This window comes from Panthera onca, chromosome X (assembly GCF_046562875.1).
Source record: "Panthera onca isolate mPanOnc1 chromosome X, mPanOnc1 haplotype 2, whole genome shotgun sequence".
Taxonomy (NCBI): Eukaryota; Metazoa; Chordata; class Mammalia; order Carnivora; family Felidae; genus Panthera; species Panthera onca.
Window position 1 is genome coordinate 20,301,778 of NC_138357.1, and position 144,179 is coordinate 20,445,956.

The 144,179-nt window shown below is 41.4% G+C and overlaps 2 protein-coding genes across 2 annotated transcripts; one reads left to right on the top strand and one right to left on the bottom strand.

Annotated features, from left to right (window-relative positions):
• Positions 1-15,647: 15,647 nt before the first annotated feature.
• Positions 15,648-41,300, top strand: FRMD7 (FERM domain containing 7). The gene is made up of 12 exons (XM_081792750.1): positions 15,648-15,817; positions 16,212-16,316; positions 17,118-17,160; positions 19,971-20,049; positions 23,002-23,099; positions 31,113-31,227; positions 31,647-31,794; positions 34,717-34,812; positions 36,219-36,382; positions 38,324-38,392; positions 38,503-38,578; positions 39,663-41,300. The coding sequence occupies exons 4-12, from the start codon at positions 19,997-19,999 to the stop codon at positions 40,725-40,727; spliced, it is 1,884 nt and encodes a 627-aa protein (XP_081648876.1). The 5' UTR covers positions 15,648-15,817; positions 16,212-16,316; positions 17,118-17,160; positions 19,971-19,996; the 3' UTR covers positions 40,728-41,300.
• Positions 41,301-43,001: 1,701 nt separating this feature from the next.
• STK26 (serine/threonine kinase 26) lies at positions 43,002-97,660 on the bottom strand. Its single transcript, XM_081792751.1, has 12 exons — positions 97,501-97,660; positions 97,242-97,393; positions 65,846-66,076; positions 57,244-57,300; positions 51,891-51,999; positions 51,649-51,806; positions 49,839-50,024; positions 48,539-48,687; positions 47,195-47,288; positions 46,687-46,749; positions 46,471-46,607; positions 43,002-44,772 (listed from the first exon to the last, which is right to left on the bottom strand). Exons 2-12 carry the CDS (start codon positions 97,281-97,283, stop codon positions 44,748-44,750), a joined length of 1,251 nt encoding a protein of 416 aa, XP_081648877.1. The 5' UTR covers positions 97,284-97,393; positions 97,501-97,660; the 3' UTR covers positions 43,002-44,747.
• Positions 97,661-144,179: the final 46,519 nt, after the last annotated feature.

The window sequence follows — 144,179 nt, forward strand, 5'->3', positions numbered from 1 at the left end:
ACTGCCGCCCCCCACTTCTTCCCACAGCCTGCGGCCTCCAGACTCCCGGTACCCAGCAGGAAGTAAAGTGCTCTCCCTGCTTTACCGAGCAATGGCAATGATGGTCATGAAGCTTTCCCACAACTTATATTTATATTTCAGTGTCTAATTAAGATTTTATAAAAAAAAATTAAACTTTTCAGTATTTCATTAAAATTCTCAGACAAAAAGCAGGCAAACAACCAACAATGCAACCTAAATAAGCTAAGGATTTCACCTTCTGGAGAAAAGTGTCCTAAGGTAACGATTAAGGTTGTGTGCCAAGATGGATATACATCTAAGAAGATGTCTATCTTAGTGTTGTTTGCAATAACTAAAAGGAGAAAACAATTTACAGCAACTAATGATGATATTTATTTTTTTAAGATTTTATTTTTAAATAATCTCTACACCCAATGAGGGGCCCTGAACTTACTGCAGGGAGTGAGCCAACCAGGTGCCCCTACGAATGATGATATATACGTTTTTTAAATTTTTTAAATGTTTATTTTATTTTTTAGAGAGAGAAAGAGAGAGAGCACCTCAGTGGGGGAGGAGCAGAGAGAGGGGGACAGAGAATCTGAAGGAGGCTCCATGCTGATAGCAGAGGGCCTGAACTCATGAACTGAGCCAAAATCAAGAGTTGACGTTTAACCAACTGAGCCACCCAGGCGCCCCTAATGATGATATTTAGAATATAATGCTAAGTTTCTTAAAAGATGGTCACCAAAAAGTCTTACCGTATCACATGCCTTGAGAATGATCTGGAAAGTTTTACGCTAAGGTCCTAATACTGTCTGTCTTTTGAGGGATATGCTCATAAGCACTTTATATCTTCCTCTTGTTTTTCTGTTTATTTTTTACCCTGATATTTTAGTGAGCATATTTTGCTTTCTGAATGAGAGGGGGAAAAAACTCAAAAACAACGAAAGAAACTTCATTTGGAAAAATGGTTGCTATATAAGTTCCATGTCCTACATACTTAATCAAATTAGGGGACTCCTCTCAAAATGGCGGGGCCTCATGTTCCCAGCTGCGTGCAGCCACATCATCTGATATGTGGAGGTTCCAGGTACCTGCCTCAAAATATCAACTCCATTGCCACTAGCCCACAATTACTACTCAGTTTCTTTCCAACCTAAAGAGTAATGATAATAGCTAAGATATATCACAAGAATGTTTATTTATTATGTACTAGGCACTAGTATAGGTATTTTACATGTACTAGCTCATCAAAATCCTCGGTGAAATAGGTGCTATTAATATCTCCACTTGACAGATGAGTAATCTGGGCAGAGAAGTATAGTAAGTGGTAGAAAGAGGATTTAAATGGGGCCCTCTGGGTTAAGAACTCATGCAGTTGACCACTGTATCCAGTCTTTACGGCTTGTCTTTCAAGAGTCACTGTGTTGGAGTTACCTTGGTATTTACATCTTAAGCAGTTAGTTCTTGTGTGTGTTTGAAGTAATGATGCAGAAAACCAGGTCAACAGTTTCAGGGGAAAACTGACTTGGGGTAAGCAGGACCTGAAATAGCCATCAGTGGGCTTTCGTGGGGGCAGATGGACAATGGAAATGGTTCAGATAAATGGACAGAGTTAGAAAGATAAGGTATAGGGTGGCTGAGAATTACATGAAGCCAAAAAGGATAGGTCATTCTTTGGGACTCAGTGGTGTGTGTGTGGGAGGGGACAGTTATACATCCAAAAGGACACAGGGAGCTCTCCTAATTTGGTGAAGTCACAGATTGCCTGTAGTATAGTCAGCACTTACCTGGAACATAGTAGGTGCTCAATAGCCATCTGTTGAAGCAATGAAAGAATGAATTATCTTCTTGTCCTCAGCTGCCAGGCAGCTAATCCCTGCTCCAACGAGCTCGCTGATAAAATGTCACTTAGCTAATAAAACATTCTAGGAAGTCAAGTCTTAGGGGGGATGTGGCACAAATATTTCATGTATTACAGTAACAAAATATCTCTGGGCCAAACCTGCACCCATGTCAAACTGTGTGACCACAAGTAAACCCTCACTGACTGTTTGTCAGAGATGAGAGATGTTGTGACTCAGGCTCCCCCAAAGTTCAACGAAGGAGAGGTCATCTCTTCTCCCAGTAGCCTACATAGGCTCCCCAAGTCAAGTCGGTTTGGAGATGCCACCATGAACATGTTTGTTCGTTTCTGCATTTGTAGGAGTGTGGACTAGAACCTCGTAAGCTGGGACAAGCAAATATCAAATTCAACATTCGTAAGGGAGGAATATGTTTGGTTTTGATTTATAAATGACAATGAGTCCGTTTAACCAGATCCTTCTGCACAAATAATTCCACGTAAGAAATTAAGGGAGTAAGATATTGGAAAAGCTTGCTTTGGGAGTATGCGACTAATTTTAAAACCCAAAGGTTAGTATATCTTGGGACCCCAATTTCCCACCAAAGACTGAGGATAAGTAATCGTTCCTGCCACCGCTCCCTTCTCGGATTCCCCCAACTGAACATTGTGCAGGTTAAAGCATACTTTGTCTCTCTTTCTTGTATGCTAGAGTTTTAGAGGTACAGTACTTTAAAAAATATATGACTACAAAGTTTTCTGAGCTTGGCTGTACTTGTCTCTGAGTACACTAAGAGAATCCCAGACAACTGTTTTGAGTTATGTTACACATCCTAACAATAGATCTGCCATATCGAAATAACCTGGAGGAGGGAGGATGGCAGAGGTCTGCGAACCTGGCATCAGCCCCAGACTAAGCCAGACTAAGAAAAATGGGCAACCGCTAGGGTTTGGGTGATACAGCCCAGGTCACCCCACGGCCCACACGCGTGAGTCAGCACTCAGGGCTTGGATGGCTATATGCATGGCAGACTAGGAGGAAAGGGGTAGATTGCCACAATCAGGCCTAAGAGTTCAGTTTTGGTGCTAAGCCATGGGTTCAGCAAATCACTGTGTGCAGAACACGGGTGAAAATCAGTCCAGAGGAGAGCAGAGCTTATGGAATCTAGCCGGCTGCCATTGTGGGAAGCAGCACCAAACAGCAGAAGCCGAAATAAAAGACGAGGTGAGTAAGTGTCAGGAACACAGACAGATGTCTACGTGGGGGAAGAGGAATGAAATACCAGGTCCTAAGTGACTTCTTCAAGGGTGGAGCTTGGCAAGAGGCCAAGTTGGGACTGAGTCAAGCACCCCTTATAGGCTTCTAGCTTCAGGGCAGATCTGGTCCCTCAGTGTAGTCCACAGGTGTCGACAAGCAAGCACACCTGGCTAATGTGGGGGTGTTGACAGGGTGCGCGAATGAGACGTCTTGTGACGGGGCAATTAGCCTGAGTGATAGCTCACATGACCTTGCGTCTTGCTAACCAGTTAGAAGCCTTTAGAAGTTCGTGATTCTTTTTCATTTTTGAATCCGGCTTTAACTAACACATGATGGGACAAATTCATTACAGAAAGATTAGAAAATTCTGGCAACAACAAAAAAATGCAAATAAAATCCCATCACTTAGGTTTCAACATTTGGGTGAATATTTTATACATTGATATACTACTTTCTTATGGATCCCCAAACTTGACACATGCCTCCCCCAATCCATTTAATTTGGAATAGTTTCCTGAATATAATTTTAAAAGATTTTCTGTTCAGTCAACACAGTTTCTCCACAGTAACCCTAATACGTTGCCTTTCATGGCCTCTTATTAAGTAGATGTTTTAAAAGGCATTATTCTTAAAGGCTTCTTTATAGAGTTTCTGTGAAATTCACAACCTGTCAGAACAGGGTGGCTTCCAACCGGCTCAGAGCCCTGCTGGGCGACATACTGAGCTCTCCTTCTAAATGCAGTCAAACTGATTCTAGGAAGGAAGAGACAGGAATGGAGAGACCTTGGAGTTGTAAGCAGGAGGGAAGTGTGAGTCAACAGTATAGTCAAAAGGTGAGAAAAAGTAAAGTTAGGAAAAAACAGCGTGACCATGAAAGGAAAGAGTGAATCAAAGGAATGAGTTTTGGGTGTTTATCTTTCTTGTCCTTCATACACCTAGACATCAGTTTTTTCTTTACATTTAAGGACAGCCTGGTGTAATGAAATGAGCTCAGTTCCAGCTCTGCTTTTCAGAAAGCCCTTGGGCAAGTCTCTTCCTTGCTCTGGATCCAAATCTCCTCACTTATAAAATGAAGGGGCCAGACTATATGACATCTAATGGTCTCTCTTGTGTCCTGAGTGTCTCCTATTGCTAGATATATAATTGCTAGATATATACAGAAGGTCTGTTTCATTGACTTCAAGTTTAAAAGAAAACTCCAGTTACCACTTGGAATCTGGTTGTGCATCATGTACACCACAGGGATTTAGTGCTAAAGCATTACATGGAAACAAACAATTATAATTGTTTTAATTACCCAGAGTACCTAGCAATTTCGACAAGACTTGGGAGCACTGTCTTGAGAATGCTATTATTACATTGTCACTTTTCAACAGCCTTTCCAATATAGGCATGGTAATTTCAGTGTCCTAGGAGTGGGGGCAAGATTGCTATTAGGGAGGTACCCTAGGATTTTTTTTTTCTTTTTTTTCCTTTAGTGTGAAGGGTAATTCTGAGCAATGAGACACCATCCAGCAAAGAGTATGAATCAGATGCAACCTGTCTAGATCATCGCCAGGCCTGCATAAGGCCTCAGGCAATGACATCATCATTCCCTTGTAGCTTCAAAAAGGTGTCTGCCAGAAAGTATCAGGTACCAAACTAGCTCTCTGATTCCAGAGTTCTCTTCCAGACATTAGTTTGGTCAGTATCAATATGGCTGTGGGTAAGGAGGGTGGAAGTTGGGCAGCTGCTCCGTTTGATTCTCCCAGACCCCTCCCCACCCCAGGACAGCCACGTGGGCTGGAAATCTTTCTGAGCAGTTTAATCCTAAGCAACTTCAAGCCTTCCATCTATCACACACGCAGTACTTTGAACTGCTTTGTGTTTTCAGAAATAAAATAAAAACCACTTGTAACTTGGTGTGAATTTCACACATGCACAGGCAAATACAAGGATTAGGTTCTCTCTGCTTACCCCCACCAGGAAATCTTAAATACCCAGTTAAAACTGGGCTTCCCTCCAGGGTTTATTGCTGAGCCTATGGGCTCCTTGGAAAGGGCCTTGGTTGACTTCCTACTTATTCTTTGTTCTCTGATGTGTCTAACTACACCTTGCTCTACACCAGATGCTAAAAGACCAGACTGCCTGCAGAGAGGGCTCCATTTTAGAATGAACTGCTCCTACCTGGTAATTAGCCTCTTACCACTTTTAGTGGTTCTTTTTACTGGGAGTTCAACACCCAAGAAGGGTCACAGCTTGGCCAATAATTTCTTCTGCTCTGTCCTGAAGGATATCCATTTCCTAGTTTCCTGGGTGGTCCCCAGTGCAAACTTTGAAATCGTGCTCAACTTCTTTCTTAGAAAACTGGTTGCATCTGACTCTGTTGGTAAACGTGTGAGACATGGGCCTTATTTATTTATTTTATTGCAATGTCATGATATTTGCATTTTTTAATGTTTATTTATTTTTGAGGTAGAAAGAGAGAGAGAGAGCGCGCGCGCGCACACACACACACACACACACACACACACACACACACACGAGTGGGGGAGGGGCAGAGAGACAGAGACACAGAATCTGAAGCAGGCTCCAGGCTCTGAGCTATCAGCACAGAGCCCGACACAGGGCTCAAACTCACAAACCACGAGACCATGACCTGAGCTGAAGTCAGATGCTCAACCAACTGAGCCACCCAGGCGCCCCAAGATATTTGCATTTTTAAGGAAAAGTAAAACAGCATTTTGGAAGGAGCAGTCTCAAGGTTTAGTCCCTAAGGTGTTCTGAGATTTTTGGATGTAGTCTGTGGAAGACAGGGAAGGAAAAAGACTTACTTTTGGAGGGGTCCAAACTCTCTGTAAATGAGGTGTATGCCTGTTGCTGTTTATAAACAGCTAGACTGAGGTGAAGGAGTGTAGACCAAGATGCAGAACAAGATTTTCCCACATGGCTGAAATTAAATCAGCATCACTGAAAACATTCTAATCCTGGAACTGTATCAAATGGTACCAAAATACAGAAATATCTCTGGACTCTATTCTACTCAGTACAAATCAGATACTCTCACTAGAAGCATTCTGCATGGTTCTGTGTTCCAAAATGGCATTCAGAGTTCAGTATGTAACGAGGAAAAGGAGAGATGGAAATCAGCCATATGGTTGGCCAGAAGGGTCTAGTTCACAATTGTCTACATAAAGATGCTGAGTGGCGATGTGCTTATGCTATCCTTGACACAACTGATCCCCAGCCAGTTCGAGAGTGGGTGATTGGGGGAAGTTGCGAATGGGATAATACACAGGAAAGCTCTCAAGATGCACCATAAAAACCCAAAAGAACATTCCAACTGGGTGACTTTAGAAGGAATCAGAGAACACATCAGAGACGAGTGTCAAAAACGTATTTTGTTACTGTACGTCAGCAGAAAGCTTTTGATAATGACAAGCTGTGATTTTCCTTCCAGACTGGTGCAAAGGGTAGGGAGTGTCAAAGGAGGGGCTCAAGTATGTGCAGACATGGGTGAGGAATGTTCCAAGCATCCCCACTCTCAGATAGGTGGGTATGGGAAGAATTCAGTAGCAAGGAGTGGTGGGAGGTGAGGGCAGCAAGCTGGCAGGAGAGCCCCTTCTTGTACACGTGGTCGGTGGGCCAACTGACAAAGGAACAAATGTCGGGGATGAGAAGGGTGATGCAGAAGGTGTATAAAAGGCAGCAAAATGTAGCCTAAGCTCAGCCATGGTGTAAGCAAACCTGACCCTGGCAGAAGGCAAATGGGGGGCCAGGCAAAGAGAACATTGGGACCTCCAGGCCCATCATGCTCCCTCACCTCCCCAAGCCCTATGGCACCGGCCATGGAGATACGTCTCACACCCCACCTCCTTGTCCGCCGAAGTCCACGCTGCCATCTATCGTTTCTCACTCAAACTGCTGCAGCAGCCCCACCTGCTCCACCTGTTCCTTCCTCCCTTGTCCCTCAAAGTGTATCAACAGATCGACAGCCAGACCGGTCTCCCCTGGGAGCTTGTGAGAAATAAATAGATTCTTAGGCCCCACCTCACACCTGTTGAATCTGAATCTGTATTTTTTTTTTAAGTTTATTTATTTATCTTGGGAGAGAGAGAGAGAAAGTATAAGTGGGGAATGGGCAGACAGAAGGAGAGACAGAATGTGAAGCAGGCTCCATGCTGTTAGCCGGACGTGGGGCTCGAGCCTACGAACTGCAAGATCATGACCTGAGCTGAGATCAAGAGCAGATGCTCAAAAAAGGGGGGTGGGGCTCCTGGGTGGCTCAGTCTGTTAAGCACCTGACTCGGTTTCAGCTGAGATCATGATCTCATGGTTCGTGGGTTCGAATCCCGCATTGAGCTCCACACTGTCAGTGGGATCCTCTCTCCCTGTCTCTCAATGCCCCTCCCCTGCTCACTCTCCCCGTCAAAATAAATAAATAAACTTTAAAAAAATTAAAGAAAAAAAAGTCGGCTGCTCCACCAACTGAGCCACCCACGTGCCCCCCCCTTTTCTTTAAAGTTTATTTATTTTGAGGGAGAGAGGGAAAGTGTACCTGGGGAAGGGGCAGAGAGAAGGACAGACAGCCGAATCTGTATTTTAGCAAGATCCCAGTTGATTCATATGCACTTGACAGTTTGGGAGCCTCTGCCCTAACCTCTGCCAGGATGGCATTCCTGAAACCCAGGTCTGACCATGTCAACTTCCACTTAACACCAGCGGTCCCCACCTCAAACCCTGCCTGCAGGAGTATTGCCTCTCCTGGCAGCCCATCTTGGTAAGGCTCCCGCCCACTTTTCCAGTCACTGCATCTCACTTGCTCCGTTAGGAACACCTCACTGCTGGCAGTTTCGTTCACACCAGGCTTTCTAATCTCCTCTGCCTCTGACGTCCTTCATCTATCCTTGTCTTCACCTGGCTAACCCCAACTCTTGTTTCCTCCCTTGGAATAGGCGTCTCCTCCAGTAGGAATCCATTGCGCTATGCCCTTTCCATCTTTCTGAGTCAGGTGCCCAGTGGATGTGATTTCTTATTACCCCCTGCTTACATACTTCCACAAGGGCACTTAGCCCTAACTACTGCAGTTACCTGTTGATGTGCCTGCCTTGACTGCCAGCCTGTTATGTATTCCTTCGTGGTAACGCCTGCACCCGTTTCGCCGCAGTATCCCTGGAGCCGAGGAAAGTCACTGGCACAGAATAGGTGCTCAATAATGTGTGTTGCATCAAAGAGAGAAGGGAAAGGTCACAAAAGAGTAAAGGCAACATAGAAGGACAAAGGCAAGGGCATCAAAAGTAAGCCTGGAGTGTGGGTGGGGGTGGGGGTGGGGGGATTACAATAGAAAAACAAAAAGAGTTGGGTACAGAGAACACAAAATGGAGAAAAAACATGCTAAAGGGGAGGTGAGGGAAAGCTTTTAATAGCTTATTAAGGAGAAAGCTAAAATTGATGAAATTCTCTTCCTGTTTTTTTTCATGTGGCTGTTACGGTTGGGTCTTACCTATGGAAATGTGGAATCAGACTGTTAACATGCCTGAAAGGCAATTCCATTCACTTGCCAATGAAGGAATGATCAACAGGCACTGGTTTCTCTGAGGGGATACTTATAGTTACGTGTGCAATCGTTAATACTCCCTGATCTTGAATATTCAAATAAATGTTGCCCTTATCAAAACAGACCCCTTGGGTGATCCATATGCCGATAGCTAGATGTCCATACATTAGGGTTCGTCCAAGACAGTCCTGGTTTTATAGTCACCTGTTGTGACAATATAATAATTACTAGTACCAGTGGGGTGCCTGGGTGGCTCAGTCAGTTGAGCAATTGAGTGTCAGACTCTTGATTTTGGCCTAGGTCGTGATCTCACGGTTTGTGAGATCGAGCACTGACAGCATGGAGCCTGCTTGAGTTTCTCTCTCTCTCCTCTCTGCCACCCCCCCCCCCCACACTCATGCGCATGCTCTCTCTCTCTCTCTCTCAAAATAAATAAATAAATATTAAAAAAAATAATTACTACTACCCCTGTCAACCTTCAAAAGTGTGCCAGTTTGGATGATAAAATAATCCTCATCCTACAGGCAACACTTCTTGAGCTCTTCCTACAGACCAGATATTATGTAAAGTACTCAACCTCAATATCCTCATTTGATGCTCTCTATGAATTTTTAAAAATTGAGATGCAATTTACATACCACAAGATTCATCCTTTTAAACTGTACAGTCCAATGGTTTTTAGTATACTCACTGTGTTGTGCAAACATCACAATTATCGAATTCCAGAATATTTCCATCCTTCCAAAAAGAAGCCCCATACTAATTAGCAGTCATTCCCCATTCCACCCAGTCCCCAATCCCTATGGATTTGTCTGTTCTGGACATTCATATAAATGGAATCATAGAATATATGGCCTTTGGTGTTTGGCTTCTGACAGTCCTGTTTTAGAATTAAGGAAACTGAAACTCAGAGAGATTAAATAGCCTGCCCAAGATCACCCCTCTAGCAGACAGAGGGCAGAACTAGACCCAGGTGTGTCTGGTTCCAGGACCCACATTCTTAGCCACCATGATGTGGTGCCTCCTAATATTTATTGTAGGTACTCAGCACATTCTTGGAACTCTTTTTTGGCCTTCTGTAACTGGGCACATTCTTTCCAAAATGCCTCACAAATCTTCATTATTTCAGAGTGGATTTAATGTTTGGAAAGAGCCAAAGTCATAAAGACCAGATATGGTAACTAAAGTGGGACATCAAGCTGGGTCACTGCTATGGACTGAATCGTGTCCCACCCAAGTTTATATGTTGAGCCTCTAACCCCCAGTGTGACTAACGTGATTGTATTTGGAGATAGGGCTTTTAGGAAGTAATTAAGGTTAAATCAGATCATAAGAGTGGAGTCCTGATCCAATAGGTTTGGTGCCCTTATAAGAAGAAGAGAGGGGGCGCCTGGCTGGCTCAGTTAGTTGTGCTTTCTTGAGCTCAGGGTCATGAGTTCAAGCTCCAGGTTGGGTGTGGAGGTTACTTAAAAGTAAAATCGAAGAAGAAGAAGAAGAAGAAGAAGAAGAAGGAGGAGGAGGAGGAGGAGGAGGAGGAGGAGGAGGAGGAGGAAGAGGAGAAGGAGAAGGAGAAGGAGAAGGAGAAGGAGAAGGAGAAGGAGAAGGAGAAGAAGAAGGGAGTTATCTTTCTGATATGTGAGGACACAGTGAGAAGGCAGCCATCTGCAAGCCAAGAAGATAGGTCTCACAGAACCTGACCTTGCTGGTGGTACCCGGATTTCAAACTCCCAGCCTTTAAAACTAAATGAGAAATAAATTTTTGTTGTTTAAGTCACCCAGTCTATGGCATTTTGTCATGGCAGCCAAAGCTAATACAGTCATATTTGGGGATAAAAAGAGAGACAGAACCATAACGTCAAAAGAATGAGTGATTATCATCTGTGACTTCAAGAACAATTTCCTGAGGGGAACATGAGAAATAGTTTGAATGTGGAGTCAGCACTGGAAACAGGAAAAATATAACAACTATAAGAAAAAATTAAAAATACTGATTATGCTACTGTTAATAATATGCTGTATTTTGTTTCAGTTTATCCTTTTCTGAAACCTTAGTTGTACAGTCTATATTTTTTAAAGTCCACACAAAATATATAAATACATTAGAATCTCCTTATCTATGTGGTCAAAGGTGGTTGTTAGTTAATTGATAACGTTTGTCAAAGCAGAAAATCAAAGTACACACACAGACACCTTAAGCTTCTAATTTTTTAAAAATATTTAATGTTTATTTATTTTTGAGAGAGAGAGAGAGCACTCGAGCAAGAGACAGCCAGATAGGGGGAAACAGAGAATCCCAAGCAGGGTTCTTGCTGTCAGCACAGAGCCTGACACAGGGCTCAAACCCAAGAACTGTGAGACCATGACCTGAGCTGAATTCAAGAGTCAGACGCTTAACCGACTGAGCCACCCATTTGCCCCAAGCTTCTAATTTTGTTTAAGATTTTGTTTTTTTAAGTAAACTCTATACGCAACGTGGGGCTCAAACTCACAACCCTGAGATCAGAGTTGCATGCTCCACCCACTGAGCTAGCCAGATTCCCCTGAAACTTCTAATTTTGACATAAAACATATACATTGTTATTCATATGCCAGTCTTTTGCTGTAGGGTCAGAGCTTTTTTGAGTATGGACTTCTGGTTCTCTTTGTCTTTCTTCCATAAACCACACCAATAACTCATCATCTATGATTTTCAGCATTCACTTATTTAATGTGGAAAAACAACATAGATGCTTGCAAAGCAATTTGAGTACAGAATCCTTCCGGATTTTTCTCCTGCAATATTTTACTGCTGTCATGTGCAAAACTAATATGACAGCACATTTTTGGGGGTTCCCCCTTTACTGAGTTTTTGCAAAGTGATGAACTTAGTTTTCACAGAAACAATTCTTGCTTTCAGTGTTCATAATTCCTTGGTGTACATGCCATTTAATTTGTGTAATTATAATGAGTAGAATGATCAAAAATATGCTCAAGAAAATAATTATTACGCATGGAACTCAATTGATGGGTGTAGAAGTACACAACCATTAGAGCAGTCTACTAGTCATGAACGTTCATCGTGACACAGGCATCTGCCAATGTGTTAAAGAGGGAATGTAAAGCATTCTCTGTGCATCATCAAGTGGAATTTCATTAAGAGAGTTTCTACTGTCCTTGCTCATTTAAAAAAAAAAATCCAGGGGTGCCTGGTTAAACATCTGACTTTGGCTCAGGTTAGGATCTCATGGTTCGTGAGTCCAAGCCTCGAATGGGGCTCTCTTCAGTTGGCGGCAGAGACAGAATTAATTAATTAATTAATTAAATCCACTGCTTAATCATTAATCGCTTAAATCATATGACATACCAGGCACCGTACTAAGCCTTTGGCGTGAATTATCTTGTTTAATTCTCACAACTCCATGAGATAAATCTATTTTTTAAGCTTATTTATTTATTTTGAGAAAGAGAGAGAGAGAGAGCGAGCATGCACACGCATGTGCGCACATGAGCAGAAAAGGGCCAGAGAGAAAGGGAGAGAGAGAATCCCAAGCAGGCTCGTGCTGTCAGCGCAGAGCCCGAAGCGGGGCTTACTCCCACGAACCATGAGATCATGACCTGAGCCGAAATCAAGTCTGACGTTCAACAGGCTGAACCACCCACGCCCCCCGAGATAAGAGTACCATTATCTCCATTTCACAGCTGAGTCAACTGAGGCTCCGGAAGATTCAGTAACTTGCCCTAGTCCACACAGTGACTAATTGTTCTTCCTCCTGAAAGAACTGTCTTACTAATGTATAGGAATCAAGTTAATTGTTCGGATCCATTCATCTACTTATTCAGCAAACATATATATATACTTCCAGGTAGTCAAACACGTGGTTTCTGTTTTCAGGTACCTGGAAAAGGCAGGTAAATCTGCGAGGTAAAAGATTTTCCCCAATTCATTCAGCTAATAAGTGAGTAGAGCACGATTACAATTCAGGTTTGATGTAGCAAATTGTCACCTGACAGCTCTGGGGGCCTAGAAGCTTTGGCAGGTTGTTGGGTACAGATAACTACCTTGAACATTTGTTGTTCCCATGAGAAGAGGAGTTTGGAGCTCCCCAGAAATCAATGCCCAATGATTAAAACACAGTTTGTAAATTGGAGACTGTAAATAGAAGTTCTAAAACAAGTTTTCAATTGTGTATGTATCTATCTAATCCTTGAACAACACAAGAGTTAGGGATACTGACCCCTTTACACAGTCAAAAATCCATCTCTATCTTTTCACTCCTCCAAAACTTAACTACTAACAGTCTGCTTACTGTTGACTGGAAGCCTTACCAATAACACAATCAATTAATACATGTTTTGTATGTTCTCTGTATTCTATACTGTATTCTTACAATAAAGTAAGCTAGAAAAAAGAAAATGTTATTAAGAAAATCGTAAGAAAGATAAAATACATCTGTAGTGCTACACTGCGGTATCGTACTGTATTTAACAAAACAAATCCATATACAAGTGTACCCATGCACTTCAAACCTGTGTTGCCCGGGGGTCAACTGTATACACATATATATGCTTTCAAGTATTTATTTTTGAGAGAGAGAGAGAGAGAGAGAGAGAGAGAGAGTTTGCACACATGCGTGCATGTCAGGGAGGGGCACAGATAGAGGGGGGAGAGAGAGAATCCCAAGCAGGCTCCACGCTCGACATGCAGCCCAATGCGGGATTTGATCTCACAACCGTGAGATCGTAACCTGGGCCAAAATCAAGAGTCAGACGCTTAACCTACTAAGCCACCCACGAGCCCCTATAGAAAAAGTTTTCTTTTTAAGATAAACGCTGTTCTACTGTAATCCAAGGGGGAGGGTAAAACAGGATTCAGGATTGTAGTTCCAATTCCTTGAGGGGGGACCGGTAGTAAAGAATTTAGATCCACTCAAGAGCTTGATCAGAACGTTGAAGTGTCAGTTTAAACACAAACATGGAATGCAAAAGAGAATCAAAAGTCCAGAAAAGAAACAGAGAAGTCCAGAAAAGAGAAAATAGAAAAGTTGCATAGAAAGAGATATTATGAGAAAAATAATCGTAACCTAAAAATTGAGGAATTGGATTATCATGGTTGAAAAACATTAAAGCCTGCATGTTGAGACAGAACCAAGCCCTTACCTCTTATGCAACACGTTCCACAAGGCTGGCCAATTTCGAGGTACATTATGGAGGGCTGAAGGGGAAATGCCTCTCCGGAAATGGGGGTGGAGAGCCCGAGCCACGTGAGCGCCTGACCTCCAAAGGCATAAATGCCAAAGGCTTTTAGAGCCAATTGGCAACATGTGTGGGGATGGAAGACTCAGTCGATTACTCTTATAAACATGGTATGGGATCTTACGGAAGAAAGCAAAAAGGAAGCCCTGATCGGAATCCTTACAAGAATGGCTATATATTTATTCCTTGTGACTGCAGAAACATTTAAATACACAAACACGTGGGATGTGGCAGCCTTGATGGGGAGGGTTAAATACTCTGGTGGAAAAAAAGAATCAAAAATGAGGAGGAGAAAGGAAAATCTTGAGTTTCCTAAGTTGTTTGCGAAGAAACCAGAGCCTATGACAGAATTTGGTCCTCATGACTGAAATGTTTCTTTGGTGTCGGAAAAAGTATTGCTGTCATATCTCTCTTTAGAAATTCTTCTTTTTTCTTTCTCATAATAAAAATCCCGTGGCAGCTCCTTGTCTGGAGGGCTTTAAAAATAGGAGCGATCTCATCTGTCTGGAATGGTCTGTGTCAGCACTTGCCCTAGGCAAGGTTGCCACATAGGCAAAAACTCCCCCTTCCCTCCTCCCTTCCAGACGTCCCCCTCCTCCACTGCGCCCCAATGCCCTTCATGCCCTTGCACCCCCCACTCTGTGTGGGCTGACCCCCTCTTCCCAGACCGCAGCTCCAATGTGACCTCCCACATAAAATCAAACCCCCTCTCCCTCAAGCTTTCTCCAGGTGCTGGGGATGCAGTAGGTTTTACCCCTGGCGGCCTATTTGCATTTTAAAATAGGACCCTGGCTGACCCACATGAATCTCGAGCTGGTGGTGGAGCTTTGGACAGTGTAACTAAGTAGAGAGAAGTCCAGGGGAGAGGGGAGCATTTGGGGTCGCCGGGGGGGAGGGGGTGGGGTAGGTCGCCTTCCTGGAAGCTATTAAATCCCAGATGTGGGCCCCTGCTCCGCGTGGCACTGCCTTGAGGGAGAGGGTAGGGGGTGGGAGGAGGGTGGCTGGGCTCTCTGACCTCTCAAGGTTGCCGTAAATTCTACGGGTCGGTGATTTCCAACTACATTTCCCCTCACCCGGCTTCCTTTGCAGCGGCATAGGCACCACGTGACTTGGCTTTAACTAGAGGTTTTCAGCAGCATTTCTTTGCGCCTATCATCCAGGGCCCAATTTTCCCATCACGGCCCTCCCTGCAACGGCTCCGGGACATTTTCAGAGAGATCTTCAAAGCTCCTGTTCTCAGAGAAGCCCAGGAAAGGGGCTGTTTTGTGTTCACCGTGGACGTGGGCTTTATGAAGAAAAACAAAAACAAAAACGTGTGGCCCTATGTGAACGAGTTATGCTGGACCCAGATCTGGTGGGAAAAGCAGCAAAGTGAAGTCTACTCAAGGAGCTCCTATGAGTAATTTGGCCAATTTCATGTCAGAGCGGCAAACATTCAAGAGCCCCTACTAGGTGCCAGGCTTTGAGTTAGACGTGGTGGGTAACAAGAAAAATGAAGCAAGGTCCCTGCTATGAAGGTATTCGGTCTAATGGGAAAGACAGACATCCGGGTTCAAAGTGCACGCTGGAGGTGAGAGAGGGTGTTTGGGAGCACCGAGGTTGCCCTTGGCTCACCCTGTGGCTGATAGGTATCCGGGAAAGCTCTCCAGGGAAGATGGCATCTGAGCTGAGTAGGAGTGAGCCAAACCAAAGAAGGGTGGGAAGGGCGGTCTGTGGAGAAGGAATGACAGGGGAGCAGAAGCCGGAGCCATGAAACTACTTGATGTGAGCGGGGAACTGCGAGCAGGCTGCGATTATTAGAAAGGAAAATGCCAGCGAGGGGGAGGGGCAAGAGAAGAGGCCGGAGGGGCAGGCGGGGCCACGTGAGCTTGAGCCAAAGTGGGCCCGGCCTCCTGAGCGAAGACTAGAGACTTTATCCTGAGGGGAGCCACAGAAGGATTTTAAGCAGGTCAGATTTGCATCTTGATTAAACTATCTGTCAATTTGGGGGGGAAATCATTCAAATTGCCTGTGGGATGAATTGATTAAAGAATTCCATTGAAGGGGTAGATTTGCAGATCTCGCCATAGTTAAGTGCAAGGCTCTCTTTTTCTAAGAGGATTTGTCATTAGTCTGAGGCTTTTTAAGCAGGGGGGGGGAGGAGGCCCTAAAACAATCTACAGGTAGAGGCATGTATTTATCTGTGCAACATCGTCTTTTGAGAGGATGCAAGCAAGACCTGTAAACCGTGCTTACCCGAAAGTGCTTTAAGAGTTGGGCTGCCCCCACCCTTTCTCCCACACTGCAGTAACACTATCAGGTCAGGAATGCAAACTGTGCTATGATCTCTCTGTTTTGTTTAGCAAAAGTCATCCGGGAAGGCGCTGTTTAACCTGAGTTGCAGCCACCTAAATCTTGCTGAAAAGGAATATTTTGGATTAGAATTCTGTAGCCATTCTGGAAATAATGTAAGTTGCTTTCATTATAGGGTTCTTTGTGTCTAGGATTGCTTCTAAAATGCAGTTTGCAGCCAGGTATGGAGCGCTCAAACCTGACTGAAAAATGAAAAAGCATTTTAAACCCTTGCAAAATGACCAGATTTAACAACTACTGTCCCTCTTCCCTCTTTGTCTATTTAAAGTCGCCTCAGTTTACCAAACAGACTTTTCTACCCTACGCTCCTCTTTTGTCATCCTGGGAACAGCAATCTGTGCTTTATCTGTTCTGATTTTCCCTGAGGCTGGACATCGGCCTCCAGAATGAAGGCTCCTAACCTTACCAATGACTAGGGGACTCTTCTTTCCCTTCTCTCAGGCCCCAACATTCTGGATGTTCTTCCTGACGTGTCCTGCCTTGGCTATTCCGTTATCCAGCACCAGCACCTTCCCAGAAAGTAAGCTGGCATTTGGAGGCTTTAGGATTCAAATGCAGAGCCAAATGCCTTCATTAGTCTTTGTAGCCACTAACGAGCCTTGTATGTGACACCTTTGTCATCCTACTTAGGCAGGGGAGCAGTGATTCAAATGTCAACAACGAAGAGTTTATAGATCAACAGTGTTCACTGTCATTGGGTAAATACGAGGGGGCTGATTGAATATGGTCGAGGTATGTCATCTCTGACACCACTGTTTCTAACTGTCGTTAGAAGGGATCTCAGTAGTCTTGGTATTTGTTTATTTCGTGTTGACTTTTGTCCATTACCAAAAAAAAAAAAAAAAAGCTGCACTCAATGCCATGTTCTACCAACTTTTTCATTAATGTTATCACAGGTCTGGTTGGAGATACTGAAGCCCATTACAAAGCAAGTAAAAAGTAAGTATGGAAAATCACTTAAGGGATGTAATTCCCAGTGACAGCTTGAAAATATTTCAGCAACACCACACTATTCCTCACCAAATATAAGGGAGAAAAGGGCTTCGATGTATTATTTTAATCCTTTGTATATCCAGTGAATTTAGCAATTAAAAAAATCGTTTTAATTTTGCCCAAGAGGAAAAAACTCATGCTCCTGGATCTATGCTGGTAATTACAGCACTCTGTGGACTGGCTCGGACTCCAGCACTGCAAATCTTTGAGCATCCTTCATGTTCTCGGGGAAGGAAAAATTTCCTCTGCCCTTCAAGGTCCTTCTAGCCAGAATAAGAATCAAATGGACAGGAGACAGATGAACAAGAGAAATTCAAATTTAATCTCATAGGTATGGGGAATCCACACAGGCATGGAAATTCCAAAGACAGGTGAAATGAGGTAAATGTGTCATCCAGAACTAAGGAGAAGGGGGCAGGGTGTGGGACCTCAGAGGGAAGGAATGCACTTCACAGGAGGAAGAAAAAGTAAATGTTTGGTAAACAAATGTTTGCTGGGCCACTCAGACACAATGGGACATAGAGGACTTTGATCAAAAGCCCTAGCGAAGTTCCTCCCTGTCTGCCACACCTAGTTCATGTTGTAACGGAGTTATCTCAGGTAATAGCTCTCTTCCTGGTACAGGCTCTTCCTTTCCAGTGTAAATTTAGCCAGTTGAGGGGGAGGTAAAAAGCATTTCCTGAATTGACTGGGTTTTGATTGCTTTTAAGTCAAAATAATCCTAATGCCTAAGTGCCCATTTTAGGGCAGGCTGACCTTGGTCGTTATGTCAGTCTGCACTGCCATTTACCTTCTACCCGAAGATGTTTTAGTTTTATCCAATGTCACAGACACTGTCCATTTGTTTCATTTCGTATTTGAGTGCCTAGTATGTATGGAATTTTCCCTCCACCCGGATGTCACCACCTAGTGTGGTGCTTAAATTTCAGTGTGTGTCAGGATCACTTGTTCAAATGCAGATTCCTGGGCCTCATTCCCGGGTTGCGGGGCGGGGGGGGGCAGCAGCTTGCATTTTAAACAAATTCCACAGGTGGTTCTGATGCAGGCAGATTTCAGTCGACACTCTGAGAAATGCTTTTATTTTTAAGTGTGTTAAATAAAACAGAGAGAGAGAGCTCGTGCGCAAGAGCCGGGGGAGGGGCAGAGACAGAGGGAGAGAGAGAGAATCCCAAACAGGCTCCACACTGTCAGTCAGCACAGAGCCCGATGCAGGGCTCACTCCCACCAACCATGAGATCATGACCTGAGCCGAAATCAAGAATTGGATACTTAACCGACTGAGCCACCCAGGCGCCCAAGACACGCTGTTTTACAGCGTCTCTTCCCTCGCGTGCTCTCTGGGTTGGGGTTTCCGCAGTGCCATCTGTTCCCACCACATTATAATCCCGTGTCACCTTATTCCAACAGCTTCCTAACTGATTCCCCTGATCCATCATGTACACTACTCCAAAGGTAACTATTGAAAATACAAAGCTGACCACATCACGCCCCGGCTGAAAATGCTTCCACGGCTCCTCATTGCCCTTAGAATAAAGCCCAAACTCGTTAGCAGGATCCGCAAAGCACAGACTCTGCCTGCCTTTCTAGCTTTACCTCTGCCATCGACCCCCTTCATACTCCTACCTTTCCTGCCTGTGACAAAATTCACTTCAGGCGTAGGGTTCTCAGATAAAAGATGTCCACCTAAATTGGAACTTCAGGTAAACAAAGAATAATTTCTTTGTATAAGTATTTCCCGTGTGATCATGGTTTATCTAAAATTCAAATCGAACTGGGAGCCCTCTTTTCTCCCTCTTCTGCTTCCCCAGTACTCAACACTGACATTAGTCTGTGCTGCTGCCCATCCTCCCAGACTATGAGTACTTCTTTGTCTTTTCATTCCCGGCACCTGCCTGGTGCAACGCTTGGCCTATAATAGGCACTCCATAAATATTTGCTTTTGATGCAAAGAGTTTCTTTTTTTTTTTCAAATGCAAGTAGGGGTGAAGACAAGTAATGTGTTTTCTCTTTTTTAAGTTTATTTATTTTGAGAGAGAGAAAGAGAGAGGGCACATGCACATGAGTTGGGGAGGGGCAGAGAGAAAGGGAGAGAGCGAATCCTCAGCACAGAGCCCGATGCCGGGCTCGAACCCATGAATCATGAGACCATGACCTGAGCCGAAGTTGGACGCTTAACTGACTGAGTCACTCAGGCACCCCTAGATGTGTTCTCTTAATGTCGATTTTAAGCAACAAAGAGGCACCACTCCGTACATACACTCACCTCTAGTTCCTTTTATGAGAACCTTGAGTCAGATGATAAATACCTGCTTCTAAAGCTGGGCCTTTCTCTCAGCCAGGAGCGCAGAATCCCCAAGAGGCAAGTGGTATATATATTTTCTAACTGCGACGCATCATAGAGGGCACAGTAGGGCCCAGAAAGAGACACATGTTTACAAAAAGAAACTCAAAGGGAGAGAGGGTAGAAAGAGGGACAGGGAAACTTTCCCGATTGCTATCCACATAAAGACACGATCCAGAAATAGCACCATCCTAGAAATGTGGAAAATTGAAATTTAAAAGAAAAGTCTGAGGGAAGCAGTGATGGGGAGAAGAGGGGAGAGGAGAGAGGGAAGTGTGTGTGTGTGTGTGTGTGTGTGTGTGTGTGTGTGCGTGTGCGTATACTGTGTGTGTGTGTGTGTGTGTGTGTGTGTAAATACCTGTAACTGTTGTGATGGACATTTAAATAAAACTTATGGAGATAATTGTGTTTTAAGATCCTAAGGAGGTTGTTTTCAAATTTATGGTGAAATTTTTCCCAGTGGACCCCGGACATCTTCGAGAAGAGCTTACAAGGTAGAGTACTTACCTGTGGGTCGGCTGCATGATGTTACCTAAGACTCATTATTCTCCATTTATCAGGGGATGGGCTTCTAGCCTTCTTTGGCAAGCTTGGCTCTCAGTCACTCTCTGGGAGACGGTGAGGAGCTGAGGAGAAGGAGGGCCTGGCTGGTCCCCAAAGTGTTAGTCTTCCAAAGGGTGGGGATTTCAGGGAGGAGGGGTGGCCTTCTAGCACGGCAGCCAGCCTGGGTGCCCATGTGGGGGTTCTGCCTTTAGCTGCTACAACAACAGGACTGCTTGCCTTCATCGCATCTGTGTTCCAGCTGGAAGGCAGCTTGACGGCACGAATATACCAGCTATGAAAACCTGCGGGTGTGTGTATGCATCCTATGGGTAGAAAGTGATGACGACACATACTTATAAAACATTGAAAGAGTAAAAAAATAAAAAGTCTAAAAAATGACTTTAATAAATTATAATATATAATGGAAATCATTGATAATTATTACAATTCTTTAATAATTATAAATTATTCATAATTTTATGTAATTTTAACAGTCATTTATAATTACACATTATTCATAATTTGAGACAAAATCTTTTTGTATAAAAATAAAATTTACAAGTATAAAACGTTTAAAAAATCTATTTAAAAAATTTTTTTATTTAAGTTATTTTTTAAGTTTATATCCAAGTTAGTTAGCATCTAGTGCAACAATGATTTCAGGAGTAGATTCCTTAGTGCCCCTTATCCATTTAGCCCAACCCCCTCCCACAACCCCTCCAGTAACCCTCTGTTTGTTCTCCATATTTAAGTCTCTTATGTTTTTGTCCCCCTCCCTGTTTTTATATTATTTTTGCTTCCTTTCCCTTAAGTTCATCTGTTTCATATCTTAAAGTCCTCATCTGAGTGAAGTCATATGATATTTGTCTTTCTCTGACTGACTGATTTCGCTTAAAAAGTCTATTTATACTTAGATACAATACCCTTCAAAATGACAATGTAAACCTACTTCAAAAATGCATTGTCAACATAAGGCTCCCCCAAACCCTACTGTGCTTGCCAGGCTCTAGAATCTTACCCTAGCATGGATATTTGAGATAATCTGCCCCAGCTCTCCTAGTTTACAGAGGAGAAAACAGGTCCTGGGAGCTTTGAGTGATTTGGCCGAGTTTTCCCCCACCTCCCACACCTCCCAACACAGCTCAAGGCCAGTTCTTCTTCACCCCTTTTGTACAGGAGGACTTGTATGCTGCGGGGTCTCTGCAGACGTCACTTTTCACAAGTCTGTCACTCCCTCACACCTTCTCTCTTCCATATTTGTGAGTTGTAGCCCACTTTCCCAGATAACCTGATATCTTGGTATCTATATCAGTTTGCATTTGCTAACCCATTTCACTTGAGTCTCACACTGTGACCAATTTTAATGGAGATAAACTCCTCCACCCTCCAAAAGGGAAAGAATGAGAAAATCAATGTGATGATAAATGATTCATCAGCTGTTCAGAGCGAGGATTTGGTATTTGTAGCAGGCAGCTGCCCTCTTAGTAGCAAGGAACGTGTCAAATGACAAGAAGTTTCCTTTTCCTTCTTGCTAGGAGCAAAAAGAAATTCACTTTCCCTTCAGCGATTGAGGCTTATTAATTCTCATTTACATCTATATTTGAGAGCAGGCAATGGCAAATGTTAGACTTCCTTTATTTTTTCTGGTGGGCCATTTAAGATACTTAACTATAGTTAAATTCACAAGGATGCCTCGTTTGGGGCCAATCCATGAGTTTCTGAGAGTGGTATGCAAATATAAATTTTCTAATTGAATCATTTCTAGCCCATTAGGGGAGCTCATAATTTGAAGTATTACAATGATGAATGCGTTTATAAATTGAATAATCACCTACTAATTTTACCTGCTTGTTCTAATCTAGATTTTTATCTATCCCCTGCAATTAATTTTGATTTACCACATTGCCTTCAAGGCTTAATTGATTTAAATAAAGAAGTCCAGATAAAACTTTATTTAGAAAGTTACATCTTACATTGGGAAATGCCCACAGTACATACTCAATATGTTTTTCAGTGTATAAAATCAAATACTGGAACCAAATTTGGACCATGGAAGAAAGCAGTCAATGATAGAATCTTCTTTTTACACATCTTTTCAAAACTTGATTCTCCTTTGGTAACAGCTTAAAAGCGTGGGACCAAATGCTATCTCTTTGGCAGAACTCTGGACACCAGTCTGTACTTTATGGGTCCCTGATGAGCATGTCGGTGGGAAAAAAAGAGCACACTGGGTTCATTCCTTTCAGAACATAGGAATTTCCTGCGTGCTCTGTGCAAAGTGCTGGGCTGGTCTCTGATGATACAGAGAAGGTAGTCCGAGTAAAGCATGACCTCAAGTCCTTGATTTCTGAAACACAATATTTTGGATAGGAGGAGGCATAAATTCTGTGGGTGACCTGACTTCTGGCCAGTTTCACTATCTTTGGGCAAAATGACCTTGCCCAAATCACCTAACCTCTGCCTTTCTGTAATTGTAAAATGGGGTGATCATTCCCGCTCTCCCAATCTAAGTTGTTTTGATAGTGAGTGCTCTGATAGCATTTAGTAAACAGAGCCTCCCCAGTGGGCTTGTTCTTGCTGAATCTCCCTTTGTCTCTGGCTGGCTATGTGGCTTTGCTACGTGGCAGAAACCACTGGAGGATGATTGGCCAATTCCCTCAAGTTGGCGGGAGGATTTAGCTGGGGTGATTCCTAATGGCTGTGAGGCCTGCCAAAATGCTGGATCAGCCGAGTTGTGGTCTGGTACTGGTTTGGGGCTGAAGCAAAGCCTATGCATTACTCACCATCCCCAAAAGGCATCTTGCTGACTGGGGGCGCCGTCTCTTTCTTGAAACATCTGAGATCTGGGAGAAGGGAAATGCTTGTTTCTTAAGAGATTTTCTACCCCCCCCAACTTCTTCCAGGTATCTTTTTACTCTTCAAATAAAGAAGGATTTGGCTCTAGGAAGGCTTCCATGCAGTGACAACTCTACAGCGTTGATGGTATCTCACATCCTACAATGTAAGTAGCAAATGTCGGTTTCGGTGCCTATCGACTGGATAGGGAACCGAGCAAAGGAGCCGAGCACGCCCAGCGTGTCCATCCTGTGTTAGGACTTACAGAGGAGAGGAAGGCTGGATAAGATATATGTAGAATCAGCATGGTCCAGGAGAAAGAGGCTAGTCATTGTAGTCATTCAGCTTTGGATTCCAATCCAGTCTCTACTACGACCTAGCTGTTGTCGTCCCCTCACTTGTCTGTGCCTGAGTTTCCGAGTCTTTATAATAGTGACAAGAATACATTCTCACAAGATGGCTATAGAGATTAAGGGTAAATGCTGATTTTTTTTCTATCATGGCGTAACCTCCAGCCCCCCTACCCTCCCCACCCCCCTACCCCCGCCTGGGGCTTGCTGTCCAGGAGCGGGTTTGGACTAATCTGTCCAGACATGGGTTTTGCCAGGCAGGCTCCACTCTCTGTGCTTGCCCCAGGATACATTTCTGGTACGTGCTTTCTGCAGCACATTGTCATGTTTGATGGGATTTTTGTGTTGCTCTTTATCATGAATCTGGAGAACAAAGCACAGAGTACAGCAGGTGGAAAGAGGCTAAAAGGGAAAAAGGCCCCAGGCATCTATTAGAGCTCCCATTTGCTAGCAGCCAAGTAGTTGGACTAGGCTGAATAATGAAGGCAGGGAAAAGGAGACCAGGGGAACAGCGGGAGCCAGCTTGGGAGGGGGGAAAGCTGGGCAGGCCAGGCTTCTCCTGCAGCCCTGAGGGTGGGTGGGGTCGAGGCAACTGGAGACTGTATTTCTTCTTATATGGCCAGTGGACTTTCTTTCCCTTCTAGAGAGGCCTTCCAAGAATAGGCTGTTCTTTACCACTTTTGCAGAATCATAACATTGTATTCTGTCTTGTTTCTCGACTTCATTTTTGACCTGTATCCCTTGACCTTCCTGACAGTCCCGAGCTGGTAGATTTCTGATTTCACTGGGAACTCCAGAATGAAGTGCTTCGATAGGGGCAGTGTCTAAATCAGTGTTTACCAAGGGACTGCTGACTGGGGCAGGTGACCACAGCCCCAGGATATCAGGAAAGCACTGGGCAGTGAGAGCAGTAGTAATCAGGAAGGGCTTCTGGAGGAGGTGGCTTTTGTGCTGGTCTTTAAAGGGACACATAGGAATCGGATAGGCAGTGATAGGCAGAGAAGACAGCATAAAAAAGAAAATTGTGCTGGGCCAAGAAGTCATATATACAGAGATGTAGCTCAAGTACAGCTCACACGTAGGGTGTGTCGAGGAGGGGTGGCTGAAAACTACATGTCATATTGATGGGCTTTGAATGTTTGGCTTGGTGGGCACCAGGTAAGGCGGATAGATGAACCAATGTTGGAAGACTTCTCCTTTTTCGTTATCAGCCTGTGAATGACCGGGGCCCCCCACATGACTGTTGGGGAGCCCAATTGCATCCTGGATACTTTAGCATTATGGATTTGGGCATTCCCTAGTGGCCATTTCAGGCATAGCACAGAGGACTTCAGCTTTTCCAGAGGATTATTTTGTCAATACAAGTTCTTTCCATAGAGAAAAAGCTAAAGTTTCGATGAGTCAGCTCCGCACAATCCATAGGTTGGACCATTTCACTGGATGCTAAGGCAGCGTGTAGAACATCACAAGACTGCTCGTTCATTTGCTCATTTATCCATTTATTCATTCGTTCCATATTTATGTTCTAGGCATTCAACAATCTCCACATTCTGACGTCTCATCTGCTTAAGTCTCTCCTACACATCCCTTTTGTGAACGCTTTTAGTAACTCTTCTTTGTCATTCATTCCAGAAACACTTACTGAGTACCTGCCACATGCCAGGTACTATTATAGGCATGGGGAACATGGCAGTGAACTAAACAGACACAAACCCTTGCTCTTGTGGAGCTCACATTTTGTCAGTGGAGGGCAATCGGACAATAACCAAAATAAGGAAATATATAATGTATTCGAAGGAGATAAGTGCATTGGAGAAAATAAAGTATGGAAGGCAGCTGGGGAATTCCGGGGGTGGGTACTGAATTTTTCAGTAAGGTAGTCAAGTTAGGCTTCACTGTGAACATGACAGTTGAACAAAGACATGGAGGAGGTAAGAGAGCAAGCCTTGCAGAAATCTGGTGGAAGGGTGTTCCAGGCAGAGAGAACATCCTGTGCAAAGGGCCTGAGGGGGGAGTGTGCCAGGGGTGTTAAAGAAATGTTAAGCAGGCTTTGTGGCTGGATGGAACTGAGGGAGAAGGGGAGAGAGTAATCGTGGAGGGCCTTAAAAGCATATTAAAGACATAGAAGATTACTCTAAATGAGACGGCAAGCCATTGAAGCGTTTTAAGCAGAGGAGTGAAATGATCTGAATTAGGATTTAACAGGACCATGTTGGCTTCCGGGGTGAAAAGAGACCCTGTGAGGGAATGGCAGAAATAGGGAGACCAGAGAAGAGGCTATTGCAGTAGAGAGAGATGGTGGTACTTTGGGCCAGCCTGGTAACAGGGGGGTTCTCATAACATTTGCTACCTTCTTTTACTGATGATATTTACTCATTTGTATGTTGTAGGTCTCTTCCTAGATTTTCATAGTCTTGCGTGGAATGAAAAACCAGCACAGTCTTTGTGTTCTTGTGTTTGCCTAGGGTCAACATAGGCTCTTGTGCTTAATAGACGGAAAGATTGGTGTGTGTGTGTGTGTTTAAAAACAGCTCTATTGAGGTATAATTTCCTTATCATAAAATGCACCCTTTTTCAGACTACAACTCAACAATATTTAGTAAATTTTACAAAGTTATGCAACCATTACCTCAATCCAGTTTTAGAACATTCCCATCATGCAAGAGACCTCTCGTGCCCATTTGCAGTCACTCCCTGTCCCCATGCTCAGCCCCAGCAACTACTAACTTACTTTCTGTTTCTATAGATTTGCCCTTTCTAGACATTTCAGTCAGAATGATAAAATATGTGGTCATTTACATCTGGCTTTGTTTCACTCGACATAATATTTTTGAAATTTGTGCAAGTTCTAGCATGAATCGCAGCAGTTTGTTCTTTTCTTTTGCTGAGTAGTATTCCATTTTGTGGACATACCACATTTTGTTTAATTTCTGAGAGAGCAGGGAGGAAGAGAATCCCAAGCAGGCTCCACACTCAGCACAGAGCCCAACGCAGGGTTCCGTCTCACAACCCTGGGATCATGACCTGAGCCAAAATCAAGAGTCAGGGGCGCCTGGGTGGCTCAGTCGGTTAAGTGGCCGACTTCGGCTCAGGTCATGATCTCGCGGTCCGTGAGTTCGAGCCCCGCGTCAGGCTCTGTGCTGACAGCTCAGAGCCTGGAGCCTGTATCAGATTCTGTGTCTCCCTCTCTCTGACCCTCCCCTGTTTATGCTCTGTCTCTCCCTGTCTCAAAAATAAATAAAACGTTAAAAAAAAAAATTAAAAAAACAAAACAAAACAAAAAGCAAAATCAAGAGTCAGATGCTTAACTGACTGAGCCACCCAGGCACCCCAACATTTTGTTTATCTATGTACTTGATTGTGGACATTTGGATTGTTTCCAGTTTAGCTCATATAAATAATGTTATGAACATTCATGTACAATTTTTGTTTGGACATATTCTCATATCTCTTGAATAGATTTCTAGAAGGGGAATTACCTCATCTTAAGGTAAATATATGTTTAAAATTTTATGAAGCTGCTGAACTGTTTTCCATTTTATTTATTCTTATTTATTCTTATTATTCTTGTGGCCATTCTAGTGGGTATGAAGAGCTATCTTGTTGCAATTATAATTAGCATGTTCCTAGTGACTAATGATGTGGAACACCTTCTCCTTTGCTTATTAACAATTCCTATGTTTTTGTTGGTAAAATGCCTTTCAAATCTTTGGCCCATTTTAAAATGGATTGTTGTCTTCCTACTGAATGAATATATATATATATATATATATATTGGTTTTTTTTTAGTAATGTCTAAATGGGGCTCAAACTCAGACCCCAAGATCAAGAGTCACACACTGATCTGACTCAGCCAGCCAGGTGCCCCAGATTTCTATATATTCTGATTAAAAATCATTTATGAGATATGTAACTGAAAAATTTCCCCCCAACTTGGTGCATTGACTCTTTTTTTCTTCTGGTTTTTGGAGTGGAACAGTTTTTAATTTTGGCAGAATTCCCTTTCTCAGTATGTTTTGGCGAATCATGCTTTTGATGTTGTATCTAAAAACTCTTTGTGTAACCTAAGGTCACAGACATTTTCTCCTACGTTTTCTTCTAGAACTTTTAGAGGTTTGCCTCTTAGATTTAGTTATATGACCCATTTTGAGTTGTTGTTTTGTATGCTTGTATGGTGTATGTTGTGAAGTAGGGATCTGACTTCATTTTTTTTTTTTCGTGTAGATGTCCATTTTCCCTATTTGTTGAAAAAAACTATCATTTCCCTATTGAATTGTCTTATCTTTTTAAAAACCTATTGACCATTAATGTAAGGGTTTACTTCTAGATTCTTAACTATGTTCCATTGATCTATATGTCCTTATGCCATTATTACACTATCTTATTTATTGTAGCTTTGTATTAAGTTTTGAAATAGAGAAATGTATGTCCTCCAACTTTGTTCTTTTTCAAAATAGTTTTGCTTATTTTACATCCTGTGCATTTCCATGTAAATTTTAAGATCATCTATCAATTTCTACAAAAAATTGTGGTGGGAATTTAATTGAATTTATAAATCAATTTTGGCAGAATTACCATCTTAACAAATTGAGTTTTATAATGCATGAACACGAAATGTCTCTCCATTTATATAGATCTGTTAAAAATTTCTCTTAGCAATGTTTTATAATCTTCAGTATACAAGCCTTCTACATCTTTGGGTAAAATTTATTCCTAAGCATTTTGGGTTTTTAGATGCTATAAATGGAATTTTCTTGGTTTCATTTTTGGATTGTTCATCACTAGTATATGCGAATACAAGTGTATTTTGTATATTGATCCATTTTTCTACGTTGATGAACTCCTATATTACTTCTAGAGTTTTTCGTGGATTCCCTAGGATTTTCTACACACCTGACCACATTGACTACAAGTAAAGACAAATTTTTTAATGTTTATTTATTTAAGAGAGAGAGCGTGCACATGAGCGGAGGAGGGGCAGAGAGAGAGGGAGAGAGAGAATCCCAAGCAGGCTCTGCACTGTCAGCACAGAGTCCAATGCAGGGCTTGAACTCATGACCCAGAGGTCATGACCTGAGCCGAAATCAAGAGTCAGACACCTAACTGACTGAGCCACCAGGCGCCCCAGTAAAGACAATTTTATCTCTTATTTTTCAGTGCAAATTGTTTATATTTTTTCTTGTTGCTTCATTGCACTGACTAGAACCACCAGTACAATGTTGGATATATAACTGGCAAGAACAGATGTCCTTGTCTTGTTTCTGGTCATAGGGAAAAACATTCAGTTTCTCATCATTTAGTATGATTATGATGCTAGCTATTGGGTTTTCATAGATAACTTTTATCAGGTCGAAGAAGCTGCCTTCTATTCCTTGTTTGTTGAACTTTTTAAAATCATGAAATGGTGTTGGGTTTTGCCCAGAGCTTTTCTGGATCTTCTGAAATGATAAATGTTTTTTTGTCCTTTATTCTATTGACATAGTATATTATATTAATTAATCTTCATATGTTGAACTGATCTTGCAATCCTGGGATACATCCCACTGGGTCATGATGAGTAATCATTTTTATATGTTGCCAGATTCAGTTTACTAGTATTTGGTTGAGGATTTTTGCCTCTGTATTCATGAGGTATATTGGTCTGTAGTTTTCTTATGATGGCTTTGTCCATCACAGTTTTGGTATCAGAGTAATACTGGCCTCATAGAATGGGTTGGTAAGTATTATATCTTGTATTTTCTGGAAAAGTTTGTGAAGAATTGGTCTTTATATCTTCTTTGAATATTTGATAGAATTAATCAGTGAAATCATATGGGCCTGATTCTGTTTTAAAGAGATTTGTACAGTTATCAATTTTGGCAAAAAATAAATAAAAGAGCCATTTATTTGGTCTTTTTTTTTCTTAAGAAAGCTTGTTATATGAGGATTTTCACTATAATGTGACTTTTAAAAAACATACACCTATATCTCAATGAGCATGTCACCTGTCTAAAATGTAATAGAAAGTCAAGAGACACCTGGGTGGCTCAATTGGTTAAACATAAAACTCTTAATTTCGGCTCACGTCATGATCTCATGGTTGGTGGGTTCGAGCCCCGTGTCTGGCTCCTTGACAATGCGGAGCCTGCTTGGGATTCTCCCTCTCCCTCTGTCTCTGACCCTCCCCCTCAAAATAAATAAATAAACTTTAAAAATTAAGAAACAAAAGAAAATCAAGAGAAAAGGCAAAATAAGTTTCCAGCACTCAAAATCAGTGTCCCGTGTCCATGTATTTTAGTCAATAGGCAAGCACCACAGGATTCCATGGAGAATCCATTTACTCTTCCAATTCATAAAACGCTAACAGGTTTGGATATCTAGGTTCCCACTTAGAAGTCATAATTACAACCAAGTGGAGACCTCTTCAAGGGAAGTCAGTGACCAGGAAGTGATTCATATCAATCTGACAGAGAGGGAAAGGTGTAAAAATGATAAAGAAGACACGGTAATTCAAAAATCAAAACATTTCCAATCCATTAACTGTAGGGGCAGATAGATAATCCTGTACACCTCAACGACCTTTGTAGGCATTGTGCTGACAGATGGTTAAAACAATAAACTGGAGACATCTAGAAAAGAGTAGATTATGATCAGGGGTGAACTGCCAGTAATTTGGAAAAGCCAGAATAATTTCCAGAATGATTCATTTCCTAGGGATTCCAGATAGCTAGGGTTTTACTCACTTCCCAGTGTACAGAGTGATGAATAGCTGTGACTGGCTGGCATTGTACTTGGCATTTATATGCTCCTTTTTGGATAATGTACGATCAAGGTAGAGCGAGGTTAGGGGCCTGTATTACTTTGCTAGGGTTGCCAAAGCAAAATACCAGAGTCTAGGTGGTTTAAATGACAGAAATGTATTTTCTCACACTTCTGGAGACTAGGAATCCAAGGCTGAAGTGTGGACAGCTTTGGTTTCTTCTGAGCCTTCTCTGCTTGGATTGCAGATTGTTGTCCTCTGGATGTATCCTCACCTGGTCTTTCTCCCGTGCACTTGCATTCCTGGTATCTGTGTGTTCGAATTTCCTCTTCTTATAAGGACACTAGTCAGATTGGATGAGTGCCCACCCTGCTGACTCATTTTATTTTTTTATTTTATTTTATTTTTAAATGTTTTTATTTATTTTTGAGACAGAGAGGGACAGAGCATGAGCAGGGGAGGGGCAGAGAGAGAGGGAGACACAGAATCCGAAGCAGGCTCCAGGCTCTGAGCCGTCGGCACAGAGCCTGACGTGGGGCTTGAACTCACGGACTGTGAGATCATGACCTGAGCTGAAGTCAGACGCTCAACCAACTGAGCCACCCAGGTGCCCCCTTGCTGACTCATTTTAATTTAATCCCCTCTTTTTAGGTCCTATCTCTAAATACAGTCACAGTGTGAGGTACTGGTGTTTAGAACTTCCACATATGAATTTGAGAGTGTTTTTGGGGCACACACAACTCAAACCGTAACAGGAACTGATGAGAAGAAGAAGAGATCACAAACAGAATGTGGAAGAAGAAACTAATGAAATACTCACCTGTGATCCTGGAGCCTTTAAGACCTACACCGTGTCTGTGATTTACTATACTGAGACTTCATAGCAAGCCACTGCTTCTGATTTGAGAAAGACCCCGTTCATTCCACCGTGAACTAAAATATAAAGATACATAAATCATGGGGTGGGGGGCCTAGGGCTATACTGGCTGCAAAGAAGGGGCTGTTTGGGGCAGGTCAGAGAATCTGCCAGGTGCTCCACTGCTTAACTCCTCAATGCTAATGTGAAAAATGTCGCTTTTCTGTCGTGCAGCAGAACTGGGAGACTTTCATGAAGAAACAGATAAGAAACATCTGGCACAAACCCGATACTTACCGAACCAAGACTGTTTAGAGAGCAAGATCATGCACTTTCATCAGAAGCACGTGTAAGTACTTCATCTGGCACCTGCTTCTGCTAGTGGGCATGCTAATGCTGGGGACAGGCTCTTAAAAGCAAGTCCTAGGGCGCCTGTGGGGCTCAGTCGGTTAAGCATCCGACTTTGGCTCAGGTCCTGATCTCATGGTTTGTGGGTTCGAGCCCCGCGTCAAGCTCTGTGCTGACAGCTCGGAGCCTGAAGCCTGTTTCGGGTTCTGTGTCTCCCCGTCTCCCTGCCCCTCCCCTGCTTGTGCTCTCTCTCTCTCTCTCTCTCAAAAGTAAATAAACATGAAAAAAAAAAAAAAAAGCAAGTCCTTAAGTCAGAGAAGCTTCGAGCTCGAGAAAACACTGAGCTCCTCTTGGAGCCCTTAGGGTGGAGGTGTCATTCTTGCCGCATTTATTAGGCTCGTAAATTCTTTCCCTTTGCAGCGGCAGGAGCCCGGCTGAATCGGACATTCTGCTACTGGATATAGCAAGGAAGCTGGATATGTACGGCATCAGGCCTCACCCCGCCAGTGATGGCGAAGGGATGCAGATCCACCTGGCTGTTGCTCACATGGGAGTAGTGGTGTTACGGGTACCAACTCTTTCCTTTAAAGTCCTGAGGCTTCGGGGGTTACGTTGGCACAAGCGTGGGTGTCCATTCCTGAGGTGACCTCACCTCTCAGTATTACCACCCGTCAGAAAGGGAGGGGACACTTGCCAGTGTCTTGGGTAAGTCTTCTCCCCTTGATGTGCTTTGCCTCCATTTATGGTCTGTAACTGACCGTTTTGACTCACAGGAACTCGCACGTTATGGATTTGGGCATCTTAAAAGCTTAGGCTGTGATGCGGAGTGCACTCACCTTATCCGGATGCACCAGAAACAACCCAAAGGGTCCAAAATGTGGTGTTCTCATTCAGTTATTGGTTTCACTGGAGATGCCCACCGTCGGCTGCTAGGGAATTAGAGCCCAGTGTGCCAGCAGTTGCTTCTGTTTACTGGTTCATTATTTTCCCAGGACGTTGTTTTTCAGGTTAGAAACCAACTCAGGCCTCTCTGGTCCTCTATCATCATGAATCCTCACTCCAAGGAACCTGACCAGTCCATTAAGTCTCCTCACATGGGTGAACATTCAATGAATTTAGATACAGGTTAAGGTTCAAGAGCACTTGCCTCACCTTCCAAAATGATAGGCCGAAGGGTGGCTGGGTAGCTCAGTCAATTAAGCATCTGACTATTGATTTCATCTCGTGGTTTATGAGTTTGAGCCCCGCATCCGGCTCTGCGCTGACAACACAGAGCCTGCTTGGGATTTTCTCTCTCCTTCTCTCTCTGCTCCTCCCTTGCTCATGCTCTCTCTCTCTGTGTCTTCTTTCAAAAATAAATAGACATTAAAAAGATGATAGGCAGATAGCTGGGCAGGTTTGGGAATAAATCACTTGTGAGAGAGGAAGGGATGAGCTCAGGCCCAGTGACCTCCAGGACCAAATTAGAGTACTGAAGTAAGTCACAAAGAGTCAGGTACAGACTCAGCTAAAAGAATCTTGGCCTTCTCATGTTTCTGGTTGTAAACTTTGTGGCACGAGAATCACACTCGTGGGCAAAAGACCCAATGGGTCACAGGCATGCCTGTTTACCCACTCCACTCTAAGCCCCGATCCTCGCCATTTCCTCCTGCATGGGAAAAAATGGGGGAGGGCAGAGGAGCAAAGCCATCGTGTTAGTTGTGACCTCCTCCAGTGTGAATACTTCTGTGGACAGTGTGAAACGATGTGGCTGGTCTATTTTGTCCTACCCCAAATCCAGTCAAAGAATACTTATGTACTGAGTACTTCCTATGTGTTCTTCATTCATTATATTATTATTTTCTTTTTTAAACAAAACCAGCTTTACTGAGATATAATTTGCATGCCATAAAATTCATCTGTTTTAATTGTTCAATTCAATGGGTTTGAGTATTTTTACCGAGTTGGGCAGCAATCTATTCATTCAGTCTTCTGTCAGTATAGTTATCATACATCCACCCTATGCCAGACACTAGAGGTACAGAGGTGAGCAGGAATTATCCTGACTTCATGGACCTTGCATTCTAATAGGGGGAAGACTGACAATGAAACAAGTAATTTTATTTGTTATTATTTTTTAAGTTTATTTGTTTTTGACATGAGCATGAGCATGAGCAGGGGAGGAGCAGAGAGAGAGGGAGAGAGAGAGAATCCCAAGTGAGGGGATTGATTCATGAATCGTCAGATCATGACCCAAGCCAAAACCAAGAGTCAGCTGCTTAACTGGCTGAGCCACCCAAACACCCCTACACAAATAATTTTAAACAGATACAATGTACTTGTGCTTGAAGAAGTGTGGGATGCTATGGTAACACACGTGAAAGGACTTGAACATTTAAGCTAAGACCTGAGGAAGTTGTCCAGATCCAAGTGAGGGCTGGCAGGTGAGGGATGGGGGCTCCAGACAAAGGGCACACAGACAAAGGCCCCGAGAAGGGTAAAGGATGACATAATCAAGAAACTAACATTAAGCGTGACCTGTGGCTCCTATAATTAAGATACTCACAATTTATTTTGAGAGACCAGAGCAATAGTGATCAATAGCAGCCAGTAAGTAATCAAAACCTAATTTATCATATTTATTTGAAGTTGTACAAGTATACACAACAAACTAATAAATGTGGTTATCTATAGAGAATGGATAGATAGGTACAGAGGGACAGAGATAGGAGTGATGGTGATAGGAGCAAGGTTTCTCAATGTCTATATTTCTGTATACCTTTGATTTTTGGAGCATGTGGACAAACAAACATCAGCTAACCGACAGATCAGCCAACCAACCAACCAACCAACTAACCAACTAAAAGACCTAAATGGTTTGGGAAGTCCACTATAGCCAAGGGAGTTAAGAGGAGTTAGAAATGGATGTAGGCTGTCATAGTTATACAGAACGCTTTAGCGGGGCAAGAAAGCTTGGCTATGGGGAAAGCAATTCTAGGTAAGGAGAATGAGGAGCCCTCTCTCTGGGAGGGAAGGTACAGAGTTGGATGGAAGACTGTTTTCTAGGATCAGTGGGATAGAAGGCTGAATATTCAATATAGTGGAGGCAGGAAAACCCAGCCAAAAGTGTTTAGACTTGATGATGCATGTAGTGAGGAGCTATCGAAGGTGTTTGAGTAAATGGAGTGGCAGTTGAATGTGAAAACGTAGGAAGGGGTGAGATTAGAGAAGCTATTGCAGTAATCCTTTTCTACTGTGATCTCCCCATCCTGGCTGGAAACCTTTCCCAGGTGTACCCCTCCTTGCTGGCATTTCGGAACGGCCCTGTGTCCCACCTGGAACGCCTTCTGCGGCCCACAGCCTCCGCCTAGTACAGGAGGATCAGTACGTGCAAGAGATAGATCAAGGATGGTCCCATGCACAGAAGCGCATTTTCTAGCAGGTTCTCATTGTCTTCCCAACCAGCTTTTGCTGACATTCACCTTGAAGTCTGCCATGTGTTTCATTATAGGGAAATACAAAGATCAATACTTTCAACTGGGCTAAAATCCGCAAGCTGAGTTTTAAGAGAAAGCATTTTCTCATCAAGCTTCATTCCAACATTTTGGTAAGTAGCTTTATAATAAATTCTTCTACTTTTGGTTCACGTGGGATTTCTTGGTTGTTTCAGCAAATTGTTTGAATGTGGGTGGTGAAAGCTGGCTGGCCCTGAGGGGTGATGTACTCCCTCTTTTGCCTCTACATAAATAAACCAGAGCGTTAGTCATATTTCTACTCAAGGCAGAACACCAAGAAATCCTATTGACAGTTCACAACGAATAAAGTAGTAGGAAAATGGGGTGGCTGGAATGAAAGACAAGTCTCCTTAAAAAAACATTTTTTTTCCAGGGATTTGAGAAGTCAAATGGAAGTGAACAGATCTAGGACTATGGACATATTTATTTGATGTTATCTGCCCCATTTTATAAAGTATTTTCATGCCTTTTCATTAAACAAAAAATAACTGAACACCTACTACATGCCAAATAATTGAACACCTATTTGCCAAAGCAAGACGTAGGGAGCTTTGGGTGTAGATTAAGCAAAAGAAGGAATTGCCGGTCAAGGCCGCATTGTTCGGGGTGAGACAACGATGCTACAAAGGATGTCCTTTTGTGACCATAAAGGAAATGAAAAATGTGTATCAACTCGTGTTTTGACCTACAGAAGATTCAGTAGCTTGGGCTGCATCCTCTGGACCTTAGCCTTACGTGAAAGCGTTTGTTTGAGCACTTCAGGAGACTGTATCCAGTGTGAGGCTTGTCGAGTGTCCCAGGGCTGCATGCAGGAACCTGAGAATGAACAAAAGGAGGTGGTGGGGGGGGGGGGGTCAGCAGAAAATAGGGCTGCATGCATGCGTGGGCAAAGGCGGGTATATAGTGGGTCGGGGGATGGAGGAAACTTGAACTTTAGGTCTGGAAGGCTAAGCTCCCCTAAAGCAGATTAGAATATGCTAAGTGAGCAATACAGAGAATTGTCGAACAAGGCAGCATAGAGAGGACAAAGTGTTTCTAGCTGATATGTTAAAAAAGACTCCCACACGTGTAATCATCCTATAAAGCCTACCATCTGTAAGGAAATCCCCTCCCCCCCACCCCGTTTCCTGTTGGTCATTTATAACTTCTTGTCACCTTGAAAGGATGTCCTTTGATGTTCATCTTAACCTAATTTACAACTTCATAAAAAGGTTCCTGGCAGAGAAGTGGGGTGGGTGGGTAAACAAGCGTTTGAGGTGAGGGGGCTGCAAAGCGAGATGGGCTTCTTAGAGAAGGCTCTGTTTTTGAGCAGTGGCCCTGTCCGTTCCTCGGAAGGTGGCCAATCATTTGCTTTTAGTAGGTGTGAAGCCTGTAGGGAGCCGAGTGGAAAATCGGAAGCTGCACGGGCCCTCGGGCCAATGGTTTGGATAGCATTGGGATTTGAAGTTCTTTGATAGTCATGAAGGGTGTTTCGCTTAATGGAAATTGGTTTATACAGGTGTTGTGCAAGGACACCTTGGAGTTCACCATGGCCAGCCGAGATGCCTGCAAGGCTTTCTGGAAGACTTGTGTGGAGTACCATGCTTTTTTCAGACTTTCTGAAGAGCCCAAATCAAAGCCCAGAACCCTACTCTGCAGCAAGGGCTCCAGTTTCCGCTACAGGTAATGAAATATTATTGCACGCGGGCATACTGTACCCGCAACTTCTTTTCAGTGACAGGGAAGGCAGTAGGAGGAGTTGAATTCTAGAAGCAATACAGAATCCGTTTAAGTCACTTAAAGGGTGACACCCTTTACGGCTCATTCTCTGTGTGACACATTAGGTCAATATTTCCTAACCGGGAAGGAGGAGGAGGGAAGCATCCTAGCAAGGGGTTAGATCAGAATATTGGCAAGCATGAGGAGCAGGGAGCAGACACTGTTTGAGAAGACGTATTTAATGAACCTATTGTTTTCTTTATATGAACGTGTATGCAAGCCATGGAAAGGGCAGCTCAACAACATCCGTTTGGTGGTGGTTAGGCAAGAGATAGCGTGAGAAAACACTGGAAGAATGGAAGCCAGGTCAAAATAAGATCTTGTTTTTACTTGAACGCACCAGCCTAGTCACTCTTTGGAAGAGGCTTTCAGAACTCTTAGCTAAGGTAAAAAAAAAAAAAAAAAAAAAATCCGAATTGAATATTTCCCATAGGGGATTTTCAAATAGTGGAGGCCTGCCTCAGTAAGAACTGAGGAGATTTTAAAAACATACATATTTTTGATGGAATCTTTCCAAAATGTATTTTACAAATCCCTGCCTCCTTAAACAGATGATACTGAGCATATTTTGCCCTTGTCTTAATGACCTGAGTTATTATAAACATCACTTATTGACCTGCACAGGCAGCTGTAGTGCAGTGATGGCCTCAGGGCGGGAGAGGAATGTCAGTCCCTGCACCCCAGTGATAAATGGCTCAGAGTTTTGGGGCTTTATTATTTTTGTGATTTCCTTTTTGGCTTTTGTGTTTCTCCCAGCTGGCTTTCTTTGTTGGTGTGTGTCTGGCTGGAGCAAACCTCTTCTACTGTTTTAGTTAGCTGTTTTTCCTCTGTCATGAATTGGGAAACCAGATAAATAGCCTTATTAGAAATTGTGTATGGGGGCGCCTGGTGGCTCAGTGGGTTAAGCGGCCGACTCTTGGTTTTGGCTCAGGTCATGATCTCGTGGTTTCCTGAGTTTGAGCCCTGCATCGAGCTCTGCACTGATAGTGTGGAACGTGCTTGGGATTCTCTGCCCTTCCCTGCCATTCTCTCTCTCTCTCTCTCTCTGTCAGTAAATAAATAAACTTTAAAAAATATTAAGAAAAAAAGAAATTGTATCTAAATTTGTAGGTAGGGAAAAGGCCTTCATAGGAAAGTATATTAGTTTCCAAGGCCAGATTTTTTAACTGTTATATAGTCCTGTTCAGAAGCTTTTAAAAATTTCTTGGGCTCTGCGTAGATGAGGTTGATATATGCCTGATATTTGGATAAGTGGGTATTATTCTTAATTACTGTGACGGTCAACGATTCATGGCATATGTCATTCATGTGGACTGGACTTCAGCAGTAAACGAAGTTTCAAGTTTTAGTAGCCTACTGACTTATGGCTAGTGTTAATAAAATGTCTATCTCGGGGCACCTGGGTGGCTTAGTCAGTTAAGTGTGCAACTTCCGCTTGGGTCATGATCTCACAGTTCGTGACTTCAAGCCCCTCATTGGACTCTGTGCTGTCAGCAGAGAGCCCGCTTCAGATCCTCTGTCTCCCTCTCTCCCTGCCCCTCCCCCACTCACACTCACTCTCTCTCAAAAATAAACATTAAAAAAAATTTTTAAGGGTTTATTTTTGAGAGAGAGAGAGAGAGAGAGAGAGAGAGCAAGCAGGGGAGGAGCAGAGAGAGGAAGACACAGAATCTAAAGCAGGCTCCAGGCTCCAAGCTGCCAACATGGAGCCCGACGTGGGGCTCGAGCCCACGAACCGCGAGAACATGACCCGAGCCGAAGTTGGACGCTTAACCGGCTGAGCCACCCAGGCTCCCCCCATCAAATCTTTTTTAAAATAAAATGTCTGTCTCATTCTTAAAATAGCGGAAGAACCCAACGGCAGCTTTTGGAATATGGAAAGAAAGGGAGGTTGAGGAGCTTACCATTCGAGAGGTACATGGTTTTCTCTCTCTCGTGTTGATTTTAAGTTGAATTAGAGAATTATATATGTTCTGTAGGTGCATGAAGACCATTTCAATTCCTTCTCTGTTTGGGGATTTCAGGAAACATTACCCATCTCAGTACCATGAACGGCAGTGCAGGTCGTCACCAGACCTCCTCTCTGATGTATCAAAACAAGTAAGGTTTCTGAAAATTCTTTCTGCTTTAGATAAATGTAATGCATCTACATTTCAAATGCTTTTAAGATTTGATTCTGCCAGAATCTCCCAGTGTGTAAAAAGGTGACTGTTTGAATAGGCTGGCCTCCTAGGGAGATCTGTCAGCTCAGTCTCTCCAGCCAAAAGAAGACCATTTAATAAATGACCACTGGTGTGTACCTCATAGACTGGAAGGATATGGCACATTTTTAAATTGCACCTTGTATTGCTAACATCTTGCAAAATGCAGATCCAAATGAATTTCTGTGGCTTTGCATGTTTAAAAGTAAAAGCTCTTCCTTTTTACCTAATGAAAATCTTAAGGCTTAGAGGAAGCTGTAAGGTCTTGGGTTAACGTTTTAAAGTACTCTTGCTGTGTAATTTTGTCACTTAATTTAACAACAGTGCTGTTCTCCTGGAACAGTGAGATGATGGCTTCGTTTGGGTTTTACAGCATTAGCCACGTTAATTATTTTTCTTTGGCTCTCCCTAAAAAAAAAAAATAATAATAATTATAGGTCTCACAAACGCTCATGTCTTCATTCAGGTCATAGGCAGCTTTTATCTCAAAAGCTTCACAGAGGTATGATGCTGGAAGGTACCATCTAATCTATGACCCTCTCATGCCATTCATAGCCCTCCTTCCCACCATTTTACAGAAAATAGGGAGGAGGCTGGAGCAGGGAGGTTAGGGGACTTGCCCAAGGTCACACGGCAAGTCGAAGGCAGAACCAGAACCAGAAAGCAGAACCCCTGGCTCATTTGTAGAGCTTCTAAACCGCACTGCTTAAAGTCCCGCGCTGGCTGGAGCACATGAAGAACTCAGAGGCTGGGCTTGGGGTGGCAGTGAGAAAGGAGAGCGTCCTGTGTACTTTTTAGCGCAGGGATTGGGCCATGGCACAAGTTATGGTCCTGCCTGTATAGATTTATCAACCTGGGACTAGAACATGGGTTGAAACGACCGTGTGAGAAATACCTTTGTGAAATTGGAGGCTACTTTGGATCCCTGCCCCCACCCCCACCAAACGACTCTTCTCTTCTTTCACCATGTCCTCCCTCTCAAGGTGGAAGATTTGAGACTAGCGTATGGCGGCGGATGCTACCGAACCGCGAATGGGGTGCGAGCCTCGGAGCCCGTGCTGGACGGTAGGAGGAGGAGCTCCGCGGCCGAGGTGACGGTTGCCGCCGCGCCAGAGCGGTCCAAACCAGAGGCGGACCCCGCATTGTTACATCCGTCCCAGAGCAGTTCCTCTTTCCCTTTTCTTTACACAGACCCCGATCCCAGAGACTACTTTGAGGGAAGGAGTCCTCTGAGCTCCTTCCAGCCGAGCTGTAAGCTTGCTGACAATCACATGAGCACACCTGCCGGCCTCACAAGTGAAGTGAGCCCAGCGAGGCGGCTGACTTACACAGATGTGCCCTATATACCTTGTACTGGCCAGCAGGTCAGTATTATGCCTCCCCAAGTCTTTTTTTACGTGGACAGACCACCCCAGGTGCCCAGACGGTCTCCGACCTTGGCAAGGGAAAGGGAAAGGCCAGACAGCTCTCCAGGGCCCACTGCAACGAAGCCAGCCAAAAGGAGCCCAAGGAATGTCAGAATGAAGAGCTTTCAGCAAGACTTTGAAGAACTCCAAGAAGCTATGGCCAGGACCAGTGGTAGGAGCAACATCAACATAGATCTGGAAGCGGAAGACCCAAATTTAGAAGATGCGTTTGCATGTAACATTCAAGAGCAAGCTCCCAAACGATCCCAGAGCCAATCAGATATGAAAACAATCCGTTTTCCTTTTGGGTCTGAATTTAGACCTTTAGGGCCTTGTCCTACTCTGAGTCGTAAAGCTGACTTTTTCCCATATATGTTTGCAGAGCAGGAGCTTCCAACAGTTTTAATGGATCAGGGAGCATCAGAAAGATACGTAGCTAGTGAATCCAGTGATTCAGAATCAGAAATTCTTAAATCGGACTACTACTCTTTGTATGGCAAAGGGATAAGGTCACCCATGGCCAGAGTCCGCTTATCTTCTGGTAGTCTACAGCTAGATGAAGAGGACGAAGACGTTTCTTTCAGTACACCGACTGCTGAAGACAGGACTTTGCTAAAACCGTGTAATTACTTTTTAGCTTAGAAGTGTGAACGCCAGGAACATTCCTGGGCCAGTTCCATGTTGCCAACGTAGATTTAAAAAAAAAAAAAAGGAACCTTCTGCACAAACCGTTTTCTTAGTTACTACTCATTGGCGTTAAGGGAATCTCCTGAGTTTGGGCACCTAGCTTATGAAAGATCCAGCTGCTGCCTCGTTCCTCAATCTCCTCTCTTCAAGTTTCCTTTGAAGTGACTCTGGAACATACCTTCTCGTCACCAGCACTGTTGTAGGGTGAGGTGGCCATTTATCATCTCCATGATACATTTCTCCAGAGACGTTATCAGTGAAGTTGGCGCTCTTCCACATTGAAGAATGGGGACAGTATGGGTTGGCATATAGACTTGTGTCCTTTAGTGATTTAGTAGATTGTGACTATGTTGGTCATTTTGTTCTTAAACCATACTGCGACTAAAGGTTCCAGTGAAAATGTTTCTGTGACGTGTTAAAGATTTTGATTTTTATAACATATATTAGGGGGAGCATGGCCCTCTGATGTCTCAGGAACGAGATGGTGGCATACATCCTCTTGGCAGAATACAAGTTTGTGATGCATCTGGGACTGGGAAAAATTCTCAACCTCGGAAATTCATGAATTAATTTCTAAAGCCAGATATATGCCTGATGAAGATATGATGTTTGACTTATTTCTCTATTCTTAACTATTACATGTAGTGAAAGATAAAAGTCAACATGTTGGTTTATCTACTTTCTCCTGCAAGACTTAGTTCTTTTTTTTTTTTGCATGTATGTAGGCAAAGAAATGAGATGAACAGAATTTTAATAAAGAGTGATGAACATCCATTTATTTAAAAAAATAAGTTGCAAGTATGATCTTCATTTTGCTTGTTATTATTCTTTTTAAAAGTTTGTCTAGAGAGAGTGAGAGAGAGCAAGCAAGGGAGGAACAGAGAGGGGAGAGAGAGAATCCCAAGCAGGCTCTGTGCTGTCCGTCCAGAGCCTGAATGTGGGGCTCCATCTCACAAACTGTGAGATCATGACTTGAACTGAAATCAAGAGTTGGATGTGTAACCAGCTGAGCCACCCAGGCACCCCTGGGTCTTCATTTTGTTTTAATCAATTTCAGAAATGATTGGTTCTGGTGTATTACTAAAGGAAGGGACAGTTAGAAAATAAGAAAAAGGAAGGAGGGAGGTGAAAATGTATATTCAGGGATGAAGTGGTTGAACTGCGATTGCTGAGAAGAAAAAGGATCGTGCTAAAACCAGACTGAGTTCATGAACCAAGATTCTATTCCTGACCCATTCAGAATTTCCCTACTATTCCTCCTGGAAGGTGCAGCATTCCATCTGAGAACTTCATTTATTGATTTTAATGTTAAGTACAACATATTTACAGGACAATGTTGGGTACTAACTTCAAACAAATGATGCAATTACATAAGCAAGCTATTTTTATACATGACTTAATGGAGAAAAGATGCATGGAATCGTTTTCTTACTTTCCTCATCCTTATATCAGAAAATATCCTTTTAACATACTTTTCTCTAGTCCTTTCCCTCATTCTAGCACTTTTTTCCCTGCTCCTTGAATCCTACCCAGTAACTCACAAATCTATCTATCTATATTTGAGAGAGAGAGAGAGCACGAGCATGGGAGGGGCAGAGACAGAGAGGGAGAGAGAGAATCCTAAGCAGCCTTCGTGCTGTCAGCGTGGACCCTGATGTGGTGCTTTATCTCATGAACCATGAGATCATGACCTGAGCCAAAATCAAGATTTGGACGCTTAACTGACTCCCAGGCTCCCCAAGAAAAGCTATTTAATAGTAAGAATATATTGAAGTCCAGTTACGTATGTGTTAATCCTATAGATCCTCAAAGCTATATTAAGCTCATCTTCGACTTTTTCTCTAGGAAAAACTCAAATTCCTTTAGGCTTATATGCTATTTCTCATCTCAGCTCTGGAAGTCTTTGTGAAATCTGTTTTCCCCAAAGAGCTATATGGTTCAAGTCTGTATATGATTTCCTAATAAAACTATTGTTAGGGTGACCAGACAACTTAATGTTCAACCTAGGACATTTCTGACTGAAAGAGGACTCTCGATAATTTCGTCATGACAGGGGGGCATATCTTCACTGTAGCTATAATCAATGTTTGAATATGAAGAATACCTTCTAGTTTCCAATGGAGACATTGGTGTTAAATTTCCAACAGCAAATTAAAGGGCAAAAGAGAAAAAATTTGAAATAATTAAAATATGACACCATAACCTCCCTGGAGAAAACATACACTGAGGACCATGAAATTTAAATATTTATTTTTAACCCCCCCCCCCCACAACACTGGAGTATGCTTCACCTAGAAACAGTTTATAGGACTAGTAACTATAATGAATAAGCAATATAATTCCTACTCATGATGTGGCTGTGTTGTCAAGTTTCAAATAATCAATTTATAAATGTATTACCTTTGCTTTTACAAAAATATTCATTTAACCCATGACATGAGTTGCAAAATTATTCCTAGACCTCTATAGGTTATAAACTGTAATTGACTTTCAGTTCCATAGCAGGTGAACATTTCAACTGAACCATTACTTCAAAATACAATGTGTTAAAAGTAATTGTTACAGTATAGGCACCAATGAAAAGATTTTTCTTGGCATATGACATGACCACAACTTATTCAAGTGTCTGTATTATTACAGAAAAAGAGGAGGTAATGGCCACTTTGACTAAAACCTGTATTCTTGAAGAACATCTTTCTTCTAATATTTGGCAATTATTCAGATTTTTAGAAATGATTTCTGTGCAAAAACCAAATTGTGCAGATCTAAACCAGACGTTAACTATCAAAACTAATTAATACCAATAATTCTACAACTACTGAAAATATAGCCCCAGTTCAAAACTTAGGCAGGCATAATATATATATTGGGCTTAAAAGAAAAAAGGTATTACCCCATGTAACAGTACCATAAATATAACAGCTAATTAACTGTACAGTCTAACTTAACATTGTACGGACACAGATCATTCTGTACTATGGTTATTTTCATATGAACTAAAAAATGCTTATTTAAATACCCTTTCAAAAATGAACAAACGATGCTTATGTACTAGATAATTATGAAGAACAAAAAAAGTATAAATAGTTTATAGGACATTTTACTACCATGACAAAAATATGCTGGTGTAAATTATATTCCTACCTGTTGATCAGGTATTTAATCACATGATTATCAGCTTTTTTTTAAGCTCCCCAAATCCAAGCATAAAATATGCAATATGAATTGAAGATTTTAAAAACGAAGCCTAATTCCTCCAGTATTGCCAAAAACCCATCCTTGGCTAATTAGTATTGCTTTAAATTTTCAACCATGTTAAATGAGGGTTAATAGCCTCTTCTAAAAGAAAAGGTAAATACTGTTGCTACATGTTGCCTATAAATGCTTCAAACACAGGGCTCTCAAATGTGATCGTCATTGAGCTGCCTGGGATATCATACCAATTTTGTATAAGAGTCAATACTTTTCCAGGTTTCATTGCCAAGAGCTTATTAAAAACTTCTGTCTTAAGAAGATATGACCTGTTTCCATCTCCCCACCAATAGTCATTTTTAGAAAATGCTTGGTTTAAAAGATAAAGTGTTTTGAGTCTTGATGATTTACAAAAGTTGAGTATTTAGGATGACTTTGAAAGACCTGTATGTTTCTTGGGTGCACAGTTAACTAAAGATCAAAACATGAAAGGTATTCATCCCAGTAACTTAATAATGATACCTAAAAGCAAAACTGTATCATAACATTTAGTAGAATGCAGGTGAAACTATAGTATTAAAAGTTATTCCTTACAAAATAATCTCTTTAAGATATAAAATGATAAACACCATCACAAAATAGTTGAAGAGCTTCTTCCAAATCTTCAATGTTGCAAAGATCCAAAAGGCACATGGAGCTCATGAGTTAAGCATTTGTTAAGCTTTAAGTAGCTTTGGTGGGTTTCTCTGAGTCCGTATGAAACAGAAGCCAATAATAAGTTCCTTAGGGGGATTCATCTGCTGAACACCTATAAAATGAAGAAAAACATAAACGGATATGTAACTATGTATGTTTATATTTCTCAGCTGTGTGAACTCTGCAATGGAGGAACTGATTCAGCAAACCAAATTCTCTTACTGAATCTCCTCATGTAGAGGTTAAAATATAAAGCAGTTCAAAAATCCCTTCTGTATCTGATTTTACAACCTCCAACTGATTTGTCTGCAAATTGGAAAAGAGTGGGAAGTTGTCCGTGAAAATCTATTGGATTTTTTAAAATATTTATTTATTTGAGAGAGAGAGAAAGAGAGAGAGAGAGAGAGGGAGAATCTCAAGCAGGCTTCACACTGTCAGCGCAGAGCCTGATGCGGGGCTCGAACTCACAAACTGTGAGATCACAACTTGAACTGAAACCAAGAGTCAGACGCTCAGCCACCTGAGCCACCCAGGTGCCCCAAATCTATGGGATTTTTAAGAGGAGCTTCAGTTTATCTGTACAAGTAGGCTTCATCCGAGAGAAGATCCATCAGAGTATATGGTTTATAGGCCGTATAGTTTGTTCCAGCTTGATCCCAGTGGCATCACAAATACAAAAACAAGTAGAAAGATGTACTGAGGGGCACCTGGGTGGTTCAGTTGGTTACACATCCGACTTCGGCTCAGGTCATAATCTCACGGTTCGTGAGTTCAAGCCCCTCATTGGGCTCTCTGCTGTCAGCACAGAGCCCACTTCAGATCCTCTGTACCCCGCCCTCTCTTTCTGCCCCCTCCCCGCTCATTCTCTCAAAAACTATAACTAAAAAAAAATATAAAAAAGAAAAGAAAAATGCACTGAGAAGTGATATAATGGGATTGAGGCTAGAGTTAGTATTGCTTTATAACTTGTTTGAGCTAAGAAGCTGTGTGTTTGTGCATGCATATAAAGTCTTGTTTAAAAAGAGAATCTGTTGGGGTGCCTGGGTGGCTCCGTTGGTTAAGCACCGACTTCAGCTCAGGTCATGATCTCGTGGTTTGTGAGTTTAAGCCCCACGTCAGGCTCTGTGCTGACAGCTCAGAGCCTGGAGCCTGCTTCGGATGCTGTGTCTCCCTCTCTCTGCTCCTTCCCCACTTTGCTGTCTCTCTCTATCTCTGAAAAATAAACATTAAAAAATTTAAAAAAATAAAAAGAGAATTTGCAAATGAAATGTGTGAACTGTATTGAATGGGAACGAAGTTAAACCAACAGCTCAAGAGACAGTGTGGAAACTGAAGTCAATCATAAGGACGTTTTATACTCTTCAGTGACCTCCTCTACCTAAAATCCTTCCTTTAACTTTTCTTACAGGGGTTAAACTTTAGCACTGGAAACTATGCGAATAGTAGTGTGATGAGGGTAGCGGCAAGAATGAAAGCATTCCTAAATGGTATTTACAAGGGCCCAAATGAAAATATGCTCCATATCGACCTTTTGTTTATATTCCTGCTAGCAGGCAGAGGAGAAAAACAACAAAACAGGCCATTTCATTCCGTGGAAAACGACCTTGTAATGCCCAAAGATAATAATTCCAAAAGCTAATGTTTAAGATGGGCAACAAACAAAACAGTTTTAAACATACCACTATTTAAGAAGTGACTTAATAATGAGGAATGATTGCAATGACTGAATCAAGGTAATTCTATTGCATCACGAACTAACACCCAACAGAAAACGTTAAAATAAACATTTTAAATGACATTTCAAGCTTACTTTTGGAATTTCTCAATTAATTTCTTCACCATTTTATCTGTGATGCCAGGACAGGCAGCTTCAGCCACAGCAATACTTTTCTCAAGTTCTTCAATTGCCTGATTCCTGCTAGCGTTGTTCTCATCCTGCTGTTTAAGCTGAGAATCAATAGCAATAACATTTAAAATTACTATACTTCTTGGCGTAGATATCCAAACCTGATGAATCCATACTTACTTCAGCAAATGCAGGTGTGATTATCATAGACAAACAGCTCAGGGTCTGCACAAGATCTTGCTCCTTTGAACAAATAATTTAGATTATACACATGAATTAAAATAATCATTCATGTTTTTCTTATTCCATAACAAGGGAGCACTAATTTGAATTCTCCCTCCCAAAAGACCCGATATAAGGCACGTCTCCATGCTTCCTTCCTAATTCCCATCCATCATCCAGAAGGCTTCTAACTTCTGGGATTACAATAGATATCCATAATTCCACTGGGTTTATGCACCTCTAAGTAAAATGCATTTAAAAACATACCAATGGCCACTTAAATGACTTCCATGACCTTTACTTAATTAGCTCAAAACTAATGGCAAATGAAGCATACTATGGACACTGGGAGGTAGACAGGAATTTAGGGGTATTAAATTCTAGTAATTTTTGGCTATCGTAATCTCACTATGTAGTTCAACAGAGTCTATCAAGAGGAAGTAAGTGATTATCTCCATGCACATACTGCCCCATTCTGTAGTTTCTTTGGATCAGGCTTCTTTCGCACGGTGGTAAAGCTCCATTCAGGATGAGTATTATTTTCTCTGCTGGTGGATTCCCTAAAAAGATTGCCCAAAATACTAATATAAGTTCCTAAATAATTCAGCTTGGTGAAAGTATCAAATCAATGCAGCCACACTCTGAAGAGTTGTCCCGATATAGACACAAGTCATAGTATAAAAAAGGATGTGATCTCAGTTTCAGGTAGATACAATTTACTTGAAGAAGAGTAGTAGTTCTCAACTCTGAAGTGTGCATCAGGATCACATGTGGAGACCTCTTATTGTATAGAAAGGCCTGCCCACACCCCTCCCCACTGACTGGATCAGGATCTCCTGTAGTGTGGCTTTTGATTCTTTAAAACAATTTTTTTCATGTTTGTTTGTTTGTTTGTTTATTTTAAGAGTGAGAGAATCCCAAGCAGGCTCCACGCTGTCTGTGCAGAGCCCGATGTGGGACTTGAACTCACAAACCGTGAGATCACGACCTGAGCCAAAACCAAGAGATGGACGCTTAACCGACTGAGCCACCCAGGCGCCCCTTTGGATTCTTTTTTAACATTCCGTGTGCTACTTTCATGGGCCGCTAAGGCCAACAAACCACTACAACAAGGCACAAAAATCATCCTGGTATTTTTTATTGTTTTCAAAAGTAGGGCAATTTCTCATAGAGGCAGGACTCTGAGAGTATTGTCTAAAGAAATTTGGTGTTGTCTTTGTGCCAATTCATCAAGTGGAAGAGTAAATTCTGGTATAACCCACAGACTTTCCTAGTCTAAATTAAGTTATGGACTTAGAAGATAAGATGTCAATGTAAATGCTGCAGTTAAAAACTGGTGTAGCTTCTTTAGGAGGGTCCAAATCACACATAAATAAATACTTAAATATATCAGTCTGATCACAGTTCAGGACATGGCCAAGAGGTGGGAAAGGCCTGGCAGTCAGTGCTCCAGAGGGATTTTGCAGGTTTCCCCCAAAGTATGAGAAGACATAGCCTTTATCACTTTGGGCAAACTGATGTAACACTTTTAATAGAATCTTGTTCCAAAATTTTGTAATATACTCAAGTATCCACTAGGGGTTAGACCGAGACCATTTAAAACTAGAGCAATTCACTTCTAAGAAAAAACATGTTTCCAAATTCATTGTACTGCACAGACTGTGATTTTAAAAGCTTTTCACAGTTTCTACTATAAAACTTGAAAATACAGCTTCCATTTTATGCTAGAGAAAGCATAGTGGATACTGGTTAGAAGATAAGCAGTATTCGAACGGGCTACCTACATAACAATGAAATGATTTGTACATACGAATCAGAGCCCTCAGAATCAGATTCATCATCACTGTGCCCTTCTGCCTTCCATCTCTTAAATCGATCTATCAGTTCGGTCAGATAAGAAGTCTTCTTTGAATTTTTTACAATGAATTTGTGTTTCAGAAGTTCTTTAGCTGTAGGACGCTAGGGAAAGATATGAAGGTCACATGAATATTTCGAGGCCCTTTATGATTGCAAGGTGTGGTAAAAAAAAAAACTTCCATTATTAACCTGAAAAGGTATGTCTGAAAAGTATGTCTACAGACACAAGGACAGCTAAAATGCTGTAGGGCAATGGCTAATTCTACTCTTTGAAGTGGCTCAAGGCAACCAAATTAAATTTACTACTCTGATACCAATTTGTTCAAGCCCAATGGACAAAAAGGTGGCCTGTCCACCAGCAAACTGGCAAGTGGGGCCTTCTCCACAGCAGAGAGACACGTGGCAAGGTTTTGAAAATGGAGTAAAAATTTACAACCATTTCACAATAGTGCTTTCAAAATACTTTTATTATATTTACTGTAAGTTGAAAAAACTGGATGAAAACTAGCAAGGCTAAAACTTTTATTATCATCTGCACCTATCATGTGATCCCCAGATTAATCCTCTTCCCGTCACACGTGAATTCATACTGCACCTAAATACAAATGCCACATCCTGTGAGGGATATTTCGCTCCTAGTATTTTGTCAATATCAGAATGTTCATTGTCAATTTTAAAACAGTTACTTCACAACTTAGTTCTTGTACACTTCTAGCTTCTAGAAGTCACCAGGCAGCTTTATTTTTGAAATAGTAAAGCAACTGTGATCAAATCTGTCAGGTAAACGAGTGGAGTTCACTAGACATCAGTAAAAACATGCAACTTCATGTTGAAATTTCTCAATGTTAAATTTTGAAACGAGTGAAAGGCACACATAACTTTTCATGAAAAATGAAAGCACTGTTGAATAAATATCACTGTGAATAGTTACACGTGTGCTTTAATAGTGGCATCCTATAACAGAAACCTTATTTCTCAAATTTCCTTCCTGCTGAAATAGGAAATGATCAATAGAATAAGGAGGAAGCTAGGGGCCATGAGCAAGAGAAAAAGATACAGGGCAAGGAGAAAAGGAAGTAAGGACCTTGTTAAGAACTGAACAGAATTAGCAAGATAGGGGGAAGAACCAGGTTCCTAGAAGGATCTTAGACAATTTTCCCGTGCACTGTATTCCCCACTGTAGAAAAACTACATTTGCTTTAAATAGCTTTAATAATAGAAAACAAATGGTAGTAAGAGCAATATATACTCACAAATGATGGATCTTTGTTCAGGCAAGCATCAATAAACTCCTTGAAGGACTTAGTAAAGTCTCCAACAAGAGTTGGAGGGTTGTTTTTTGGAATAAGAAACAGAACTCTCATTGGATGCATATCAGAGTTGGGTGGCTCTCCTTTGGCTAGCTCAATAGCAGTGATTCCCAATGACCAAATGTCAGCCTGAGGTAAGAGAAAGAAAAAAATATTACCTCAAAATTCCATTCCAACAGACTGCCACAAAATAGCCTATGGGTCATATGATATTAAAGTGTCCTGGGGCACCTGGGTGGCTCAGTGGGTTGAGCGTGTGACTCTTGGTTTTGGCTCAGGTCATGATCTCAATCTCATGATTCATGAGGTCGAGCCCGGTGTCAGGCTTCTTGCTGACAGTGTGGAGCCTGCTTCTCTTTCTGCCCCTCCCCTGCTCACTCTCTCTCTCTCTCAAAATAAATAAATAAACTTTAAAAAAGGTGTCTTAAAAGGAGTGCCTGGCTGGCTCGCTTGGAAGAGCATGCAATTCTTGACCTTGGGGTAGTAGATTCAAGCCCCAAGTTGAGGGCAGAGAGGACAGACATACATACATAAACAAACTCAAAAAAAAATGGAGCGTCTCAAGAAATGTAATGGCAATAAATTTTTATTAATATAATTCATTTATTTAAAAAAATTAACAAATTCCTGGGGTGACCGGATGGCTCAGTCAATTCCGTGTCTAACTCTTGATCTCAGCTCAGGTCTTGATCTTAAGGGTGGTGAGGTCAAGTCCCACATTGGGCTCAGCACTGGGTGTGAAGCCTACTTGAAAAAAGAATTATCGGGGCGCCTGGGTGGCTCAGTCAGTTAAGCATCTGACTCCGGCTCAGGTCATGATCTCGCGGTCCGTGAGTTCGAGCCCCGCGTCGGGCTCTGTGCTGACAGCTCAGAGCCTGGAGCCTGTTTCAGATTCTGTGTCTCCCTCTCTCTCTGACCCTCCCCCATTCATGCTGTCTCTCCCTGTCTCAAAAATAAACAAACGTTAAAAAAAAAAAAAAAAAAGAATTATCGGATGAGCACCGGGTGTTGTATGGAAACTAATTTGACAATAAATTTCATAAAAAAAAAAAAAAAAGAATTATCAAATTCCCTAACTTTTTGCCTGGCACCATATTCTAGATACTGAGGATTCCAGTGGTGAATAAAACAGACAAAAATCTCTGCTCTGAAGGGGCTTGTGTTCTAACGGAAGAGACAAATATGTAAATTATACAATGTCAGATGGTGCTAGGTTCAATGAAGAAAGTAAGAAATCAGGATCACGGAATAATGGATGATTGCAAGGGGTTGCAAATTTACATGGGATGGCTAGGGAAGACTATTCTGTGAGGTAATGTTTAAGCAGAGACCTGATTGGGGGGAAAGTTATTCCAGATAGAAGGAATGGTGAGTGCAAAGGTCCTGAGGCCAGAGCGTACTTGCTATGTTTGTGGGACATAGCACTCACTGTGGCCAAAGCAGATAGAATATAGAGGGAGAGTAATAGGAGATGAGGTTGAGGAGGCAGACAAGGGCCAGATCATCAAGAGCCATGTATGTGATAGTAAGGACTTTGGATTTTATTCTAAGTGGAATGGAAGGCCATTGAAGGGAATAAGGTCCAAATATGATCAGCATCCAGGGAACTAATAGTTTAGCAGTAACACTTGACATAACTCTAGCTTTAGAAATACTTGTAAAAGAAGGAAAACTGGGACGGTTTATTATATAGAATAGCACACTCTATAAAACCTATTATTAAAAACTAAAGTTTGTACAGGTAACACTTTACTTTTGAGTCATAAGCCGACTGTTGAATAACTTCAGGAGCCATCCAAAATGGTGTTCCCACAAAGGTATTTCTTTTAATTTGTGTATCTGTCAGCTGGCCAGCAACTCCAAAGTCAGCAAGTTTAACATCTCCTTGTTCTGACAGCAAGACGTTGGCAGCTAGGAGGAAAAAAGAAACAAAAAACGCTCAGTTTCCTCAGAATGCAGCTACTTTTCTCAGGTTCATGTAAGATTTTTGTATACCTTTTATGTCTCGGTGAATTTTCTTTTCTGAATGCAGATAGTCCAGACCTTTCAAGATTTCCTTTAGCATGGTAGCAATCTGGAACTCATCAAATGGGCCAGCTCGAAGCTTAGGGGGAAAACACACACACTTTTACAAACATATATAAGTTCCAAACAATGAAGTACTAACTTGATAGGATCTTTGAAATAAGGGAATCACTTAGATATATGAAGCAATTCTGCTTGTTAAGCCAATATTTAAACAAAGGAGAAAAAGATTAAAAAGGTAAGGGAAGATAGTAAACAAGTTAAGTCTGAAATGGTTAAGGCTGAAATGGTTTTTAAATGGATTAGATTTAATCTCAAAAGATAATACAAGCAGTGTTACCTCTGTGAGGTTCTTAAATATTTACATCAAAGATTTAAGAAATACTCTTAAATAATGACAGAACTAGCTTTCTTTTCTTTTCTTTCTTTCTTTGGCTAGGAAAAAAGAAATCAGCTACTTAAATTTTGACATTTGCTATTTAAATGATTAACTATTTACACTAAACTGATTTTGAGATCAAAAAGTCTGTAAGATTTCCGCAGCAACTCAGCTCAACGGTACAGGTCAGCCACAGCACAGTTCTTAGCATTTATGTATCTCAATAACACTGGAAAGCAGGCAGCCTTTCTGAGGCTGAGATTTTAAAAGTTAGTCAGGAATACAACAATTAATCTGTTCAGACTTCATTGTAAAAAAAAAAAAAAAAAAAAAAAAAGATCGAATCATGAAGGGGAATGGTTTTTTAACTAAATGTAACACATTTCCCCTTTCTTTCCCCATCCCCGTCCTAAAGCCAATAGTTCCAACTGGAATACAAGGAAAGCAATGATTAGGTTTCGGGAGAACTTGTAATGGAGTATCTGAAAATCTCCCTTTAAAATAAATGGCTATTTTAAAATTCTGGTACCTCATAAAGCACAAACAGTGGACTGTACAATATTATTACAGGAAGGGTGGGAATCTGAAGTCAGGGCTGAGGTTGAGCTGTTTGCTGGAAGGAGGGAGGAGGTGGTGAAAATCAAACATCGCCCACTCTGCCTCACACTGGGAGGGATTCACAGCTCTTTGGCACCTTGTGTATTTCATCTTTCATGAATGCCATATTTATTCTGAATAAAGGGCACTTTCATGTTGCAATTGAACAGCTTAAAATAGAACCCATACTTCAGTTTCACCACTAAAATATTAGCTGTGGTCTGGATATACAGTATACTCCAGGGATGCCCGTAGTTCAATAGGTGCCTTTCCTAGGTAACATTATCTATTTACTTATAAGTCTATTAACTTCCACTCCAAAAGTTTCTATTTAAACAGTAGTGATTAAAGTTGTTCTCAAAGGTGAAAATGGCATTTTATTGATTGCCGGCAATGAAATTCTGAGGTACTACCAAATAATTTAAAGACAAATGTTGGTATCACTGATCAGAAAATGTTGACAGGGCCAGAGGAGGTATGCCCTCACTCACTTAAGAAACCGGGCAAGGTCTGGGATGCCCGGGTGGTTCAGTCGGTTGAGCATCCGACTTCAGCTCAGGTCATGATCTCACAGCTTGCGGGTTTGAGCCCCGCATCGGACTCCGTGCTGATAGCTCGGAGCCAGGAGCCTGCTTTGGATTCTGTGTCTCCCTCTCTCTCTGCCCCTCCCTTGCTCATGCTCTGTCTCTCTCTCTCTCTCAAAAATAAAATAAACATTAAAAAAAAGAAATTGGGCAAGGTATATATAAGGGACACTACTTATCATTCTGAAGGGCTTCTGAAAGTGGCCTGGATAAGCCAGTGTATTACCTAATACAGAATTTTAAAAAATATATTTAAGTAAAAACAAACAAAGAAGAGGTCCTCAAGACCCACTGGCTCATCTGGTATATTTAGGTCCAGCTTAGGTCCTTAAAATTCAGGAAAAATAAAATCTCAATTAACTGGGTACTGGAGGAAGATGGTGGAGTCGGGGAGAAGCCCTGGCAGGGCAATGGGAACTGGGTAGTACAGCTGGGTTTTTCTGGTGCGTTATCAGACAGAAAACTCTTCCAAGCCTTGTGGTTAAAATGTATCATTAGCCATGTGGACAATGATGAGAGAAGGAGAAAAAAGGGAGCTGGAGTGATAGAGGAGGTAAAGTAGATGGAACAGAGATTGCTATTCCCTGGGAGAGAGAGAATGCTGAGATCTTGGTCCACTGTCCCTGGAGTGCATAACTGAACTTGTCTTCAGTGGCCAAAGACAGTGCCATGTCTCTAATAGCTAATATCTCTGCCTCCAGGGCCAGTGTACTGGCCTTATTGTCAAGTGAGGACATGCAAGAGCGGGTCACCTGCTCTTTCACAGACTGTGTACTTGTGGGCCTGGGGATCTTCCCCACTCCTGTGACTTTCAGCTGGTCCTAATGCAGCAGGTTATGTCAGTGCCTTCTCTTACGGTTAGCATATTGTTTCCAACTTTTGTCTTTGGTGCTCATATTTTATCCTCTTAACCTTATCATATGTGTTTTTGTTGTAAGCCACTGCAATTCCTACTGGAAAGAAGTGAGGTATGATTTAAAAAAATACTCTCAGAGTCTGTTCATGTATAACTAATTTTTTTCAAGAATGGGAGAGAATCGGGGCGCCTGGGTGGCTCAGTCGGTTAAGTGTCCAACTTCAGCTCAGGTCACGATCTCGTGGTTCACGAGTTTGAGCCCCGCGTCGGGCTCTGTGCTGGCGGCTCCGAGCCTGGAGCCTGCTTCGGATTCTGTGTCTCCCTCTCTCTCTCTGCCCCTCCCCCACTCACACTCTGTCTCTGTCTCTCTCTTAAAAATAAATAAACATTAAAAAAATTAAAAAAAAAAGGAATGGGAGAGAATCTTCAAGTATACACTATAAAATGTTGATGTCAATTACAAGTCACAATCGCATTCCATTATTTGGGCACCAATTTAAAGTGAGAAATATTGGGGCACCTGGCTGGCTCAGTCAGCATGTGACTCTCGGGGTTTTGAGTTCGAGCCCCACGATGGGTGTAGAGATTACTTAAAAATAAAATCTTAAAGTGACAAATATTCTCTTCTCAGCATCCCTGTCGTTTTTTCTTGTCCCTGGTAGCAGTGCCCTCCCTCAAACCCAATCCTTCTTAGATTCCCCAAATGATAGCATTTGTTTGTACGGCACTATACATGGAGAAAAAACACATTTTCTCATCATTTGCCCTCCTTACAAAGGCCAGTTAAATGTTTATAATTCAATCACAGTATTATTGAATTCTTGAGCTAGGGACACAAACCTCGAGAGATCATTCATCTAATTTCTTCATTCAACATGTGAGGAAATTAAGGCACAGAGGTTCAATGACTTGTCCATTATTAGCCAGCTAGTCAACGGCAGAACCAGGTCTAGGACATAGGTCTCTTGATTTTTAGCTATGACAGGGCTAAAAACATCTTAAGTTTGCTGAATTTATGCAACTTGGCAATTTGTTCTATTAGGCAGAGATCAGAACGGCAGGATGAAATTAAGAGACTTCACTCAGAGATTACATAAAACTGACCAAACTACTACTACAGCTCACATTATTGGTTAGGGTTGGGCCAGCGTCCAGTGCTTAACATTGCTATCGCTGATCCTGCTGACGGCAGTGCACTAGCTTTGCCAATGCCCACGAAACAGGGAAGACATATGGTTAGCACCTTGGGGGACCAGAGAAGGTAACTATGATACATTTGGAAAGAGCTCTGAATATTTAAAGGGTAGGAGGAGGATCATGGAGCAGTTGAGACGCTTCTTGTGGAGCTAATGAAAAAACTATTGTGTAATAAAACTATGTGACAAGACAAATGGAAATGGGGCCATTTAACTTCAGGAGAAGAAAGAGATCTGACTCCATAAGCATGAAGGATTATTCTACAAAGAAATACCAGTTGTGTTCTATCACTAGAGAGGAGAAAGACAAAATGAACTCAAGCTTTGGGATGTACGAATTAGATGAGACGCAAGGAAGGATTACCTAACTCAGCAACAGATTAAAATGAAATGAATTCCTAGAAGGAGATGAGACTCTCCATCAAATTTAATTACCACTTCTTTAGAATGCTTTAAATATGGTTCTGTTTAAAGGAAAGAAAATCTTAGAGTCATTTCTGTTCACAGGATTATTTGAAACTTTGGAGCCATTGGCAGGGAGGATTAAACCCCTTTAGAAATATTTAATCACTTATAGTTAGGGAAACTCATCTCCACTTAAAAATAAGAGTTAAAATGTTACTTGATGATCTTAGTCATCAAAACACTTTATTTTTAGAGACAGCATACTCTTATCATTTCTAAATCCAGAGCATGCTAAGACAATGTAAGTCACAGAATATTCAAGATGGAGGGGTGCCTGGGTGGATCAGCCAGTTTAACGCCCGACTCTGGAATTCGGCTCAGATCATGATCCCAGGGTGGTGGGATTGAGTCCTGCGTCAGGGTCCGTATAGATTTTCAAGATGGAAGAGAACTTAAAAATAACTTAGTGCAACTTCTTTGTTTTATAGGATATCCAAATGTAAGAAATTTGTGTGCCTGGTTCATAGTCACAGATTTGGTTACGAAGACCGCTCGCCCCATCACCTCACACTCCCATAGGCCAGCCCAGTGGCCATCTCTACTACACCAAGTTGCCTCTAGTAATCCGTATTGAATTTTAAATACAACGCCATATTAGTAAAGATTGAAAAGGGAGAAGAAAACAGCAATGACAGAATCACACTAACTCGGGGAAAACAACCAGTGCTTCTCAAAGGAATTTGTGTGTGTTCCCATCTTCACTGGGTGGAACTTTTTCTGTTCACTGCAGGATTTTAGCATCCTGATCTTTGCCCACTAAAATGGCTGTAACACTTCCAAGTCATTATGACAACCAAAAGTACCATCACATTTCCAAATGACCTATAGAGGGGCAGAGAGAATTCTGCAGAGAATTGGGTCTGCAGGCGCACTTGGTGAGAACCCAAGAACTAGTTTTAGTGATACTTATCTGAATTACATATTTCAAAAATCCAAGAACGTTCAGTCTTTTCAGGGAAACGCCTGCAAAGTAAAACTCTAAACTGATGGCAATGGTCACACACAGTCCTAATTTGGGGAGCTTTATTTCATGAAGCTATTTGCGTTTCATATATACTCTAAAAACGTCAGCAATATGCCCGATCTTGCAATACGGCTCAATCTATAGTCCTGAATAGAGACCTTAATTTGAATGTATTATCTAAAGCAATCACTCAGCTTGCCCAAAAGCCATTGCTTCCTCCAATTAAAATAAAAAAAGTTAAAGTACAGACAGGTATGTGTGTAATTATTTTAAAATACTTACAAGATCCAGTGCTGAACCACCACCCAGGTATTCCATTATTATCCATAATTTTGAACCCTGTAAAGTTATGAAACAATTTAATCATTACAAGCCTGAGCCAAATAACATACTAGCATAAAACATTAAATCTGACAGACTAATGTACTGGTTCTAAAATACAAGTTTAAGATTAGTTGTTTGAAACGCAGAATATATTTTCCCACAGAACATTACAGATAAAAGTTCTGAGTCTTGACCTTCCTCCCTACATATTTAGCTTGTGATATAGCTAAATAAATACTGTTTTTAAAATTGTTGAACTGTTAAAAATTTTTATAAAGCCCAGAAAAAATAAACCATAGCCTTAAATTATTATTTTGAATGATACTGAAAGGAAAAGATAGTTACATTAAAGAATGAGGAGGTATGTGGAGACTTGTAGAAATTTTAAAGTGTATTCATTTTGAGAGGAGAGAGCAGAAGTGGGAGAGGGGCAGAGAGTGAGAGGGAGAGAGAGAGAATCCCAAGCAGGCTCTGCACTGTCAGCACAGAGCCTCACATGGGGCTCAAACCTATGAACTGCGAGATCATGACCTGAGCCGAGGTCGGATGCTTAACTGACTGAGCTATCCAGGCGCCCTGAGGTGTGTAGAGATTTTAAATGGGGCTTCTGGGTTTTTCGCATACGATTTTAGAGTTTGAGGACACTAGACAGTTTGCCTTGTTTCAGTTTTTGGCTTTTGTTTTCATGTACTTTCCCACTTTCATCAGCTATGATTAATGGGCATTTTGGTACACAGGTGGAGCTTAGAAAGAATTAGTGTCCCTCTCCCTCCGCACCCCACTGTGTCCCACTGCCGAGGTAAATGGATACGAGAAAGGAGTGCGTGGCTTAAAGAGCATATGATTACTCCAGGTGGAATTTACGTCACTGTAAATTGTCCAAGAAGAAATGGGGCTCATCGGCAGAGTATATATAAATTCCAAATCAGGTGTATGTACACAGACACCCTTCAGCGCTATCAGATACAAATCAGAATAAACCATCGAATCTGTTCTTCTTTCGGCTCTAGCTTGAAATACTATGGACGCTTCTCTCCCCATGTCATCAGTAGTATTCTCTGAATTTTTGTGGGACCACAGAATCGACTGTTAAGTAGAACGGTTGAGTTTACTATACTGGCAAGTATCCAAGTTGTGAGTGGCTTGTGTTTTAAAAGTCCATTTTAAGTAAGGCGTTTAGAATTTGGAAAGCAAGCATTTTCCCCTAGAAATAATGTCTAGGTTCCTGGGGTAACCCCCCACAAAAAGACAATTTAACACAAAGGTATCCAGAGTACAGCATGCTGTAACATGTAACAATGTTTCTGGGGGGAAAAACACACTCAGTGTTGTGCTTCACCTTGGGATGTCAGGAGCACGTTTCTTACCTTTACAGCCCCAGCTGTAGGAGGAGGATTCTCGAGCCAAACTCTAAAACTCTAAAATCCCTGGGAAGTACTCAGGAGTTCCATTCAAAACGTCCACATGTGTCCATGAGGCTGGGGCTTTATCATGGCAGAGAACGGCCCCCAGTAACCTCATGGTGGGTGACACTGCAGTGTGAGTACTGGGATGTGGCCTAATGTCAGGGGCCGGGGAGGAAGGGCTCGGGTAAACTGAGATTTAGGGATTCCTCCTTTCCGGATGCTGACACCACGTAACATGCGCGCGCGAGACAGGGTAACGATGTATCTCCCTCCCCCCAGTTTTGATGTCCACTCTCCTATCACAGCCTGAACTGAAGGAAGAACTGAGAGTCTTTGCTAGCGGCCCTGCCTCCGGCACAAAAAGAGAGCAAATACGTCCCCATAACAGCAGGGAGGGGAATGGAGTTCTAGGAGTGGTTCACATAACTTGTCTTTATGTATAGAAATTAGGCACTCGGAACCTGAGAATTGTACACCTGACGTGTCTTTATATTTTTGTCAAGAGAAGAAAAAAGTGACTCTCACAGCAGTGCATAGCTGGGGAAATTTTTCTTTTGCCACAAGGTTGTTCCTGATAAGTACTACATTCTACCTTATGAATTCAGAATGCTTCCCATTCACCTGACATTTAAAAGGAAAATGAAAAGATCTTATTATCGGATGGTTATCTGATTTGTAGTTCCACATGACCGAAAACATCTGTTTTCCAGGTTTAAAATGATGTGTGTCCTTTCTGGGGGTACCGATTCCAAAATGGAAACTTACCAACTGTCTGTTCCTCACTGAAGAGTATTCATAGAAAGCGTAAAATGTTATTAGAGGTATGACTAAGCAACTGCCAGATCTGAAAAGAAGCATTCCTCCTAGCAAGCGAGGAATGTTTGGTGGTACCAGGGCAGGGAAGGAACCAGAGCCGTCAGACGGATTTTCTGCCTGCTTCCTTCTGATTACCGCTTCTGGAGACAAGCCTCACTGGAGGATGGCCATAGATCTGGACCTTCAGAAGACTGTTACACAGTCTGAGTGCCTGAGTGGGCACAGGCAGGAATGGTGAGCTGGTGGGGGCTCTTCCCTGCTCAAGGAAGCTTTGCCCACAGAGGCTCCTTTTACAGGTTTCTGGTCCACAGCAGGGCTCAATGACAACGCCAATCACAAACCAAACCAAACCAAAAAAAGCCCACACTCTATGTTTGTATTCTTTTGGAGGACTACAACTTCTAACCTTTGATTTCTGGGAAAAGATGTTTGTGCTGGAGAATGCAAACAAGTATGTTTGGCTTGCTTTTCAATAATTTACAAAGCTGAGATGATATCTACATACCAGTTTAAAATTCCCAAAGAGCCAGGGACTGTAAACCATAACTGCACATCCGGCACATTGAAGTAGAGGAAGTCCCTGAAGGGAAGAGTCCACTTCTCCACTTACAAAATGATCCACACATATTAACAGCGGGTTGGAGGAGTACGTTTAAAGTTCTGCATCAACATGGGTGGCCAGGTGTTAGGAAATGGCTCTCTGTTCCGAAATTCCGAACGCCTAAAGAGTAACTGCTCCAGAGTTGTACTATTTGCTGGGGAGATCTTGGAGCCTAATGTTAACAAATTACTGGTGTCTGCAGTATCAACTCTGTTACCCCATGAGGCCAACTGAACCCCACTGTTTTGGTGCTAAACAGCCACTTGCCCAAAGCGGGCAGAAAGGCGACAGAGCAATTTGGAATTCATTTGTTCATAGGAAAAAACCATTTAAAACATTCACTGTATGTATTTGAGAGATGATTATGGTACTAGATATTAACTATATGTTGAATTAAATGGGCTGGTCGGTGAATCTCATAGCAATCATAGCACTGACCACATAATCCAACCTGTATGACTAAAGTCAGCCACTGACCAAAAGACAAATGCTGTCTGATTCTGCTTATATATATGAGGAACCTGTAGTAGTCAAATTCATAGAGACAGAAAGTAGACTGGTGGTTACCAAGGACTGTGGTGAGGAGACAATGGAGAGTTAGTTTATTTTTATTTAAAAAAATTTTTTTTACATTCATTTATTGTTAAGAAACAGAGTGTGAGAAAGCTTGAGCAGGGGAGGGGCAGAGAGAGAAGGAGACACGGAATCCGAAGCAGGCTCCAGGCTCTGAGCAAGCGGTCAGCACAGAGCCTGATGCGGGGCTCGAACCCACGAACTATGAGATCATGACCTGAGCCGAAGTCGGACGCTCAACTGACTGAGCCACCCAGGTGCCCCTGGAGAGTTATGGTTTAATGTGTAGAGAGTTTCATTCTTTTTTTTCTTCAAAGTTTATTTATTCATTTTGAGAGAGAGAGAGAGCAAGCACGAGTGTGCAAGGAGGGGAGGGCAGAGAGAGGGACAGAGGATCCAAAGCAGGCTCTGTGCTGACAGCTGAGAGCCCCATGTGGGGCTTGAACTCACGAACCGTGAGATCATGACCTGAGCCAAAGTTAGATGCTTAATCGACTGAGCCACCCAGGCACCCCAAATGTGTACAGAGTTTTGACTGATGAAGATGAGAAAGTTCTGAAGACGGATGGTGGTGATAGTTGCACAGCAATATGAATATACTCACTGCTACTCACGGTAGGCTTAAAATGATTACAATGGTAAATTTTATGATACATATTTTACCACAATAAAAAGGAAACAGCATGTCAAATTTTATAGAACTGCAAGGGACAGGAGAGATCATCTTGCCAGATGCTTTACTACCCCTGAATCATTTTCTTCCAAACTAGAATGCCTTGTCTATACTCCACCCTCATCCAAACCATGTTCAAGTTCTTGTTCAAATGCTACTCGCCATCATTCAGGTTATGGTACTTGATGTACCCACAGATAAGTGGGTAATATGAAGCAAGTTAGATATATCCATCTGGGGCTAAGGAGACAGGCTAGAACCAGAGATATGAATTCAGAAATTGTCAAGATAAAGTAAATGAGACTGACCAGGGCAAGTATGCAGACTGAAAGGAATGCACATAGTAGGGCACTCAATAAATGAATAAAGGCCTGCTAAACTGAATCTAATATGGGGCTCCTTAGAGGTGTGTTCTGTGAAGTGTAAAGCTATATTTATTTTGAGGGAAAAACACTGTAAGAAGGAGAAAATTTTTTCCTCTGCAATTTCCTTCAAGTTTTATTAAAAAATTCTCCCCCCCAAATTTTTTTTAACTAAAGAAGATTCCAGAAACATTCACCATACACTGGGAATAAACATACACAGAAGTCTCAGGAAAAATAGTGAGAAGGTCACAAAATTTTGCAGACTCTATTCTGGAATATTTTACTTCAATCACTCAATTCCTTTTTCTTTTTTGATAAATATCAGTGGCGGTGGTATGTGGAGGGGGGCATATTTCCTTAACATAAACAGAAATCTAAAGGCGATTTTCAGCAGCAAATAAAGGCATGATTCAAATTCTATTCAATGCCTGAGTGAGCTTCACTTTAAGATTTACATCGAACTAGAAAAATATTTAAAGATTATAAAAGATTTTTCCAATATTATGAGATCAGAAGGGAAGGGTTTGCTTATGTTAGCACTCTTCATAAAGACTAACTTTGTCTCTCAAGAAAATCTGCAGTGAACTAAAATTAAAGCAAAATACTGTGGTCATACTGATGTTTGTCTGGTTTTTACTCTTGTTTTTAAAAATGAAGTTATACAGTGAGCTCAGTCAAAATGAATACCTTGTACATTTTTGTATGTTTCAAGGAAATCACTACAACTGAATACAGTTTCAGAGAGCATATAATTTTCTCTCAAATGCAAGAACTTTTCCTCCAGCCTACAGTGAGGTCTCGGCTATGTATGATATCCTGAGTAAAGACAACCTGAGAAAAACCCATATCCTACTCTACTCAATTAACTTGACTCACAAAATCCCCTATGTCATCTGAAATGGAAGGATGTGCCACAACGATTGATAATGCAGTTCCCTGATGATACTTAGATGATGTAGCCTTGAGTTATATTGCCTGCATTAAACAGAACCTTGTTATATTTGATGTGATTTTAGTTTAAAAAAAAAAAAAGCAAGCCCACAAAAGTCCCATGTTGTAATATAAACTGAAAACAAACAAGTTGGTCAATTTAAATAAATGATATTAAAAGGTTATAAAATCATAAGCTATTTCTTTTCCTTTGTCTGTATATATGAACATGTGTACAGAGATAATACACACATTTACTTACTTTAATGTAAATAGATTCAGGATATAAATAACTAATATCAGCCATATGTAAATTTCTACAATTTTATCAAGAAGTGCTATTTTCTTCAAAGTAGTCCTTCACATTGTGGACTTTAATTAATGATGGGTAAAGGAGATAAAAATAATTTCAATTTAATCCTTTATGAAGACATCATGGATAATGGCTGTGTATCATTGACCAGTCTAAGAACATTCTATAATCAAGATTTGGACAAAACAATCAGATTTATTTATTTAAACATTAAGTACTTATTGGATGACTGGTACATGTACACTATGAGGGGAATTTTTTAAAAATGTGAACTCATACAAATAAATAATACAAACAGAACTATAATTCATTTGCCACGAGAGTACTGAACATTAATTAAAAATGCTATAAGCAACCAATAAAACAGTCAGTTGCATTTCGGTACCCAGTTTCAATATAATATAGAAAACTCCATTTGAAATAGGGCTTATTTAATATGTTAAGTCAGTTCCAAAAATAGCTTATCTGTTACAGGTGCCTAAGAATAGCAAAGGTTTAAATTTGCTCTAGAGCAGGTCTTGAATTACCAGTATTCAATCCAGAAAGTGTAAACCAGAATGAGCAAACACACAACAACCACAACCACAACAACAGCAAATTCCTGAGGCTGTCTTAAACCAAGCCTGCTATGGGATCAGGAGGGAGACCTAAACATATTGAGACTGAGCGATCTCTCAGGATTCCTAAAAAGAATCTGACCCGCTAAATAAGTTTTGTAGGAAAGACTGCAAAAGCAAAATATGCCACAAAGAATCAAATAATTGTGTGAGAGTAATGGCTAACACTTAGAAGTAAATTGGGGGGGGGGGGCGCCTGGGTGGCTCAGTCAGGTGAGCATCCGACTTCGGCTCAGGTCATGATCTTGCAGTTTGTAATTTCGAGCCCCCTATCTGGCTCAATGCTGACAGCTCAGAGCTTAGAGCCTGCTTCAGATTCTGTGTCTTCCTCTCTCTGTTCCTCCCTTGCTCCCTCTCTCTCTCCAAAAGAAATAAACATTAAAAAAATTTAAAAAAGTAAATTGTATAGGAATTACTGGCATTATCATCTCCTCCTGGAAGCCTTTCCTTCACACCATTAGCCTCTCTTCAAAGTGACAGAAGTGACTACTTGTTTATCTGTGCCCCATCTGTACCTTGTACGTACTTAATCACAAAACCTGCACCCTTTTAGTACAATATGGGATTGTGAACTCCTTAATGACAGGAGTCACTCATTTTTGTATCTCCAGCACCTAATACAGTGTGTGACACAGAGCGCCTGGCTGTTTAATGCTTTACTCTACTGTGCATTCACACCACATTCATCTAATTCATGTAATATGAGAATAAACAGGCTTAGTAAAAAGAAAGTGAAATTCATGATTTCTGAATCGGTAGTAACTAATATGGATAGATAGATTACCCTAGGGTTTATTTGGTCATTAGAATATAAAAAATAGCATTCATTCTTATGGAGGCCAATAGCTAATGAGTTATAAACACACCCCTTTTGGCCCAGAGATAGATGAACAAAAAAACCAATGAACCAAACAAACAAAAAACCTCTTCCTCCCCTTGTAAACCCTGAAAAGCAAAAATCTAACTAGTATTGCCTTCCTTTGAAAAACTTTAACATGATAAAAATTTTTAATTTTAAAATAATTTTAACTCTAACCTAGATTTTTCTAAGTTTATTTATTTATTTGAGAGAGAGAGAGAGAGAGAGAGAGAGAGAGAGAGAGAAAGTCCCAAGCAGGCTCCGCACTGTCAGCGCTCTGCAGGATGTGGGGCTCGAACTCACAAACCATGAGATCATGACCTCAGCCGAAATCAAGAGCTGGATGCTTAACCGACTGAGCCACCCAGGAGTCCCTTAAGCTAGATTTTTCTAACTATTTATTCTTCAAATTTCAATAGACACGCATCCCGACTTCTAACTCTGGAACCCAAGAACTCTTGTCAAGTGTGTGTGTGTGTGTGTGTGTGTGTGTGTGTGTGTGTGCGTGTGTGTGTGTTTTAAGTTTATTCAATTTGAGAGAGTGAGAGAGCACAAGCAGGAGAGGGGCAGAGAGAGATGGAGAGAGAGAGAATCTGAAGCAGGCTCCAAGCTGTCAGCTCAGAGCCCAATGTGGGGCTCAAACTTACAAAATGTGAGATCATGACCTTAGCCGAAATCAAGAATTGGATGCTTAACCAACTGAGCCATCCAGGCGCTCCTAATTCTTGGGTTTTACTAACCAGAGAGTATTCTCTTATGCAGTCACATCTCCATCTGCTGCAACTTAAGGTGTCTACTAATTCCATGATCCTGGAAACTAAAATTCCAACTTTTGGGAAAGGTGGGGGGGCAGATAGTGTTCCATTTGACTCCACTTCCACAAGTATTTATCATGTGCTTGAGATGTTCCATGTCTTATGCTAAATGTGAAAACCAAGACTGGTTGAACTAAACTCCCTGCCATCAAGGAGCTCATAATCTGGAAGGAGAGAAAGATGTGTAAATAACCACAACTCAATGGAATAAATGACATACTTACATATTCCATCAATTCTGAGGTTGAGACAGACTGGACCATTGAGAATAATGTGTGAAAGCCCAGGGGGAAAGCTCTTTCCTGACAAAGGATGTGTCTCAAGGACCAGCTGTATTACTGCTCCTCCATTGACCCAAAGTTCAGGTGTGGAATAACGGTGCAGCTGAGCACTGGGATGCATTCAGGACACAGCTGCTAAATCTAAAAACGGTCTATTTGGCACTATAAATGGAGCTGGATTCTGCCTGGAGCCCAAAGACTGCCAAATCCTAATTTAAGACACTGCCTTTCAAAAAACAGAATTAAAAAAAAGAAAGAAAAACTTATAATGAAAATACCTTATGACTTAAATAATACAACACACACATTACCTTTAAATATGATCCATAGTATTTTGTTACATATGAGCTGTCACACTGACTCAAAACAGTTATTTCTTGCTGAATGTCTTCAATTTCATCTTCGGCTTCCTCGAGGTCTATGATTTTAATAGCAACCACTTGCTGGGTACGGTTATCAATTCCTTTGAAAACTTCTCCAAAGGAGCCTTTCCCAATGCGTTCTAACTTTGTGAACAGTTCTTCTGGATCAGCTATGTTATTCTAAGGGGGTGGGGGCAGGAAAGAGAAAGAAAGAAAACACAAATGTTTTGCATCAAATTTTTTGAAATGAAGGAAAATAAATCACATAAGACAATAACACATTTTTAAAAGCATATAAACTCCCTTGACTCTCCACATGTGCTTTGTTAGGGCAATTATAATCCCAAACAGCCAAATAGTCCATATTCTACTAGATCACCCACACTAACCGGGCTTAGCTGATCCTGTTACCACAAAACAAGCCCATGCAGCAAAATGTTATCTCTGATGCCTGTCAAAGGGCCAGGTACTCTTTACTTTGACATTGGCCTTAGCAACATTTTTTTTCTAGATAGATTTCCTCAGGCAAGGGAAACAAAAGCAAAAATAAACTATTGGGACTACGCAAAAATAAAAAGCTTTTGCACGGCAAAGGAAACCATCAACGAAACAAAAAGGCGACCTACTGAATAGAAGATATTTGCAAACGATACACCCAATAAGAGGTTAATATCTAAAATATATTTAAAAACTTATACAACTCAACAACAAATAAACAAATAATCTGATTTTTAAATGGGCAAAAGACCTGAACAGACATTTTTCTAAAGGCATACAGATGGGCAACAGACACATGAAAAGATGCTCAACATCACTAATCACCAAGGAAATGTGAATGAAAAACAAAATGAGATATCACCTTACACCTGTCAGAATGGCTGACAAAAAATAACAAGTGTTGGCAAGGATGTGGAGAAAAAGGAACCTGCATGCACTGTTGGTGGGAATGTAAATTAGTGCAGCTACTGTGGAAAACGGTATGGAGGTTCCTCAAAAAAATTAAAAATAGAAATATCATATGATCCAGTGATACCACTACTAGGTATTTAGCCAAAGAAAATGAAAGCATTAATTCAAAAAGATAGATGTACCCCTATGTTTATTGCAGCATTATTTACAATAGCCAAAATATGGAAGCAACCCAAGTGTTCATTGATAGATGAATGGATAAAGAAGATATGGTATACACACACACACACACACACACACACACACACACACACACACGATGGAATATTACTCAGCCATCAAAAAGACCAAGATCTTGCCATTTGTGACAATATGGATGAAACTAGAGGGTATTATGCTAAGTGGAATAATCCAGACAGAGAAAGACAAATACCATGTGACTTCACTTGTATGTGTAATCTAAAAAACCAAAACAAACAAAAAAACAGACTCTTAAATACAGAGAACAAACTGATGGTTGCCAAAGAAAGGGTGGGGGGCAGATTGAAATAGATAAAGGGGATTAAAAGGTACAAACTTCCAATTATAAAATAAATAAGTCACAGAGGTAAAAAGTATAGCATAGGGAAAATAGTCAACAATATTACAATAACATTGTTTGGTGACAGATGTTTACATTTATTGTGGCGAGCACTAATGTATGAATCATTACCTTGTATGCTTGAAACTAACATGACACTGTATGTTAATTATACTTCAGAAATATGGGGCCAGGCACTTTTTAGGATGAAGCAGTGGACTAGGCAGGGTCTGCACATTAATGCAAGGGTAGCGATGGTGACAAGAGCACTTAACCTGAGCTATAAAGTAGGTAAATTGTTTAAAATTCTAACATTCTGGCAGCAAAATATTACCTCTTAACTCTTCTTCTCTCTGATATTCCAATTATTCCACCTGTACTCCTAAACCACCATGTAAACAACACAGAATGCAAAAGGCTCAAGAATCTACAAGTTTTTTTTTTTTTTCTTTGCTTGGGATCGTATCTGTATGTAATATTTTCATTGATGGTTGAAATAAGCTTCTTCTCTGCCTTGATCATAAATGCTGGTGCTCGTTTGGAAATGGTAATATGTTGAACTTTTGCAACTCATCCCACAGTAGGAATCTAGAAATCAACATTTTGCTACAATGAAATCTGGAATCAAGCATAGGTGTTTTAGGTTACAAATGCCTCGGTATGACTTCTGCTCATAAATTCACTGTCCTTTCCTGATTCAGAAATATCCTTCACCTTATACAATTTTTAATCCAAATTTTCCTCCAACAAGACAATATTTGTATCATTATTTAAACTCACATTGCCGAATATATACTCCTGATCCAGTAGAAACACAGTATTTCCAAACCTCCCCCAAATAGGCATGTTATTAATTTATACCTAAATGCGTCAAAATATAAAAGGATGCTATCTAGTTCTGGTGAGCTACATGTATTTAATCTGTCAATTGGACCTAGATTATCTCTTCATTTACTACAATTTTACCTATTCAACAATTTCAGGAGACAATTTCAGAGTTAGCATGATCCCTTAGTTCTTCTTTTATTAGACAACAAGATCATCAAAGCTTATTTTTGTTTCTCATCCAGTTCTTTGTGGCACTGTCATCAAACAGACCCACTATGATCCCATTAAACTGCCTGCCTTTGAGTAACCTAAAAGCTTATGCCTACTTTTACAGAATGTCACCAACTTTTCTTTTTTCAACCTGTCCAAAATTCAGTTTGTACATGACCTGCTTAATTTATAAGCTTCCCCATTCTCCTCGATTGGATTTTTTCCATTCCTCAGAGATGCACTTTCCATGTAGTAGTCTCTTTGATATTTGCAAGCTACTTGTTATCCCCTCCCATCTCTATACCCACATAGAACAAATATATCTGGAGCTTCCATATGGGCTTGTAAAAATAACTTAGATTTCCAGGAGGCTGCAAATGGGTCTTAATGCTTACATTTTGTTATATACCTTCTCTAAAACTTGAGTATCACCATCATTATTGACTTCCCTGGTGTTCCCTTAGCAAGACATTGTACTTCGTTGTGATTAATATTATTTAGCAGCTAACCCACAAGTTACCTCTTTCTACTTGTGGTGATGGTTCTGGTCTTTCCAGTACTTTGTGGCAGAAATATTCACCAAAGCTTTGTGATAGGTTTACCTCTCAGTAAGTTCCTAAATTCAGTGGATTTGGAAAAAGAAAAGTAATAAATCTTTCCATTTTTCTGATATAGCTACAATACAAATCTGAAGTTGTAAGTATACCACTGACTAAAAAAATACATAGTGTGCACTCCCTGATAATACATTCTGGACTAGCAAGTGTATTCCTTTAACTTTATAACAAGATTTTGTTGTAAGCAACAAAGATTAAATCCTAATCTCCTTAATTCACGTTTTAAAAGGATTTGACTGAAACAATCAACTCCAGGGAGAACATGGCTGTCCTATAATAAAATGAGTTTCTGAAAGTATGTAAACAAAGATTTAAAAATCAAGTCACATTTTGAATTTTAAAAAAGCTCTGAAGTGAATCCTAGCTCATGAATAGCTTCCCATCATAAATCCAGGAATACCATGTTGGAGAAACAAAAAGAGAAAGTTCCATCATTTACAATGTTTGTACAACTCTTCACAAGTATAATAATCTCACCTCCCTGTCTACCTGAAGGATAAAGATCCCTGCCCTGTTTACCAATTCCTGAATCTTGGATAGATAATACCCAAGTACTCTCTTTCCCTTCCCCATCTCACCAGCTTCTTAAACCAAAGTATACCAAATCTTTATTAAGATAGGTTTCCTTTCTGTTTTTCGTGCAAGGGCAGAGTCAAGCAAATAAATGGTAAACATCGCAAGTAATACAATAGAAAATGATCTATATGTATACACAATGGAGTACTACGTGGCAATGAGAAAGAATGAAATATGGCCCTTTGTAGCAACGTGGATGGAACTGGAGAGCGTTATGCTAAGTGAAATAAGCCATACAGAGAAAGACAGATACAATATGTGTTCACTCTTATGTGGATCCTGAGAAACTTAACAGGAACCCATGGGGGAGGGGAAGAAAAAAAAAAGAGGTTAGAGTGGGAGAGAACCAAAGCATAAGAGACTCTTAAAAACTGAGAACAAACTGAGGGCTGATGGGGGGTGGGAGGTAGGGGAGGGTGGGTGATGGGTATTGAGGAGGGCACCTGTTGGGATGAGCACTGGGTGTTGTATGGAAACCAATTTGACAATAAATTTCATATATTTAAAAAAAGAAAAGATCTATATGAAGAAGCTGATTGGCCTGCTCATTCACACCACTCTTCTTCAGAGTCTCTAAGAAAGTCACGTCAAGTCAACTCCCTCTGCATCCAAATCTAATCTTAAGAATATTAAAATATTAAAGAAAAAGAAAATTAATATTATATTAAGAATTTCCAAAGAATATTAAAATCTCCTACTCTTCCTACCTCTACTGCAAAATCTCAGTTTACTACTATGTCTGTATTTGCATTGCCTTCTCAAAGCTGTATTGCAGGATGGAGTTCTAAGTTATGTAGCAGCAAATGGGAGGAATGGCTACATTAACTTCACGTTGATTTAAAACTAATGGTAGTTGATTTCTACATGTCCCACAAAAACAGGTCCATGCAAATGGGAACTTCACAGGTGCACCTCAGGACACTTACATTATTCCTTGACGTTCTGTACTTGTCCTTTGCTTGGATTTGAACTCTTCAGCTGTAGTTACACTATTACAAACTTAAGTCTTAGACAGAAGTTATCATTACTAATAAAACAATAACCGGCAACAACCTTTCACTACGGGAATACTCTTAGGATGTCTAAAAGGGATATCTTACTGTGGCAAGTCAGGGGCAGAGGGAAGAAGGCTTCCTGCATACTTAACTCACAGAATCAGGGGGCTGGAAGGACTCATAAGGGTTCTCTAAGGAGTCTTCATTCCTGGCTAAACATTATTATTTTGTTTATTTATTTTGAGAGAGAGAGAAAGAAGGAGCGCAAGGAGGGGAGGGGCAGAGAGAGAGTGAGACAAGAATCCCAAGCAGCCTCCACACTGTCAGCTGGAAGCCTGACATGGGGCTCAAACTCACAAACCGTGAGATCATGACCTGAGCCGGAACCAAGAGTCAGACGCCTAAGTGACTAAGCCACCCAGTTACACCAGTACAACTTTTAAAATGCAGATACCTAGGCCTCATCCCCAAACTACTGATTCAGGATCTCTGAAATTAGGGCCCAGCAATAAGTTCTTGTTTTAAAGTACTACAAACTACTTCCTATGTAGTCATTTTGGCACCAGACTTGACATCAGCATTGGGAACCACTGAGCAGACATCTGAAATTTGTATCCTTGATTACAGGGAACTTGTCACCCCTATTTTTCCTCGGCAAGACTGTGGCTATCTTCTAACTGTGCACACTGAGAGTGGACAACTTAGGAGATTAAAATAAAACCAAAGGGACTTTGGTATTTATATATACATAGCTATATTTAAAAAATTAAGTCTGCAATACTTCTAAGGACACATCTCTAAAATTAGTGCCTACCCTCAAATAAGACCAGAAAAGTAATATTTAGAAAAACACACACAATGTAACCCATACCCCCCCCCCCTTTTTTTTTTTTTGTAATTACTTCAGTTTATTCCTTCACTACTCAAGAGGCCAGGACCCCAGGAGACGCCACAAAACAGAGGTAGGATAGCCCAGAGTGCAATGGCTCATACTCTTAGTATAAATATCCTTGAACATTTTTTAACACAATAGTCTATGTGTTAATAGGGTACATAATAGGTTCAGATCTAATTGATGATGGTTTTGAGTTACCAGTCAACATTGGCAAAGAGTAAAAGTTTAGCTACTAGAAAATGGGTACAAATTGTGGGAAGGTGGTGGTGGAGAGGGAAAAAGGTTTCCCTCGAACGTCTTAGGGTCCCTGGCTGGGTCTGAAAATTAAACTCACAAAGACTAACAGAAGAAAAGCATATACATTTACTTAATGTCAGTTTTACATGACACCAGAGCCTCCATAAGGAAATGAAGACTCAAAGAAATGGTTAAACTAATGTATTTTGATGCTAGGTTGGACAAAGAGTGAGAAATTGTGGAAAGATGTGACAGGACAAAGAAATGTGGTGAACGGGGGAGACTTAGCAAGGCCAGTTTGTTCAGATTCTTCTTGGCATCCTGTTGTCTTTAAAGATAAGGATGCTCCTTTCTTTCTGGTACCATGAGAACACCTCTCACATGAGGATCTTATGACCTGCTTCAGGGAAGGAGGGCAAGGAGGACGGGAAGGGGCAGAGTCAGTCAGAGCGACCTTCCTGCTTCTGCTACTTTCTCAAACTCCTTTACCTTAACATATTCAACATGCCAAGGTGCTATATTTTGGGATAGCATATCCTGAACCCCATCAGGGGCATTGGGACTAGGCAAAATCAGGAGGAACGAGAAAACTGTAGACACAATTAGAATTGGCTTTGAGGTGGGGACCTGGAAAGCCAAAAGTAGTAAAGAACCAAAGGTACAAAATCTAGTTTCTTTGAATCTGAGGTAAAGTAAAACTTCTAGTCTGGAGCTGAGAGTAAAAACAATAGAGTTAGGGAAGAAGAGGAGGTAGATTTCTCAGAGAATTTGACCAGGAAGGGCCGACTGCAAGTGAAAGAACCCTCAAGAAGCAAGAACCCAGCTGAGCAAAGCTGACCTCACACTAGGTTTTGCACTTGCCTCCCTACCTTAATAAAATCCATACTATGAATGCTCTTGGCTACATACTTTTTGCACTTTACAAAGCCTACCAGTGACTCACTGATGAAGAGGGGTAAACAGGAAATGATGAGCAAAGAATGTGCTAATGATATCAGGCTTAGAAAGGAAGGCCTCTTACTCTTTTCATAGTCTCAAGTGGTAACACCAGGAGTGACCTGCTGTGAACTGAGGATGCCTAGACAGTTACAGAGAATAACTGAAAACTGTAACCCAACAATATACTCAGGACTAGAGATGCACCCACTTCTCCCAAGCTAGAGAGGAATGCTTTTCTGGATTACGTCCATGTCTATATTAGTACCTGTCATCTAACAAATAGAATGCATAGAAGTCATTTTCTAGGGGCTCCACCAGCCTCACCTGCAATTAGTTCTATTATGACTGCCTATGTTAAGATTGTTTCAATTGCCCTATAACCACTTCTTCAAAAGGTTGTTGAGTGTTTCCTAATCGACATACTGCCAGAAAAAAAATAAAGATTTAAAGTCAACAGCCATCTATCTCTCAGCACTGGTTGTGTTCAAGACGACCGGACACTATCTTTTTATTTTTAAGTTTATGTATTTATTTTGAGAGAGACAGAGGTAGCGCGAGTGGGGGAGGGGCAGAGAGAGGGAGAGAAAGAGAATCCCAAACAGGTTCTGTACTGTCAGCGCAGAGCTGGATAAGGGGCTCCAAACCACTACAATGCGAGATCATGACCTGAGCCAAAAACAAGAGTTGGATGCTTAACCAACTGAGCCACCCAGGCGCCCAGACACTATTCACCTTTTTAAAGTGCTATATATGATCCAAGCACAGCTGACTTCTCCCTTGATAGAACTGTAACAGTCACAGGCTTTTACAGCTGGAAGGAAATGTATAGGTCATTTAGACCAACTCCTTATCACCACCATCAGTAACAAGCATTTATTGTATGCCCACTGGGTCCCAGGCTAATACCATCATATGGAAGCTATGAAATTTAAGGCCATTTATGTCAAAATGATAGCAGAGGTAGGGAGAGGTTAAGAAGGGAAACAGAAATCCTGAAATTAAAAGAATGATAGGATCTTTGAGATGGATGGGAACTTAGCAAATATCTGATCCAAAATCAATTTTTATAGAGGAAAAAATCCTGTAGCCTACAGAGATTATAAATTGTTCAAGGATATAAGGTAGTTAACTGGTGGCAAGGCTCAAACTTGAACCCAGGTCTTCTCTTAAGTCTAAGAAGCTTTCACTACAGCTCGGATTAATTTGTAACTTAAATTTTATCCTTTGGCTATAAAACCAAAATTATTTTCCATCATGAACAGATCACGGAACTGTCCAATGTGTACTTAGTAATATCCTTACGCTTAAAGAGTCTGAAAAATTTTAAAAGAATTTGAAAAACTTAAAATAGAATGTTCCTCTTCTCCAAATGATAGGATTTCTTCCAATTTTGGAATCACTATGCTATTGATTGATCCCTGTAGATATGCATGATTACCAAATGTTTTATACTACAATTCTACAGGGGAGTGACCTGTATGTAATTTTGACTTTCTGGCAAGGTTACTATATTTGGCCCATTGTTTTTTCATGCCAATAACTAAACTGGAATGCACTACCCTCTGGAGTGTGGGAGGCAAGGTAGCGATGGTATTCCAAACCATGATACCCATCAGATCCAACGTCCGGAAGTCAAGCGCTCCAATTCCAGCTTTCTCACACTTCCGTAACCCTTAATACTAATGTTTTCCATTCTGTTCATTTGAAAAGATCCTCAAATTGATGAAATTGTCCAAGAATAAAAATAATACTTTTGTTCTAGATTTTATATGGGCATAGAATTGTTCACATGACCATGTGAAAACTCAGATTATTTTAATAATAAGAATAAAACAAACTCATATTTTTTTCTAAACTTTTGGAGAACATGATGTTGGCAGAGTATTCTTCCACTTTGTACAACCTCAGGTTCATATTACAAGTATCTGATAAAAATTTATGGAGTTCTTAAGAGACCTCTGAGATTTCTATTTCTGAAGTAAAATATTGAGCTGCACTATATTTTGTCTGTGACAGAATAAGAACTAAGGTAAAAACTGGTATGTCTGTACATGTTTCAAATTAAACATGGAGAGTTGGGCTTGAGGTCAATCTTCTTTAGGTGGTCAGTCATCTGAGTTTGTATTTCCATGCTTGAGAGCTCAAAATATTTATCTAGGTGCATAAAGAAAATGTTCCTAGTTTGCCTACTTTTATGGCACACTCCCATTTTTGTATCTCTCTCAGAAGTTATTAGAATTTGCTTTTGCAACATACAGCAGGTGTCAAATTGCCAGGTTTTACGTACATGCAATGAAATAAATGAACTGTAGTCAAAAGTATGGTTACAACAACCCTGGTCTTCCTCGTGGTCATCAGACAGCATTCTATCAACTCACAGTGGAGCCCCCGTCTTTGCTCACCACTTAAAAGGCACTTTTGAGATGGATGAGGCAGCCCTGATCTTACTGGCAAAGGATAAAGTCAAAGGTCTCATACAGTATTATTTTGTGCTCTTAAGCAACAATTTAAGCTTCTAGCAATTCTGTGCATAGCAACAAGAAAAATGTGTTCATAAGGCAGAAATAAAATTAAGTCTATAAGCACTTTTTCATTTTTCCTTTAGTTTATTATTCCTATTTTTAAATGTACCTCATTAGCAAAAATACTTAGAAAATATTCTAGCAAAGGATAACTTCATTAGAATTATTACGAAAGGTTTTTCTTTTTAAGTTTATTTATTTATTTGAGATAGAGAGAGAGCAGGGGAGGGGGAGAGAGAGAGGGAAAAAGAGAATCCCAAGCAGGCTCCACACCGACAGTGCAAAGCCTGATACAGGGCTTGAACCCATGAACCATGAGATCATGACCTAAGCTGAAGTTGGACGCTTAACTGACTGAGCCACCTGGGCACCCAGTACGAAAGGTTTTGACGTCGCAGCGTGAATAACATAGCAGTTTAAGGAGTTTCTCCTGCTGAACAATTTTGAGTCTACTTCACCTTTAAGAACAAAAGAATAATTGAAAATATTCCTTCATCGGAATTCCTCCTACTCAAGAGAGGATAAAAGAGCTTCCTCTGCCCCCCTAATGTGCTTTCTCCTCCGTACCCAAGCTCAGGGCTGAGGGAAAGAACAATGACGTAAGCAGGACACATTCTGGGACATGAAGAATGTGGTTCTTTACACATGTTGGTAAGACAGTTCAATTTACAGTTGAGTAAAGAAGAAAGAGACATCTCTTTGATTCTATTGTCACTTTACCACATATCACAGTTTTTTCTAAAGAAAAATGAAATGCAGAAAGAACGAGATGAAATTCAACCATAACCTCCCCCCACTCTTGGAAATCCTTCAGAAACAGACTCCTAACAGGCAGTGCTTTTATTAGCTCTATTTCCTATAGAGATCTTTAAATTCCTGTTATTTTAATTGAAATTAGAAACGTCACACTATTCTGTTCAGCCAGGTAAAAATCATCTTTGGATTGCAGACCTCTTAAATTAAAGGAAATAACTAATTGTGTCGTTTTGACTAACTTTCTGGGATTTGAAGTTCCCTGAAACCTTTAATTATAGCCATGGGGCAGGGGAAGGAAACATCCTGCAAACAATCACATTCTTCTCTCAATAAACCAAAAGTCAAGGCTATCATCACAATAAATGCTGGATGCAAATTCCATTGCATCATTTAGCTCACTTCTTTCTGACCTTCCAGCCACTCCAAAGGAAGAAGGAGGTCTGGTTTCTTAGAAGTAGTACAGAGGTAAAGAAAGCAGAGAGGTCAGGCAAAATTGCCTTAATTTTGCTTATCCCGGAAATGACAAGAACTCAGCGATTAACTGTCGGCTTCACCATCTGTAAAATGAGGGAAAGAGGTGGGCTCAATGATCTCTCGATCCCTTACTGGTTTGACACTGTGAATGTGTGAGGTATTAGAAGCCAAGTCACTTTGTTCTCCTCCTCCTCATATCAATAGCAGTTGCAAACTCTAGTTTTGAAGGAGTCATTAAGTCAGGGGATGAATTGGCACCAGCCACATGGCTGATTTTATAGTGGTAATGGCACAGTGGCTCAAATGAAAAGTTCCTACTATTCTACTGTTGCCGTAAGGAATTCAGAACCACTAGCAAACTGCATTCAAGTCCCAACTCTGATACTATAATGAAGCAGGCTTAAGAACTAAGGATGGGTAAAGAGCGACAGAGTGAGTTACTGTCCAGACTGACCTCTCACCCCTCACAGGGGACCATGTCTCAGGACATATGAGTGACTGCTCCAGGAAGTGAAGGGGGACCAGAAGTTCAACTTGCATAGGACCTGAGGTTCTGTTAGTCTTCCTCTAATTGTAAATTCAGAAAGTAACATAATGATACTTGCCCATATACAGAACTAGCACAACCACCAAAACTAAGTGCCCAGAGGGAAAATTTCACGGGTATCTTATCATGTACCAAACACAATTGCTTCAGTGAATAGTACCTTAGACATACAAACTTAAATGCAATGCTCCATCGGGGAACAGTTTTACTTTCTTATTTTTGAGCCTTTGAGTCATGCCATTTTCTCTGTCAACACCCGAAGTCTTCCCCATCTCTGGAAATACCACATCTCTTAAACAAACAAACAAACAAACAAACAAACAAAAAACACACCTTTCCAACTCCCCAGGGTAACCTGATCACCTAACAGAATCAATTGCTTCACCCCCTGCCCTCCCACAGCTTTTTGCTTGAACCTCCATTACAGCACACATTTTATTATCTTTGTATTCTCTTTCATTGCCATGATCTTTCCATTTTCTAATGAATAAGCTCATTAAGGATGGGGCTCCGTTTGCAGCCCTTGGATGTTTGCAGGGTGTTTACCTGGGGCCCATCTTTGGATGCAATCTTTGGCGTGAGGTTATCCTTTCCTTTTTTAATTTATTTTATTTGAGAGGGAGGGAGGGAGGGAGGGAGAGAGAGAGAGAGAGAGAGAGAGAGAGAGAGGGAGGGAGGGAGGGAGGGAGGGAGGGAGGGAGAGCAGGAGCCCAATGTGGGGCTCAATCCCACAACCTCGGGATGACCTGAGCCAAAATCAAGAGTCGGAGCCCAACTGAATGAGTCATCCAGGTGCCCCTTGAGGTTATCCTCTCATTTGTAGTTTGATTTCTGACTTTTGGTGCAAAAGAGATGACATTCAATAAACTGAAGGATATTAAACTAGGTATGAAATTCTAAGTCAATCCCTATTCTCACATGTGATTAACATAATAGCAACTTTCCAAAGTGACACCTTTGAGATTTTTTTGTTTCCACTGGAGAGTTTTTTAGGTTGTAAAACAGCAGTTCTTCAAGTAATATGGAGCTATACCCAAAAGCGAGTTGGTAGTAGCCATATATACAAGGATGCATATCAGCAATACATGCAATTATGATTCTGGAAGCACATCTGCAATCACTATTAACCAGAGCCACATGACTGCTTTGTGTCCTGGAGAGTCTAGGGCAATTTCATACTCTAATGCAGAGATTAAAGGTCTCGAAGGGCAACAGCTGTGTATCAGTCTGCCGTACATTTCTTTTAATTTACTTGGGCTAAACACATATAGAAATACACAATTCAATCAGGGATCAGGTTTAACTATAAGCATTAATGGGAAAATAAAGGGATTATTACTGACTAGACAGGATGTTATATAAATATGGCCTGGGATTGATAACAAGCTCTAACTATAAAATATTCATTTGGAAAGGGTGATGAGGCCATACAATGAAAGGAGGACAACGACTCCGCTAATACAGAAATGACAGAACAGGTATCCTAATTTATTCAGGCCATTATTTAATCAAACCCACATACAGGACATTTTAATGTGATGGACCCTGAGAGCCTTATTTTATGCTATCCATACAGGAGGTAAAATAAAAGGATGCCATTCTAGTACTTTCAGAAATAAACACCTTTGGATAGAATCTAAGGCAGAGACACCTCATATCAGATATCGAACTATCACAGATAATGTTACTGTGAATCTTTAGCACACTTATTAAAATGCACGGGATTAACACAAAATTGATTTGCTTGCTGCCTATCTTCCTTCTAGATGGGGAACTCCAATTAAAATCAATAGGTTTGAAGCTTGTAAGCACAGCACTAAATTATTAACACCATGAGTTCTTTCAGAAAATTAACACTGATTGAAAAAGTGGAATTTTACATAGACTTACCTTTTCATTCTTAATGAGAAAGTGGCTGCGGTATAATTTCCCTCCAACATTTTTCTCTTTAATCAAATCTATACTTTGAACGGATTTAATCAAATTGTATTTGCAAGGAGTTACCCAATAGAATCTTAGGACTGAGGAAAATTACCTCTTAGGTCCTGCTGGCTTTAACATTCTATGATCCCAAGAAAATGATACTGATGGCACAATGGTGTCAACAGCAAAGAATTTTAATCTTGGCAAATACAAAGAATAGGGAGGAGATTCTAGAATACTCAAAAAGAATGGTCACTGATATTTTCAACAATCCACTCTGGGTTTCCCCAGAGTGAAAAATACCACCAGAGTGTCTGTTTATGTGTGTGTATGTGTACAGGGCTAAAACAATAATGCTTATTGTTAATTTTTATGCCCTATCTACTTCTTTAAATCATTTGAAGCAGTGCATTCATAAACAAGAATACACCCAGAAATCAAGTAAAAAAAAAAAAAAAAAAAAAAAGGGATGTCTGTGTCGGTAACAGTTGTACCTGAAAACCTAAAGTAAGAACTACTACAAGGAACATAAAAGTTAGCTCTGTAATCAGCACCATGATCCACCCAACATATAGCAGAAATTAGCAGACATGAACAAATCTGCTACACTAACAAAACAGGGGTGCATTTCAACATCCTCCCTGAACTTTCTCACACCCATCTGCATCCCACCCTACACTCCACTGTCAACAGCACGTGTGAATATCCTAACCCCTATCTCTAAAGGTACAGATTCGGCAGTGTTTTGTTTTTTTTTTTAACATTTATTTATTATTAAGAGACAGAGAGACACAGAGTGTGAGCAGGGGAGGGGCAGAAAGAGGGAGACACAGAATCTGAAGCAGGCTCCAGGCTCTGAGCTGTCAGCACAGAGCCCGATGAGGGGCTTGAACTCACAAACTGCAAGATCATGACCTGAGCTGAAGTCGGTCGCCTATCCAACTGAGCCATCCAGGCGCCCCATATTCAGCAGTTTTAACCACCATTGATTTGTGCTGACATTGCTGAAATCTGTTCATGTTATCAAAGCACCACACTTGACAAATTAAATATTCAAATAATGGTGGGGAAATGCTACTGAAATTATGAAATATCTACTAATAGGGGTTGAATCTTTTTTTACTTAAGTTTATTTGTTTTTTGAGAAAGAGCGTGTGTGCACATGTGCATGCACACATGAGAGCAGGGGAGGGACAGAGAGAGAGAGGGAGAGAGAGAATCCCAAGCAGGGTCCACACTGTCAGCACAGAGCCTGATGCAGGGTTTGAACTCACGAACCATTAGATCATGACCTGAGCCGAAATCAAGAGTTGGACGCTCAACTGACTGAGCCACGAAAGTGCCCCTGAATCTTTTAATTTTTAACAAATACCAAAATAAACAAAAGGCTGTTTATATGTTCTCTGCACAACTGTGGCTAGGATATCTTATTAGTCAAAATTTATAGTCTTTGTTCATCTAGCAATCAACAAAACTGCAATTCTCCGATAAGTATAATCAATATCTGGTAACAAATTTTAGTACATGTATAAAATCTGACTTTTTCCTCCAAAAAAATATGCTATATGGTTTCTTTGGGAACTTTAAAGGGTCATTTTACTTTATAACTGGAAGTAACCCTTATAAAATACTTGGCTTTTTTGATTTTATAACAAGTGATTTCTAGCTGGGGGTGGGGTAGGGAGGGGCAATGACAAACACATAACCTCAGGATGGAGACAAAATGACAAAGTTCCCTAATTAGTTCTTGAACTGCCAGAGCCAAAATAAGCTTGATGAGCAATTCAAAGTAATTAAAATGCTTTGAACAGTGTGCTACCCAAAAAGATCTGTGATCTACAACTTGAGCTGACTTGTACCCTATCATTTTACAGCCCTAACCAGAGAGAAAGTACCACTCACCAAACAAATCCTCACTGCCCACCCCGAAAGGACCCATAAAACATTTCTGAAAAACACAACCTTAGAACTCCCTTTGTCCTTTCTTGCCTTGGCGAATTTCATTCCGTTCCTTCCTTTCCCTTCTTCCCACCCAGTCTTAAAGCCAGGCCTGTTCAGCTACCCAGTGATGCCTTTCCCGACCATCTCAGCAGCCTGGTTTGACTCATCTTTCCCAGGAATTTCTGGACAGGCTAGGAGGGAGCCACTGCAAGTTTTCAGCAGATGAGTGGAAAAATCATGTGTTTCAGGTAGTTCCATCATGTCTGCACCTAGCCCTGAGTCTACTTAGTGACAAAGGCCAGAATGCCACGATAAAAGAAGAGATGAGGTCTGACACTTTCTGGAAACAAAAAAAAACCCTCACAGACCTTCATGGTTAACTGAATATGGAGATAAAAGAAATCAGCAGCAAATTACAAATAATGCCTGCTAGTCTTTTTTTCTCTCTCGATAATTTTGTGATCTACCAATATAATGTTTTATGGCTGATAGCACCTCCCCCCACTAAATCAAGTAGTTAGGCGGCATTTGATAGAGCCTGATTATTTCATATGCTATGATCTAATAATTTTAATGCATTTTGATTAAGTACTATTCTCCGAGCTGCTGACAAGGTACCTGAGATGTTAATTGTAGGGTGAAGACACTCATTCAGTACTAGGAGGAAACAAACGTGATTATGTCTGACACTTAACACTCTATTCACTTTCCTTCTCTAATAGATATCAGTCTTTAAAAGAGTGATAAAAGCAATCAGTGCCCTCCATTGTGTTCCTCTATAAAATTCACTCACTTTTATTTTCTTGTTCTAGAAACTAAGAAAAATATTAAAATGTACCTGTGTGCAGACACACACACAGTTTATCACATTATCATTACCAATGCAATTTTCCATATAATTCAACCACTAAAGTTTATGTCTAGAGAACAAAAATGTCTATCTATTTAGCATTACAGTAATGGGACCAATATGCAAGTCACTTTAATAAAGAGAAACTTTTCTATTATCTTCCTGTATCGCTAACCTCAGAGCAAATATTATAAAATGTTTCCTTTATTTCCTTTATTTGGATTAGCATTTCTCAATGTAATGTGGTTCCATACCCGAAGACAGTGGTCAGCAAACTGTTCTGTAAAGGGCCACATGGTTAAATGTCTTAGGCTTTGTGGGCCAGGTACGGTTTGTGGTCTCTGTCACATATACTTCTTCCTTTTTAATGACTCCTTAAAAACGTAAAAACTATTTTTAGCATGCAGGCTCCATACAAACAGGCTGCAGGCGGGAATTGGCCCTTGGCTATAGTTCGCTGACTGCTGGTTGAAGGAATCCACTGTATGCAATAAATAAACTCCACTCTCCTAGATCTAGAATGGTCTTAGTTTGAGGAAACATGAACTTAAATCATTTTTCTCTGTTTTGTGGTTCAGATGACAACTGTGGTTGAGAAAGGCTGCATTCGATTCACAAAGGTCCAAAATTACTGCTGGAAAAAGGGCATCATTATTATTTTCAAAAAACACAGGCATTCAAAACTATTTAACTATGGAGAAGTTAAAATCCAAAATTTCCAGAAGCTTTTGTTCAAGGCATAGGCCAAACATTACAGCCTTACTACCTCCTGGTGGAAACGTCATTACACATAGTAGAAAAGTTGCTACACATGAATTGCCTCAGAAAATTAATTACATCTAATTCAAAATCGGTTTGGAATAGGTACCTGATCCCTTCCATATATACATAGGTACGTACGCCTCATCTTCTGTAAATAATGGCCTAGTCCAGACCCCTGAGCAGAATCCCCAAAATTCAGTTTCAGAGCTTAAGGGTTACCCGCTATAATCTCATCACCTCACATTTGAGGAGATGCACGCAGGCATTATTCCATAGCATAGAGGAACAGAATATGCCACATTCTTCATTCTAATAGCTAGGAAGAAATGATTTAGTGTCCTACCAGGAAAAAAATAATTAAATCCTCAAGCTCTGGCACCACTCGTCTGTATGAAATAAAAATATTCTTTCACAATATACAGATCATCTTTCCAGTTAGGGTTTTTGAAAGATCATCTCAAACTGTGCTTCGTCTTTCAATCAGGATCGTACTTACACTATAACTGCCTGACATACTGCCATCCAAACATACACATGCCAGGGCACGTGGGTGAAAGACTCAGTGTAGGCAGGGGCCTGCAAGCCGCGGGCTGAAAACGATCTTCATTTTTCAGGTATGAAGACCTTTATACCTTTTACACTACTGAAAAGTTAAAAGCCAACAATAGAGTAATACAGTATTCAGTACCCATCAGTGTTCTTAGAAAAAAGCAACTGGATTACATGCTACTTAGAACTCTTCTCTCAGCCAAGACATAAATCAAGTGGTGCTAAAAAGTCATTAAGCAAACTTATTTTCAAGTAAATGTGAGATGCTACTCAGCCTTGCAATGCTCCAAAGAACTGTTTTAATCATTCCCTGAAAGAGACTTTTATGGCCAGAACGTACTGGAAAAGTAACAATAATATTAAGTCCAGTCATTTGAAATAAAGATAACTTCTCTTTAGCTTCTCCCCTTCCCCCGACCAAATAATAGTCCAAATTAGCCAAATATAATCCACTGATAATCTAGCGCTTTTCCTTGTTAATGAAAAGTATTCATTTTGCCTACAGAGGGAAAAAAAAAAAGGCCACTCAAAACGACTCCAAGTGTCTAGAAACAATTTATTGGCTCAGTACACACGCCATCAAAAAATTGCACATCTTAAACAGAAAAGCAGCTGAAATCACCATCCCTATGATGTCAGCTCTTCCCCCAGATCTTCCACAAGCTTTCTCCCGACCCGAAAGACTACTTATAGGCATTTTCTTGCCACAACAAATCAATTATGTAAATGTAACTTTTATCACAGAAGTCATAAACAACAAGAAAGAAATGAATTACTATTACCTCCCCAATTTCCTTTTCTGTTAGCTTTTTCTCCTCTCTGCAGAAAGTAGAGAAATTTCCCATTCTAAAAAAAATACACAGAGAATTCTCAATCTTAAAAGCAAGAGGCTACTTTTTCCCCTTCCTTGGAAACACTGTCTTTCTCTTCTTCCAGAATCCAATACCTTTTCCCTCACCTACATTTTCTGTTTGCTCATGAGGCAGCAGTAATCCTCTGGTATTATGAAATTCTACCTTCCCTAAACAGGGTTTACACTGCAGCCTCCAAAACGATGCCCGAACCTCAGCAGATAGAAGATCCATAGCAACAGCGGTAATAGTTTTGTTTTTTTTTTCACTTGCTATTACCAGAAATCACAGTCCAAAAAGACGACCATGGAGGTGTCACCTATGCTAAAACCTCGAAATTGATTTATTATTTAACTAGTCAAATCCCACGTTTTCATTTTATGTGCCCTTTGGGAAGCCTGTGACAGAGTAAAAAAAAGATCTTTCAGTGACAGTCACCATTTTTCATGAAGAGATAAATAGTTTTTTTTTTTTTTTTTTTAAAAAGGCAGCTCTCTGGGTACAAGATTGTGTTTGTCACTGAAACAGAATCCAGTGCCCTGTCTCCTCCATTCCCCATCACCTCAGAATATACAGTGTAAAGTACTTATAGCAATTTTAGTTTCAAAGTAAGAGCTTAGACACAAATGATCACAAGTTTCTGTTAAGCAGAAATCATTTGTATACTACCCACATGCCTGTGATTTTACTCACAGGTAAACCAATTTATATTTATCCAAAGCAATTCCTTCAATGCAATGATGCTCTGCAAAACTATTCTATGGGAGAAATTAGGCAGAGAATTGAGAATCTTGATAAATATAATCCTTTGTAAAGTTCAATTCTAATTCACTAAAACAGCTTAACATTGGTACTGAATTTCATTAAAAGTCATTTCCCAGGATCTGTATCCTGTATGGAATGGACTGCTGTGAGCCCAATTTCTTCAGGAATAATAATAGTTTAAGTACTAAAGGCAGAAAGAGCTGGCCCTGATAAAAATACAACAGGTGTTAAATCTTGATAACCCTACTATGGTTTCACACATATATACATATGCATTTCCATATGTATTTACCTTAGAATAAATATTTTTAAAGGTGGCAAATAATTCTCTATATTTTCTAATAAAAATATTTAGCAAATCAATAGATACCATAATGTTTACTGAGCACATAAGTTATACATATTTTACTCGCTCCTCTTATATACAGAGACTCTTTTTTTTCCTTCAAGATTTTAAGTAATCTCTACACCCAACGTGGGGCTCAAACTTTCAACCCTGAGATTAAGAGTCACACGCTCTACTGACTGAGCCAGCCAGGCACCCCATACACAGACCTTCTTAAATGATATTGCCAAATAATAATTTTCTGCTTCTTGAACTTAGTGATTACCCTATCATTTACCCATTTTTATTTCAAAAATGCACTTTGCTATGTTTTAAAAACAGTTATGTCTAAAATTGGTACCACTGATTAAAAACTGTGGCAAATGTTGAGCCTTATTTTCTTGAATAGAGTAAAAGTGTTTTCAAGCACAAAATAGACTTTCTGCACAATATACATTGCAAGTGCCTGTACACCCCGTATCAATTTTTTTCAACAAAAAGTTAATCTACCACCGAGAATTATGAAAAAATGGGTCACAAGAGTAATTTAGTATCCTGGAAAAGAGACAGCTACCACATAAAAGGTGTGAAATATAAGGTAAAAATATCAGGATTTTTACCCGAAACCAAATTCCCTAAAGGGGGAGCAAGTTACCTACGGACCCACGAAATTTATTCTCTGATAATCGCTTTAAATGTGTTTAGATGTATATTTCTGTACACCCTTTTGAACATCCTCATTGGGGGCAAATCTTGGATTCTGAAGGATAATTTTGTTTTTGTTGGTTGTGTTTTCATTTTAGAAATTGAAAGGTGATTTGGATCCAAGGCTGGTGAATGAGGTGAATAATCAAGTTTACTCACATTGTTTGGTGTTGGCAAACTCATTAAGTAGGCCCTATTTGCTTCTTTAATTTTCAGTCCTTATCCTTTGACCCAACCTCCGAGCTTTCCTACATGGTACCTGTTGCCAAATGGTAGTATGTTAATCTGACAGGTACAGGGACTATTTTAGGGAGCAAAATCTGGAGCCAGAAAGGCCATTTAGGAAGTGATTTGATATTTCCTTAAAGATTCAGAAGTAACTTTCTCTCCCCTTCAGGAATTTACATATGTAAACACAAGTGGGCTTTGGACTATCATTACTGCGAATTTGCGATTTTTGACCTAACAGCAGCCCAGAGTTAAGTCCAGCAATTTTGGGGGGGTGAGAGTTAACAGCAGGGTGGAAAAAAGGGATTCTGAACAATAAAAATTGATGAGATGCATCAAAATTCTGAAAAATGCCAAACTTTGGGGGGAAATATTGCCACTTGCTGACATTTGGTATACTGACATTTTATTCCAGTTCAGCCAAGTTGCATTTTCACAACTATAAGCATAAACAGATTTCACGTTGTTGATAAAAGTACTTGCATTTGAAGATAAGAGCATTTACTAAGTTGCCAAACCTACCTACCTGGATAAAGGAAAACGGAAGTGACGGGTGGCCGTGAGATTTTGGAAGCTGTAGAACTTAACACAAAGATGAATTCAGCTTTTCCCACGTTTCTCTCCTTTCCATATCCAATTAGACATGCAAATACATGGCCCCAGAGCAGACCTACTGAATCAGAAATTCTGGAGATGGGGCCTGGCAGTCTGTGCTTTAACAAACCCTCCAGGTGGTTCTGATGCACGCGCAAGTTGGACCATCACTGCCCTAAATCAAACCCTTGTTAACTAAAGCCTGGGCTATTTCAGTGTCTCCTTATTATATCTAGTCTTCCCCTTCTCCAACCCAGCCTGTAGGGTTGGAAGCTTAATGCAATTTTCCCATCTCAAAAATCAAACAAACCACTGCTTTCATCAGTATACTTTCTTGCAGAAAAAGTCCTTGTTGTAGAGTTGAAAAAAAAAAAATAACTGTCAGTCTGGCATTTAGCCCTAAGAGTTCATGCCAGTGAACACCTACCTTGAATATCTGTTATACAGGGAACGTGGTGTGTATCCCTTATCCCTTTTCCCTTTTCCCTTGCGTGTCTCTCACTCTCCTTTAAAGGTATCCTATGAATGACTGTTCCCTTCCTCGATCTGGTCTTCCTCTGAATGCTCCTACGTCAGTTTCTATCTCATTTGGGATTCATCACAACTGCTCTGCGTTGTTAGATTTCTAAATGTATAAGTGCCCAGTCTCTCCAGGTACAGCATAAATTTCTTGAGGTCAGGGACTCCTTTTTATACTTTCTTGTACCTCGAAGATAGGCTTCAAGCACCATCTCCTACACAAAGTAAGCTTTCCAAACTTTGCTGCTGACAACTGTCGAGCCTCAGTCACACCCAGTCTTGTTTCACGAAGAAGTGTGTAAAAACATTAAACCTGGATCACCATTGTCCAACTTGGGAAAGTCCACTATACTATCTACCATTTACTGACTAGCACACAGGAAGGCTCCGGGTTAAGTTCAAACAAAGGATTTGAACTGAAACCACAGAAACAAACAGGAGCCTAATTAATGAGTTTTGCTAACTGTTCTTCCCATGGGGTCAGTAGCACTTTAAAAGCATACATTTGAAAAATGCTTCTTTCCCTGACTCTGCCAGACACACTGACTGTAGTCTCTTTAACCACAAGAGGTCAAAGTTCTATTTTCTGTCACCATACTTAGTAGCATGTGTGCATGCTTTGCTGATTGGTTTCTTTTGTGTTTCCGCTTCAAGTGAAGGCAGGCAGCAGGAAATTGAGACCAGGGGGTCTAGAAACCTTCCCAGGTCTAGTGGGCAGCAATACTGATGAGGCTAAGGCTTTGGGAGCTCAGTTCCCCCAAATTTTCTTGCATTTATAAGAACAATGTAGGCCCCACCTGAAGATCTATGTCGCCTATCTCTTCCCCATCACCCGCTGCTGTGTTATTTATACCGTACTGCATCAAGCAGTTAAGTCCTAGCTTAATATAACATACTGTAAAGTGATATGTCACAAAGCCAATGGTTTAATGGAAAGCTGGGGGAGGGGGATAAAAAGGCACTAACAGAGCAACTCAAAAATGCATTTTCAAAGAAAAATCTGGATGCGTCTAGATGTCCTGGAAGTATTTCCTCCACCTGCCAAAAAATTCACTCCTAGGATTGTGTTACCAGGCACTATTGAAACCTGGTAGAGTAATTCACTAGTATGCTTAGAAATTCCCTAACATATCTAGCGTGGTATGGATTTCAAATCCAGCACAACTTCATTAAGTTGATACTGGTAAGCTGTTTCTATAATTCAAAGCAACTGTTATTCTGCAGCTAGGCACTCTATTATTCCGTAATAAACAAACTGAAAAATCCAATGGTGTCTGATTTGAACCCTACTTTTCTCTGTCCTTTGCACTGTAAATTGATAGGGTTTTACAGATTTCTTTTCCCTACTTTTTTTTAAACAGGTGAAAGAGGGAGAGGGCAGAAAAATACCATAAAGAACATATAATCTGTTACCAGAAACACAAAGAAAGGTTGACAATTTTTTCTGTAAACGTTTTTCATGACAAAAAGACAACAAAAAAGTCTCATTTCTTTAGCAGCACTTTCCATTCAAAGTGACTGTACTGAAGAGGAGGAAAGTAGCCACTTAAAAAAAGAATATTTTTGACTCCTTTACCTAAGCTGTCTACAATTTTGCTTCCTCTACTTCTTAGGAAGTATGAACCACAATTCTGTTCTAATTTTGCTAGAATAGCCAAAGCTATGCCATACCAATGACTAACCTGATATTTTAGGACACAGATCATTCTAATCCATGATGGTATGATAAATGAAGGAAAAGAAAGGCCAGCAGGGTGCAGTCAGGGAAATGCTGGAACAAGTCCAGAACAGGCTGAGGGGGTGTGCGGCTCTATCCTGCTGGTGACAGGTGGCAGGGAGACAGGCAGGAATAGAGGAGAAGGATAGGATCAGTTCTGCACTAGGTTTCCCTGCTTTTCCGAATGGGCATGTCAGGTAAATTGCCTGAATTACATGGGATTTGGGGGAGTGACATCAAAGAGGATGATGGGCAGAGTTGGCCAGCAATGTGTTATGTTTTAAAATCCAAATGTAAAGGCGTTTTCCTATGGGATAACTTTTCCTGGTTCATAGAATTCTTGAATTAGTCAATATCTTTTTAAAAATGTCTGATTTGGGGGAGCCTGGGTTAAGCATCGGACTCTTGATACGAGCTCAAGTTGTGAGACTGAGCCTCATGCCGGGGCTCTGGGCTGACAGCTCAGAGTCTGCTTGGGATTCTGTCTCTCTTCCTCTTTCTCTGCCCCTCCCCTGCTTGCTCGCTCGTGTGTGTGTGTGTGTGCGCGCGCACGCACGCACGCGCCCTCTCTCTCTCTCTCTCTCAAAATAAATACATAAACTTTTAAAAAAGTGTTTGATTTTCACAAGTATTAATTCAAAGATGTGGTTCCTTCCTACCACAGAATACCTTAGTCTAAAATGGCAGATGACAAAATGGGAAATGTACATAAGACAGGGTGAAAATTTTAGTTGTGCCTACTTTATTGATTTTTGTTCTTCTAAAAGTTACCTCATGGCGTTTTTCCAGAGACATTATTTTATTTCTTTGTTTTAAACATTTTTTTCAATGTTTATTCACTTTTGAGAGAGAAAGAGAGACAGAACATGACTGAGGGAAGGAGACAGTGAGAGAGACACAGAATCCAAAGCAGGCTCTAGGCTCTGAGCTGTCAGCACAGAGCCTGACTTGGGGACTGAACTCATGAACTGCGAGATCATGACCTGAGTTGAAGTCGGCCACGAAACCGACTGAGCCACCCAGGTGCCCCTTATTTCTTTTTCTTTTTTTAAAGTTTATTTATTTTGAAAGAGAGAGAGCAGAGGAGGGGCAGAGAGAGAGGGAGTCAGAGAATCCCAAGCAGGCTCTGAACTGACAGCACGGAGCCCCAAGCGGAGCTTGAATTCACAAACCATGAGATCATGACCTGAGCTGAAATCAAGAGTCAGCTGCTTAAGCAACTGAGCTATCCAGGCACCCCAAGAAACATTATTTTATATGTACCTGTGGTGGAAATTCTTTGGGTCTTGATTACAAGAAATGAAAAGGAGTTGGCTGCTGTGAATTTTGTTCTCCTAACTCCATTTTCTAGCAACAAATAAAACGAGTAAAACAACCACTCTTTCAGAAGACACAATTCAGTCAAAAATAATCATCTAGCTGTCAGAAATCCCATTACTAGATTTCCTTTTTAAAACTTTTTTGGACATTATTCCCTGTAAAATGTGAATATTCATGGGAGAGGTCACACACTGAGCAATTAATCAAAAACACTTTAATATGAAAATTTTATCAGATTTTTCCTAATGTGACAGCTGGGACAGAGAAGCCAAAAATTTCTTTTATTTACTTATTTGGACTTTTTTTGGATGGTGGGGATGGAAACAGAGGGAAGGGATAAGAAGTTATTTCTGACAAAGACACAAATTTGTCTGAAATCAGCTCTAGTTACCAGGAAAGCAATGAGTCTCCTTTTTCTCTCAAGGGTCCTGGTAAGTAAGAGAATGAGAGCTTCATGGGTGCCTGGGTGGCTGAGGTGGTTAAGCGTCTGACTCCTGATTTTGACTCAGCTCATGATCTCACGGTTCGTGAGTTCGAGCCCTGTGTCGGGCTCTGGTCTGGCAGCCCCAAGCCTGCTTGGGATTCTGTCTCTCTCTCTCTCTCAAAATAAATAAATAAATTTTAAAAAGAGAGAGAGAGAGAGAGAATGAGAGTTTCAGTGTGTGGACAGCTGATTTGTTACAAGTATATACTGTTAGACAAGTTGCATATAATGCATTAAAATCATTTTAGTAAGTGTTAAAAGTCTACATTGTGCGCACACAAATCAGCCTTCATGACCTATAAGAATTCAAGCATTACACAATACAGGCAGAATGGGAAAAAAGTTAGAAGAGTCTAGTCTAGTCTATATGGCATTTATTAGCCAACACTTTTACATGTAATTCATACCTAGTGGCATAAAGAAAAGTAAAATACATGGTCGCTGCCTTCAAAAAATATACAACCTAGTTTGGAAGATAAGTATATTAGAGAAAATCTAAGGCAGTGTAACTGGACTGCCTACCACTGACAACAGATATAATAGGTGCCTAGAAATACAAGAGATTTCTGTGGCCTGGAATACTCAGGGAAAGTTCACAGAGAAAGTAAGATTGCAGACCTTGAAGAAATCAGGTAGGACTTGGTCAGTCAGTGATTGCTAAATTGTAACTGGCATGGTAGAACAAAAGGGATTTCTTGCTGGGAAATAGTGATAACAAAAAGTTTACATCGGTAGACTGGAGCCAGATAACAGAAAAGTCTGGAAAGCTGAGCCTAGACTTTGGGTATGGTGCTGGTGTTGTGGGGAGGAGGAGAGGAAGACAGGATTTCAATAGAAAAATGTGGCTTATCAAGCAGGAGAGAGATGAGATAATGACAGTGTTTTTTCATGTGATTAGCCGAGCATTGTTTTGCAGGATGAACTGCCCATATACATCACAACACCTTTTACAAAGGGGCTCAAAATATACTCCACAGATGATGGTTAATTCATCCTAATAACATCTCATTGAAGCAAAGGAAATGCAGCTTTTATTATTCCCCATTTTGCTCAAGGTCACTGAATAATTGAAAGGCAGGATAAAAAAAAAAAAACCCCACAGTATCATGGTGTTCAACAATTCCTAAGTATCAGCTAAATTATGTTCTCTCATTTTCTATGACTCAAGCAAGGGAGGTACAAGATGGACCTTTGTCCTCAAATGCCGTTTCCAGACCTTCATTAGTGTTCAAGGCACATGTCCTACCATGCCCAATTCCTGTTTACTCTCCCTACAGGCCCTAGCCCTCTAACCCCATACCTTTCAACTACCTCCAACTCTCCTAGCTAACAGTTGTCTTTGATTATTTGGTTCCAGCTGGTCTTCCACCATTATCATTAGCATATCCAACACCTCTGTATCAACTACTCACCAATAAGGACAAGGGTTTGGGTTCATCAGTGCAAGGCAATGCTCTCAAACCTTTTGCCATCTCAAATTATGCCTTCTAAGGGTGTAAGGGAGGTAAGAACTCCACCAAACTAGATTCTGGCACTGAACTGAATTTCCTCTCCAATCTTGTCATGAACAGAGTTAGTTCAAAGATTCTCCCCAGGTTAACTCCTTCCTGGTGCGGACACATTTTCTCATCCTCCCATGCATCTTTTTTTTTTCAGTTAATTTATTTATTTTGAGAGAGAGAGAGAGAGAGAGAGAGAGAGAGAGCACGCATATAAGCGGAGGAGGGGCAGAGAAAGGGAGAGAGAATCCCAAGCAGGGTCCACACTGTCAGCGCAGAGCCCGACACAGGGCTCGAACTTAGGAACTGTGAGATCATGACCTGAGCTGAACTCGAGTCCAAAACTTAACTGACTGAGCCACCCAGGCGCCCCATCATCCTCCCATGCATCTTAAACTCACCCCCCCTTTTCTTACAAGCTAATCCTCCACTTATGCTTCCAGTCTCATGAGGGCCCGCACCTCCATATATTCTCTCGTGTATTAGAAACTTCTCCCCTCTTGGTGGTTCCTCTCCTTCAGTTTCAAGAGACTGGCATATAGTAAATGCTCAGTCAATGTCTGATGAATGACTAAAGCTCCAGATCTGTACCTTCACATTTTTTTGGACATTTAAAAAAAAAATTTTTTTTTTAATGTTTATTTCTGAGACAGAGAGAGACAGAGCATGAGGTGGGGAGGGGCAGAGAGAGAGGGAGACAGAATCCGAAGCAGGCTCCAGGCTCTGAGCTGTCAGCACAGAGCCTGACGCGGGGCTCGAACTCACGGACTGTGAGATCGTGACCTGAGCCGAAGTCGGACGCTCAACCCACTGAGCCACCCAGGCGCCCCTGGACATTTTTTTAAACAGCCTTATTGAGGCACATTGATATACAAAAAAATTGTACACATTTAATGTACATAATTTGATGAATTTGGACATACACAGACACCTGTGAAAACATCACCACCAACAAGGTGATAGACATTTTGTTTTACATTTTCACTTCATCATCCCATTGTTACTTCAAACCTCACAAGTCTAGAACAGAAATCATTAACTTCCTACCAGATCTGGCTCTTCCCCTTGATTTTCCAATTTCTTTCATATGTACCATAATTCTTCCAGTTTCTCATATTCAACACCATAAAACCTTTAATTTCTCCTTCTATAATTAGCTAAGTATTAAGTCTGGTAATCATATTTTTTTCTTCACAGTACTGGGCATGTGCAAAGCCATCAGTCAATGGAAGGTCCACTGCTTCTGTACAGATATGACCATCCCATTGAAATAGCCTCAGTAGATCCAACTGCCTCAAGACTCTCAATCCTCCAGGTCATCTATTCATCCAATCTTGAGATATCTCTTCCTATATATAATTTCGTTGACTGAGCCTCCTTTACTCAGAAATGTTCAATGACTAGTCCAAAGGCCAAAGTCCTTCCTTAGCATTCAATAACCACCATAATCTGGACCCAGTCACGTTTTCCACTCTTACCTCCTATTATTTCTCTAGAGGAATTCGTCATAATCCAACTGATTTTCTCTCACTCTCAAAGACTGTGTGTGCATGCACACTCGTGCAGGTGTGCCTTTCCCTGTCTCCATGCTTTTGCTCAGGGTACATTCCTGCTTAGAAATGCTCCCCAATATGGACCCCAATAATCCTTAGTGGTCAGTTTACCTTCTGTAAGCCTTCAACTCCTCCAGTCAGAAACTTCTATTCTAGAAAAGGTCTTACAGATTTTTGCATTATTTTATATTTCATGTACTGGATTTAACTCCCCAACAACCTTTTAAGACCTTCAAGGGCTACAGATCATGCAGGGTACTTCTGTATCCCTCCCAGAACCCAGGCACTAGGTTCACCAATGCAAGGCACTGTTTTCCCTCTCTTGAGATAAAAGTCTTCTTTTAGTAATGTGTTCATTACTTCTTATGTTTCATTTCCAGTTCACATCTCAAATAACAACCACCGAAAAACTGTACCACCTTGATGTACTTAAAGATACATGAAGGCCAGTTTGTAAAGTCTTTAATAGAAACTGAAAACATTTTTCACAAGAGGCATAACATAAAGCATAACATAACACCACTTAGTACTCCAATTCAGTATTTAACATCTCCCACCTACATTTTATGAAAGATTTAACAACCAATTTAGAATACTTGTCTGAAATACTAATACAGGTTCTAAGGGAAAATATTTTAAACTTCAGCATAACTAATAACTGAAAACTTCAAAGAAAAAATGTTTTAAATCATTAAAGAGTAAATATTTGAGTGGAAAGAAACAGGCTTATTGGTTTATTGCCTTTTTTTTAAGTTGTGCCTTAAATATTTTTCAAGAGTTTAGCTCCTGGTATGGAAAATTCCTTTAGGTATACACTAACAAAGGTAAGCGCAAATTAAGTCCAAAACAAATTCATACCCTCAACATTTGGTGTAATGGGGCAAAAATGTTCGTTACCACAATATTGAGAAATATCAACAATATGAGTTTGAATAACTAATTCATAAGGAAGAGTTTGAACTGGACCAAATCCTGGGTTTTCTTTCGTCACTCCAAGTTTCTTTTCTATTTTAAACTAGTGGCAACAGAAATTTCTTTGTTCGAAAGTCAGGAATGCTGGAAGTCTTAAGTGATAGAACAGGTAGCCCGGCTTCTACTTCACGTCTCTCCTCAGGGAGAGAAAAACACTGTGGATAAAGTAATTTTGTTTTTATTTCTGGAAAAATCATTTTTTTCCATCAATCTTCATAATGCTCTAAAATAAACTGTTAAAAAGTTATGGGCCGGTCCACCACTTCACCCTGATTTGTGGAAATACTATACACTGATTTCCAGAACACATGGCTAACTCAAGTTTTCTTACCACTCGAAGGGTTTAAAAGTTGCTCCTAACTCTTGCACAAAAGTCTAGGAGAATCTTACAAGCTCATGATGTATTTCTGCATCTCATTTGCAAGATTTTTGAACAAAAGAATAGTAAAAGTAGTCTAGGCTCAAGAGTCGCACTGCCTGCCGTCAAATTTACTTTTAGGGTACTGTACAATTTTAACTGTGGAAAATTTTTATGTTGCATCAAATGCTTAAGAACCACATCTACATATAAAATGGAAACGAGCAGTTAAGAATGCACCATTTCATTAAGATGGAGAAAGTGACATAAATAAATGTCCCTCTCTTCTTTGCTAATATTGAGGTGACCGCCCTCCCCAAATTATGCGGGACAAAGTAACCACAACCTGGGGAAGGCGTAACGTGAAAGGCAGAACTGGTAAGTTAAAAGATGTGATTCCCATTCTAAACCACCTTAATTAAGATTTAAAAATTCAAGAGATAAGGAACTCAGACAAGTAAACAAAGCAGGGAGCGGTAAGGAATACTGAACAGCAAGCAGGTCCAAAGCCATATAAATCAAATCAAGACAAATCAAATAAGGGCCAGAAAACCACACAAATTAAATAAAGACGAACGGAATAAAGACCAGAAACCATTTTCTCCTCAGCACAGAGTTCCCCAGAATCACAAACTTGACGAGCGCGAGGCACTCGCTCTGCTGACGCACGCGCACACAATGGAGACAGAAGCATGGAGACCCTCAGAGGCAAACTTGCCAACCGTTCCGTACTACTCTCCCACACTGGAAAGGAGAGCACGGTGGGAAAGTCTTCGCACTCCTTCCACATCAGACGGAGCAAAACTGGACTTAGTATTGCAAACTACTAACCTCTTGCTACAATCAAAGGCAGGCTGAATGAATGGGGTGCGGGGCAGGGCGGCTGGGGGAGAGGGGGGAGGCAGGCCGGGGGGTGGCCTGAGAAAAAAGTTTGAGGCTTTGTGTAAAGCCCGAATGGATTAACCTTTTAAAAAGCCCTAATATTTCTCATTTCCTGTTTTCTTCCTCTCTTATTTTTTTAAATTAAATACACACCGACTTCCTGGGACTCGACACAGACGTGCCCTATATTCAGCGAAGAAGCCTGGTGCTTAGTCCGCACAGGAGTCCTAGGCTCGGTACGTGCCCCACACAAATGGTCCTTTTGTGGGAAAGTATTTTTAAAATTGTTTTGTGACCGTGCATAAAATGTGACCAATTGCTTTAAAAAAAAAAAAAAATTCCACGCATCAGTTAGTAAATTGAGGCCCCAATCCACAGCTCTTTGACTTTTACCAGAAACATAAAAGTCTTTTACTAGAAACCGTGTCTATTTACCACTCTAAATGTTTTTTCTGAACTTGAAAAACATCTGCTTTCACATTTTTGGAAGATAATGAGGGATTGAGGCTTTCGTGTTTCTAGGCTCTGATCTGTTGATAAATGCGTTGTTTAGGATATCTGGCAAAGGAAAAAAGCGAATGCTTAAAAGTTAGCAGACCTGGATAACACTGAGTACGTAGCTTGAAATGCATCGGTTTAAAAACTTAACCGCATAAAAAGTGTAGGGACACAGCTTATTCCTTCTTGAAGAAAATGAAAATAGAATGGGGGGGGAGGGGCCTGGGTAAATCTCTAGTAAGAAGTTGGGTCCCTTGCAGTAGTCCCCCGTCCAGGACAAAAAGCTTCCTTTAACCACATGCAACAGTCGTGCAGTGGGAAAGGCAGGGGGAGGGGGCTGCGGAGTCATCACCTCGGCCACTCCGACACCGGACCCTGCATTTCTCACGCCACACTAAGGGCTGCGCCAGGTGGGGGAACGAGACAGAACTTAGCCCTTAAGAAGCAACACCAAAAGGGGAAAAGAAGTCACCTCGCTCTTCGCTCTACGCACACAGGAAGAGGCCAATTCAATGCCGCCGCCACCGACACCCCCTTGTCTTGCTCCGCCCCGACTTGTGTGTGCGGGGGCGGGGGGCGCGCGACTTGCGTTTTACCCCACAAATTCCGAGACACCTCCATCTCTCCGGAGTTAAGACCTCCCACCTCCACGCCCCCCCCCCCCCCCTCCTCCCCAGCCGGACCACGCTCCGCAGGCGCAGGTGTCTGGATCTGGCCTATTTTTATGCTCCCCCGCCCTCCCCCCCGCACCTCGCCGCGCGCGCCGTCCCTCCCGGCCCTCCCCGCGCAGTGCACCAGGCTAGTCGAAACGCCGGGAAAGCTTCGAGCCCGACTCCCGGGTCACCTGGCCCCTGCGCCCGGCCCTGCCTTCAGGGGAGCCCCAGGGCCGCCCGTGGTCGCTGGGGACCGCGCACCGGGCTCCGGGGCAGTCACGTGGTCGGCGGAGGCGGCCTGGGCTTCCTCACCTGCATCCCGGGAACTTGCACAGCCACCGGTGAGTGGGCCATGAAGGCGACGGCTGCTCCGCACTGCTCCTGCGGCGGTGGCGCCCTGGGCTCGGACTGGCTCCTCCTCCGGGGGGTAGCTCGGCGGCCCTCCCAGGCTTTTCGACCCGGGCCTGGAAGGACACACAGAAGTGGGGTGACCGGGCTGGTGGCTCGTAGCCCCGGGCTGGGGCGGGGGGGGGGTGCGGTTCGCGGCGCGACTGCCCGGGACTCAGTCTACCTTTCTGGCGCCTGCCCGCCGCTGTTGCCGCCGCCGCTCCTTCTCCCGAACGCGGGGCGCAGCGTGTGGCGGTGGCCGGGACCTGGGCTCGAGTGATGCCGCTCTTCTGCGCCTCGCCGCTTTAGGAAGAGGAGGTGGAGGCGCCCCAGCAACCCGCCCGCCCGCCGGGCCGGGGAGGCGGTTGGGGGCGGTTCCGCCGTTGGCCCTGCCCCCGTCCTGCAGCCGGGCGGTGTCAGGAGCGCCGAGGCTCCTTGCGGTGCGGGGCTGTGGCTGGGCTGGCCGGAGCCGCCTAAGGGGCGGACTCCCCCGGCACGTGGAGAGGAGAAGCCGGGGGCTGGGGGACCCGGCACACGGCTCGGCCTTGGGAGGGAACGGAAGAGTTTGGGTGACCCTGGGGTAGAAAGGGCGTCCCAAACGCGGCCACGTTGCAGGCAAGCGTTCGAAGCTGGGGCGCACGCAGCCTCGGAGACGACTTGAGATGAAACTTGGGGCGTGTTGGAAGTCCCTCTTGGCTCCCCGATCTAGTCGACGGCGGGGGTACGGAGAGCCGCCCAGTCGGCTTACCCCTTACTCATTCCCGCGGCCGGGTCTCCCTAGGCTGGGGCCGCGCGTCCGGGCGGATCCGTAGGCGCTCGCCGGCTTTCCGGATTCCCCACCCCCAGATATGCTTCAGGTGACTTGAACCTGAGGCTCCCCTGCCTTTTGGGATGTCAGTTGGGGGAGGGCGGTCAGACTGGTGCTTCTCTTCCCAAGTTCTGCACGTGGAAGAGAGAGAGAAATTGGAAAACAGACAGTGCCTCAGCAGAAACATTAATGAGGATAATAGAGGCATAGAGCAGGAGACTGGATGATTAGCAGTACGCATTATGGAGCTCCACATAGGTAGCAGTGGTACCAGCAATTCCCTGTCTCCGCTCCTTCCACTCCAGCAGGGAAACCGGCCCTTTTGAGAACACCCTAATGATAACAGCAGTAATAGTGGTAATAATAACAATTACCGAACTCTCATCATGAAGGCACTTCTGGGGATCAACAAGGGTTAATTACATTTCAAAATGCAGTATCTAAGTGCCAGCTTAAGATTGAAGTTCCTTACATTGCAGGTTGTTACGGTTCTGTACCCAACGCTCACTAAAACAGACACTCACTAAAAGTTTTTTTTGTTCCATCTGTTGCTTTCGAACCCTTCTCAATAGAGCATTTTTTAAATTGTTATCAATGTAATTGTTATTAATGGCTGCCACTTTCTTCCTGTCAGGGACTGCTAAGTGCTACATACATGTTATGTGATTGAATCTTTACAAGGGCCCTGCTATTTTACAGATGATAAAAAGGCCCAGTGGGGTTAAATAATTTGACTCAAATATCACACAATTAAGAAGTGGTAGAGCTGGGGATCCAAACCCAAGTGCCTCTAACTTTTAAGATCTACTCTCTTAGCAACTGTGAAGTATGCAATACAGTATTGCTAACTGTAGTCACCTTGCTGTACATTACATCCCCAGAACGCATTCATCTTCTTTTTTTAAAATTTTTTTTAATGTTTATTTATTTTTGAGAGAGAGAGACAGAGTGTGAGTGGGGGAGGGGCAGAGAGAGAGAGGGAGACACAGAATCCGAAGCAGGCTCCAGGCTCCGAGCTTTCAGCACAGAGCCCAACGCGGGGCTCAAACTGAAAAGCTGTGAGATCATGACCTAAACCGAAGTCAGGCGCTTAACTGACTGAGCCACCCAGGTGTCCTGAACTCATTCATCTTCTAACTGGAAGTTTGTACGCTTTGACCACCTTCACCTGTGTTCCCTCTCTCCTGCCCCTGGCAACCACCAGTCTACACTCTGTAAGTTTGGTATTTTTTTTTTTTTTTGATCTTACAGTATTTAGTCTCTCTCTGAATTCTTTTCTCTTAGCATAAAGTCCTCAAGGTCCATCCATTTTGTCACTAATGGCAGGATTCCCTTCTTTTTCATGGTTGAATAGTATTCCATTGCATGTATATCCATCATATTTCTTTATCCATTCAGATGATAAAGGATATAATTACATTCTCCTTATTCCTAGTTCCCCAAGTCCAGGCCCTCACAACTTCTAACCTGGTGATCGGCCAATCCAATCTCCATTCCCCACCAGCCCAACTCACTCAGTGGTCCAACCTGACCAGAAACCTGCAGTGCCAACTAAACTTTAATGTCCTTAGAAGTTCCCTAGGATTCTTTTTAAAGTGCAGATTTTGATTGAGCAAGTCTGGAATAGGTCCAAGATTCTGCATCGATAACAATTTCCCAGGGGGTGCCAATACTGGTGATTCTTAGGCAACACTTTGGGTAGCAAGGGTCTGAATCTCAAGTCCCACCCCCATGGAACATTCCTCATTGCTCCAAACCCTCCTTCAAACCCCTCCTTTTGCACGTTGGTAGAAGCAGTGCTCAACACTGTAGTTCTTTCTTCTTCTTTCATGGATTTCATTTGTTTGGTTCTGCCCAACAAGATGATTTACTCCCTGAGACCAGAGATCCAACTTGTCTTACATAAGAATTATTCAGGTAGAATATCAGTTTTCTGAGGGCAAGATGTTCATCTGGTTTGTTGATTGCTATATCCTCAGAGCTTAGAACAGTGTGTGGCACATAGTAAGCCCTCAGTAGGTATTTGTTGAATGAATGAATGAATGAATGAATGAGTTTTCTTTGAAGTCCTCACTGAGGTTGGTATAGTGCTGGGCAAGTAATGGGTACACTGTATGTCTTATTGATGCTTGGCTAAACTCCCAGGCACTGCTCTTGTTGAATCTTTAAATTGTTCACTTCCCTGTAGGTTACACGGTTAATATTTGTGTGTCCTAAATTCTTTCCAGTTACTTTAATTTCGCAAGTACCTAAGAGTGAGTTGTGTAATTTTAATAAATAAGCAAATTAAGCCTATCTGAGAAGCCACTTTCCCTGACATCATTCTGAACCAGTTATGTAAGAATGTGGAAGACTGAATGCTAAATTTTGAGACCTGAACTATTGAGGCATTTCCTTAAAAACACTGCTTTTGAGATCGTAGTAAACTTTCTGGCCCCTATTTAGGTCTGCTGCTACTTAATAAACGATCTTTTGTTGTCATTATGCTTGATAGAGATCACTGGAGTTGTGACATAGAGTTCATTGTGGTTTGATTATGCTTTTTCATGAATATATATATAAATACACATATAAACATGTATAAATATATGTATATAAGTATATACATATATATATTTCTTAATTGAAATAAAGTGATGAGAAATTCATGTGTGCTTTTGTTACTCCCCACCAAGAAGGACACTTGAATATTGTACGTCAAAATGTCAGCCCAGTGTCCAATAATATGTTACCATGTATTCCCCCAACTTGATGGAATAAGTTTCTTGAGGGGAGGCACCACATCTTATGCTCTTTAGTAGTCCCATAGAGTGTAACTTGTGCCTCAGATTGAATTTGGTACCTGCTTGAATGACGTGACCTGAGTGGCTATGAATACTTAATAAGTGTATAAATAAAGTAGTGTAAGTGTATAAATACAGTAAGATTGTATAGAGATTAAGCAAAGTCAGGGAATTCCAAGTTAGACAGTGTCCTTAAGCCCAAGAAAACTTAATAATTTAAATTTACAATCTGTAGTTTCAATTTCTTGTATCCTCAGTGTTAAATATTTAACTTTACACATGTTTGTAAGTATTTACTGAGTGGACTGGTTCATAGCTAAAGTGTAGGTAGATGGAAATGGCCAAACTTTTATATGGGCAATAGTCAGGTAATAATGTATTAGGGCTATGGTTCTCGACCAGAGGCAATTTTCCCTCCTGGAGATATTTTTGGTTTTCACAAATGAGGAAAAAAGGATGCTACTGGGAGTCAGTAGAGGCCAGAGATGCTGCTAACCATACTCCAGTGCACAAGAGAGCCCTCACAACAAAGGATTACCCAGTCCAAAATGGCAGTCGCGCCAAGGTTGGAGAAACCATGCTCTATACTCTTTCATTAAGGCTTAATAACCAAGAAACAGACTTGGGAAGCGCCATTCCCTGAGAATTTCAGTTCAGTGTGGTGACTGGGGCAACAAACGAACAAACACACAGACAAAAAACAACAACCCAAGAGGCGCCTGGGTGGCTCAGTTGTGAAGTGTCCGAATTTGGCTCAGGTCATGATCTCATGATTTGTGGGTTAGATCCCCACATTGGGCCCCATGCTGACAGTGTAGAGCCCGCTTGGGATTCTGTCTCTCCCCCTCTCTCTCTGCCCCTCCCCCACTCTCCCTCTCTCAAAATAAATAAATAAGCTTTTTAAAAAAGCAACCCAAAAAGCCACTACCAACGAGTACTCCACAAGATACTAGGCCACATCAAGGGGGTACTGGAAACAAAGCAGTATTTTTATATTACCTGTGTATAAAACCATGGATCACCCTTCCCCCCAAAGGGTGAATACTACCTAATGAAAAACAATATTGAACAGAAAATAACTTTAAGAAAAATTTAATGATTTGCTTAAAAAATACTTAATCATGGAGCAGGTTATTATGTACTAGACATTACCTAGGAGCCTTCAAATATGTTACCTCATTGAGTTAAATTTGACCTCTTACTCCACATGACAAAATTTAGAGGTAGGGTTTCACATTTTGGACTTTTAACATTTTGAACCTTATTCGATAACTACATTGAAATGTAAAATGTGTACGGATGTATGAAGTACAAGGCCAATTGATCCGGTTATCTGAATTTCTTTCACTTATGTGAATATTTGAAATGAAAGGAAATGATCTTGGTAATTCTAAAAGCTCACCATCCAGTGATAGGAATATTTTGATTCAAGCTGCTAGACTCTGTACCGATATTTGGAAGTACAACATTCAAGGGTCCTTTTTTCAAATATGTAAAAGCTTGTGTGATACCTCAAAACTCCTCTTCACTCTCTGTGGGTATCAAATTGGAAACCGTGACAGAATAGTTCTTGCATATGTTGGAGCCTCACTGTTGTTCCAGCAAAGCATCACGAGAAAAACCTGTTGAATGGGTTCTCTGTCAAGGAGTATTAAGCCTTTGGGAGCTCGCACAGGACTCTACCATAGTATCACTTGTAACAACAACTACTATCTAAGACTCGGCACCGCCGAATTTTCTTGCTAGCTTTACTTCCTGGTGCTACTGAGGGGAATAGAGCCACAGAGGAGGTGGGTGGAAGCAGATGCTGCTTAGGTGGTTTCCTGCTTATAATATTTCTTCACATGTTTGCTAACTCACTTTGAAATATTTGCATGTAGGTACTGAAACGATTGAGCTCATTACCTCTTGCCCTAACCAATTGGTTCTAGAACTGAGAGAGGTAAATGTGGCCCGGGAACATTTCATTCCCGTGTCGAGGTAGGAGTCAAAAGATGGAATGTTAAGAGGTATCCTCCTGGTTCCGGTTTTGCCGCCTGCCCAAATTCCCACAGGACTCCACTGTTGATGTTTAGAGGCCTTGGAGCTAAGGGGAAGTCTCTCAGAACCCCACATGCCCTCACTCCCAGTCTCCTCCATGTCGGCTGAGCCCCGGCTTTCCACACCAGCGGTCCTGTAAGGATAGTTTTGTGTTGCCATTAGGAACACAAAGACTGGGGAGTTTCTTAGGAGAGATTCTTTTGGGAGACTGGGCTCTTTGTAATGAAGTCAGGTAACTTCTTTGAGCTCTCCGGGGTGCAGGTTTTAGCTGTAGGAGAACCCTTCATGTGTTACCATGAAATGGTGCTGAACCACCAGTTTGGGTGAGACTTTCCCCCTCGGAATTAACTTTTTAAAATGGATTGAATCAACTGCTTGTTCTTTAATTTGTAGGCTTCTCGAGAAAACAGTTCTAGTCAAAGGTGGCAGTTAAAAACAGGAAAAAAACTGGCAGTTGAGACCAAATCGGAAGTGACTGTGCCATCAGCTCACACTGGGGAAAAGGAAGTTGTTGCTGGGACCTCTAAGAAAGGCAGTTGGGTAGAATTACCACCCTTCAACTTGCTTGCTGAGCTTCTGTCAGCCTGTGGTCAAAGCTCCCGTAGTTTTGTTACTGCTGTTCTCAAGAGAACATGAACAGAGCCGGGAAATAACAGGCCGCCCATGCAGGACTATTATCAGGGACTACCAGAAGTTTCTGGGGGCAGAACTCAACATTGTAGACAAACAAAGCTTCCACCCTACTCATTTTTTTTTCCTGTGCCAAACTGAAAGTTTAAGATTAGTAAAAAGTCAGTATGTTATCCCATGAGGCCCACGACGAGGGTCCAACTGCAGGCTGTGACAGGGTGTTTTTTGCTGAGGGATAGAAGGCAGAATGTCTTTTTATACTTGCACTTGGGCTGCAGAGACAGCCTAGGCCACACCATCTTTCCCTTTTTCCTTTTCCTTCTTCTCTGTTCTTTTCTTTCTTTCTTATTTCTTGAGCACAGTGCTAGGAGCTGTGCTGAGAGCAGGGAATACAAAGAAATCCAAGAACTTTGCTTCCTCGCAGGAGAACACCATAAGAAACAAGGAGCACTCAAAGTGATACATGATTAGAGTAGCACAACCTTCAAAAATGCTCTGGCAACTGGCACCACAGAGCAATGCATTTTATCTGTGTACATCCTGGAAGGCTTCACAAAAGAGGTAATATTTGAACTAAGCCTTGAAAAATGGATAAGAGGTAGCCAGGAAAAGTCTTGGGGAGAGCATTCCAGATAGAAGGAACAGCACAAACAAATGCCTAATCTGGGTAGTGGATCCCCCACCACCCAATGACCTAGTTAAAATCTAGATACCATGCTCCATTCATATAGATTCTAATTTTGTAGATGTGAGATGGAGAAAGGGCATGTGTATTTTGTGACCAAAAAAAAAAAACAAAACAAAAAACAAAAAACAAAACAACCCCACACTGAAACAACTCCTTGGGTGATTATGATGTGTCCTCTTGGTTATGAACCACTAGCTTAGAGGAATGACAAGCTTTCTCTCGGGACTAGCTGGTAGTTTGGTTTAACAGGCAGAGGTACAGAGTGTGTGAGGCATCTTGGTAATGAGGTTGGAAGGGGAAGTGAGGGACAGACCTTGAGCCTTGTGTGCCATGCCAAAGACTTTGGACTTGATCCTGTAAGCTCCTAGGAGTAATGAGTGGTTTTAAGGAAGAGAAGAGTCTGCCCTAGATTTGTATGTTCAAAAAATAAAAACAACCCCCCCCCCCCCTGGTCAGTACAAAAAGGTCAGATTGGTTATGGGAGAGACTGGAAGCAGAGGGACCTATTAAGAGGCCATTAGGAAACATTGTAAAAGTACAGGAGAAGGACTAAGCTAAATTTATGGCTTCAAGAATAAAGAGGAGGGGATAGCGTCCAGAAACAATTTGGGGGTGGAATCAACAGCATTCAGTTGATTGGAAGTGGCCAGGACTAGAGGGAGAGGTGTAAAATGCCAGAGACATGTAGCTTAGGGAAATGGGTAAATGCTGATGCCTAACTGAGCCAGGGAATACAGAAGGAGGACCGGCTTTGGGGAAAAGATAAGGTGTTGAGTTTGGGTGTACTGAGTTTGAAGTTCCTGTACGATATCCAAGAGGAGATGTCCAGAAGGCAGTTAAAAGTAACAAGAGGTCAGATTGCAAAAATAGATTGAGAATTGCAGAGAGAAATCCTTTGTAACCTGATGGCAAGTTGTCAATAAAGGATGTAAAAAATAGAAACCAAGTTGGAACCTTTCACTTCCTATTTTGAGAGTCACTTCTTGAATAGTTGTCCTATGTTTTGGTCCGGTGAGATGCTGCCTGTGCCTACCGACATTGTATCTATCTATAGAAAGCACACCATTTTCTTCAAAGTAATGATTGTTAATCTCATCTGTATAAGATTATATTACTAAATATTTCTGCCGTGTTCCTGCATATGTAGATTGTCCTTGGAATGCATGATAATGACAGCAAAGAAAAGAATGGAGTAAAGGACAGGAGTGATGTGAAGAGATCTGAATGCTATGTTGCCAGGTTTTCTGGGATGGTTTTCTTGCATGCAACTGTAAAACAGATTATTGTGCGCCAGAGCAGTTTGTATTATATTTCCCCTCCTACACTCAGAAGAAAATGAGGTGGGAGATGATATGCATGCCTGGTTTCATGAAGCCAAGTTAGTGTCTTCTACAATGGAAGGAAAAACAGGAACAATTTATTGCAATCTAAAGCACAGATTACTGGCAAAGCCATGTTACTTGCCTGCTGTGAAAGAGCACAGCAACTTTAGTTAATATTTCTCCAATTTTTCAGAATCATTCATACTATTCTGGTTCCTCCATTCTTTCGGTGCTATTGCCCTTTTATGAAACTTCACACATCCTGATAGTTTACCATATGTGACAGTAAGCATTCAAGTGGCAAAATGCCAGCTTGAAATTAACATAGATAAATCATGCTTTTCATATAAATTGGGAAAATGGCGGTAGACATTTCTAATATGAAATCATGAAAGCAGATACAAATAGATTATATTCTAAATGTTTTGCACAATGCCCTTTATTATGTGTTTGGGTTTTTCTCAGGTGTTACAAGAAACTGGAACATACCAGCTCTTAAATTTTAATGTAACTTTTGCATCTGACAATATACAGATTCCTGTGATGCAAATATAGAGAAATGAGTGCTTACTATGTTGTGAAGGATGGATTTAGTTCATGAAATATATACTAAAAAAAAGGTATTTTCTTATTTTTTTCCAGACTCTCAAAGCATTAGAAGGTTATTGCTGTATGGAAAGGTCATTTATATGAACAATAGCAGGAGAAACTGTGTCTGGGTTGTAAAATGCTGAGTTATTGAATACGTTTCCTAGTAAAAAAGTAAGGTATTCCATGTGAGTATGCATAACAAAACACTTCAGTATTGCTCTCCCACTTTCGCGCTGCACCTAGTAAATGAGGTATAAAGTAATTCTTTTGTAGTCCTTTTTTGTTTTAATGTTTTTAAATGTTTATTTATTTTTGAGAGAGAGAGAGACAGAGAGAGAGAGAGGCAGAGAGAGAGAGACTAGGGGAGGAGCAGAGAGAGAGGGAGACACAGAATCCGAAGCAGGCTCCAGGCTCTGAGCTGTCAGCACAGAGCCCAACGCGGAGCTCGAACTCACAAACCACGAGATCATGACCTGAGCCAAAGTTGGATGCTTAACCAACGGAGCCACCCAGGCGCCCCTTTCATTGTCCTTTTTAAAGCAGGAGCCCAAGCCAAACTTGTATTCATGTAACTAGAAAATTCGGTAATCATAAGAGCTATAGTTTATGTAGTGCTTGCTCTGTGTCAGGCATGGTTGCAATTTACATATATTTCCATGTCATTCTCACCACAACCCCATGGGCTATCATGATATCATTCCCATTTTACAGGTGACAAAACTGAGGCACAGAGAGATGAAGTAACTCATCCAAGGTAGGATTGCCATATAAAATACAGGATACCCAGTTACATTTGAATTTTAGATTACTGATGAAAAAAATCCTACATGAGACATACTTTTACTGAAAACATCATTATTTTTCTAAAATTCAAATGTAACTGGTCGTCCTCTATTTCTCCTTGCTAAATCTGACAGTTCTTCAAGCCAAGGTCGTATAGCTCTTAAGGGGTAGAGCTAGAATTTGAACCAAGGGAGTGTGACATCAGGATTTATGCTTTGAACTGCTAGGCTTCTACTGATTATAAGAAATGGAGGGCAGAGAGATTCATTTTCTCTATGGGGAATATTGAAAAAAAAAATCATGACTAATGAATACCTCATGGGCAAGATCACAGGTCTGTAAGTTTGAATTTATTTTAATTTACTCTGATTGTTAATATCATTTGGCTGCAGCATTTTTTAGTGAGAATTTTTGTTCTAAGAGTGATAAGATCCATAACATTTTGAACTAATTTTTCCTTCAGTGCTCTCTGATAGGAGAGGTTAAAGAAAAGGCGTGCTTCACTGTAATGAATGGAATTAACTGATCAGTACTGTTGTTCAAAACGTGTTTTTTTTTTCCTTTACAAAGCAGCTTTATGTTGTTTATAAAGAGTACGGACTTCTTTCAGTAAGAGTTTTCTAAAAGACACATACAGGATATATTTACTCACACCATTTTCTTCTTTCTTCCTTTGAAATTTTTACTCTAAAACAGGCAAAGGGACATCTACTTTTTGAAAGGTAGTACAATTTAATGTGGGAGGATGTGGACCTTGGAGCCAGACAGACCTTATTAAGTTTTGTGAGCTTGATGTCTGAGCCTCATTTTCTCCATCTGCAAAATGGGAGTTGTGAATGCCTCCTTTGAATCCTGGTGGTAAGGGCTACATGACATGATGCACATAAACTGCTCTAACGTGATACCTGGTCCAGAGTTGACACGTTACACTTTCTGTTCCCCTCCCTGTCCACTTGCCTCCTCCCCAGGGCCTTCACTATACTCAGTAACCCCCCCATGAATCTTTGAAAAATCTAAACCTTATTTACGAAAGCATCTTAACTTGCTCAGAAGTTACAGAGCAATCAGGGGTAAAATCAGTTGGAATCTAGAGTGACTAAAATGTTTTCCTTCATTCCATGATTTTTTGAATGCCTGAAATGTTTAGGTGACAACGAAAAAACTACATTGTGATTTCTGCTCTTAGAGATTAATGCAAGAATTTTTAGGGTGTTTTTTTTTTTTTTTAACAATGAGAGTATTCTTAGAGTTTCATGTTAGGGTTTATATACTTTAGCCTCATGGGGAAACTCACCATGGACATCTCTGAGAGACACACAGAGGCGTCAAAAGAGACGGCAAGGGAAGGGAAATCATCATTAAAGCATTTTCCTGCATATATGTGCATATGCATTGAGGCAAGGGGTGGTGGATATATAATGAAGGGAAATACAAAAGTAAGTGCAGTTAGGGTCGAATACAAAGTCGCCATCAGATTAGGAAACAACTTAACATTGCTACTGAAAACAATCAATTCTGAGAGATGGTATATAGTGTGCTCATGAAGAATATGGACCTTGGAGCCAGACTGCTTAGGCTGAAGTCCCAATCTTGTTTACATGCTAGCTCTGTGATCGTCAGCAAGTGACCTAGTTTCTCTGTGCCTCAGTTTCCTCATTTGTCAAAAGTGGGTAATAAAAATACCTACCTACTTAAATTGATTTAAGGGCTTAAATGAGTGTTATGTCTTCTTTAAACTTTCATTGAAGTGTGCCATCCATATGGAAAGCTGCCCAAATCCTAAGTGTCAAACAACTCAATGAATTTTCACCAAGTGAACACATTCATGTATCTGTCCCCCACAGCAAGAAACAGAATGCTACTGCACCCCAGAAGTCACCTTGATGCCCTCATCCAGTCACTACCTCCTCCAGCCCAAACGTATCCACTTCCTTGTCTTCAAATGTTGTGGGTTCCTATTGCCTATCTTTTAACTTTGAATGAGGATCTACATAATGTGCTTAGTTAGAACAGGGCCTGGCACGTAGTAAACACGATAGAAGCTTGACAATATGGTTTTAACAATAACAAGAAATCAGGTATATTTGGAGGGTAGGGTTCTTAATAGGAATAACAAAAAGCAAACTTGTTTTGCTAAACATAAGCTAACTAAAGCTTATGATAATAAAATTAAGTATAACAAGCCTCTTTTTAAAACAGTTACAGTTCTTAAAAACATTTTGCTTTCATCAGTTATATCTATTATGTGTTGCATGGTAAGAAAAATACATTCCATTTGGGACAGCACAGAAAACATACCCCCAAACATTGTATTCAGCATGGTCTAACATGAGGATTTTACTCAAATTGTTAAAAGACCAAGAAATGGAAAATGCATTTGGCAGAACCTCTTTTAGGCCTCAGTTTCCTCATTGTAAAATGAAGAAAATTGGTCCATCTCTAAGGTTCTTTCCAGCACTGACATTTAATGATTATATGAAAAAAATTCTTAAAAAGCAAAACCTGGAACTCTCTGAACAATTGTTTTATAGCCAAATAATAAATCTAAAGTCATAGTCAAACATGACCTTTTGGAAGGAAGGCAGTGGGGTTTTTGTGAGGGGAAAATCATGTCTGACTAATCTATTAGCGCTCCTCAAGAGAGTAAATAACATATGGACAAGGAGGAATGAGGGGATAGAATTTACATAGACTTTTAAAAAAAGCCTTTGACAAGCTTCTGTACTGTTGACTTTTTGTTGTTGTTAAATGAGTCTCCGTGGGATCCGGGGAAACATTCCGTCATGGAAGGCAAGCAACTTACAGAATGAAATGGAGGGTAGGAAAAAGTGGGTGCTTCTGTGGATGAAGAAGTATCAGCATTGACTCCTATGGTCCCAGGTTTATTTAAGTGTCATGAGTGGTATAAAATAAGGTATAAAATAAGGTTTGTAGCTGGATCTAAGCTCTTCTCACTAGTGAAATGCCAAGCTGATGTAGTATAAATGGCAAGGAAGTCTCTCAAAATTGGGGGAGTGGGAAAAGATGAACAATAGATTATCTCAGCAAGGTAAAACATTTACAGAAAAAAACCCATAACTGTATTATACAAATAATAAGATTGTTGTCATTTATGGCTCTGGAAAGAGATCTAGGAGTCACAGATATTTCTGGAACAATTTCAGCTCACTGCACCATTTGGGCCAGAAAGGTCAACAAAATTCTGTACATCAATAGAAAACGGACTACAAACAGAGTGATACATTATCCTGTTTTTGAAAAACAATTTTTTTAAACCTGGTGCAGGAACACAATGTTTAATTCAGGGGGCCATGAGTCAAGAAAGGCAAAATGGAGCCCAAGGTGGTATAGAGGATGGGCAGCCGGAACAAAGGAATGAGAAGACTCAAAGTCTTAGGAGTTTTTAACTCAAAAAGATACAGATTGAGACAACGACCAAAGTCCATACTAATGTTAGCACTACTAATAATAACTGCTTATTTAGTGCTTGGTGCTGGGCATGGGTCTAAACACTTGACATGTCCTGAGTCATTCAATACCTATTACCCCATGAGGTGGGTTCCACTATTATCCTCACTATAAAAGCATCATGAAGGGTATGTACAGAGTAAATAATGATCAAAGCTGTTTACTGGCTAGAGGTCAGCACAGACCTTAAAACTCAAAAGAATCAAGTTTAAGAGAAACGAAAAGAATGGAGACTTTATGCACTTGGCACTAAAACCTAGGGAACTCACCACCTCAAGCAACAAGTTGAGCTGAAAAGATATTTCAAGAGGGATTTAGGCTGTATTTGTAGACGATAAAGCCCCGATAGAGAATCTTGTGAAATGTCTTTAACCTTGAGGTTGTCATTAAGGAAGCCAACCACACCCTCTCCACTCCCACTACCAACATGTCTCTGAGTTCTCCTATAAAAATTCAGGGCTGGATGGACCAGAAATTTGGTCAAGTGAGGCTTTTTGTTTTTAATTATGACACAAGGAGGGGAATAGCGTGTGAATTCCTTGTAGATATTTCAAGATGGTTGTAATGTATCCTATACTTGAATCTGTTATCATTAATAGCCTAAAATGCACAGAATCTAATCTAAGGCAAAGCTTTGCCATATAGAAATGGAATCTTTTTTTAAAAAATTACTTACAGATGAATAATTTGCCCCAAGGAGAGTAGGTAGTTTTCCTTTAACACCCATTCCCCAGCCAGCATTAATTTGGGGTTATTTCATGCCCATATTTCTTTACGAAATTATATAAAATCTTAAAAAAATTTTTAAAAATGTTTATTTAGTTTTTCGACAGAGAGTAAGAGAGCATGAGTGCACAAGCAGGGGAGGGGCAGGGAGAGAGGGGGACAGAGGATCCAAAGCTGGCTCTGCACTGACAGTAGAGAGCCCGATATGGGGCTCGAACTCACAAACCATGAAGTCATGACCTGAGCTGAAGTCAGACGCTTAACCTACTGAGTGGCCCAGGTGCCCCTTAAAATTTTTTTCTTAAAAAATAAAATAAAATTAAAAGCCTACCCATGAAAACTTACATAGTACCTTCTCTGTCACATCAGGGCTCACAAAACCCAAGGACAGAGCCATCCAGGGCTGCATGGCACCTCTTCTGTCTTTGTGGTATAACATGGTTAGTTTCCGTAAAATACATCAATGCCCTCCGTTGGCTTGGTGACCTCTAGCTTACTGAAACACTGTGTGTGCTACAGGCACACCATGAAAAAGAAACGGGAGAGAAGAAAGACTGGGAGTGAACGTCTAGTTCACAGAGAACTAACCTTATGTATGGGAAGGAAGTATGAAAAGAAAAATGAAAAAAACTGGAAAGCTGAGAAACAGGAAGGGGAAAAGGACACATGAAAAGGTAGGATTGTTCTGAAGTCAATGGGAATCATTTAAACAGTGAGAGAGGATTAAATGTGGATTTCAATGCTAATGTGGATAATCGGGCCATAAGCAAATGATGAAGCTGTGGAATCCTTTGAGCTCTCCTACTTCTCGTAGTAGAGTCTCTGCTCTCTGTCCACTCCCCTGACTCTGGCCCGTGTCTCCCGGCTGCCCAACGCCCATTTCGGCAACTGATGGCTAAGCCAGTACTGGTTCTAGGCTGTTCTCACCTCTCTGAACCCAAATGTATCTGTGTTTTGCCTGTTTTAGTACACTGGCCTGCGAACATTTTCATCCTAACAGAGAATACTTATTAAATATGGTTCTCTACTTGTAGTTGCAAGTAGAGTGGGAGATTTGGGGAATAGAGGCCTCCTTGTACCCTCAAACAACAGGTGGAAAGCCAACAGCTTTTGTCCATTAGGTAACCACACTGACCATAGGTTTCTTCATCTGTAGAGTGGAGACAATAATGCCTTTTATTCATGTTACAATTGACAACACTTTCCCATACATTTACCTATTTGATCCTCATGGCCACCCTCTGAGGTAAGGATGATTTCTCCATTTGACAGGCAAGGGAACCGAAGCGCATTGAGGTGAAGTAACTTGTGGGATAAATGTGAAAGGGCCAGTGCATGAGGAGAAGACCCAGCTGGCCAAGGTAGTGAATAGACACATGGTCATGGAAGCTGCCCAGATAGCGGTGCCTGGCACAGAAGCCACGTGGCTGTGTGGAGGCAGTGTGATATCAAGGTTATGCATATGGGCTTCGGGTCACAGATCCCTAGATATGAACCCTGGCCCTGTCCCTTATTACCTGAAATCCTTTTGGCAACTCCCTTCTCTGACTCTGCATTTCCTCATTTGGAAGATTCAGATAATAATGTCTACCTTGTGGAACTGTTATGAAGCATTAAACGAACACTGAGTGTAATGTGCTTCGGACAGGGCAGAGCTCCATGAGGAACAGGTGAAAGATGTAGAAGCTCTTAGAATGAGGAGCAGTAGTAATACTTGGTGCATATGCTAGCCCACAACATGGAGTCCACTGGCCCAAATGGAGAGTTAGCTACTAGAGACCAGGCCGTAGGCAAACAGCAAAACGTGGTTGACGCAAGGAAAGAAAGAGGAAGCTGTGTGCTCTGCAGGCTGCCCAGGACTAGGTTGCAGTTTCCTTAGAGTAGCAGTTCTCAGGGGCACCTGAGTGGCTAAGTCCGTTAAGCGTCCGACTTCAGCTCAGGTCATGATCTCACGGTCTGTGAGTTCAAGCCCTGCATCAGGCTCTGTGCTGACAGCTCAGAGCCTGGAGACTCATTCGGATTCTGTGTGTGTGTGTGTGTGTGTGTGTGTGTGTGTGTGTCTACCCCTCCCCCACTCATGCTCTGTGTCTGTCTCAAAAATAAATAAACATTAAAAAAAATTAAAAAAAAAAAAAGAAAAGAATAGCGGCTCTCAAACTTGAGCCTGGGTTAGAATCACCTGTTAAACGACAGGTGGCTGGGCCTCGCTCCTAGAGTTTCTGATTCAGAAGGTCTGGGAGGGGGCCTGAGAATTTGCATTTCTTATTCATTTATATATTTGAGAAAAAGGGAGAGAGTAAGAGAAAGAGAGAGCATGTGTGTGCACACACGCGGGCAGGGGCAGAGAGAGGGAGAGAGAATCCCAGGTAGACTCTGCCCTGTCACTGTGGAGCCCGACCCGGGGCTTGAACTCACCAACCGTGACATCATGACCTGAGCCGAAACCAAAAGTCAGACACTCAACTGACTGAGCCACCCAGGCGCCCCGAAAATTTGCATTTCTAATGAGATGCCTGCTGTTGCTGATTCTGCTGACCTCAGGAGCCCACTTTGAGAATCACTGTCTTAAAATAAAGAATCCCATCCAGTTCTGGGTATCAGAGTTTCCTTGCTTTTGTTCTTTTCTTCTCAGTAAAAATCCTCTTGAAAAATGCCTACACTGTTCTGGTAGAAGGAAGGGAATTGTCCGTAACTGGTCCAGGAGAGCTAGGGTGAGGAGAGGACCACTGGAAGCCAGGGATGGTGGTGTCAGTGGCTACCCAGGCTAGAAGGCTGGAAGAAGCCTTGCAGTAGAACAAAAGCCAAAACTCAGATGGGAAAGAGTCAAGAGACAGCTGTGATTCCTGAGCCTTTCCCAGCTTGGATTTTCCCTCACAAGCCTTTTCTTACTTAAGCCTTTTATCCCTTGTGTAACTACTACTATATTTGGGAGGGGGGGGGGGGTGGGAGAAGGACTCACCATATTTTCTTTTTGTGCTTTTCCTACTTCCTTCTTTTACTCTTTGTCATCCACAAGGCCAGTAGGAACTTTTTGGAGAGCCTGAAGCAGCATGCACAGATTATGGCAGCCTGAGTAAAAAGCTTAACAAAATTAGACATCTCTCTTAAAGTAAAATATGTGCTCTGTGCTCTGTATCATGTTACAGCAAATTTGAAAACCAAAGGCTGTATTCCAAGTCACTGCCTGGCAGTTGTCAGTAACTAAGCCTCCGCTACCTGTTAAACACAGTTAATGAAGCAGTCTGTGTTTATAGATTAGAGGATTTGTCTTTGAAAATAGTAACCCAATAGAATAAGAAAGATGGATAGCCTTGTATTTAGATATCTGGATTAGAAATCATCTGTCCCATGAATTCCAAGGAAGCAAAAGAACTTGCGGCCTTACTTACCAAGAATGTATTCTTTCTAGTGCAAATCTTAGGAAACTGAAACACAAATAGGAAACTCTGCTATAATTATAAGAATGTAAGTTTCTTTAGCTCTTGAGGCAGAGACACTTTAGATTAGGGATTCCATATAAGGTGTCCGGGCCTGTTCAGTGCCTTTAAGCTATCAGGTATTTGCCTGTACCAACCTGCACACGTTACATGAAAACAGGCCTCCCTCATTCTTTCAGAATTCATGGCTTCTGTCCTGAACCATTCACCCCAGCTTATCTTACACTCATTCCTAACCCTTCCTCAGTCTGTTTTAATTTCTGACCTCGTGACTCATTTTTCCTCTCACTGCCTTGCCTCACCCCAGGACCTGGCACTTGCTATTACTTCTTCCACTTGAACCTTTTGCAGTCCTTCTTGGCCAATGATCAGATTCTCCACTTGGCTAGGCTGCAGTTGGCATCCATGGATGAGTGCCCTAACCTGAGACCAACCTGTTTCTTGGGACATTTACACCGGCCTTCATGGAAGGTACCCTTGCCCAATACACCAAGTCCTGGGAGCAGAACTCAGAGGTGAGAGATTTGTGGCTCCTTGGTAATGCTCCCAGGAGGAACAGAAAACAAATGGAAAGGAAAGAATTTGCCCAATCGCTATCTACTGGTAAACCAACTGAATTTTTTATATTGTCTAAAGTAAAATGAGGAAGAAAAGTGGTGCTTTATAGCATACACTATTTAGTAGTTCCTTTCAGATGTGAAGAATTACTATTTTTTTTCCCCTGTTCTTCGTATCTACCTGCCCCCAGTAGCACCACCCATCATCAGTTGATTGCCAAGACTTATTAATTCTACCCTCCATAATGTCTCTTGAATCCACCTGAATCTTGCCTGAGCTGTTTGCAGTTGTGTCCTCATAATTTGGCTCCCTATGGCCAGTGTCTCTTTGTCCCCATCCCATATCCTTCCATGCCTCTCATCCCCTGCCAATCCATTTTTCATAATTCCGCCAAAGTAATCTTTCTAAAACACAGATCTGATCACATTACTCCTTCTCTTAACACTTTTCATTCCTGTGTATGTATCAGATTATTATTATATATGATTCTGGTTTTCTAGAAAACCGAAATTCTGACAATAGTATCGATCTACTATAGCTGTATTGTGTTTTAGAGTGTTTTCACAGCTATTATATAATCATAAAACATTAATGCTGTGACTCAGCTATTATTTTATCTCTATATTTGAGGAGAGAGTGTAACTTTTATGTATGGTGAATGGTACATAGTATGCGGTGGATATTTACAAATTATGTATTGGATCTGTTTGGCTAAGTGAGTAGATTAGGTACTCTTAACAAAAAAGTGGAACTTTCAGTTCCAGAGAATGAATTTGTTAAATCTCATTCGGATGCTGGCAAATCTCAGTTGTTTAGAGCATGTAATTACTGAGGTCAAAGTTGGTGGTTCAATTCCCATTTGTTTAAGTTAGCCTCATTCGGTTTCATGGACATAGTTTGTAACCCTAACCTAAGCCAGCGATTTCACAATTGCAGGTCCCAATGGAACATGGGTAACAGAATATGGATAAATCTACACCGTGACTCCATCCCTGTTACTTGAAAACTCAAATACAATGCTAACTCCTTAGTGTTATAAAGAGCTTTGTATATTCAGTTATACAAAGAAGTTTTAGTAATAATCATCTAGACAAAGGGACAGTATGATTCTCCAAAATGGTACCTTGAGGACCCCAAAGAATGCTTTGTAAATATCTCTTTCCAGTAATAGTTTCCTAATTATACAATTCCTGTCTAATACTGCTAGTGCCATCTCTACTGACGACTTGGGTAATAATTATTGATGTAGCTTCAGATAAATCCAGTAGCAATTACACATGCGATTTTCTATGTTTTCTCTTGAATGAATAAAAAAATATTGTACAGATTATACTAGCTCCCTCATACACAGAGATGTGATGAGCATCAGGCTCAGCCTTATGTACGCATGACATGACAAATATGGTAGCGCTGAGGAGACCCCAACTTGAAATTTTCAGGTTCCCTCTTATTTACTCTGGGTTAAGACAAGATGCCGTTGTTAAAATGCAGATATCTCCGAAAGGAGTAATAATAAATCATTGTCAGTTATTAGCACCCAGGTATAAGTTAATTTATCAGATCCTTTGCATCAAACACTTAACTGAAAGAATTGTGTAGAGGAAGATACCTGACTGGTATATGGTGATAGGAATATAGTGGAGACTAAGGTTCATATTCTCGAAGCTCAGACTTGGGTCAGATCCTGAGGACAGTATGAAGACACAGGATGGGACATTTGGGGATGAAGTAGGAATGTTCCTAGAAGAGAGAAGCAGAACAGTACCAGAAGACAAGCTTCTCTTGCATCCCTGTTTGGCTTTAAGCCAGCAGTAATCAGAATACTTGAGATGTTGTTACATTAACAGCATCCTGTGATGGTTAAGAAACCAAGTTCTGGCATCAGACAGACTTGGATTCAATTTATAGATCTGCCACTTTCTAGCTGTGTGGTCCTAGGCAAATTTCTAATTGTTCCAAGCCTTGATTTTCTGATCTTTAAAGGTAATAATAGTACCTACCTTACAGGGTTGTCTTGAGAATTAAATGAGATAGTTTAGGTAAAGCACTTAGTGGAATGTCGGGGACACAGTAAGTGATTAAGAAATGTGAGCTATAACTATATCAATAAAAACTTAAGGGGCACCTGGGTAGCTCAGTTGGTTAAGGGTCTGACTCTTGATTTTGGCTCAGGTCATGATCTCATTATTCATGGGTTCGAGCCCACTGTTAGTGCAGAGACTGCTTGGGATTCTCTCTCTTTTTTGCCCCCTCTCTGTGCCCCTCCTCTGCCCGCTCATGTGCACGCTCTCTCTCTCTCTCTTTCAAAATAAATAAATAAACATTAAAAATAATTTAAAAATTTGAGGTTGCTTGTTCTCAAGCATATATAATATATTCTTAGTGGCTTACTAGTTTAGTGGATTCAGATTTATGCCATCTCAAAATAAAAACTCTAGCAAGTTTCTTTGATGCTGAAAGAAATAAACCTGAAATAGTATAAGAAATAAGCCCAACAAATACATGAGAACAGAAGGGTCCCTGTATTCCAGAAGAGACCCAAAAGCCGTACTCTGGACAGATGAAGTCTAATCAAATGTATACAGTTGACAACTGAATTAGTACCATGAGAACTCAGCAGTGTAGAAGGTCAACAGATGGAACAAAGCTAGAAGCAGAAGCACAGATGACCTATTCATATGAAAACTGTGTGTGATCTCTGGTCAACCTGTACAAATAAGATGTAGTTTCCTTCACAAGAACGATTTAGAGGAAGGGAATGAAAGTGCAACTCCTTTTCAAGATAGGAGTTTGAGGGCAAGACATCACTGATGACTAATTCAAAGGTAATGTTTATTATTATTTGTGTAGACTTTTAATTGACAGTTCAGAGCAAATAACATTTGTGTTTGTGTCCTCCTTGGGCCTGAGGACATTTTTCTTGTTCAGAATCCACTGATTTGCTGGTATAAACAAATCTCAAATCACCAAGTCACAACTGTTGCTTTTTTAGGACATAAACAATGAGTTCTTACCTATGTGACTAAAAGCAGGCCAAAGCACTAGGTTTGATGGAATGTTAAAAAAGTATGACTGTTCACTGTCACCTGCACAATAACCCCTGACAGCCGTTTCCTGCTTGGCAGCATAGGGGAGAATGCTGGGGAGTGTGGGTGATTGACTTGTCATCTTGACTCGTCATTATGACTTGAATAATCCCTTCTGCCTACCTATCCCACTCAAGCAACATTTTCTTTAATTATGAGAGACATAGCGTCAGTAACTGGTTCTAAGGAAAAAGGTCAGAGTTTGGTTCTGCTAGATTCGAGAAACGTGAGTTTTCAAGTCAACGGGATAACAACTAACCTTCGTATGTGGCACCTTACAGCATGTAAAGCACTTTTTCATACATGATTTCATTTAATTCCTACAACAGATCTGTGAGGTAAGTCATAGTTATTTTTGCTCCTCCTGTGAGGAAACCGAGTTTCCATGGTGAAAAGCCTTTCCCCGGATCTCACCGCTAAGTGATGAACATTCCAGCATTGACTCCAAATTCTAGGCTCTTGACATCACAGCTAATCTTGATGAACACTACCACTATCTACCAGGGTTCCCTGTCTGACCTCTCCTTCAAATCCCGTTTTCCAATAATCATGAGATGCTACTCATTTTACCCCCCATGATACTTCTCAGATCTATCCACTGTTGAGCTTCCTGTCCCCACTTCCATGGCCCTAGCCTGAGCTATCATTGTTTCTCACTTGTGTTATTGTAGTAGTCTCCTAACTGGTCTGATCTGTCTTACCTGTTGCTGCTAACGTGGGCTATGTAAAGTTATTGACTTTTTTAAAAAGTTTATTTATTTATTTTGAGACAGTGAGAGAGAGCACGAACAGGGGAGAGGCAGAGAAAGAGGGAGAGAGAGAATCCCCAGCAGGCTCTGCCCTGTCAGCCCAGAGCCCAATGCAGGGCCTGAACTCACGAACTGTGCGATCATGACCTGAGCCAAAATCAAGAGTCGGATGCTTAACTGACTGAGCCACCCAGGTGCCGCTAAAGTGGGCTATTTAAAAGTGCAAATCTGCATACAGAGAAAGACAGATACCATATGTTTTCACTCTTATGTGGATCCTGAGAAACTTAACAGAAACCCATGGGGGAGGGGAAGGAAAAAAAAAAAGAGGTTAGAGTGGGAGAGAGCCAAAGCATAAGAGACTCCTAAAAACTGAGAACAAACTGAGGGTTGATGGGGTGTGGGAGGGAGGGGAGGGTGGGTGATGGGTAGTGAGGAGGGCACCTTTTGGGATGAGCACTGGGTGTTGTATGGAAACCAATTTGACAATAAATTTCATATATTGAAAAATAAATAAAAGTGCAAATCTGGGGGCACCTGGGTGGCTCAGTCGGTTAAGCGTCTCTTGATCTCAGCTCTGGTTTTGGTCTCAGGGTTGTGAGTTCAGCCCCGCATTGGGCTCCACGGTGGGCACGAAGCTTACTTAAAAAAATACATAAATGAAAGTGCAAACCTGAACACAACACTCACTTGGTTATAAGTCCATTAATGGCTCTTCAGTGTCTTCAGAATGAGATCCTGATTCCTTAGCATGGCCCTGCCTCATCTCCCTACACACTGTATGCTCTGGCTGACTATCCTCCTTGAACCTCTTGGGGGCCTATCTTGTTTCTGTGCTTTTCATTCTGTTGGAAAGATTTTTTTCCCTCCTGTTGTCTATTATATAGGAGCAGCCTTTAACAAAGGTATTCAATGGTATATTGATGTCGTGCTCTCATTCCTCTTCATTTAAACTCTTATTATGGCATTTAATAGGTTTAGCAGTAATTACAGATTTACATGTTCATCTGATCCCCTAGACTCTGAGATAAGGGCCAAAGACTTGTTTTATGAAATACGTACCCAGCCTTCTTGCCTACCACAGCGTTTGGAACATAGTAGGGAGTAAAAAAAATGCATATTACATGAAACTCATAAGCAATGATTAATTATCTGCCGTACGCCCAACTCTGTGACACATAGGGAGGGACAGGCCCAAGCCTCGCTGAAGAGAGAATCATGCAATTTTGCTAAGGAACAACGTATGACATTTTATAATTGAGATATTGTGTGGTATCGACGGCAAGTGTATAGCAGTTCGGAAGAAGATTTGAAACTAGGGAGGCGCCTTTTTCCTTCAGAAACGATGATTACTTATGAAGGGCCAACAGCAATTGAATATTTGCCATCTGGCAACTGTCACAGTACTCCTTGTAAATCAGATTTAATAAACCCAAGTCCTTTTAAAGGTGAAGGTGTTTCGTGTTATTCAGGGAGAAATATCATCCCTCAGGAGACTGACTCAAGGAAAGTTCTTAGAAACTGAAACCAAATTCCTCTGAGTGTCAGGAGGCAGAATTCTACCTGGCTGGGGTGTGACGTGGTTGGAATCCCTTCTTTAAGAGAATGCATATCCGTTATTTTCATTGAAGAGAAGAAAGCACACTTGCTTTTCATTTAACCCATCAAAGTTTGAATAAATCAAGGTGGACATTCGGTGCTGCCTTTCCCAGGTCAGCACTGCCAAGTCTCCCCTTATGCTTAAACAGAATGGGATGCCGGTGGTTTTCCTGCTTGTGGCTTATACTCTCTGTGATAATGTAGCACAACCTGTAGAAATGTTCCTCTCCAATATCAGCTAGCTAGCTCACTGGGAAGCTACGTTTCTTCCCTCAAAAGTGATTTTGAACAGCCTCATGTCCACCACTACAGAGAGCTGAAAGTAGTCGTTTTCCTTTATAAACGTGGGGTCTTAAGTATTTTCCCAGTGAAGTTGAAGTAAATCCGAATTGTCTTTAGAACACGGATGTGCTGTGGAGCTCTTAAATGGGAGATGTCATTCAAGAAAACCAAATCAAGGAGTCTTACTGATACTGGCTATTGTAAAGCCCTGTGCTTATTGTTGTGTGGGACATGTGGGAGCATGAACCATGGTTCTTGCTCTTAAATTGTTTAATTAGGTGGCAGAGGGATCCCTTATCTGGATCAGGGATGGGAGGAGAAAGTGAAGTTGACCCTCAGTTGGCATGTGATGAAGAATTAACTGAGGCATTTTAATAAAACTAAAACAGCAGACAAGTTATGATAGGAGAATGTAGGCTAGGGGACAGGGATTGGCTGAAGAGTTAAGGAAAGAAAAAAGGAAGATCCAAAGCAGAGGATTCTAGATGCATGGTGGTGGGTAATGCTAGGCATAACCTCCTAAGACAGAGAAGTACATAGGAGAGTTCATGGAGAGAACAAGGCCTAAGTCATGGGTTGCGGAAGGGAGGTAAAACGAGGAAACATAATGCCTGGAACAGAGTAGTCAGAATGTGTTGTGTTGTGTTGGTGATGAGGATGCAGACTGCATACAGAGAAATGAGTTGAAGCAAATGGGTTCCATCTAGGGTTCAAACAAAAAAGAACCTTATTCCTCCAGCAACCAGAGTGAGAACCAAAGGTAATAGATCCACCCTGGACTGGAGAGTGGAGGTAAAGGGAACCAATCAGAATCCCATCACTCTGTGGAAAGACCCGTGGATTAAAATGGGATGCCAGCAGATGGATCCTGAATAGATCCACCCATGGCTTACATGTATGCAAAATGAGTCACGTGAACTGTACACGGAGAAACTTGATTGGTATATAGTACATGGCTTGGCATTTCTTTCCATTAGAGGGAGACTTACTTATAAATCGAAATTACTTGTGTTGGTCCTTGGTGGACAAGGTGAAAAGAGAGGAATGCTACTGGAAAATCTGGACAGTCTGCTAAAAATGGGGAACCTATATTTCTGAATACAGAAATCCAGCCTCATCACACATAGTTTATTAAGAACCTGAGATATGCCCAAGTGGGGTAACCGTGCCTCAGGGTCTGAAATTCCCACCATTAGATTCTATCTATCATTGCCTTGTGGGAAGCATATGCTTTAATTGAACTGAGGTATTGTTACCTGGGAGGAATAACACCTTATCTGATTCATTAATTTTGTGTCCATTCATTCAACAATTATTGAGGGCCTGGCACAAAGCTAGTGGATGCAGACATGTATAAAACTGAATCCCTTCTGGGGTGCCTGGGTGGCTCAGTCGGTTGAACGTGTTTGGCTTTTAGTTTCAGCTCAGGTCACGATCTCATGGTTTCGTGAGTTCCAGCCCCGTGTTGGGTTCCATGCTGGCAGTGTGGAGCCTGCTTGGGATTTGCTGCCTCCCTCTCTCTCTGCTCCAACCCCTCTCGTGCTATCTCTATTTCTCTCAAAATAAATAAATAAACTTTTTAAAAAAAAAAAAACCCAAAACAAAAAAACCTAATCCCTTCCTTCCAGAAGCTCATGGTTTAGCTGAGCCCGGGGCCTTACGTGACAATATAGGAACATCCATCTTATGAGAAGGTGTAGGTGTAATGAGGTTACATAGAAGAGAGAGAAAGAGAATTTGCAGGAGGGTAGAAAAAGTTGAGGGGCACCTGGGTGGCTCAGTTGGTTAAGCGTCAGACTCTTGATTTCAGCTCAGGTCATGGTCTCGAGGTTCGTGAGTTCAAGCCCCATGTTGGGCTGGCTCTGCGCTGACAGTGCAGAGTCTCCTTGAGTTTCTCACTCTCCCTCTGTCTCTCTGCCCCCACCCCTCTCTCTCAAAATAAATAAATAAACTTAAAAAAAAAGAAAGAAAAAGTTCAGAGCCTGGAGCTCTGTGGGGTATGATAACCTAAGCACCTGGGGAGGTGGGAAAAGCCTGATAGAGAAGAGCTAGTTTGGGAGGCTGGTCATTTTGGTGGATTGGAAGACAGATAACAAAGCCTGTAAAGAAGAGAGAGGAAGAAGCCAAAAGTAGAGGAAACTAAGTTTTCTGAGTCTAAGCTTATGATGGATAGAATGTCTGTTGTTTCAATGCCTCTAGGGTGTGTGTGTGTGTGTGTGTGTGTGTGTGTGTGTGTGGCAGAAAGAGACAGACAGAGTGAGACAGAAGCAAAGAGTGACAAAGAGAGGGAGAGCTAGAGAGTGAGAGAGGAGAGAGAGCAAGAGAGAGAACAAACTTGAGATTCCATCAACCCCTTTAACCATTGGTAACAGGGTGGAGACTGTAACCACTAAAACAAAAGCAACTAGATCAGTGAGTCTAAATTGAACTTTAAAAAAGAGGAAGTGAGGAAAGTTTGTTTGTGAGCTCTGGTGGCAGGAAATCCTGTGACTAACCTTATTTCACACATCTCAAATTATTCAAAGGGATCTTAACTTTCTTAAGAACAGTAACTTAAAATGGAAGGGGTTGTCTCAGAGGCACTGATGTCTGAGAAGAGCTGACACCCTTGGTAAATAAACTAATCCAATTTGGGTTGCCCTTTACCGTGTGAAGGGACACTTTAGGGAGCATGGCCCTTTGGTATTTCCAGTCAATAGAGTAAATAGCATTAACAAATGCATTCAAATCTATTGGGAAAAAATGCCAACATGTTGGAAACAAAATCAACAGGCGACCCTCTTTTTATTGGTAGAAATGTTTTCATAGAGCTGAAAGCAACCATTCTGTATGTGCTCTAATAATTTTAAACAGCACGGGTGGAAGGATGGGGATGATGAGGACCTGCGGGGGGCTGAAGAGTTGGCCAGAAGGGGAAAGGGTGATGGTCAGGGTTAGGCAATTACAAAGCAGCAAGCATCCGGGCATGTGGTGACTTGTGCTCCTGCAAGGGTACAGGAATGGGGACGAGCCCGTCTGCTGGGCTAGTCTGCTCCATTAGCAGGGACAGTTAGGGTTCCAACCACCTGGAGCTTTCATTTCCAGCTGAAGCTGCAAGTGTAGCCAGAAGGGGGTCTCAAACTTCTCTTTCATAACCATGTGTGAAAATGTTATCTCAGGCAAACCACAGAAGCTTTTCTACATTCCAGAAATGTATATAAAGCATGCTCAGTTTTCTGAAGGCAATAAAGGGGGAAAGTGTGAAAACTGTTTATGGTATGTGTTGAGGGCTGGCATGTTTCAGGCCAAGTGAGTGGATTTCCTAAATAGCCAGGGGGACCCTCATTATGATACATCACATCACTGCTGTCCTTGATGGAGTCAACAGGATTCTGAGCCTGGTCTCCCTTTCAAATAAAATCCTCTATCTAGAGTTGCACAGACCCTGTCAATACTCATCACCTCCCGTCTGGGCCGTGTGTCTCTGTGGGGGTGTGCTGTGGGGCTGCATGTCTCAACAGGCATCCGAGCCTTAGAAAAGGCCAGAATCCTTATTTACAGGCCCGACTTGCCATTTCGCTCATGGACTGAGGAGGGCAGATTTCCTTCTGTGCTGTCTGAAATCATTTGGGGGAACCTGCTGTGTTCAAAGAACTCAAACAAAAGGCAGGATGAGTAAATAAGTTAGATATTTGCAGGCACTGGCTGGAAACCTGGCCTCCAGCTGACACAGACATGCTGGTGGTGACTTTTCAGGGCTCTTTGCTTCCTTATCAGGCTCACGCTGGCCAACCACCAGATCTGAGGGGCCAGGTCAAGGTTGGAGACCCCAGCTGGCTGAAGTAAGTACTCCCAGCTGGTGTGGAGAGCAGGGACTGGAGACTGGGGCTGGAATTACATCTGTACCTGGTTCAGGCAAGGTTCAGGAATCTAAGACAAGAGCCAGACAGAAGCCAAGACATGGGGGAGGGGGGTATCTCAGACCAAGGGAATACTGCGAACAAAGGCAAAGAGGCAGGAAGGCACAGCACACTTCTGAGGACTAGAAGGGGGCGGGGACCTATTGTTAGCGCCCAAGAACACAGGAGGACACAGAAACTTGAGGACCTAAGAATCAAGCTTCAAGACCCAGGAGAAAATGGAAAATTGTTCAGTGCTGGGGTGGTAGGGTAAGGAAAGAGCTTCTCATCATTGACTTCAGAAGGGAGAAAGCAGTTACCTCAAATCCTGGTGACTGGGTTGATTGTAGTTTCAATCTTATTTGAGGGCCTTGGGCCTGGAAACCAGTCCAAAGGAAACCTGGGACTCCGTTACATTCATTTATTAAAAGCCTACTATGGGCAAAGCATTCTGCTAGGTTCTGAACCAGGAATGTGACGGCTCGGAACTCAAAAGCCACGTCAAGAGTGTAAACCATGCCAGATTTGATGCTGTCAAAAAGCCAAGTATATGGAATCTGCTGGCCTGATTGGACATATGGTATGCTGTAGACTCATTATGCATATGATAATTTATGAATCCCAGGTTAGATACGTGAGCCAGCTAAGGATTTTTTCTCATGACTGAATTTATTTACATAGTTATTATAAATTATTATAAGATTTAAACATTAAATGACATTTAGCTCTACATTTTATAATTTTGATCTTTGTTGAAAGTAATATATAGGAAGAGAAATACAGCAATAAAACTGTATATGAGTGAGAAGCAAAGAAGTAAATTAAAAAATGCACATGCTTTGGAGTAGAAGACTATGATTTCAAATCCTAGCTACACCCTTTACTAGCCGTGTGACCCTGGAAGAGTCACTCAATCTTTCTGTGCCTTAGTATTTTCATGTGCAAAATGAGTATAAAAAATAATATTTTTAAGAGTTATTGTGAGGAGGGGCGCCTGGGTGGCTCAGTCGGTTAAAGTCTGACTCTTGATTTCAGCTCAGGTCATGATTTCACGGGTTTGTGAGTTCGGGCCCCGTGTCAGGCTCCATGCTGATCATGCGGAGCCTCTTTGGGATTCTCTCTCCCTCTGTCTCTGCTCCTCCCCCACTCGTTCTCTCTCTCTCTCTCTCTCTCAAAATAAATAAGTAAACTAAAAAAAACTTTATAAAAAAAGAGTTATTGTGAGGATTATGTGAAATAATGTACATAAAATATTTAACAAACTGTCTACATTTAAGTGCTCAAAAACTGAGCTTGTATTTTTGTTGTTGATTTTGTCATTCATCTGTTGTTGAAGCTGATAGCATATTGTTCCATTTGTGCTTTCATTTTAAAAATGTATTCAGCTTGTTCCGGAAATCTTTATCCTTAATTTTTTCAAACAACTTTTTCAAACAAATCTTGGCAAGCATTTGTGTATTCATTTGGATTAGTCAGAGAAAGTTTACATTTTTTAGTGATCAGAAGTGGCTTTTCCTAATCCCTTTAATTTGCCAATTTGTGAAAATGACCCTTGATCCCAACATTCCTACCTCATAGTAAAAGAAGAATTTTCCACATCCCTTACATTTAGAAGATTGATATTCTCAAGAGGAAATTATTTAAATATATTGTGCTATTTGATCTTTAGTTACTCTCTATATATCCCATTTGGCTAGTAAGTCCTCATTAGACTATGATTTAAGAACCAAAGGTTCATTATACAGATGACTGTGAGACACAATAGCAAAAATACTTTGGTCAAGACTCTGACTCCCTCAGGCTTTTTTATCGACTGAGCCAAGGATAATCACGGAAGCTTAGCTTGGGTTCTTCAGGCATCAGACTCCGAGACACGGATTTGAATAAAATTGGTTTGTTTGGGAATTGCAGGTAACGCCTGTAAGGGAATGGGATAGTTATAAAGGAAATGAAGGCAGTCAATAAATACTGTGCTGTTAAGCCAGGTACCGCAGTGGTGGTCTGACACTTAACCATACAGAGCAACTCTGGAAAATGGTGCAACACACATCACGCCTCAGAATTATCCCACTCAAGGGACCAGGAAGCTGAAGCATTTATACACCAACTTATGAGCAACATCTCACCGCTCCTGGGGTGGTGGTGTTAATTCACTGGCGTTTTTTGGATTGCTGCACATGTAGACAGCGTGGAGATTTGCAGTTCTGGGAAAGAGGTCTTAAGCAGTCATATGCACATACTGGCAGTTGGCCTGAACACGTGGAAAGGTCCACGGAACATTGGTGGACTTCTGATGGTACCTGTTATATCAAGAGAACCTCAAATGGGCTTTTATTCTGTGGGATGTAAGGCTACTGGGCTAAGGTTGGGGCTAAGCTCTTACTCTGCTTTTGGCTCTCTTACTCTGTTGCCGCAATCTTTTAATCTACTTCCCACTGACTGACATGTACTTTCTTGCTACAAGAGTAGTAATATCTAACAATTGAGGAGATCTTGGGGCAAAGAACAGACAGAGAAATTCAGAGAATCAGAGAAAGGGCATTTTCTTCTATACCTAGAAACACTAGCCCATCTTTCTGCACCCCTGACCTCCTCATATCACCTTACTTCATGCAAGCAATCAAGATAAAAGACATAGAGTGAGAAGGAGACAAAGAGAGCAGCGCTGATAACTGCCTAACTTCATGGAAGCAAGAGATTGGCTGGAGAGGAGATCCCGAGAAAGAGGCAGACCCTCAGACTCCTAGGGCAGTGGATCGGTGTCCTGGAATGTGATGACTCTGTTTCTGTGCTACTCCTCTTCAGTATGGATGGGGGGGGGGGGGGCGGTACTGGGAAAAGGGAGAAGTTGGCCAACATTTAAAAAACATTTTTTTTAATGTTTATTTATTTTTGAGACAGAGGGAGACAGAGCGCGAGTGGGGGAGGGGCAGAGAGAGAGGGAGACACAGAACCCGAAACAGGCTCTAGGCTCTGAGCTGCAAGCACAGAGCCCGACGTGGGGCTGGAACCCACGAACCTCGAGATCATGATCTGAGCCGAAGTCGGACGCTCAACCGACTGAGCCACCCAGGCGCTCCTATTGGCCAACATTTATTAAGCTTTGTCTTCAGAAGGCCTGTGTTGGTAGTTTGCACACCACAGTCCCAGATACAGTAGACAATTTTGCCATGGTTTGACTATCTAGCCTTGAATTCCTTAACAGTTCTCTAGTTTTCCTCTGAGGAACTTTCCCTTGTGTGTGGTCCCAGTGGGAGGCAGTGCTTACCTTTCACTACAGTTGCCCAAGGGCCAGTATCTTGCTGTCCACAACTCTTTGCAGCCATGGGGCAGGCATGTAACTGTCAGAAAAATCCTGGAATTCATTTCTCTGACTATGGAAGACTTGGGGCATCGGATAGCAACTGAAATGAGATCAGAGGATGAAAGGGAGACATTTATTTCCATGGGTTTTATAAGTGGAATATTTCAGAGCTAAACAGAAGGAGCTTTCTGTGGGAGGGTCATCTGAAGAGTTTCATCACACTGAGAGCAGGACATGATGATGATGCCGACGATGACGACAATGACAAAGTGGCTTTGGTGATGGTTAACACTTACCAAATGCCTACCCTGGGACAGACACCTCACCTGGGTGATATCATGTATTCTTACAATAATCCTGTGATCTAAGTGCTATTATGTTCTCCATTTTTCAGAAAAGGAAGCTGAGGCTTGGAGAAGTTAAGTAACTTGCCAAAGATCATACAGCTAGCAAGTGATTTCAGATACAGTTCCATCGGATTCCAGGGCCTGAACTCTTTACTGTCTTGCTAGGCTGCAGCTTCTCGTAGCCAGGAAGTCAAGTAGTTGGAACAAGCTCAGCTAGACCTTACGAACAGAAGAGAGTCCGAGGTAGTGAGGATGCCGTTCAGCTAGCAGACTGGAAAGCGCCACCTGGGGAGGGAGGCTGCTGTGACCAAGTCATGTGGTCATGATTCCAAAGGAATGGAAGGTACTGAGTGATGAGGTGCTGCAGGGAGGGCCAAAAACGGACTCAGTGGCTACGAGGATGCTGGAGGCAACATGGAAGGATGATAGCATTAGAGATGGAGAACGCCGTGTGGAAAGTGGCACGTGCTGGTCTGTGGGTTCTGCACATTTTAAGGGGCCCGCTCCTCTATCTCCTGCCATCGCCTTCTACAATATTGCATTGACTTCTGATTTCACAAAACCCCTCAGAGTCTTGACCTCACAGTTTTGTGCCCCTTCTGGTTATTCAAGTACAATTTACATTAAGTTTAAAATCTCTGTTTTTAAGCCTTCTCCCAAGCAGTTCTGGGTTCCACTGTGACAAAATTCAGGTAATGATTTGGGGGGGTGTGTATATTTGTGCCCATGCGGCTGCCTTCTTATTTCTCTTTGGTTTCATATATCTCAGTTGATAGGGAAATTATATTCAAGAATGCTCAGTTCAAATATACGTGATATTGCATGCTTGAGGGGTTTTAATAATGATGATTTGCATATTTCAAACATGAAACAAGCGACTTTAAGGTTCCTTTTTTCCTTTTGTCTGAGAGTTTCTAAGGGTTTAGAGTACCCTGCTTCTGAGTATGGAACGAGGGCCGTGGCTTTATACCGAGTTGTGTGGGCATGCATGCACATGTGTGTGTGTACACATGCATTGTGTTCCTACATGCATGCCTACTTCTACCCATCCCTGTGCTTTGTGGTGCGATATTCTCAGCATTGTGAAAAAGAAACTTGAGAAATCATGTTGAAGAAATTGTTTTCGTCTACCTGGGCCTTAGGGATCTAATAATACGGACGGCTATAAAATCCATGCAGGTGTCTGTAGCCAGCATAAATTGGAAAGGATGAGACATAGCACCCCTCCTCCACACATACTCCTTACAAACACTGCTCAGGACCGCTTGTTTACATTAGTTGTTGGGGAGATGTGCTTTCACGTGAGGGGCACAGGGTTGGAGGGGAAAAAGTGTGTGTTCAGGTGTCTCAACAGCTGTGTGAAGAATGTGCTTGCTTGTGGAAGTCAGTTGTTTGCCAAGGTCCGAGACCCCTGCATATATCTAACTGTACCTCCCCCAACCCCTGCCGTTGTGAGATTCCATACCCCAGAGAGTGTGCCTGGCGGGCTTGCAGGCTGGCTAAGCCCCAAGTTAGAGGTTCATTATTGTTGAAAGGAACCATAGGGTTTATCCAAATTACTGAGACAAGGTCACAATGGGGACCAAATCCAATTTTCTATTTTGGGAACTTTGTGATAAGAAGGATAAGCTACCAGGAGTCTTATTTGCGTAAGGACACATAGGCCTCCTGGGATCAACGCGAAGGCTCTTGGCATAGCAGGATTAAAAATGTGAACAAAGACGGGGAGAGAGACTGTTCCAACATTGGGGGTTGACCGGATGTCACTTGAAAGTACAAGTACAGTCCCTGGGCTCTTTTCTGTGACAATAGTTCAGGAGCATTGGGAAATGCATTTCACGGGACACTGGAGGGTGACTCTCATATGCCCTCCGGCCTCATCTTTTGGACCTTATTCTACAGCAAAGGGAAGAACAAAACCCAAATAGTCAGGATACCCTTCCTGATACAAGGTAGTATGCATATGAGAATAGATTACATTAGGTTGGCCCAGAGCGCGTTACTGAAAGGAAGAGATGCTCCCCACTGGGGACCCTGGTAGCAGTTGTGGTGGCAGCAACAGTGGTAATGAAGTGGTGACAAGTGCATTAACAGAGTGCAGGAAGCAGTTAGTGGTGTGCCACAAATATTAATAGTAATAACTACCACTTATCGAAGCTTCCTATGTATCAGGCCTCTTTCATACATTATGTTGATCCTATGGAGTAGGTACTAGCTTATCTCCAATTTACACATGAGACAACAGAACCAGAGAGGGTAAGCATCTGGCACAGGGCCACATCACTGCTGAGTGGCAGTCAAAATTCAAAGATTTTGACTCCAAACTGCATGCTTTAGTCATTCCTGCTACTATATATAGCCCAGTAACAAAAAGGAAGGATCACTCTAGCAGACCCCACTGAAAGGCTGCAGTGACCCAGCAAAAGAAAGGCTCATGATGTGATCCTTACTTTTTCTGGTATCCGGTCTGTCCATGTGGGAACTGAGGTCAGGGCAGAGCAGTCGTTAAGAGGGCTAGTACTGCCCTTCAGAAGAGGTTTTAGAAATTTCTTGGGGGCATGTATGCCTTCATGTGTATTTCTGCCCAAGCCTTTGCATACAGAAATAAATATTGTTTTATATTAAATCATTTCCCCCTTTTCCCTTCATTTACATCACAGGACATTTTTTTTTTTAATAACATGTGTAGACAGGTTTACTCATCAGTGTTTTTTCATTTCAGGACAGTGGGAGGAGTTAACTTTTTATTGAGAAGATGCGTTGGGTTCAGCACCACTATTCTAGAAGGTTTACAACAACCCCTCCGTTTGTGATAGTCTGTGGTTCAAAATTAGTGTTGGGGGCAGTGAAGCAATGCAATGCCCAGTATCAGAAGTGTTGGGATGCCCTGACAGCGGGCCTGCCTCCCTGCCTCTCTGATATAGATGTATCTGGATTCCTGCACCCAAGGCATCTTGCAGCCAAGGTTCTGAGGCCACAGAGGTTCCTCCACAAAAGACTGCATAGGTTTGGACTTTGGCCTCTTTCCTTTTCTCTCCAGTACTAGCCTCTGTCTGCACCATGAGGCTACAGGGAGGGCTCTCTGGGCCATAGGGATGAGGTAGCAGAGGAAATCCATTAACACAAATTAGACATGTGTCTCTTGACTTCCCTCACTTTAGCTCAGGTCATGCTAATGAGGTTCGAACCATGGTGGATTTTCTCTTCTACTCACTCGGCTCCTCCCTTCCCATTCATACTGGTGGGCTGTTTCTTACTCCTGATTTAGGGGACTCTCCACCCTTTCTCTTTAGGCCAGCCCCAGCCATAACCCTTGAGTTTCAGTCTAAGACTGCTCATTAGTCTGGCAGCTAAACTCAACTCCCCAGCTGTGTCCTTCCAGAGCTTCTGCTAGCATCGCTTAACAAGTCTCTCCTTAGAGCCTTTCTCTTAGCCCACCAGGGTTGTCTCCAGAAGCTACTTCCTCTTCTAAGGCCTTTCTAAACTACCCCAAACTCACTGCTTCCCTCAGTCATTCCAGCCCGAATTAAGTCGTTGATGGTGTTATATGACCTCAGTTTCTCTGCACAGCATGTTTTCTCTCTGGCATGGTGTCCACTGAGTTCACTTTTATCTTCATCATTTTGTCTCCATCATCCTCCCAAGAAGGGGGCTTCTCAGTTACCTTATTGGCAATAAATATGCTATACAGGAAGTTCCTTGAGGATAGGAACACATATGTAATATTCACTGTCATTTAACCTGATCCTACCAGCACAGATCCTGGCACCAAATGGGCACTCAATAAATGTATTTTAAGTCCCTGACTATGAAGTCCATCATTCTACTTCCTGTTAAATGTAACAGGGATCATGGTATCTGTCTGGTCCCTAAATAACTATTAAATCTCAAGATTTTCTTTCCATTTTTTTAATTTTTTTTTTTTTTTTTTTTTTTTTTTTTAGAGAGAGAGAGCAAGCAGGGAAGGGGCAGAGAGAGAGGGAGGCACAGAATCCGAAGCAGGCTCCAGGCTCTGAGCTGTCAGCATAGAGCCCAACGCGGGGCTTGAACCCATGAACTATGAGATCATGACCTGAGCCGAAGTTGGATGCTTAACTTACTGAGCCACCCAAGTACCCAGAATCTCAAGATTCTCTTTAAGGAGTCATGGATACTGATTAGCACTGAGACCCAGCCTGGTCCTCACCAGGGTCCTAAAAGTCTCATGGCCAAAATTCACAAAATCTTTGCCCTAGATCCATTTCTAGACAGTTCTACAAATCCCAAGGTAGAGTCCAGCAAGGCTCATGCCAAGCATGTGCAAAAAGAAAACAAAAACAAAAACAAAAACAAAACAGCTTGACTTGGAGTGGGGTAAGAAATGAGAAGGAGCACTCATCTGTTTTTATTCCTGTCTTAGGGAAGGCCAGCTTAGATCTTCATTGCCATGGTCTTTTAGAGCTAGCTGTCCATGGCTTGGGATTCAGTTTAAATAGGACTCACTAGTTAAAATTTGATTCAGTCCACACAGTGTCTTTTTCTCCTGAGAAAATGGGAAAATAATACTGGCCTGTGAGTCATACATGGAAAGTGTTCATCATGATGCTGTGAAAAATTATTTCCAAAGAGCGTCCAGATATTACTGTTGTTTCCACTGTGCCCAGGGGCCAAGGAGGATGATGTGCACCCTCTGAAGGGGACAGCAGAATTTCCTACTAGTTAGGAATTGGGGATTGGGAAGGTCTTCACTCTGCTTTCTTACAGTATACCCACAGGAAAGTTAGTGAAACCTGTGACTTTGGGCAAGGTGAGCCATGCTCTGGGCCTCAATTTCTGAATTTTTAAAACTTTTATTTTGGAGAAAGAGGGGGGGCAGAAGGAGAGGGGGAGAAAGAGAGAGAGAGAGAGAGAGAGAGAGAATGGGAGAGAGAGAGAGTGTATCTCAAGCAGGCTTCACACACAGCACAGAGCCTGATGCGGGGCTCGATCCCACGAGCCTAGGATCATGACCTGAGCCAAAATCAAAAGTCAGATGCCCAACCAACTGAATCACCCAGGTGCTACTGCATTTTTGAAATAAGAGAATTGGACCTATTGAGATCTCAGGTTCCTTCAAAGAGATAATACTGAAAACATACAGGCTTTGAAATAGATAAATGCAAATTTCACTCACATCTCTGCTGCCTGTTGGCTCTGTGACTCTGAGCAAGTGAATTAACATTTCCCCACCTCGGTTTCTTTACCTGGAAAGTGGAGGTAAAACCTACTTCATTTAGTAAGGGAACGTAAGAAAACACCTAGCACAGTGTTAGCACTTGGCAATTACTGGTTTCTTTCTCGTCTCCTTTCTTTCTTCCCTGCTCTGCGTGGCCATAAATTACTGTCAATGGAGTGCCAAAAACAAGCATGGTGATGTCACTGCCCTGTGCAGTGTCTGGAGACTTACACTAAGGCTGCTTCCATTCACTGCTGAAAGGGCAAAGAACAGTGCATGCTCCAGATCACAAGGAGATTTTCTTCCGGGAGCGTCTGGCCATGGACGCAGCAGCACTAGTACCATTCCTGCCTCAATTCATTTTCCCAGATACGGTACAGTATACCCCCACTTTCTGCTGATCAAAACCGTAAGATTAGGATTTGCCTGCTCCATCACTGGTGTTGTATCAATTTGGGAGATGAGGCCTCACTTTATTGACTAAAGGTGAAAGGTCAGAGCCTCCCTTAAATCCACGTAAGAATTTCTACCTCTGAGCCTATTCAACTAGGAAATATGGAGTGTCAGCAAATATGCTCACATAGTCTCATTATCCATGGAATGTACATTCTTGTTACGTAGAGTAGATTATGAATGCCATCGAAACCCAGGGCTTGTTTCTATGGATTTCAGTAATTCCCCCTGGTATGTACTTTGCTACTCTTGCTAGGGAGCATATGTTGCCTGCTCAATTACTGACCATTGGGGCAGTATAATTTAATGGTTAAGAAGGCAGCTCTGGAATCAAACTTCCCGAGTTTGAATTCCTGTTCTTCCATCTTACTAGCTGTGTGACCTTAGCCAAGTTAATTCATTTGACCCGAGTTGCTTCAACTCTGAAATGGAGATATTAATAGAATCTGCCTTGTGTAGTCATTGTGTGAATTAAATGAGATAATGCATGTGAATCACTGAAAACAGTGCTTGGCATAAAGTAAGCACTCAATAAATGTTAGGTATTACTAGGATTCGTATTACCATTGCCCTCACAATTATTATTATGGCCCTTTGTGAAGATGTAACTAATTGTCTGTTAGACTCGATCCTGTTTTATAAAGTGGAGTTGTGGGCAAATGCTTTATATTTTATATTAGCAATAAAATTTTTACCAATGAAGTAACAAAAATTACACCAGAATCTTTGTTCTAGTCAAAATGAAGTTTGTAGTAGATCTTGGGCTGGTTGGCTGCTATCCCTACCTCTGTACCAAATCCATTCAAAATACATTTGATGAGCGCTCACTGTAATTTTCAGGCAGATCTGTAATTTTCTATTTTATCATATAGTTACATAGTTTCCCCATATCTGGTTGTATTTCCCATCCCTTTAAATAATCAGCTTTATTTTGAACAATGTAAACACTTGTACTGGGGTTTGAGGGAATTAATAAATATCCCTGTGCTCCTATCTGAGATTAGAACCAATGGAGAGATAGAATCAGGGGTCAGGCAAATGGAAATCAAAATAATCAGCTTTGCTACTCATACAGCTGATAGGAGAACATAGCTGAGGTTTGAGGACCTTACCAATGCATAACTGAAACTATCCCTTGCAATATTTAGGTCTATTCCACAGGGGCATGACCCGTCCCCACTAAGCCTAAGGGAAAGTGGAGCAAGCCGACCAGAAAGCTCCAGCCTGTGCAGGCAGGCAGATCCCAAAAGAGTAGAAAGGAGAAAGCCAAGCAAAAATGCCCAGGTTATTCATGCAAGCTCACCAATTAATTAAGTCTTTTGTCCAACAGGGAGCAATGAGTAAGAGGTGAGGGAAGAAGCCAGGAGTGATTAAGAAATCTCCTCACATGAGGGGCGCCTGGGTAGCTTGTGGGTTAAGCGTCCCACTTCAGCTCAGGTCACGAACTTGCGGTTTGTGGGTTCGAGCCCCGTGTCGGGCTCTGTGCTGACAGCTTGGAGCCTGGAGCCTGCTTCAGGTTCTGTGCCTCCCTCTCTCCCTGTTCCTCCCCTGCTTGCACTCTCTCTCTCTCAAAAATAAATAAAGATTTAAAAAAATCTCTTCATGTGAATGATGGGAGATTAAGTGTTCCCCCAACTTTCCCTAGCTTTTTGTTCTCTTAACCAATAAATGTATGGCCAACCAGGGATATTACTCTCCCTTTTGGGAAAGGAAGATCAGTGGCCTGTTGAGATTTTCTCCTTCATGGAGCCACTTTCCCAGTACACTTCTCACTGGGAGTAACGGTGTATAATGTCAATTGTTTTGCTTCCAGAAACAGTTACGAAGCATATGTTAATTATATGTAGCCTGAAACCTGGATCAACATGGCTGGAGAAAAATACAGAACCCTGGGGAATGATCTCACTTCATATTCATGGCAGTGAACCTCAAGTGGGTTCTTACTGCTGCTGCCAGTTATAATACGTTCCCCAGTCCATTCATTTTCCCACTCTCCTAGACAACTATTTCATACTGTTTCTTCTCAGACTCCAACATCTCCTTTCCCATCTGCACTCTCAGCTGATGGTCTTGCTTGCGATCTCACTGAGAAAATAGAAGCACTCATAAGAGATTTTGCATAGGCTGATGTCATTATACATACTCACCTACTGAGATCTGCGCTCATTATGCTATGCCTTGTTTCCTGTCAGTATGGATGCACTGCCCTGCTCCTAGTAGAGGCTCTCTCCCTTGTACACTGGAGCCAGTGACCTCTCCCCGAGTTAAGGACATTACTCCAACCATTCTCCATGCTCCTACATTATCAATTTTTCTGTCTTTATTGGAGCTTTTCCATACTGAAGCATTCTCCTATCATAAAAACATAACAAAGCAAAACCTTCTCCCCACTTCCTCTTTGTACTTCTCGGTCTCTCTTTCCTGCTTACAGCAAAACTCCTTGAAAGAGTTATGCGTATTCCCTCTTTCCCAATTCCTCTCCTCCTGTTTTCTCATAAGCCCATTCTAATTAGTCTTTTGCCTTTATTACTCCATCAGAATTGCACTTATCAAAACTATCAATGACTTCCTCATTGCCAGATCCAATCATTGATTATCAGTTCTCATTTCTTTGTCCTGTCAACAGCATTTGACAAAATTTATTACTTTCTCTTCCTTGAACCCTCTCTTCACTTGGCATCACATTCTACCTCTCTAGCTCTTCTTTCTCACACATCTTGACTATTCTCACCTTATTTTCCTGATGCCTAAACATTGGAGATTCACAGGGCTCAGTCTTGGGACCCCTTCTCTTTTGTAAGTATTAAACTCATGCTGGTAACTCTCACATTTATATCCCAGCCTAGACCTCTCTATGGCATTCCGCATTCATATATCCAGCCACTTACTAGCTATCTCCACTTGGATGTCTAATTGACAACTCAGACTTACCATGTCCAGAACTCCTGATCTACTCCCCTAAAGGCTGCTTTTCCTAGTCTCCATCTACCTTAATAATAGCAATTCCCTTCTTTTCAGTTGCTCGGGTCTTTTATACCTTGAAGTCATCTTTGATTCCTGTCTTTATCTTACAATCTTAAAAAAACAAAACAAAACAAAACACTTCATCAGCAAACCCGATTGGCTCTACCTTCAAAAGATATCCATAATCCAGTCACTTCTTAATGCTTCTACTGTCACTACTCTAGTGGAAGGCACCATTATTTCTGTCCTGCATTATAGCCGATTCGCTGGTCTTTACGCTTTCTCTCTTGCCCCTCCAACTGCCTCCAAAGTTTATTTTCCAAAGTGGTTTTCTTAAAGTAGTCTGTACGCGCAAAGTGGGACTTGAACTAATGACCTCCAGATCGAGAGTCACATGCTCTACTGACTGAGCCAGCCAGGTTCCCCTAAAGCGATTTTCTTAAAACTTAAGTGATGTCATGTCACACTTCTGCTCAGCCCCTCCATCACCCTCAGAACAAAAGACAAAGCCATTTCTCTACTTCAAGACCCACATGATTTGGTTCCTTGTTATCTCTCTGCCCTCACCCCTTGCTGCTCCTCCCCTGGCTCCCTTCTCTGCAACAACCCAAGACATGTTGCTGTTCCTCAAACTCTGTAGGCCTTACCTCAGCACCATTGCACTTACTGTTCCCTCTGCCAGGGCCACTCTTCTCTGAGGTACTTTCACGGCTTGCTTTCTCATCTCCTTCAGATCCTTGCTCAAGTGTTACCTACTAACAGTGAGGCCTTCCCTGACCACCCTATCCAAGTTACAACCACTTCCCCCCGCGCGGCCATTTGTTATTTCTGCTTATCACATGCTACAGTCTGACTTACTATATGTTTTACTTACTTGTATTGTTTATTAACATTCTCTGTCTCCTCCTCCCATAATGTAACTTGAGGCATCAGGGCAGGGATTTTTGTCTGTTTCTTCACTGCTCTACCCTTAATATAGGGCATATAGTAGATACTTAATAAATATGTGTTTTTTAAATGAACTCAAGGCTCAACACCCCAAGACTTGAAAACCTTAAAATCTCTTTTTCCTCCTCAAAATTTGTTTAGCCAGGTTAAGCAATGTAGTTCACCAGAGTTTCTGTGATGAGGTTAAACATCAAAATGAAAAGTTGACAGCATAGAGATGTTCTGAACCGAAATGCCAATCTTCTTCCATTTTGAAGATTATAAGACAATTAAAATCTAAAAAGTAAACATGCTTAAAAACTAAAATAAATAATAAAAAGTAAACATGCTTGTTAAAGTACAAAGAAATCAAAGTCCAGAAGAATTAGAATTCAACCTAAGATTCTCTTGCTTTTGTGAGTTAAAGTACAAAGAAATTAGAGTTCCATGACCTATGAACTTAAACCCAATTGGGAATTCAACTTCTGATCAAGGTGGAGTAAAGGAGTTCAGATTTATCCTCCTGCTTGAAACAATTAAGATTCAATACAAAATATATGAAGCAGTACTTTTCATGACACTGACTTTCAGACAACAAAGGACGGCTATCCCTAAGATATGGGAAACAAGGTTAGCCACATGATAGCCCCAACTCACTGCCTGGGGAGAGATTCCAGGTGGTGCCAGGAGAGGGAACAGGAAGAGCCTGGCAGATGCCCTGAGTTGAGGGAACAGTGCTTAGAGACCTGGGAGACCAAGGTGGCAGGGCAGAGTACTGGAGAGGAGAGAGGTGGAGAGAGAGAGAGAGAGAGAGAGAGAGAGAGAGAGAGAGAGAACATGAGCATAAATACAAACCATGGAGATCTTCAAAGGGTCTCCCTTATGTCTACAATAGAGGACCTATAGCACATGCATATGCAGAAAATAACAAGGCCAAGAAAAGAACCACCTGAAAGGAATAGAAGTAATGGTGCTTGCCTCTCATATAGGGCCAGCTAGTGCCTGCTTCCAGACAGTCAGACTAGAAAATTTCATAATTCACAAGGCATTGAGTAGAGTACTTAGAAGGGTCTTGCCTCAACAGTGGGGAAGAATTAGCTCTAGACTAAACACTGCTCTGGGCCTGCCCAGCAAATCAAAAAGCAAGACCCCAAAGGATGAAACTGTTTCCAAGTAACTGTGTCCCAGAACAAAGTTCAAGAATATTTGTACGAACACAAAAATATACAGCTCCCAACAAGGTAAAGCTCACAATGTCTGGCATCCAATCAAATATTACCAGGTGTGCAAAGAAGCAGGAAAATACAACCCATAATGAGGAAAAAAAAATCCATCCATCAAAATCAACCCAGAACTGACACTATAAAAAATGTTAAAGAATTTCCTTCAGGCAGAAGGGAAAATGATACCAGAGGGAAATATGGGTCTACACGAAGGAATGAAGAGCACCAAAAAAGTAACTAAATGGATAAATGTATGGGAGTTTTTGTTTTCTTATTTTTAAAAACTCTTTAAAAGACATTTAGTGTTTTTTCATTATTTAGTGTTATTTCATTATTAAATGAAATAATAACAATGGGGCATATAACAACGTAGAAGTGAAATGTATGACAGTCATAGCACAGAGGTCAGGAGGGGATAAATGAAAATTCAAATGGAACAATTTCCCATGATGTTAATTACGGTACTATTTTTACCTAAGATTTTGAGGATTCCAGGCTTTGAATTGCTAGGTTTTTCAACAGTTGCATCACCCTCCCTAGTCCTTTCTGAAAGGTTCACTTAGGTTTCTGATAGTTGGGTTTTCCTCTCAGTTTTTCCTCCTTTTCTCCTTCTCTGTATGCTGGATCTGAGTGCTGTCCTTCCTTTTACTTTCTCTTTGCATTCTGACTTAGACATTTAAAAAAATAATTTTCTTCTAGGTTCTGTCTTGTGGGGTCTGGGTTCGTGAATTGTATGGAACATAAATTGTGGTTCTTCCAAAAGCATACACCGTGCAGAGAAATCTTTTCCACTTTTATCTCTTTAGATTGCAGAGTCCCATTCAGGAGATATTTTCCTGTCAAACCAGACTGTATTATTGCCCTGGCTGCATCCCCTTTCATATGGTTCATCTTTGCTATGCCTCTCCTTACAGCCACAATCCCATAAATTTGGCTAGTGTGTTTCTTTGGGGTACAGACATTACTTCTTGTTGTCTCTAAAACCTGTCATCTTGAAACGTACCCAGTAATTCCTTACATATTGATGCTGATCCTCATTGTGTTTTCCTCTCAGTTCAGTCCAGATTTTCTGACATCAACCCCTACAACTGTCCTTCTCTTCAGTGGTGTCTCCCAATTCTCTTATGGTTGTCATGCAAATTGCAAGTTGCTGCAGTACTAGCAACATGCATTGCAGCTATGATAGGGTTTGTTGAGAATGTATCTTATACTCAAAGGAGTAGCATAAGTCACAGAACCCCCTCGGCCCCCAAAACAATGGAATATTTATTCCACTGAAGGATGTGTTTCAGCACATAAGAACTGAGAGACACTTGTGGAGGAATGTCTGCTGTCATGGGTGTGTTATTTTAACCTGTGTATAGGCTTGGATAAAAGGGAGGGTTTTTTTGTTTGTTTGTTTGTTTGTTTGTTTGTTTTTAATGTTAACAGTGAGGATTTCTGGCCCAGGAAGTATTTTTGAGGAATGTCTGAGGCTTTAGTTAGGGTGTTTGCCTACCAGCCCTGTAGGTATCCATTCTCTGGGTTTCTCTTTAAGCTAGCTGAGTCCTTTAGAACCGATTCACCTTGCTGGGTAAAGATGATGGAAGGGAGCCACCATGACTTTGGCAAACAAAGATTTGTCTCTCCTCAAAAGAGGACTCAGTAGCTAGACCCGGGTGCACATTCTTTTCCCTTTATAAATGCCTCATTTCGTTTTCTCTTTCTTTTTTATTATTTATTGAGAGAGAGAGGGTGCAAGTGAGCGAGGGCAGGGAGAGAGAGAGAGAATTTCATGAGGGGCAGAGAGAGAGACAGAGAGAAAGGAGCAGCGCTCACCCAAAGTGGGGCTCATGCTCACCCCATATGAGGCTCCAATTCATGAACCATAAGATCGTGACCTGAGCCGAAGTCATATGCTTAAGTGGCTGAGCCACCCAGGCACCCCTCATTTCAAATAAAATGAGGCTATATATAAAATTATATATAGTAATTACATACATAACTTGTTTATAAATATGTGATATATATGTTAAATCTATGTTGTATATAAATATACATAATATATAAATGATATATAAAATGATATTTTTAAATAAAATGATATATATAAAACATGTAAGCAATGTATATGTATAATATATATTTATATATGTAACATATATAAAACTATATATAAATATATAATATATAGCCTCATTTATATATATAAAACATATGTATGCTATTTGTATATTATATATATTTATATAAACACATATCATTTTATATATTTATATATAAATATATGAGATATATAATATATTACATATATAAATTATCATATATGTGTAATATATAAATAATTTGTATATAATTTATAAATAAATAAGCATATATAATATATATTATGTATAACATATATAAGTACATATTTATATATATAAATTGTCTACCTCCAAAGATCTCAACTATTTTATTTTATTTATTAAAAAAATTTTTTTTAATGTTTGTTTATTTTTGAGAGAGAGAGACAGAGTGCAAGTGGGGGAGGGTCAGAGAGAGAGAGACACACACACACACAGAATCCCAAGTAGGCTTCAGGCTCCAAGCTGTCAGTACAGAGCCCGACACAGGGCTTAAACTCATGGACCACGAGATCATGACCTGAGCTGAAGTCCGTCGCTTAACTGACTGAGCCACCCAGGCGCCCCATTAAAAAAATTTTTATTTGTTTTGTAAAGTGTATTTTTTATTCAGTCGTTAAAAATATTTTTTAATGTTTGTTTATTTTTCAGAGAGAGAGAGAGAGAGAGAGAGAGAGAGAAAGAGAAAGTGTGAGCAGGGGAGGGGCAGAGAGAGAGACGGAGACACAGAATCTGAAGCAGGCTCCAGGCTCTGAGCTGTCAGTGCAGAACCTGGTGTGGGGCTTGAACTCATGAACCACGAGATCATGACCTGAGCCAAAGTCAGGTGCTTAACCAATTGAGCCACCCAGACCCTCTATTCAGCCTTTTTTAAAAGACATTTTTCGTATCCTTTAACTGAAATCGGTCCATCTTTTATTTGGCTTCCATTTTTCTTTTGCTTATTTTAAGACTGAAGCACATATTTCAGACCATGCTGGGCCCACGTTAATTTCCTAAGCAAAACTGATTTCTTTATTCCAGGCATAGGCTTTCTTTTCTCCTTTTTGTTTTTTGAATCTACTTAATTTTATTTTTGAATTGTCATACAGCAAAACTGACTTTTGTTGATGTATAGTTCTGTGAGTTTTAACACAGGTAATTCTCATAGCTATATCTACATTTAAGATATAGAACAATTTCCCCATCCCCCCTAACTCCCTTGTGTTACCTCTTTGTAGCCACATCCTCCCCTCACCTGTAATAGCTAGAAACTACTAATCTGTTCTCTATCCCTATAGCTTTGCCTTTTCCAGAATCCAGAATGTCATATAAATGGAATCATAATGTGTATAATCTTTTGGGATTGCCTTCCACTCAACATGATAATTTGCAGTTTGTCTAAGTAGTGCATATCAATTGCTTATTTTTTTTTAAATTTTTTTAACATTTATTTTTTATTATTTTTGAGAGACAGAGCACAAGCGGGGGAGGGGCAGAGAGAGAGGGAGACACAGAATCCAAAGCAGGCTCCAGGCTCTGAGCTGTCAGCACAGAGCCTGACGCAGGGCTTAAACTGCCAAACTGTGAGATCATGACCTGGGCTGAAGTTGGATACTTAACCGACTGAGCCACCCGGGCGCCCCTTGCTTGTTCCTTTTAGGGCGGAGTAGATTCCATGACATAGTTGTACTTACCACAGTTTGTTCCTCCATTCACCCACTAGAGGACATTTGAATTCTTTCCAGTTTTTGGCTATTATGAATAAACCTGCTATAAACGTTCAGGTACACGGTTGTTTGTGAACATAGGGAGTGCTAAGACATACACTGGTGCATGTTTAACTTTATGAGAAACTGCCAGACTGTTTTCCAGAGTGGTTATACCATATATATCAAAGCATTCTCACCAACAATTTTTGAGAGTTTCACTGGCTTAGCATCTTTGCCGGAATTTGGTATTAGTAATTTTAATTTGAGCCACTCTAATAGGTACACGGTAGTATCTCTTTCTTGTTTTAATTTGCAGTTATTTTATGGCTAATGATGTTGGACATGTTTTCATGTGATTATTTGCCATCCTTGTAACCACAGTGTGGTTTTCTGTTTGTTTGTTTGTTTCCTTATACATTGTGGATATTTAACCCCTTATCAGATAAAAGCATTGCAAATTTTTCTCCCATTGTGTATGTTGTCCTTTCATTTTCCTGATTGTTTCTTTTGCTGTGCAGGAGCTTTTTAGTTTGATGTGTTCCCCTTTATTTTTTATTGTATTGACTGTGCTCTTGGTATCATATTCAAAAACTCATTGCCAAGAACAATATCAAGAAGCTTTATCCCTATGTTTTCTTCTAGAAGTTTTTAAAATATTTTTAAATGTTTATTTTTATTTTTGAAAGAGAGAGAGAGGCAGAGTATGAGCAGGCAGGGGCAGAGAGAGAGGGAGACATAGGATCCAAAGCAGGCTCCAGGCTCTGGACTCTGAGCACAGAGCCCGATGCAGGGCTCAAACTCACAAGCAGCAAGATCATGACCTGGGTGGAAGTTGGACGCTTAACCAACTGAGCCACCCAGGCACCCCTCTTCTAGGAGTTTTATGGTTTTATGTCTTACATTTACGCCTTTATTGTTTTGATGCTTATTTATTTATTTTGAAAGAGTGTGTGAGTGCAAGCAGGGGAGGGGCAGAGAGAGAGGGAGAGAGAGAATCTCAAGTGTGCTCTATGCTGACGTGGGGCTCCGTCTCATGAACCATGAGATCATGACCTGAGTCAAAATCAAGAGTCACCCAGGCACCCCTTTAATCCATTTTGAGTTGATTTTTGAATATCGTGTAAGATAAGGAACCAATTTCATTCTTTTACATGTAGATATTCAGTTTTCTCAACACCACTTATTGAAGAGACTATCCTTTCCTTGTTATGTATTCATGGTGCCCTT

What these genes read in the sequence shown, in the direction of transcription:
- FRMD7 (XM_081792750.1), top strand. Translation starts at nt 19,997, where the DNA reads ATGGTGAAATTTTTCCCAGTGGACCCCGGACATCTTCGAGAAGAGCTT. An exon ending in CTTCGAGAAGAGCTTACAAG is followed by an intron (nt 20,050 to 23,001) that starts GTAGAGTACTTA and finishes AACTTCTTCCAG; the next exon opens with GTATCTTTTTACTCTTCAAA. An exon ending in CACTTTCATCAGAAGCACGT is followed by an intron (nt 31,228 to 31,646) that starts GTAAGTACTTCA and finishes TTCCCTTTGCAG; the next exon opens with CGGCAGGAGCCCGGCTGAAT.
- STK26 (XM_081792751.1), bottom strand. Translation starts at nt 97,283, where the DNA reads ATGGCCCACTCACCGGTGGCTGTGCAAGTTCCCGGGATGCAG. An exon ending in AGTCGGCTTATGACTCAAAA is followed by an intron (nt 50,025 to 51,648) that starts GTAAAGTGTTAC and finishes CTCTTACCTCAG; the next exon opens with GCTGACATTTGGTCATTGGG. An exon ending in TGAACAAAGATCCATCATTT is followed by an intron (nt 48,688 to 49,838) that starts GTGAGTATATAT and finishes ATCTTTCCCTAG; the next exon opens with CGTCCTACAGCTAAAGAACT.